This window comes from Lissotriton vulgaris, chromosome 4_1 (assembly GCF_964263255.1).
Source record: "Lissotriton vulgaris chromosome 4_1, aLisVul1.2, whole genome shotgun sequence".
Taxonomy (NCBI): domain Eukaryota; kingdom Metazoa; phylum Chordata; class Amphibia; order Caudata; family Salamandridae; genus Lissotriton; species Lissotriton vulgaris.
Genome location: NC_141691.1, coordinates 120738731 through 120882909, shown reverse-complemented (window position 1 = coordinate 120882909; position 144179 = coordinate 120738731). Strand labels below are relative to the sequence as shown.

Here is a 144179-nt window from a genome sequence, read left to right as displayed (position 1 = left end):
GGGAGGGTTACAGAAGGCAAAAAGGGGCGGGGACAAGCGGCGGTGGCGGGAAGGGAGGGCAGGGGGCGTCGAGGTAGGCGGACAACAAGGAAGGAGGGCAACACGGAACAAAAATTAAAATACAGTACAAACAGGCAAAAATGAACGCTAAAACAGGGAAAACACAAGTTTAGCCCAAACAAGCACAAAGAACCGTCAAAACAAGGAAAACCACTCGCAGCGGCGGCAGCCGGCAAACGAGGCAGCAGCGAGGCAGAGGGCGGCAAGGGGCACACGCAGCAGCTGGTGGCCGTGCGGCGCGGGGGTGTCCCACAAGTGGGTCATGTTGTGCAGCATACAGCATGCCACAAGGATCTTGCAGACCTTCCCAGGCGAATATTACAGTGCAACTTCAGTCCTGTCAAAGCAGCGGAATCTCCTCGACTTATCGGCAGCCTTTGTCACAGTAGACCACCAACGTCTCATCAAAGCCATTAAAGAAAGGGCATGTGGCGATGATAAGGTCCTCCGATGGTTCACCTCTTTCCTCCAGAACTGCTCGCAAAATATAAAAATCAAGAACTTTACCTCCGACCTCCACCCTGTCAGCAGAGGTGTACCCCAAGGCTCAGTGCTCTCACCTCAACTGTTCAACATATACATAGAACCCCTCCCCACCATACTTAAAAAGGCGAAGATCCCCTTCCACCTATACGCCGACGACACCCAGATCTATCTAGAAACCTCCTCCCCAGACGACATCCTCAGACTCAATAACACTCTAAAAGAAATTCAAGGCTGGCTAGCCCAAAACCACCTTAAACTCAACCAAGTAAAAACGGAGATCCTCCTCACCTCCAACAAAGAAGAGAACCCACAAATTGCGGAGTGGCTTAAAGCTTTGGATGCTCTAAACGGTAACCTCACCTTGGCCAAGTCCGTAAAATCATTAGGAATCACCCTAGACCCCAAACTGGACATCACCAACCACATCAAAAACTCTGCAAAGTCTGCCTTCCTCAACTTAAGGCTTCTATACAAAATCAAACCATTCATTCCTGCCAAAGACCTCAAACAAGCCACACAATCGCTGGTGCTATCCAGACGATTGTATGACTTAACAACTACTGCCTAAACCACGACTTCTGGAACAACGAAGGCTAAACCACAATCAATACTGAACCACTACTTTTGAAACCACTACTCCCTAAACCACCCAAAAATAAGATTTAATGACACTTTTTCAATTTAAGGCATTTTTTTCTAAAATACTAGTTAATATCTGTTTACAAAAAAATGAGCACACTGATCACATTCTGTTCGTGATTCGATAGCATTTACAATTGTTAAAATCAAAGCAACACTGCCATCTCCTGACATAAACCGGTAAATTAAATGTAAACTAATTTTTTCAACAACCTTAGCTGTATTTGAAACTTAACTATTACGAATTTAATCATCACGTTATATTTCTAACTATATATTTTTTTAATCATATTTGTGGGGGGAGTCCCCCCACACCCTCCATATGAGGAGACTTCAGGTAGTCCAGAAAGCAGCAGCCAGACTGGTATTGGGACTACCACCTAGGGCCTTGTCTTCTGCTGCACTGAAGACCCTTCATTGGCTTCCGGTCTGCAAGAGGATTCTGTTTAAACTTTTGATAACATTCAGAGCTTACCATGATTTAGGTCCTGGATACCTTGCAGTAAGATTTAAGCCATACAACCCAACAAGAACACTAAGGTCCACCACGGCTAACATGCTCAGTATCCCAGCATCTAGGTTAGTCACCAGAGGCGGAAGGTCAGCGACCGTCCTAGGAGCCAAAGCTTGGAACAGCATGCCCAATGAGCTTAAAGCCACTAAACAAGAGGGGCAGTTCAGAAAACAGTTAAAAGAGTGGATCTTTGGCCTACCAATTGATTACTGCAAAAGCTTATCTAGGCTTATGTCACCTTCCTGACTTGTTGTTGTTAGCGCCAGGAGACTCTGTTAGGAGTGACAGTTTACGCTTTATAAATTCTCATTTCATTTTCATTTCATCTACCCATTTAAAAGTTTTCCTAGCATGCGTATTTGTGGGGGGAAACCCCCCACAACCCCGATCTACCCTCAATCACCTTGTAAAAGCATTCGTCTTATTTCTTGTCAAGTTGTATCCTGTGTGCGTTAGAACGTGGCACTAGCAATACATTTACTCTGTTTTATGTATCTCTGATCTGATAGGCAAGATGCAAATCTTAGGATCAAAGAAGCACAAAAAGGTCTGATGGTTAATGAATGATGGGAAGAGTCATCGCATGTCTTTTATATACAGGAAGGGATTTATAATGGACACAAATTTTTAAATTAGTGATGATTTAATGTGTGTGAAAGTGAATTTTACCTGTTAAATTTATATAACTATAGTAATGTTGATGGGTTTTATGCACTGTAATCTTAGTAATTATATTCATGTAGCTTGTGATTCTTTGTATTTTAAGTAGCATGTTATAATTCCATGAATCAAAAAAGATGAAAAAGGTACTCTGTGAGTGGTAACACAACTGGTTAGGTAGGCAGAGAGTCTAAGACGGCGAGAAGTGACGGCGAGAGGTGACGTGCAACTCCGGTGTTCTAAAAGTCGTGGTTCCATCCTTCGTTGTTCTGTCGTTCGTGGATGTTACCTTCGTGGTTCAGCCCTCTTCGTTGTTCATTCTTCGTTGTTCCGGTAAGTCGTTGTTCATACATCGTGGTTAAGGATGTTTCCCCTCCAGACTTGACTACGGCAACGCAACCCTCACTGGTTCCTCAAAATCCAACTTGGCTCCTCTCAGAACAACCCTCAACGCAGCAGCCAGAATGGTCACTGGAATCAGGAAATTTGACCACATTTCACCAGCACTAAGAGAACTAAAATGGCTCCTAGTTGAACAGCGAGCCAATTTCAGAACGGCATGCTTCACGCACAAAGCCCTCCACACTGGAAAACCAGACTATTTAGCTGCCAAACTTAAGAGGGCCGGGCAGACGAGAAACTTCAGGAGCTCAAACTCCCTCCTTCTCATACCCCTGAAAGCATGCAAACACAAAACAGCTGCGAAATCATTTGCCGGAACCGCACCCAAAATCCGGAACTCCATCCCAGCAGATATCAGAACTATCCCTTCTTTCACAAAATTCCAAAAACTCCTTAAAATCCTCCTGCTGAACCAAGCACTCCCAAATGGATAGCCACGCTACCCCTGAGGACAGTGGTCTCTGACCTGACTCTGCTCACATCCTCCTCAGCCCGCCTCAAGACTATCCCTGCACATGATTAAGCGGCCTCACGATGCTGGGATCACCTCCACTCAGCATTCAACAAGGCTACCTCAGGACTCTTCCACTCCGCCTTGAAGGCTCGGGACCCCTGGTCTGCCGATCCTTTTGAGTCTACCGAAATCAGCATTCAACAAGGCTACCTCCGAACTCGTCCACCTCTTCCATAAGCCTTAGCACGCTTGGACTGCCGAATCGTTCTTTCTTTTTGCTGATGATTACTCTAAAATAACTACCTTGAAACAATGCTGTAAAGCGCTTGGATACCCTCGGGTCTGGTCAGCGCTATATAAAACTCCTAAAATAAAAAATTAAAAATTAAAAACTTGAGCAGGCCAAAAGTCTGCTCAATGACACATCGGGTCCTGCTATGGGCCTCATTGTACCTGACGTCAGCCGGGGTCCTGGGATTCCATAGTGGGCTCAGCAGCCATGGACGGCTGTGATGTGCAGAGTCACCTGTGAATGACAAACACGCATTGCAATGTTGCACAGGCAGAGGGCAGCAGGTCACACACACAGCACACCATAGCACTAGGCATACTCACCCACAATCCAAGCACGCTTGGGAAGAAGATTTGCCATCATCCGGGGCACCATGCTGTTCCTCAGGATGTATGAATCATGGGCTGAGCCGGGTAATCTTGCACACACATGTGATATGGTCATGTCCGCAAGGCACAACACATGCACCTTGATTGAATGATAATGTTTACGATTTCTAAAAATGTGCTCACTTGCCTGTGGTGGCACCAGACCTACATGGGTGCAATCGATGGAACCAACAACATGGGGGATGTGCCCAAGGGGATAGAAGTCACCCTTCACAACGGCCAATTCTGCTTCCCTGGGGAAATGTATGTATCGATCCTTATATAACATCATGGCTGCAGGAACATCCCTCAGCACCAGGCTGAACATGGGTTGCGACATCCCTGCAGCGCTAGCTATGGTCTCCTGGAAGGAACCAGTTGCAAAGAAGTTGAGGGCTGCCATCACTTTGTATGTGAGTGTGAATGCTGTTGGGTAGTGGCAATGAGGCTGCAGGTGGGGCTCAAACAGATCACAAAGGGTCTTCAGTGTCGGTCTGTCGAGGCGGAATTTGCGAATGAATGCTATATCCTCCATGTCCTCCAGCACTGTCAGGTGACGTATGAGATTAGGCCTTCTCCTAGTTGAGATGTAAATAGACAAATGTCACAGACAACCATCATGAGATGGCCACAGCACATACCGTTAAGGATGTCACGGAATAGCAAAGACTGCCATGATGGATGCGTGGCACACCAGGTTACATGGGTGGACATGTGAGACACACAGAGGGCACGCCTCTCCATTTACAATACACAAGTGCTGCAAACAACACATAGGTCGATGTGAATGCACACATACTGAACCCCCACATTTCACATGTGCAGGCCTTGTACCATACCATCCACCAGTGTGTGTACAATGACCATGACTGTCACATACCCATCTGCTGTACCTGTCACACCTCAATGCTCATGTGAACTTGGCACACATCCACAACCCAATGATCACAGTAGCTGGAAAACTGTCACTTGTGTGCATGAGCTGATATGAAAGCACAAGTAAGTAACAACACTATACAGTGAGACAAGCCTTGCCAAGGTCTGCACTGACCCCCAACACATTGGTTTCTTATACATTATTGACACCAGCTTAACACTGTGAAGCATCATCAACCATCCAATGCATAAGTGACATGGCAGGGACCACAGACCAATGTGCGTCACACATAACGTGCGTCCACCTTTGGATTATATGGAATAATGGCATTGTGTGCACAATGATGTGCCCTTAACCATATTGCTGCTGTGTACTGATGCAGTGTTCACGATGGACATTGCCATTGTATATGCCCCAAATCTTGGAAGCTACTGCCTGGTGACGGCGGTGTGACACCAGCACCACCCCCTCCACAAGTGCGGTAGCCATTGGCATGGAGACATGGCTAGATGGCGGTGGGCATGCTCCGCCACCCAAATCGCGGAAGCTACTGCCTGGCCACGGCAGTGTGACACCAGCACCACGCCCTCCACAAGTGCGGTAGCCATTGGCATGGAGATATGGCTAGATGGCGGTGGGCATGCTCCGCCACCCAAATCACGGAAGCTACTGCCTGGCCACGGCAGTGTGACACCAGAACCACCCCCTCAACAAGTGCGGTAGCCATTGGCATGGAGACATGGCTAGATGGCGGTGGGCATGCTCTGCCACCAAAATCGCGTAAGCGACCACCTGGCGACGGCAGTGCGACACCGCCAAGGAGCATTGCCTACAGCCAATGGGAGCGATGATTGCGGTATCATGATGCAGTTTTGAAAATCACGGAAGGCGTGCTCCACCACCGTGGAGGCGGTCATCGGGTGCTTTTGAACGATGCACCATCGCGGTAGCGAACCCCGACCCCATGCGGGGCATCACCGCCATGGAGCATTGCCTACAGCCAATGGGAGCGATGATTGTGATGGCATGATGCAGTTTTGAAAATTGCGGAAGGCGTGCTCCGCCAACGCGGAGGCGGTCATTGGATGCTTTTGAATGAGGAATACCTGGAAAACCAATTGTTGCAGCTTTGCACCTTACAAACGACCCCAGGGGGCTATAAATCTGTGGGCGTGAGCCTCACATTTCCACTGCTCACAGAGCCTGCTGCCTGGAACCCTCTCCTGCTGCTGCCTCCAGTGCCTGCTGCCTGGGACCCTCTCCTGCTGCTGCCTCCAGTGCCTGCTGCCTGGGACCCTCTCCTGATGCTGCCTCCAGTGCTTGCTGCCTGGGACTCCTCACCACTCACTTTCACCACAGGTGTTCCATGTCTACAGTGATGGCAAGGACAGATAAGATCCGTGCTAGTTGTTAGAACCGGCTGTCTCTAGTTGGCAGAGGTATGCACTTCTGACAAATAGGGACACTCCTTTTCTAGTCAGGGCAAGGGGATCACACCCTTTGATAACCCCTGCTCACCCCCTTGGTAGCTTGGCAGAGCAGAACAGGCTTATCTCAGAGGCGGTGCGTTAAGCAATTATGACCACATACAGTAACACAGTGAATGCACTACAAATGGACACGACACCGTAGTATTATAAAAATAAGTATTTTTATATAAGGCTTAGCACAAGACCAAATAACGGCAAAACTGTACACAATCGGAATAAATACGTTCGGGAAGGAAAAAGGATAGTTCAAAGGTAGTTTCTTCTTTAGCACAAAAGTCTTTTAGTATCAAGCAAATCTTCTTCTTGGAAAACCAGTTCTTAGCAACAGGGTAACCCACACGGGAGCTACACGACGTCGAGGCAAAGATAATCCACAGGTTCGGCGTCGACCGCGAGGAGCGCTACGTCGGGCCTGGAGTCACACGGACCCCCAACAACACAGTACCTTAGGAAAATGAAGCACACGATGATCAGCGGCGTCGAGCAATCCGGCGTCGCGTCTTTGGTGTCGATCAGGCCTCAGCAGGCGTCGTCGATGATGCAGTTGCACAGAGTGAGCAGCGCTCACGGCGTCGAAGGGGCACACAGGTGATGCGATCAGCAGCGGTGCAGACACGAGGTCTTCTGGAGCTAGAGCCGTACTCCTACTCACTGGCGTTACTGCTGGCGTCGGTCGGGCCCACCGTCCGGTCGTCGTGATTGCTGGTTCTTTCAGAGGTGCTGGATTCACACTTCCAGCCAATAGCACTTTTAGCAGATGAAGTCTTTTAGCCCTGTGACTTCAGCAGGAGACTGGCACTCTTCCAGTCCTTGGAGATTTTCTTAGCAAGCGTGAGAGTACACACACAGTTCCTCTCTCCTGGTTCCTTGGCAAAAATAAAGAAGCACTGCAGGATTCCCCCAACAACAGCACACTGGCAGAAGGGGTAGGCAGTCCTTTAGATCAGCAGGCCTCTTGTCCTTGGTTACAGGGTTCCTTGTCAGAAGTGATCTGATTTCCTAGTTCAGGGGTCCTTCTCTTATACCCCTTTTCGTCTTTGATCCCTTTGTCTATGCCGGGGATTTCCCAACATCCTGGGTCTGTGGTGGGTGGAGCTAGGCAGTAGCACCTGGCCGATTCATTGAGCCGGGCTGAGTCCTCAGACGCCCCGCAGGAGGTGGAGCCAGCATTGTTACTGGCAGGAGCAGAGCTATCGCCCTCCTGGCAGGAGGTGGGGCTAGGATCGTCCATGGCAGGCACAGAGCCATCAGTCGCTTAGCAGGAGGTGGAGCCAGCATTGTATCAGGCAAGGCAGGCTATCAACAACTACTCTCCCCCTACTCTCAACTCAAATGTCCCACTCATCACACACTGACTCATCCAGACCTGTGGAGCCACCCAGCTCCTGTCACACACACGCAAGACCAGCAGAAACCAGATATGGTTAGGCAAGAAAATAGACACTTTCTAAAAGTGCTATTTTCGAACCCAGAGTCCAAAAACCATCCACACCAACGGATGCGTAATTAAACCCTGAGTTCAGGGATACCAAACTCGACATTGCACCGTGCTCTCCGAGCCAGCTAGGATCATAGCATTAATAATCCCGGCGGCCCATTCTAGGCAATGGAGAGCAGGCTACCTCGCAATAGTGAAGCACGAAGATGGCGGTACTTCACTATCAGGACATGCCAACTTGGTCAGGCGTGTCCTACCTTAGACGTACAATGCACCCTGCCCGTGGGCCTACCATAGGGGTGACTAACATGAAGTTAAGGGAAGGTTGGAGGGGCTGGCAAGTAGGTATACCTGCGCAGCCGGCGTGACAGTTCAGGACTGCACGTGGGTCTCGCAATGACCGACCCGTAGACATTCTTTTACGAAGCCGCTCCTGTGGGTGGCACAACACGTGCTGCAAGCCCACGAGCGGCATTTGTATTTACAAGCCCCGGCACTCCTGGTGCACTAGACTAGGGACTGACAGTAAACCAAATAAGCCAAACATGGATACAATAGACACATCAATTTAACATCGGGAGCACTTGCGCTATGGCACTGATCAGCAGTGACACGGCGCCCAAAGCATATACCAGCAAAACATCGTAAAACAGTAGAGGCAAAACAGAAAAAATGGAGGAGAGACTCAAGCCAATGATGTCAGGTCTAACACGTGTCCCCTCCAGCTGAAATGTGGGGAGAACTACCCTTAACCTAGGGAGTCCTCATCACTAAGGCGGAAAAATCTGGACAGACCATCAGCATTGGCGTGATCTGTACCAGGGCGGTGTTCCACCGTAAAGTCCATCCCCTGTAGAGAAATGGACCACCTCAACAGTTTCGGATTCTCACCCCTCATGTGCATCAACCATCTGAGGGGCCTGTGGTCTGTCTGAACCCGGAAGTGAGTCCCAAACAGGTAAGGTCTTAGCTTCTTCAGCGCCCAGACCACAGCAAATGCTTCTCTCTCTATTGCACTCCACCTCGTTTCCCTGGGAAGTAACCTCCTACTGATGAAGGCTACAGGCAAGTCTCGGCCCTCTTCATTCACCTGAGCTAGAACAGCCCCCACGCCATGCTCTGAAGCGTCCGTCTGAACAATGAATTCTTTCAAAAAGTCGGGTGCCTGGAGTATAGGTGCTGTGCACATTGCAGCTTTCAGGGTGTCAAAGGCCGTTTGACAGGCATTAGTCCAGATCACGTTTCGTGGCTGCTTCCTGGAAGTCAGCGACGTCAAGGGGTGCACAATGTTGCCGTAATCCTTGACAAACCTCCTGTAATAACCCGTGAGTCCTAAGAAGGCTCTCACCTGCGTTTGGGTTTTGGGCGGTGCCCAAGCCAGGATGGTATCAATCTTGGGTTGCAGGGGGGCAACCTTGCCGCTCCCTACTTGGTGCCCCAAGTACACCACAGAACCCTGCCCAATCTGGCACTTACTGGCTTTGATTGTGAGGCCTGCTCCGCGCAGGGCCAACAACACTTCCTGGAGGTGGCGCAAGTGTTCCTCCCAGCTGGCGCTGAACACTGCGATGTCGTCCAGGTAGGCGGCACTGAAGTCCTCCAGCCCAGCCAAGACCTGGTTGACCAACCTCTGGAAGGTGGCAGGGGCATTCTTCATCCCAAAGGGCATCACCCGGAACTGGTATAGCCCATCTGGTGTGGAGAATGCTGACCTCTCCTTTGCCCCATCAGTCAAGGCGATCTGCCAGTACCCAGACGTTAAATCAAACGTACTAAGGTACCGGGCAGCCCCCAACCGATCGATGAGCTCATCAGCTCTGGGGATGGGGTGCGCGTCAGTCTTCGTGACCGAATTGAGTCCTCGGTAATCCACGCAGAACCGGAGTTCTGGTGAAGCACCAGGCGCTGCAGCCTTCGGGACCAAAACCACTGGGCTGGCCCAAGGACTGCTAGAGGACTCAATCACCCCTAACGCGAACATTTTGGAGACCTCCTCCTTAATGTACGCTCTGACCTTGTCAGTCACCCTGTAAGCCTTGTGCTTCACAGGAGGGCTGTCTCCGGTGTCAACGTCATGGACACACCAATGCGTGACACCCGGAACCAAGGAAAACAGATCCGGGAATTGTCCCAACAGTTGGCGACAATCCTGTTTCTGTTCAAGGGTCAGTGTGTCAGAGAGGACCACACCATCCACTGACCCGTCTTGCTCTTTAGCACACAGGAGGTCAGGGAGAGGTTCACTCTCCTCCTCCATTCCATCATCTGTAGCTAGGAGCATGCCCACTTCGGACCTTTCTAAGTGGGGCTTCAAACGGTTGACATGCAGGACCCGCAAGGGGTTCCTGGGAGATTTCAAGTCCACCAAGTAGGTGACATCGCTCTTCTTCTCCACAACCTTAAACGGTCCAGTCCACCTGTCCTTGAGCGCACAAGGTTCCACAGGGGACATGACCCACACTTCCTGACCAGGCTGAAGCTCTACCAGAGTGGCATTCCGGTCGTACCAACGCTTCATCTCCTCCTGGCTGGCCTCCAGATTTGCCTGAGCAAGTTCTCTGAAGCGCAGAGTCTGGTTCCGAAAGGCCAGCATGTAGCTGTATACATCCTGGGGAGGTTTCCTGGGAGATTGCTCCCAGCCTTCCTTGACCAGACTCAAAGGTCCTCTTACCGGGTGACCGTATAAGAGCTCAAAGGGGCTGAACCCTAGAGACTTCTGCGGCACCTCACGGTAAGCAAACAACAAGCATGGCAAGAGGACGTCCCATTTCCGCCTCATTGGTTCTTCAAGACCCATAATCATGCCTTTCAGGGTCCGGTTGAATCTCTCAACCAGCCCATTTCCTTGAGGGTGGTAAGGAGTGGTGAACTTGTAGGTTACCCCACACTCCTTCCACAGAGACTTCATATAGTTCGAAATGAAGTTGGTGCCTCGGTCGGACACCACCTCTCTGGGGAATCCCATCCGGGAGAAAACACCCATCAGTGCCCGTCCCACCACGTGGGCCGTCACTGTTCTGAGAGGGATGGCTTCCGGGTACCTCGTGGCATGGTCCACCAAGACCAGGATGAACCTGTTGCCCAGGGCTGTCTTGGGGTCCAGGGGCCCAACAATGTCAATACCCACCCGGTCAAAGGGGGTGTTGACCACTGGAAAAGGTTGGAGAGGAGCCTTCTGCTTCCTTCCGCTTTTCCCACTTGCCTGGCAAGTGCGACAAGTCTTGCAATGGATGTCTACATCCCTACGCATCTGAGGCCAATAAAAATGGGTGACAAGCCTGTCATAGGTCTTGTCCTGCCCCAGATGTCCAGCTAACGGTACGTCGTGAGCCAAACCCAGTAGGAAGGCTCTGAAGCGCTGGGGTACCACCAGCACACGGGCTGACCCAGGCTCAGCAGCCTTAGGCTCGCTATACAGGAGGTCGTTCTCCCAGTACACAAAATGTGACCCTGACTGATCACCTGAGGATTGGGCTGAGGCCTGGTGCCTCATGCCCACAAGAGAAGGGCACACCTTCTGTTCCGCACAGAATTCCTCCCTGGAGGGACCACCATCCTGCTGCCAGTGGGTCAGCTCGGGCAGATCTCCCAGTTCGGCAATTTGTTCTCCTGTGGGCTCCAGGGCATCCCCCTCAGGGTCTACCTCCTCCTGGACCACGGGAACTACGGGGGCCGGTTTCCCGCGCCTCCTGCCTCTTCTCTTTACAGCTGGGTCCTGGGCCATACTTTCAGGCTCCGGGACCCCATCAACACCCTTACTCGCTGTCAACGAACGAGTGGTTGCACACACCCACTCTGGCACACCCAACATTTTCAAGTGCGCCGCTCTCTCCACCTTAGCCCAAGGGGAGTCTTCTAAATCATTGCCCAGGAGATAATCGACAGGCATGGCGGGCCTCACAGCAACCTGAAGAGTACCTGAAACTCCCCCCCATTCAAAGAAAACCTGAGCTACCTCACACTCTTTCTGGGAGTTGTCGGCAGCTATCACGGGGTAGAATGCGTGGGGAACCACCTGCTCTCTGGACACTAGGTGACACCTGACAGCTGTCACACTCGCTCCGGTGTCTCTGAGAGCTTCCACTCTATGGCCATTAATGGTCACCCACTGCCTATATTTACTAGTGTTACTAGGCAGAGGGGTGGAGGGACCATCTGCATGTCTCCTAGCGAGACCAGGGACATCTCTGCGGGACCCCTCCCACCATGGACAACCATCTCATCCCCTCCCAAGGCTACACTCGCCAGCTGACGAGGGGGTGCACGCGGCGGTGCATTCAAATCCTTTTTGGGACACTGGGGGTCATAAAACCGGTGTCCCACCTGCCCACAACCGTAGCAGGTTAGGGGGCCCCTATGAACAGGTTTACCCGTCGGGGCCCCTGGCTTCTTCTCAGGGGGAGGCTGGGAACCCTTCCCTTGGTTCCCTTGGGGATTACTTTGGGGCCCTTTCTGAGACTCCTTCTGTTTTCCCTTGTCCCCCCCACTCTTCTGCTGGGGACCCTGCCCACCTTTGGCTGAGTCTCCCACTGGACCCTTGTGGACCCTGGTACTGACCCAGCGGTCCGCCTCCTCAGCAAGTTTTCTAGGGTTAGATATCTTGCTATCAATCAGGTGCTGGCGCAGCTCTGGAAAACAGTTATTAGACAAGTGCTCCCAAGCAAACAAATCATAAAGAGCTTCATAACTTTCCACTTTGCTGCCCTTTACCCAACCATCCATGGCTCTGCAAAAATAAGACACATATTCAACCCACGTCGTACCAGGCAACTTCTTACATTCTCTAAAAGCTTGTCTGTACTTCTCGGGGGTTAAGCCATATCGCGACATTAAAGCATCTTTCATATGAGCATACGACATCCTATCCGCAACAGGCATGTCTAACAGGGTATCTCTTCCCTCATTCACAAAGCGACCCCACAACCCCGCTCCCCAATTCTTCTCAGGGACCTGGTGGGCCAACAATGCTAACTCATATGCTTTAAACCATTGACCAATATCTTCATTCTTATTGTAATCTTTGATCACATCTTTCGGGAAGTAAAATTTACTTTCTGCAGGCTCGGATGGAATGCTGCCACCAGAGGGATTCAACTCTAACTTTTTAGCTTGGATATCCAGTTCCCTCAACCTGGCTTCATGCTCCAAAGCTAACTTCTCTCGTTCAAACTCCAACTTTTTGATCTCTAAATCAGCTTCCCTTCTACCTCTTGCATTTTCTAACTCCAACTGCCAATTTATCTTTAGCCTTGCCATCTCCATGTTGTAAGCTCGCTCTTTCGCCCTTTCTTCTCTTTCTTCAGGGGAAAGACCTTTGGAGGAAACACTGCTTCCGGGAGAGGGCATAGGTCCATTCACTGGCACCTCCTCATCCCCTTCCTCTGTGGGTACCACCACCGCATCAGAGGGATTTCTGGACTCCCACCAGGCCTGTAATGCTTTACGAAAATCATCTTTTCTCGAGAGGCCGGTGGTAGGAACTTTAAACTGGTCGCAAAAGTGTTTCAGCTCATCTTTCTTGTATCTCTTTAGCTTACTCCTTTCGAACTCCTCCACAACAACGATAGCAGGGGCAGTGACTCCGTTGTCACTCATGGCTAAAACTGGCAGTGTTCAAAAAAATCAAGCTTCAGGAGAGCGGAGAACAAAACTAGAATCCTTCCAAATCAGATTGTGACTGCGCTATGGTCTGCTTCACTATGTAGCGCACACTAATCACTGTACATGGGTCATAAATGCAAAGTCCAAATCCTCACCGCTGACCCACCAATGTTAGAACCGGCTGTCTCTAGTTGGCAGAGGTATGCACTTCTGACAAATAGGGACACTCCTTTTCTAGTCAGGGCAAGGGGATCACACCCTTTGATAACCCCTGCTCACCCCCTTGGTAGCTTGGCAGAGCAGAACAGGCTTATCTCAGAGGCGGTGCGTTAAGCAATTATGACCACATACAGTAACACAGTCAATGCACTACAAATGGACACGACACCGTAGTATTATAAAAATAAGTATTTTTATATAAGGCTTAGCACAAGACCAAATAACGGCAAAACTGTACACAATCGGAATAAATACGTTCGGGAAGGAAAAAGGATAGTTCAAAGGTAGTTTCTTCTTTAGCACAAAAGTCTTTTAGTATCAAGCAAATCTTCTTCTTGGAAACACAGTTCTTAGCAACAGGGTAACCCACACGGGAGCTACACGACGTCGAGGCAAAGATAATCCACAGGTTCGGCGTCGACCGCGAGGAGCGCTACGTCGGGCCTGGAGTCACACGGACCCCCAACAACACAGTACCTTAGGAAAATGAAGCACACGATGATCAGCGGCGTCGAGCAATCCGGCGTCGCGTCTTCGGTGTCGATCAGGCCTCAGCAGGCGTCGTCGATGATGCAGTTGCACAGAGTGAGCAGCGCTCACGGCGTCGAAGGGGCACACAGGTGATGCGATCAGCAGCGGTGCAGACGCGAGGTATTCTGGAGCTAGAGCCGTACTCCTACTCACTGGCGTTGCTGCTGGCGTCGGTCGGGCCCACCGTCCGGTCGTCGTGATTGCTGGTTCTTTCAGAGGTGCTGGATTCACACTTCCAGCCAATAGCACTTTTAGCAGATGAAGTCTTTTAGCCCTGTGACTTCAGCAGGAGACTGGCACTCTTCCAGTCCTTGGAGATTTTCTTAGCAAGCGTGAGAGTACACACACAGTTCCTCTCTCCTGGTTCCTTGGCAAAAATAAAGAAGCACTGCAGGATTCCCCCAACAACAGCACACTGGCAGAAGGGGTAGGCAGTCCTTTAGATCAGCAGGCCTCTTGTCCTTGGTTATAGGGTTCCTTGTCAGAAGTGATCTGATTTCCTAGTTCAGGGGTCCTTCTCTTATACCCCTTTTCGTCTTTGATCCCTTTGTCTATGCCGGGGATTTCCCAACATCCTGGGTCTGTGGTGGGTGGAGCTAGGCAGTAGTACCTGGCCGATTCATTGAGCCGGGCTGAGTCCTCAGACGCCCCACAGGAGGTGGAGCCAGCATTGTTACTGGCAGGAGCAGAGCTATCGCCCTCCTGGCAGGAGGTGGGGCTAGGATCGTCCATGGCAGGCACAGAGCCATCAGTCGCTTAGCAGGAGGTGGAGCCAGCATTGTATCAGGCAAGGCAGGCTATCAACAACTACTCTCCCCCTACTCTCAACTCAAATGTCCCACTCATCCCACACTGACTCATCCAGACCTGTGGAGCCACCCAGCTCCTGTCACACACACGCAAGACCAGCAGAAACCAGATATGGTTAGGCAAGAAAATAGACACTTTCTAAAAGTGCTATTTTCGAACCCAGAGTCCAAAAACCATCCACACCAACGGATGCGTAATTAAACCCCGAGTTCAGGGATACCAAACTCGACATTGCACCGTGCTCTCCGAGCCAGCTAGGATCATAGCATTAATAATCCCGGCGGCCCATTCTAGGCAATGGAGAGCAGGCTACCTCGCAATAGTGAAGCACGAAGATGGCGGTACTTCACTATCAGGACATGCCAACTTGGTCAGGCGTGTCCTACCTTAGACGTACAATGCACCCTGCCCGTGGGCCTACCATAGGGGTGACTAACATGAAGTTAAGGGAAGGTTGGAGGGGCTGGCAAGTAGGTATACCTGCGCAGCCGGCGTGACAGTTCAGGACTGCACGTGGGTCTCGCAATGACCGACCCGTAGACATTCTTTTACGAAGCCGCTCCTGTGGGTGGCACAACACGTGCTGCAAGCCCACGAGCGGCATTTGTATTTACAAGCCCCGGCACTCCTGGTGCACTAGACTAGGGACTGACAGTAAACCAAATAAGCCAAACATGGATACAATAGACACATCAATTTAACATCGGGAGCACTTGCGCTATGGCACTGATCAGCAGTGACACGGCGCCCAAAGCATATACCAGCAAAACATCGTAAAACAGTAGAGGCAAAACAGAAAAAATGGAGGAGAGACTCAAGCCAATGATGTCAGGTCTAACACTAGTCCATTCACAAGCGAGGAGCTGGAGGTCCTAGTGAACGAGGTGCTGGCACAGTACCCAAGGCTGTATGGTGGCCCCAATGTAGTGGTAAGTCAGCATTAAGGGAGCTGTAGAGCAGGGGGTGTGTCAGACATGTAGTTCTAAATGCCTGAGGGTGTGGGCTGTGTCATACACTGACAAACAAGCTGTCTCCAGGGCCAGGGAGTGTGTGTGTTCGAAGGTCACTGTTTTCCCTGCCTACAGTTGTATGTGTAAGTGGAGTGTGTTACATTATCAGCCATCAAGAGCCACAGGATGTTGGACATGTAGGCACCAGGACAGTATTTGCTCGGGTGAATGTTTCTGTGTGCCACTGTTGTCCGACTCAGTGTGAACCCTGAGACTAGGCCTACTGCCTGCCCACCCAAACGAGAACACATTCCCAAACTTACATGGTCTCTGCTCCTGTTCATTCACATTGAATAGTAGATATGCACCATCTCAGCGCTGTATATTTGCACACAAACACACTTCTGTAGATGGCTATGTTATTGGTGAGTCCATGTGCCCCAAAGCCATACACATTACAAGACATATGTTCACAGGACATGCTCAATGAATGCTGCCCAGTCATGCACACAGTGCTTCTACACACAGACACAGGTAGATATGTGATGTATGTAGTGTGCAGACATGCATGGGACTGGTGATGTCTGCAAGCCACTGAGGGGTTTCAATGCAGTCATCCTGCATGTGTGTGACATTATCATGGACCCTCCACGCCCTCATGTAGACATGCTATCACATCTGTTTGACTCATGCAGAGTGCCCTTGTGAGGTGTCCCCCAGTTTTGGATGGAGGGAGATTACAATAGCTCCTGAGTCTGTGTCTTGCTACTGTACTGATAGATGATGGTACATGACAATGTGCAACTGGTCATTTACCCTTCTTTTCTCCCATACCTGCAGCTCAAGGTACACCAGCGTAAGGCCATGTGGTGGGCCATTGCAGCAAAGATGCGAGCCCTGGGGGTATCCAACCGACGACGCACCCACTGCCACAAGAGGAGGGACGACATCAGCCGGCTGGCAAAGAACGTGGCAGAGATGACATTGGGGATACTACCACGCACCGGGCATTTGGCACGGCGCAACATGACACCACTGATGGTCCGCATATTGGCAGCGACTCATCCGGAGCTGGATGCACGTCTGAAGGAGCATCGCCAGCAAGGCTGGGGTGAGTATTTGAGGAGGGTGACTTTGGCTGGGAGCGGATGCAGGTGTACAGGGCCTGTGGCGGCGGTTGCCCATGTGATGTTTGTGTGGTGGTGCTGTGCTGTGTCATGTGAGTAGCTGCAGGGATGGGTGCCAGTGTCAGGCATTGGGACAAACGGCCCTTACAACGCTGATCCTCCCTGCTGTGCTTTATCATAGCCAGATGTTTTGGGATCTACATGGTCATTGTGATAGTGTGGGAAATGTATTAGGGGGTGAACAGCAGGGTCCACTATCTGAGTGTGACATCATGTATGCCTACTTTGCATGCACCATGATCGGTGAGGCCCACACATCTGACAACAAGGTGCCCCAGAGTAGTACATGGTGCTTGTTATGGCCTACTTGGCATTGTGGACTGTCATGTCCTAATAGGTTTGTGTGTTGTCCCCTCCTGTTCCCTGAAGGTCTGTCAGTGGGAATGAGTGTTGTCCCCACATCATGTTCCTAGGTGTGTGCAGGGCAAGTTGTGTGTCCGTTACACTTCATCCACGGGCATGGTGTTGTGCTGTGTGGCCTCACCATGGCTCAGTCATGGTTAACAAAGAATGGTTCTGTCGGGTGACCGAATAAATTGCTTTTAAGAAAAGGCTAGGTTAGCTCAAAACACAATGTAATAATTCAAGTACAATTAAATTGAATAAAACCTCTCTGAAAACAAATGTAGTTCAAGGTATTTACATAGGAAACAAGGTCACATTTGTAAAACACCGGAATTACTTCATTCCATTCTAGTTTATACAAATTCTAAGAACATGTGAAAAGTGACTATAAGTGAACAAAGTGAATAGTGCAAATAAATTGAGTGACACTTATTTACAATTATATACAGTACTATACACGGGGAAAGGGGGGAAAACAGTTTTGAATTAGCGATCAGAGTTCTCAGTTAATGCTCCAAGGAGACAGATGGTTACTATGCCCGTTCCTGGAGGTATCTTGACCAGTATTGTGCGTCGACGTTTCGACCCTAGTGTGCCCCGATTGGTGGTCACGGCGGGTCTTTATCAAGACAGGGGAGGGGGGGGACAAGGGGGTACAGGATTCACCGGAGGCAAATTAGTCACACCCTGGTATGGATTGCCGGAAGGTCAATCACAGGTCAAACAAAAGAGAGGATCGCGCTGCTCACTCTCGAAAGGCCGAGCACCGTCTGGCATAAATCACAGAGGCTCGATACCTCCAGGAACGGGCATAGTAACCATCTGTCTCCTTGGAGCATTAACTGAGAACTCAGACCGCTAATTCAAAACTGTTTTCCCCCCCTTTCCCTGTGTATAGTACTGTATATAATTGTAAATAAGTGTCACTCAATGTATTTGCACTATTCACTTTGTTCACTTATAGTCACTTTTCACATGTTCTTAGAATTTGTATAAACTAGAATGGAATGAAGTAATTCCGGTGTTTTACAAATGTGACCTTGTTTCCTATATAAATACCTTGAACAACATTTGTTTTCAGAGAGGTTTTATTCAATTTAATTATACTTGAATTATTACATTGTGTTTTGAGCTAACCTAGCCTTTTCTTAAAAGCAATTTATTCGGTCACCCGACAGAACCATTCTTTGTTAACCACACCTACCCAGGTTCTGAGGGACACAGGGTTACCCCTTTTTGTTAAAACATGGCTCAGTCATGGCAGATATTCAGGGTTACAGGCACTGTTGTGGTCTATGTAGTGTGTTGCTGCAATGTGATTGCAAGGTGTGGTGGTCCCCATGTGGATTTGGGCATCTCCGGTACTGCATTGATATAGTTGCTTTGTCCTGATGATGACACTAACACCAACCCTGCATCTGTCTCTCATGCAGAATCGCCAGTGGACACGGAGGAACGGGAGCCGGAACCAGTGGTGGCGAGAGTAGCACCACAGCTGCACCGGAGGCCAGTGACACAGAGCTCACCAGCGCATCTGAGGGGGACCGTAGTATGCAGGAGGAATCTGTGGCTGAAACACAGAGTACTACATCATCTGATGCCAGTTGTGATGCTTCCATGTTGGCAGGCACAGGGGATGGGGAGTCTGCAACATCAACTACCACACAGCAGCCAGTGCCCAGCCTCCCATCCACTTCATCTGGTGCTGCCCGTGTCCGTGTCAGTAAGAGGGGACGAGTTACATTCACACCTGGCACCGCTGAACCTGCCCCTGTCCCCCCTGCTGCCCTCAGTGCAGAGTGGGTAGAGCTCCTGCGCCAGCTTTGTGTGGGCCAGACAGCTCTGCTCAATGCCTTCAGTGACCATGACAGGAAATTAGGCCAGGTGGTTGCCTACATGGAGGGCATACATCCTTTATTGGCTCCACCCACATCCACAACTGGATGTAATATACATTCTGAATTTCAGCAAGCAAGCCTTCCTCAAATAAGGTTTTGATAGGAAGTTTCCCAACCCTGCGAAAATTTTGAAAAATATGAAATCAAAAGTGCATGTCAATATTGGGGTATGTGCAAAAGTGCTTTGTTTTGTAATTTTTAGCAGAGTCTAATTGTGTGTCATGAGCTTAAAGATACAACTTTTACATACGTGCTAATATATCAGAATGGAATCTTCAGAAGCAATATGCTGCAGTTGGAAATTATTCCCGCTGTAGCAAGTAGCTTACATCTCCCACTCATATTGTCCCCTGTGATGTTAAACACACCATACCCACACCAGACCCAATCAATTATATCCTACCGTACCTGAACATCTGCAGCTATTATCGAGCTACAGGGAATTCCATTTGTCACTACCTTTGCTAGACTCAACAAGACAATTTCACACAGCCTCGTCATGGGGAGATTGTTTTTGTGCAGGAAGGGTTCCCTTCTTGCACAAAAACAATCACTACAGGCATTTTCCTCTTTGAATGCGTGCTGTAGAATGCAGCACGCATTGAAAGAGGAAAAAAACGAGGAGAAATGGAAAAATATCTGCTCGTTGTGCCTCCCTATGCTTCTGGGGAAGCGTAGCATACTGACGTATTTCCAGATTTACGATTCCTCGTACATCTGGAAATGTGTCTGGTTTCATGGGTGCTGCGTGGGAACACCCATAGCAGCACCCATGGAATGCCCCTTTCACGCAAAGACCTGCATGTAAAGGGGCCGTATTTACAAGGACAGGAAAAGCCAAGCAGGGTGGCTTTAAGCCACGCAGGTTGGCTTTTCCTGTCCTTGTAAATATAGAGCAGTGAAATACGCCACCAGTACGTCACAAAAAGTGACGTACTGGTGGCGCAGGGGGCTTGCAAATCTGCCACCATTTATTTAAAAAGGATGCAGTTTCTGGTGTTCAGCTCAGTCAGTCATAACTAACAAATAAAATGATCAATATAAATACAAACGTAAAAAAACAAAATCAAATAAGTGTCTTCCGAATATAAAACAATCCTATAAAACTTTTAAACTAGCACACTTCATTAGACTACAATATGCAAAATTTAAGCGTACCAAGTGGCATGAGTGATTTCAACATGACAAACAATCCGATAAACATAAAATTACTACAGTTAGTTAAAACAGTTTTCTAAAAACACAGTGCTTCTCATTACGAAAACGTACAAGTTAACAGAAGAGCCATGCCACTTTGTAATACTTAATGCAACTCTAATGAAGTTTAAAAATAGCGAAACATACTTCAGGGGTTGCCAAATGTTGTGACAAAATAAAAAGTAGGACAAAGTGATAGCGCCTAACAGTGGCAGGTAAACAAGGGGCTAAGAGGCGCTAGAGGGATTAATATAAAGGGTGTAAAGGAAGCAAAGTGACTGGTGCTGCGACTGGTCACAAGGGCAAGTATGAAGTGGATCAAACCAGGTAACCTGGCATGGAAGCAAGCAAGAAATGCAAGGTAATTAATCTAAAGCGAGCGAGAAAAAACCCTTTACGGTGTGTTTGAGATAATCATCAGAAAGGGTGCAATACCATTTGAGATACAGAGAGCAGAATGAGCGGCAACAGTCTGCAATAATTGCATCTCCTAGCTAAAATAGAGTTGTTTCCAAGCCACGTCGGACACCGATACCAACGAGAAGGGTGAGTGGTGGTAGTCAGGCACGCCCGTTAATGTGAAGGTGGGATTAATATACAAAAAACAGGGGATTTTGGAAACATGATCCAGCACTAACACATGAAAAAAAGTGGCCTTCAAAATCGAATGTCCGGGAAACTTAAGCCAGGTTTTGTGCCACAAACGAAACAGTCACGTGTGTGTACGGCATTGGCATTTGGCAACAGACTGTCGGGCCTGGCTAGATCGAGAGGCCCGAGCAGGCAGCTCTTGTTGCTTTTATGAAGCAAGAAAGTACATTCTATATACAAAAATCATACCTGTGTTGAATGAGGGTGCCGGCATTCAGCATTTCTATTTGGCACTTTGGCCGTCCTGCACACTTCCAGCCTTACGGGCCACAGCTCAGCCAAAAGCCCGCCCTCAGCCATTCTTCAAAGAAAACGAAACAAGATTCTGTGAAAGTGGCGTGATCTGCTCACGACTTGGCATCACTAACGTGATGATTGACGACGCTCTTCAAGTATGCCTGGACAAGGGTGGGACTTCCTCTGAGACATACCAGGCTGCAGCCACAGAAGAAGAGCAGCACTGGAAATTATTTTAATAATTACCGGAGGAGACAAATCAGGAAGAACCGGCCCGGTAAAATAAGTGCTGGTGCTGAGCACCGGAAAGCTCCGGCACAGATTAAGCACTGCCGTCAAAGAAGAGCAAGGGCGAAAAAGCAATGAGGCTGACATCAGGCTCACATTCCTCAGTGGCATCACCAGCAAAGGACTCTACTGTCCCAAAAACTTCACGCAGAGCTAGGCGTGCAGTGTCTGTACCCACAGAGGAGGTGTTGTATGGCAAGGGTACACCTACAAAGGGCACAGGGCCACATCCCCACCACATCAACTCCAATTCCAAGCCCAGTGAAGCAGGTGGAGGAGGGCACTGTAAGTGGGACACCTGGCAAAGTGGCAAAGGAGGGCACTGTAAGTGGGATACCTGGCAAAAAGGCAAAGGAGGGCACTGTAAGTGGGATACCTGGCAAAAAGGCAAAGGAGGGCACTGTAAGTGGGACACCTGTCAAACAGGGAAAGATGGTCCAGAGGCGTAGCCTGACAAAGCGTTCCGCAGGATCCAGCAAATCACCAGAGGGAGTGCCAGTGTCTGCACCTGATGCGGGACAGTTGGTGTGTGCCTGTTGTATCATTCCCAGTTCCCATTAACCCCAAGACAGGGAAGTCATTATGTATTCCCAAGAAGTGGATGGGCACCCCTCCAACCTCTCCCACCCACAGTGTGTCACAGGTCTGCATGACTCTACCTCCACGTTCCACTGTATAACCTGGTCCAAACAGCCCTTCAGTTTTCCAATCCACTGCTAGCCCTACATAATCTGGGCCTCGGTGTAGGAGAGTAGGGTCTGCAATCCTACGGTCACCCCAGATTTTTGCTTTTTGCTTCACTGGTTTACGACTTTCCCTGGCTGTGGGCCTGCTAATCAGACACACAGCCTATCTGTTTTCTAAATTGACATCCATGTACTTTAGGTGCATTTACCAATTGGTATTGGGTCACTCTTGTAAGTCCTTGTACAGTGTATCATAGGTATCCAGGGCATAAGTGCACCCAAGGCCTACCAGGGGCTGCAGCATGTATTGTGCCACCCCTGGCTGTCCATCTAAACAGACACAACTGGCTGGTAACACAGCTGGGGCAAGGTGGTGTAATCACCCTGTGCTTTAGATATAGTATACCTATATCTAACCGTAAAATAGACACATATACTCCTATAAGTCACTCCTATGGCAGGCCTTAACAATCCTGGAGGCAGAGTGCTTGGAATTATGTGAGATGGTGCTCTGGCATGAGCTGAGCTTGTCTGCAGCTTTCGGAACCAAGTCCTTTAGCTGTTTCCATGATAACGCTATACCATATACTCTTAAGTGCATTATAATCCTCGCGTTATTGCTAACTTTGGCATAGCATTATCCAAACATGCGAAGTAAGTTATCATACGAATTGGAATACTACCCCCTCACCAGTTCTGGTGACGGGGGTAGCATTCCACCCTTTTAGAGGGACACAACATGTATGTAACTGTGAACCCCGGTTAAAGTTAACTCGAGCCTCAGCATCACAAAATGGATGCTGCCACCACAGACACAAGTCTGACCTCCTGCTGCTGGGAGTCCTTCCAGGGAGGGAGGCCTGAACAAAGGGTTTCCTGCCTTGGGAGGTGCTAGCACCACCCCAGACAGGATTTTCTGTATTGAGGTAGGACAGGCTGAAAGGAATGAGACATGCCTGGGGCACACAAGGTGTCCCTGTGCATACCCCGGTTCAAACCAGTTGCTGGGGCACTCCAGCCCCAGCTCTGGCGTGAAACCGGACAAAGGATAGGGGGTGTAACCACCCGCCTTCCTGGTCCCATCCATAGGAGGGACCTAGTCATAGTACAGCCCCCTTTAGGAGAATAAAGGTAGGAGCTGGTCCCATTCCAAATTAGATTATCCTGATTTGAAACTCTGGACTTCGACGTTCTGCTCCACAGAAGACTGAAGAAAATCTCCCTTGTGGCCAAGGAATGACCACCCTGCACAAGCAGGCACCATCAAGCGCCCTAGCGGTTCACTTTGTCATCCTTCCTGCCGGAACCAGACTTCAGAGCCTGACGAGATCTGGACTTCCAGACCTCTCCGACCTCTACCTACATCTGCAGCACAGCTGAGATCGGTGGGTGCGACGAGACACGTGGGACCGGCCATCTTGGAGAAACTGCGCTTCGCTTCCAACACAACTTCGGAGGCATCCTGGAGAAAGTGCTTTGGGAAAAGCCCCAGCCCCAAGCAGCTCCTGCACAGAAGATCAGCCCTCCAGCATCCACGAAATCTGCGTGGGGCCCTTTTGCTTGATTGCTGCTCGACGCGTTGTCTGGTCACTTGCTGGCTGGCTAGTGGCCTCCTAGATGACGATCCACAAAATCTACATCACTGGTCTGGTTGCTGCAGACTGGCCCTTGCTTCCCTGCAAAGGAGAAGCGCCCCGGACCCTCCTGGTCCGCACCAGACGCCTTTTCCACTCACCACGTGGGTTGCCTTTGCCAAGGCCTGTTGACGCCGAATCCGGAACAGACACCGCCGACAGCGAGAGCCTGCGTGGGACAGCTCGTGCCTCCATCCTGGTCATTGAAGACACCTCCTGGTCCACGTGGCTGCAGAGTCAAGCGTCCACTCTTCACCTGATCGCGACAACAGCATCTGGTTCCTTCCTGATTCCACTCCGGTCACTGGCTAGTGACTGTGAACATTGTCCCCTCTGCTTTCAGGTCTCCATCTTCCTCCTGGTCGCCTGCAGCATCTTTCTTCAAGGCTCCATAGACTTCGACGCGGAAACCCGACACACTTTCACACCTATGCACCCGCAGCCCGTGGGTGAGGTAATGAGAGCATTTCGGTGCTCAAGGGTAGATTGACTCTCCTAGTGTCCAGTTATCCTGTCGTTTTAGTCCTAACTAGTTGGAACTGTCTTTTACTTACCTTTTCGTAACTTGTAGTGTCCATTGACTTTGTCCCGCATCTCGCGTGTGAGTTCACACACTGCACACACTTCCCGTGGGCCTCCTGCTCCTTACCTAAGGTTAGGGTAGTGTAGTCCCAGTGATCCTACAGCCTCTGGACATCTTCATTTCCTCTATCGATTTCCTTATATCATTTACTTAGTATATGGTTTGTCGTGCCCCTAGGGCACCATTGTAATGTGTGCAACTTAAAGTATTTCATGTGCTTAGCCCTCTGATCTCATAAAGAGTTCAGAGGTGTTTTGTTAGTAAGAAATATCTTGTTTATTTTCATAACAACCTGTGTGGTGTCCTTTCATTTGGTATTCAAGGGGTTATATGTGGTAAAACAGCTGGCTTCACATGCCAAAAGAGTTTAGCCTAAGACTGCTTTGTCCATGCTACCATTAGGATAGCTGGTCTATAAGGTTGACTTACAACCAATCACCATAAGGGTTGTTTGGACTGATTCAAGGTGATCACTAGAACTAGTGAGCATCATTTATCAGGCCAATTTCTCACACTCGGTCTCCCCAGGCAAGTGTTCCTGCTGTCCCCAACACACAGCCAGCTCCAAGTCCACCTGACAGCCAATTGTGAGTGGCAGTCCCCCTCATACACCTGTCTCTCATACAGGTGTGCTAGTCCTGCACATTGTTTGCCACCTGGGTGTGCGGTTGCTCTGCTGTGTTGTACTCTCCCCTGTGCCATGGACACTGGCCCTGTTGCTCTGCTGTGTTGTACTCTCCCCTGTGCTATGGACACTGGCCCTGTTGCTCTGCTGTGTTGTACTCTCCCCTGTGCCATGGACACTGGCCCTGTTGCTCTGCTGTGTTGTACTCTCACCTGTGCAGCCTCTCGTGTAGTTGCTATGCCACCTGCAATGGACACTGGCCTTCCTGTTTGTACTTTGCCTGTGCAGATAATCTTGCATATGATCAGCATGTTGTGCCTTGCTCTTCTGTGCTGTTGTTCTACTGTCACATCTGTGCAATATATAAATAAAGGCATTTACTCCTGTTGTCTGTATTATCAGTGTCCTTGCTGATTAAAGCTATTTTGGTGTGTGCATTTGTTTGCTTGTGCCCCATGCTCTATGTGTTACTTCAACATTGCCAAGCTCTTTGCCTGCATCACATTTGTAAACAGGGGTGACAGGGTCTTCAGTCTATTAAGACACTGATACTAGTGTTATCTGTGATGGCTATTTTACCTGTGATGCAGGTTTCTTTTTAGTGGTTTGCTATTGTTGGCTACATTGTTGCCATGTCAAGTTGGGCGACACTGCCAGCACAGGGTGTGATGCTGTGCACATGTGTGCATGCAGGCTGGGCAATGTCATGATGTATGTGTGTTATTCATGTATATGTGCTCTGCTGTGTATGTGTATGGTTATTTTGTGTTGGCCCTTAGTCCTGGTCCCCTGGCCTACATGAGATGTGTGCTCTTGGGTGTTGAAGAGGTGTGCAGTGTGAAGGGTGTGACTGTGTAGTGGTTTTGGATGTGTGTGTGCCCCAGGATTGTGATAGACACACGTGTCACCCAGGAGTCGTGTGCCTGTTGTTTGGATTGTCCTGCCCTGTGTAAATGATGGTATGCACTTGTGTGAGTTGTCTGTTGTGCACTGTGCAGTGTGTTGGGGTGTCCATGCAGTTCTGTGTGACTCCTTGTTGATTTGGTCACTTATGAGTGTGCAATGTGTGTGACTAACACATCAGTTTTGTGTTTGTTTGATCATCAATGTGTCTTGAGTGTGTTTGTGTAGACTGTGTGGCCCTGCTGCTCCTCACTGGCATTGTGTTTGTGTTTGTCATGCATTGCAGGCACATGGTGCCTTTTCTCCTCCTGTATGGCATGGTGTGTGTGGTGTGATGCCATCATGTATGTGTGCCACTTGTGCCTAAGCATTGTGGGTCTGCACTCCCTCTATTTGTGTATGGTACACCCCTTACATGTCTACTACTGACATGCTAGTCAGTTGACTTGGATGTCAGCTGTCCCCTTGGTTTACATATGTATGTGCCTCCCCATCACTTCATTTGTGAGACTTTGCCTTGTGGTGCAGTTCTTGGGCCAAGAGTGATGTTCCACTCTGGACATTGCCCCCAATGGTTTATGTGTGATGTTCTTGTTGTATTTATCAGTGAGTATTACTCATGTGCACTTCAGCCGTGTGTTCTGCCCAGTGATCTGATGAAGATGGTTCTGCTCTTGTATCCCAGTGTCGTCCATCCTGTTGTTGTTGTGTTGGATGTATGTCTGTTGGATGTGGTATTGCTTGACTTCCTGTGTGTGCTGTTGTATTTGTGCAGTGCTGATTTGTGGTGTGTTTGTTGAGGTTGTATCAGTCATGTCTGTGTGTAGCTGTTGTGCTTGGTGTGCACAGACTGCTTGTTGTGCATACAGTGCTGTGTGTATGTGGGCTTGGCATTGACTGATGTGGTGTTTGTAGATTTTGGCTTTCGTGTGCATGTGTGGTTGGTTTGATGCGGCAGGGTGGTTCTGTGCTGGCGCTGTTCTTGTGTGATTTGTGGTATGTTGTGTGTGTTTTGTTCTTAAGTGATGATGTAACTCTGCACTCATGTTGTGTTTGTGCTCCCATTGCCTTTCCACAGTTTGGCTTACAGGGTATGTCTGTTTCTGTTGGGGTTCTGTGTGTGTTCCTGTGGCGTTTGTGTGTTGTTTTTGGTCAGGCATCTGTTCAGGCTTCCCTGTGTGTGTGTTCTGTTTGTGGTTACACCCAGGGTGTATGTTTGTTTGTGTGTATATGTGCTGGGAAGTATTGGCAGCCCACAGTGTGTGAGGCACTGGTGTTGTGTGTTCCTTGTCAGCCACTCCTGCAGTGGCTGTCTCCCTAGTTGTTTGTTGTGTGGTGCAGGGTGTGTATTGTGCTTGCTTGTTGCTGTGCTTGTTGCTTGTTGCTGTGCATGGGGGTGCACAGGATGGCCAACTGGCCTGTGACTTGATGGGGTGTGTGGATGTGTTGTTGGGGGTGGTGTGTCCCTGTGGTCTTTGTGCCCTGCCCATGCCTTGGAGTGGCCCTGCCTTCTGCATTGTGCGCATGTGTTGACCGTGGCGGTGACGTGACCGAGAACGGGACGTTGCTGCTAGTTCGTGGTCGATGTGTGTCCCAGATGCAGAGGGGTGACTTGGTGGCAGGTGGGTGATGTGTGGGTGCCCTTGTGAATGTGTTGTAACCCCCAGCAGGATGTCTGTTATGGTTTTGGACCCTGTGCTGTGTGTTGTATTTGTGTATTTGCGTACCTGCGGCGTCGTCCACGGTGGCCCATTTGATGATAGTGCTGTAGCAGGTACATCACCGGATGCTTATGTAGGGCTGGGTCCATGGCCGTTATCAAAATAAGTTTCAAACACAGTTCCTTGATGTCGATACCTCCGTCTGGGGCTATCACGGTGTCGTGAACAACAAATCCCACAGTTCTGGCTGGTCGCGGGGTCGCGGGCCAGCTACGGTGTCGGGGAGACCCGCCAACAATACCTGTGAGAAATGAAGGGCGATGGGGCCCTTGAAGTCAATCGCGTTGCGGGTCGAGCTCCTCTCTGGTGGAATCAGGAGCGCTGGCGCTGACAGGCGTCGCGTGCTGCGGTGCGAAGTACAGCGGTGCGGTACCCCCAGGTCGCGTTGCGAGCAGCGGCTCGGTGGCAGCGTCAGATGGCGTTGTCGGTGAGACCAGGGTCCCGGTGCGAGGTGAAGGCGGGGCTCGTCATGGTGCTTGCAGGTCACGGTGCAAGCAGCGGCGTCATTGCTGCTGAAACACTGTCGTCTGCTGAGGAACGGGAGTCGATGGCACTGGCATCAGTAGGCCAAGGCTGCGGTGCGGGATGAGGGTGGTGCGTCGTGTGACTTACGAGCAGTGCCCTCGAACCATGGTGCAAGAAGCGGCATTGATTTTGGCGTGGAGGAGAATCGTCAGGGATACCAAGGTGTCATTGTGAAGTGAGGCGGTGCAGAGTGTGGTGCCCACAGGTCGTGGTGCGAGCAGCGGCTCGGTGGCGGCATCAGCAGGCATCGTCAGTGAGACCAGGGTCGCGGTGTGGCATTGCGGCGATGCTCTCTGCGGTGCCAAAGCTTTGGCATGAAGTGAGATGGTGCGTAGTGCGGTGCCCACAGGTCGCGGTGCAAGCAGCGGCTCGGTGGCGACATAAACTGGCGTCGTTGGTGAGACCAGGGTTGCGGTGCGGCATTGCCCTCTGCGGTGCCTTCAGGATAAGGAGTCCGCAGCGGCGTCGTAGACGTTGTCGAGTTGCTTTTCCTGTGTTGGCAGCACAAAACACAGAGTCCCCTGTGATGCGGGCAGAAGAGCTTGAAGTCGTTGTGGTTCCTGAGACTTCGTGAACAAGGGGCAAGCTCTACCTCCAGTCCTTGGAGAGACTCAAAAATTAGGTTGCAGAAAGTCCAGTTTAGGCCTTTCACTGCCCAAGACAGAAGCAGCCACTGCAGGTCAGCCCAGCAAAGCACCCAGCAAAGCTGTTGTTCCTTTCGCAGCTTCTTCTTCATGGCAGTCTTCTTGTTCCAGATGAGTTCTAAAGTTTAGGGGTCTGGGCCCCAGTATTTGTACACAAAAATCCTTTGATCTTTCAGGCGGAGGGTATCTGTGTATGGCCAGAACCAGTCCAGCCTACTCTGTTGTGATTTCCTGACAGGAGATGGAGACGGCATTGTCAGTGGCAGACCAGGCACTTGGAGGTGCAAGGAAATCTCCCTCCTCGTCCCCCATCGCAGCCCAGGTCTATTCAGCCCCTTCCTGACCTAACTAGATTATCTGGAGCCACACCCACTCCCCAGCCTCTGTCATCCAAAACCCAGACAGGCAATCCACATTCCAACAGAGGCCCACGGGACGGCCGAGCAAAATAACACCCACTTTCTAAAAGTGGCCTTTATGAACTCAGAATGAAAAGGGCTCCTTCTCTAAAAGCTGTGTCTTTAGATTCTGAGTTCAGGCATACTAAACTTAATTTCCTTACCCCCTTCCCCGTTGGGTTTATAAGATGTTATAAATGAATGGCCCGATCCATCCTAAGGGGAATGGGTGAATTTACAATAGTGAAGAGCAAATATGGCTGTATTCACTATCAGGACACACCACACACACACTCGGGCACGTCCTGCCTTTCACATACAATGCACCCTGCCCACAGGGGTACTGTGGGCCTACCTTAGGGGCGTCTGACATGTAAGAAAAGGGAAGGTTCCGTGATGGACCAGTGTGGGCATGGGCCACTTCAACATGGCAGTCGCAACTGCGCGCAGACTCTGCGATGCAGCTCTGAGATACCTTTTTCCACGCTACGTGCGTGGGTGGCACAATCTGTGCTGCAGGCCCACGAGTAGCATTTAATTCACAAGCCCCGGCACCTGTAGTGCACTTTACTAGGGACTGACATGCAAAACAAATAACCAATTGTGAAAACATCAATCCATAACATACTTTACTACAGGAGCACCTTCACTTTACCACTGATCAGCAGTGCAAAAAGTGCGCAGAAACGTTACGCCAGCAAAAACAGACTCAAAACCGGGAGGTCAGAAAGCAAAAACTCAGGGGAAACACGCCAAAAGATGCCAAATCTAACACACAGTGAGCCAAAATTTGCAAGCACACTAAAATCCAATTAATTGCGAGGGCATTTCACAAGGGCATTGGTGCCACCTTAGTCTGAAGAAGCACCAACGACCGTGCACACCTTCCATCCAGCTACCCTCAGATGCACTCCATGTCAAATTTACAACATGAAACAGGGCAAGCACCACACACTGCTAGCTATGCGTAGCACTGTCTCCAGGGATCTCTTCTTCTCACATCTGAAACCAGGGCCAGCTTTAGGGCACTGTGACCGGTGCTGTCGCACTGGGCGCTAACATGGGAGGGAGCGGGGGAGGGCGCTGTGATTAGCAATAACTTACAATTTAAAAGCACCTACTGAAGAGTTCCTTGTGGTCCAGCTTTTAGGCAACAATAAAAATGTTGTCAAGATAACTCTTGTAATTAATGTTCCTGCTAGAGAATGGGATCAGAGTTTTGTCTAGTGGTGGTTTTGACCCACCATAAAGTAGCTCTGAGGGTTAATATGCCCGCTGCCAAGAACAGATCTGTATTTTATGTGCATAGCTGAGTGGATTAGTAAAACCAGCTTTTCCCAGTGCTTTAAAACCAAGAAAATGTATAGGAGAGAGGCGCTATTGAGCCATGAGGGCACTTTTGTCAGGTGGTAGTGAGGGAATCCAAGGAGGTCTCGGGGAGGGAGCGCCAAAAAAGTTTGTTGCATCGAGAGCCACCAGTGCTAAAGCCGGCCCTGTCTGAAACTCTTGCTATTCTCATTCCTGGATTGAAAGCATTTGTCATGCTCTCTTTAGTGACATACCCACTTTTACAATTACTCATTCCCCTTTAAACTAACTACAGACGTTGGTGCACAGCCTCACAGCACTCACATCCTCATTACCACAGGACCTGGTCTTTCTTGTGTGCCCTCTGCTAGATGGTCCACTACCTAGCATTTTTGACAGTAACAGGGCACAGCTGCTACCCCCAGTGTTCTTTGTCGTTACCCCTCTTGCCATCCTTGGTACCCCAGGTCTTCTCAAGGAAGCAGCAGGACATAAAGCAAACAGTGCACCAAGAATCATGTTTACACTCACTGTGCTTTCCTAACTCATGAGCTGCAGATAGGAGGCAGCTGAGGGGCTAAGGCTGGCACAACAGGTAGAAATTGTGATGTCATTGGAGTTCAAAGAGTCTGCTGATGTCCTTTCTGCTACTCTGCCATTTTAGTGATCAGTTGTTCATTCTACCAAGATAATGGAGATAGTCCCTGCATATTAGGCACCAGTACCCTAATGACCTCATCTGTATGCATCCTTTTTCAGTCGAAGCCTACTAGACAGCGTAGATTTCTGGTAGCAAACTGTTTCTTGGGGACATTCTAAAAGAATGTCTGGGAATGCATTCCTCCCACTGCTCGCCATTAGCTTTGTGGTTTGTAATTTACATCTGCTTGCTTTCCATTTGCTGGCTTTGTTTTAGGCCGTCCAGGCTGTCTTTGTCCCTCTGTAGAGCATATCCTGTTTACCATCTCTCTGACTGGCTTCTTGTATTCTTACTCGAGTGCTTGCTTTTTAGGAACTCTTTTGTTCCTTTTTCTTAGGTCTATACAAGAGCAGATGTGTTTGCAGTTATCTACCTTGTATGCTAGTTAAGGAAGCAGTAAACATGCTGTATTTCGTTGAAAAGGTTTCCTGCTTCCTATATTTCTGATTGACTCATTCAACTTACCTTTGCCACTTCAATTCATCAATCTTGCATGCCTGTGAGGAACAATGTTCGGTCTATGAGCTTGTTTATTTTGGTCAGTGTTTCTTACTTATGGCATAAGTTAAACAATCACCTTCCTCAATTTCCCCCATACCATAAGCACTGGAAGTAGGGGAGTGGGGCAACCCCCCAAAATAACCATACTGGAGTTCAGACATGAATGAGCAATATACATGCCTTTAAATTTGTTTTTAGCTCGTCACATTTGCTGTGCATTCAAAGTCAGAGGTCAAATGTTAGGCTCTGTCTTCCAGGGAGTTTCGTGTTTACTTTTCTATCTCTGACTGCAAAGTGGATTTATGTGACAATCTTGATGGGCATGGGAATGTAAAAAGGCGGTAGGGTGTACTTTTATTTTTATAACACACAATAAAATGTAAATAAACTGTACACATTTTTCTGAATAGATCAGAATTAGGAAAGCACAAATGAAGCAAATTTTTTGTAATTCTGAAGTGTGATGGAAACAAATATTTTAATTGGATCGAATCTTGGTTCAATCTCCTGTTCTAGCGAGGCTACGTTGCCTATTTACAAGTCTTCATGGCCACCGCCTGCCAACATAGTTTGAGGAAATTAATTCCTATCGCCCCCTTCTCGTGCCCCGTCCGGGGCAGAATGCTCGAGATAGGAAGAGAATTCCCTCTGCTCCTCGTCGTTAGCTGCACGGCGAGGTCAACCGCATTAATCACGCTGCATGTGGGTCTGCTCCGCTTGGCCTGATACGTGTTGCCGCTACTCCAGGTGGAGTCATTTGTTTATGTTTTTCCTTTATTGTTGTCATGATGTTCTTTGTGAGCTCAAAATGTTTTTTACTAATTGAATAAGATCGAATTGTGTATTCCTGGTTCTGGCCTTCAAGAACTCCAGGAGCAAATTAGTTTCTATCAAAATATGAGTAAAAGGTATAAATAAATGTACCAGACCAGATTCAATGAATTATTTTATTTGGTCTTTTTTCTAAATCATATTGTACGTAGTGTGAGAAGGGGGCATTTTTCTGTGTATGTTCATTGATTAAATGGTCCAGCCCTCCCTCAGCCCCACATGACCTAACTCCTTTTGTGCGCGATTTCCACACATTAGCATTTGTGTTCTGTATAGTTTTATCAGCAAAACTGATTGTCTGTGCAAATGTAATGGTCATCGTGTTCACTGTAATGGCAGTGTGCTACCACACCGTGTATACTCCACTCTACAATGCTCAACTCCACTTTACTCTGCAACACTCATCTTCACTCTATGCAACTTGGGAAACATACTGAACAAAGGCTCCGTAACAACAAGTTCCCGAGTCGAGAAAGCCGAACAACGACTTGCCCGAACAATAACTTAGCCTTAACCACACACATATCGGTCTAGTGCTCGATATGGGCGGAGTTAAGAGGACCTTTGGACAGGAACAGGACAGGTAAAAGGGGTTTCGGGAGGGGGGTTTGTGTTAGTTTTTAGGGGTGGGAGTGGTTTGTGGTAGTTTCTAAGGATAGGATAGGGATATGTTAAATCACTATTTGACAGGATAGGCAGAATCGGTGGGGGTTAGGTATTTTATTCAAGGACTTTGATACCTGTTCTATTGAGCCATCAACAACATCCTCTGACTCCTACCAAGCGATATTCTTTTCATTAAAAATACTTTCGACAGAAAGCTTCACTGGAATCTTAACCTATCGTCCTTGGATCAATTCTACTCTGAGTCCACTCACACTTTCTGCGTGGTGCCACAGGGTTCCTCATTGAGTCCAACCTTATTCAACATCTATGTCGCCCTACAGGCCATGGTTATAAGATCTTTTGGGCTGGAAGTACTATCCTATGCGGATGATACACAAATAATCATGTCAATCACCAACAGCATTGATGTGTTCGCTGCAAACTTTAAAAGCTGCATATGGGCCATGGTCACTTGGATGGTAAACAACTACCTATGACTCAATGGAGACAAAACAGAAGTCTTTATTTTTGCCAGTCAACAATTCATATGGTCCCACTCTTGTGGGCCTGAAATGCTCGGTCCTTGCCCCTGTCCTGCCATATCAGCAAAGAATTGTGGTGTCACAGCTGATGGCTCACTCTCTTTAGACCCCCAGATCAACAGAACGGATTCCACCTGTTTTGGCATTATCAGGATTCTGAGGAAGATCTTTCCATGTCTTTCTCTCTCCTCTCGAAAGCAGGCAGTTGTTGCTTTGGTTCTGTCCGTGTTGGTTTATTGTAATGCTCTTTAGCTGGACATTAACAAGGGATCCATTTTAGGGGGTGGTAGGGGTTCAGGTTAGTTTTAGGGGTGGGGGTGGTTCGGGGTAGTTTTTAGGGGTGGGAGGGGTTTGTGGTAGTTTGTAAGCGGTGTGAGGGGTTTGGGTTTGTTTTTAGGGGGTGGAGGGTTTGGGGTAGTTTTTAGAGGGGTGGGGATTCAGGGTAGTTTCTAGGAGGTTGGGGGTGTATTAAGGGCTGAGGAGGAGAGGAAGGGGTGGTAAGCTTAGCCACGGACAGGCGTTCACCAAACATGCTTTTACCACGAAAAATCGTGGTAAAGCAATTTGTGGTTAAGAAGCGGTCGTTGTAGAGACCGCGTTGTTAAGGTAGACGTTTTTGAGGAACTTGTTGTTCTGTCATACAACCACGCCACTCCACTCCACTTTATGCTCATCCACTTTATGCCACTCCACACCCCTTTACTCTGTAACACTCTGCTCTACTCCACTCCACTCCACTCCACGACACTCTACCCTGAGACACTTTACTTTTTGCCACTCTGCAACACTCTATTCTATGCCACTTCACTCTATACCTCTGTACTCCACTCTATACCTCTGTACTCCACTTTATGCCTCTGTACTCCACTCTATGCCACTCCACTCTACAACACTATGCCACTCAACTCTACAACACTACTCCACTCTTCTCTACTCCACTATACTCTATGACACTCCACTCTGACACTCTACTACATTAAACGCGACTCTACTCTGCGACATTCTGTACCACTCTAATCTAGAACACTCTACTCCCCTCTATGCCACTTCAATCTATGCCACTCCACTCTACACACTACTCCACTCGACAACACTCCACGTCACTTTTCTCTACCACACTCCATGGCACTACTTGACTCTACACAACTCCACTCTATGACACCCTACTCTACTTTATGCCACTCTACTGCAATCTATGCCCTTCCACTTCAAGACACTCTACACCCCTCAAAGCCACTTTTCTCTCTACACCACTCCACTTCACCCACTCTACTTCACAACTCTAACCCCACTCTACGACACTATTCTACTCCGCTATACATCACTCTACTGCATTCCAATCTGTGCAACTCAATTCTACGCCACTCCACAACACAATACTCTGTGACACTTTATGCCACTCCACTTTATAACACTGCACTCGATGCTGCTCTATGACACTCCACTCTCCTCTATGCCTCTAACTTTTAACCATACTTAACAGAAGCACTGCTGGTGTACGACATGGTTAAAACACACTGTCACAGCCAATAGGTCTTTTGCATAGGTAAGACATATTGACTTTTCCAGTGCTCGTTCCAAAAAGCCCATGCAGCATCTTTAAAGAGCCACCCAAAAATATTCATGGCATTACATTCCCCAACACCCACATCCACTTTAGGTGAACAGTCATAAGGAAAATGTTGTGCTGTTAAATAACTCAGTAAGTCTTGTCATTGTTCTCAGCTGCTGGAAGAATTCCTGGCTGATTTCACTGCTCAAAAAGCCTTTGGTAGATAGAGCTGCCCTGGCAAAACTCCGGCTCGATTTCTTTGCCATCGGCCTTTTCTAAGATCCTTGAGAAATTAACACCCAGCTTTCTAGCTATCTCGACGCCAACTAGCTGCTGCATCCCTCTCAATTGGGCTATCTCCCCGGTTGCAGCACTGAGTCTGCTTTGGTTGAGATCTCGGATACTAATAAAATGGCAATTAACAATGGGACGAAGGTGGTTTTGCTGCTAGGCCTTTTGGCAGCATTTGATACGATTTCCCATCCTATCCTGATGAACCGGCTGCAGGACATCGCAATAGATGGGACTGCCTAGGCCTGGCTGCGTTATTTTCTATCAAACAGATCTCAATTGGTGTGGAATCGGATGCCAACATTTGCATCTGATTTTAAGTTCGTGGAGTTTGGAGTACCCCAGGGCTCTGCCTTGAGCCAGACCTTGTTCAATATCTATGTCACCTCTAGCAAGCCTGGTGGAATCGATTGGAGTGCAGGTCATCTCCTATGCTGACAAGACGCAGATTATTCCCACTTGGTCTCGAGTGCCCAACGCAGATTTGAAGTGTATCCGTCAGCCGTGTTTCAGTAGATATGCCAGAGCAACCTTCAGTGCAACACAAGCAAGACATAGATACTGGTCTTTGGATCTCCTCCCCCTTTGTGGAATTGTGCGATTCAGCCAAATTCTGCTCCATCGTCTCTGACCGGTACTACGATAGTGAAGAATGTCGGAGTGAAGTTTGAAGTAATCTGTCCTTCAAATCTCAAGTGGAGAGCACAGTTGGAACTTGTTTTGGCCTCCTGCGTTTCTTAAGGAAGTTTCTGTTCCTTCTCCCTGCCTCTTGTCAGAAGATGGCAGTCCATGCCCTTATATCATCTCTGCTGGATTATGCCAATGCACTCTACTGGGGCCTCCCTTTGTACCTACTCAACAAACTACAGTTGGTGCAGAATACTGCTTCTAGGCTCCTGGAGAAGTGTGGCTCAATGATTAGAGCGGCAGACCCTGATGCAGAGGTCTAGCCCGGGACCAGGGTTCAATTCCCGGCCTTGGTGGGTCTTGGGCTTAAAATTCCACGGACCTGATCATTCTCGCCTTGGTGCCTATTCCAATCATGGAGTCCCACTCTGCAACTCTGGGCAATATCTTGCTTAATCTCCACAACGGCCCCCACAACGCTAAGGATGCCTGGTCTCCACCTTGGGGGTGCCCAGGAGTGGACGCCTCACAGGGAAAGCCAGGATGGGTTCCACAGCGGTATTCGTATAAGCGCCTGGAGACCCTTGCGGGTGAGTAGTGCGCTATACAAGTATCAATTTACATTTTGCTAAATATCCCAAGGAAGGTTTCTTTTCAGGCTCATTTCAAGGAGCTACATTGGCTGCCCATTTGGGCAAGAGTAATGTTTAAGGAACTGGTGCTTGCCCACAGAGCTTTTTATGGATTAGGTCCTAAATATGTTTCTACGTGACTCTTTTAACTAGCTGCCCTCCAGAACCCTACGTTCGGCTGATGCCCTTCTGGCTGTGGCTCCTATGACAAGGAGGAAGAAATTAGGAGGATCCTCCTTTTCTGCATTTGCCGCCGCCAACTGGAATGCTCTCCCTCGGCACCTGCGGGCCATTAAGGATGTGGGATCTTTTAAATGAACTAGATGAACAGCTAGCAGCTCTAGGTTATTGATATGGAGAGAAGTCGAATTGAGTATCCAGTGAACCTTAACAGACCACTCATGTGCTCATGTGTGTGCACTTTCCAACCTGTGAGTGATGTGTCCATTGTTATGGTCGTCAGCGGAACTGGTTCTAGGAAAGGCTGTCCTTTTAGAAGATGTGGTAAATAAATATTACCCTTTCATAATTTCTATACTTAAAGGATAGTTCATGCATTAAATGAGAGGCAGAGTCCGTGGTGTCCTGATTCAAAGGGGCTTTATTTACAATAACCCGGGTTAGCGGAGAATCTGTTCCATCACCACTAAGGTTCAGGAAGGGTCTTCTGAACTTTATTCACAGAGTACAATATTTATACATTGAATCTCGTACATAGAGAAGGAGGAGCGCTCCAGGCAGAGCAAGAGAAAGAGAGAGATAAGAGACATGTGGGTGTGTATCTGGGCGTACACTTGAGGAGTCATAAGTGAGTCATAGGTGGGTGGATACATGGAGGGGGAGTTTGCATGGCCAACTGGAACTTTGCCCTACTTGTGTGCAACTTGGTCATGACGTGTAATTGACGTGTGACTGGGGGAAGCTGGGGGGGCTGACTTTCGGTCTAGTAGAGAAATCTTCAGTGTCAGGACGACTTGTACATCTAGTAATATCTGATATCTTGGGTCCGGGGATGTTTTATCTGAAATAAAGGTCACTCAAGCAAAGGTTGCTCATCACTAAGAGCCAGTGCGGGCATACATTTCTTGGTTCATTACCTTGGGGCCATGGGCTTTCTATGGATGCGAGCTCTGTAAATCACTTAAATGGAGACAGAAAGGCTAGGCCCTATCTTCTGCAGGTGGAATATGTTTATCCTTTTCATTAGGCAGGAATGTGTTTCTGTGGAGCAGAACAGATAACTGTAGGCATAACACTGTCTTGGCAGGCAATTGCTGGGCATCTCTCGGCTGTGGCAGGAAATGTGTGAGAGTTCAGGGATAAATAACTAAACTGCAGCTTTCAGAGTGTTTCAGGTGGCTTTAGGCCTGGATTCGTGTCCTGGCCCTGTGGAGCCTCAAAACGGGTGCATCTCGATGTTAAAAACGTGCACCATGTAAAGACATTGGCAACATAGGCTTAAAAGCAGAATTATCCTTTCTTTCATGGAGGGCCTGGTAACTGACATGTTAACGTTGGACGCAAATGTCAACACAGAGGCGTCATCATTTCGGCCATAGAGGGAAAATGCATGGATGTCATGGACATACATTAAACGTTGGGGTACACGATAGGGGACGATAGGGGACACATAGGCCATATGAAATTTCATTTACCTCAAAGATTATTGGAATTCCACCACTGCAGAAAGTGGTAAGCTTGACAACATATCAACACTACGCGAAACAAAAGGGGATGATGGACGGAGTGTTTGAGCAAATCAAACACTCACCCCCAGTCAACTGATCTGGGTTTAATCCATCACCATTCTTTAGCTCACTCAGCCACCCCAGTTCAGACATGGCCATATGCAAATCAGTCTGACCCTGTGCCTCATGGGAAAAGTCCAGCCCGAACTGCCAAGCCATGTCTTCCCTGGACCGGAAACAAGCATCCTGGGACCAGTTTCAGATTCATAATCCTCATCAGCCAGGTTATCTTGAATCCAGTGGGCAAGTGAGAAAGGGACTCACGTCTGAGCATACCCTGCCAACTTAGGGCGAACAAAGCGAAACAAAAGGGGATGATGGACGGAGTGTTTGAGCAAATCAAACACTCACCCCCAGTCAACTGATCTGGGTTTAATCCATCACCATTCTTTAGCTCATTCAGCCACCCCAGTTCAGACATGGCCATATGCAAATCAGTCTGACCCTGTGCCGGTCCTCGGAAGCTTGTTTCCGGTCCAGGGAAGACATGGCTTGGCAGTTCGGGCTGGACTGTTCCCATGAACAAACTACAGGGGTCACCCATATAACCCATAGGCTTTTGGGTATCTAACAAGGGAAAAACAAAGTAAAGCCAACGGAACAATATTATATCTATTTAGTTATAAGACTGGATACCATCAATTGTCCAATCTTGAGTGAATCCTTCTCAACACAAATTAATTTAAGTAATTTTTTGCCGAAGAGTATCTCCAGATAGATAACCAAACGCACAGAGCAATACAAATCAAATGTGCAGTTTAACTTTCTCTTTTAATTAAACTACATTAAACCTTAATTATTGTTCTCTCACATTGAACAAAACTGTACACAATTTATATATACATACAAAACACATATACTTTAGATTTACATATATACACTTCTTTTGGAACCAAACTCGCGGTTCTAATGCCCCACTTATTTAAACAAGGATGTAAATGTATAATTCCTTAACATAACATTCCTTCACTTTAGATCACCAAAACAAAAACGAAGGCAGTGTATGAGGTTTTAACCACTTTTAACCTCTCTCAAAGTAACACTCTCCTAAATAATTTTTTCAACAATGTTCGACAGATCTCTTGTTTTGGAGTCTTCCAATGTGTGTGTCGACGCGTTTCAGCCTCTGTTTAATCCAGGCCTCATCAGGACTACGAGGGCAAACATACTAGAACCCAGGTTCGAAATAACTGTAGCCAAAGGTACAGAATCCACCTTCTATTCACAAGTACTTTCAATCGTAAGGGCTTTTGCTTTGAAATCCTTAACGGTGGGCTAACAGCCCAGCGGAAAAGTAAGCCTCAATAAATATTCCTAGGGTTCTTCAAATAATCCACGCTGGTAATGAATCCCAGTTCTAATAACTGACGCCCTGAGCTCTGTCACTAAGCTCACGAAGCCGTCTGTGTTTCCTGCCTGTTTAAACAGAGGCTGAAACGCGTCGACACACACATTGGAAGACTCCAAAACAAGAGATTTGTCGAACATTGTTTTGGTGATCTAAAGTGAAGGAATGTTATGTTAAGGAATTATACATTTACATCCTTGTTTAAATAAGTGGGGCATTAGAACCGTGAGTTTGGTTCCAAAAGAAGTGTATATATGTAAATCTAAAGTATATGTGTTTTGTATGTATATATGAATTGTGTACAGTTTTGTTCAATGTGAGAGACCAATAATTAAGGTTTAATGTAGTTTAATTAAAAGAGAAAGTTAAACTGCACATTTGATTTGTATTGCTCTGTGCGTTTGGTTATCTATCTGGAGATACTCTTCGGCAAAAAATTACTTCAATTAATTTGTGTTGAGAAGGATTCACTCAAGATTGGACTGTTCCCATGAGGCACAGGGTCAGACTGATTTGCATATAGCCATGTCTGAACTGGGGTGGCAGAGTGGGCTAAAGAACGGTGATGGATTAAACCCAGATCTTTTGACTGGGTGTGAGGGTTTGATTGATTCAGATGCTCCGTCCATCACCACCCCCTTTTGTAACGTATCAACACTAGACCATCCACTTGAGACCATTGATGCGCTAAACGTTCTTGCAATGGACGCATATTGAGCCTGCAATAAGATACTATAGCTATACGTTATGCCATGGTGCCTAAGAGGTGCACCTCTGTTCTTACTGTTATTTGCTGATGAGGCAGAAACTGTGAGGTAAGTGTTTGTAAGGACTGTATTCTTGCTGTATTTGGGTAAACTATCCCAGTTTGAGAATTGAGGTAAGGTTCTATTTGAAGAGGTTGTAGGCAGGTTTGTAAAATTTTAAGTGCCAGGGCTCCGACCAGGAGGCCGCTGCAGGCTGAACACCCATCGCCCTTGTCATCACTGCCAAAACTACTACTGACCATCTCTCTCACGTGTGAATGCGACAGTTCATATTATTCCAGGTCCCCAAAACTAAAGGAATGGCTGGGGAGGCAGGTATTAGCACTATTTTAATGTATATCGTATTTCTAAATAACCGTTGCTCTGCTCATCTCAAATTTAGATGAGCAGCGCCACCATGTGGTAGACTGTTCTAAGTATAGTGTTGACAATTAGGTGCCGGTGTCCAGCACCAGAAACCAATTAAGTGCTGGTGCTGTGCACCAGAAAGTACGGGCTCAAATTAAGCACTGGTTGTTGGTGTGACTTGAGGAACAGTGAAATCTAGATGATGAAGTAAGTTTATAGTAGTTTGAGTGTGTTGAAAACAGCTGATAGATTGAACTTTTGATAAGCCAGATATGGGAAAACATGTATGTTTTGTCTGCATTGATGAGCGGCTACTACTGCTAGACATTCGGTGAACACCCTGGGGGCTGTAGTGACCCCGAACACAGATTACTTAAATTGAGAGTGTTTTCAGTTTAGTAGAAATCTAAAGTACATTCGATGTGCTGATTGATTTGGAATGTAAAAGTAGGCGTCCTTTAGATCCAATGCGGCCATTTAGTAGCGTTATTGTAGTGGTAGGATGATATCTTGTAAAGTGACCATATGGAAGTGATCCTAGACAATGTACCTGGGTCTGAGGTCTAGGATTGGCATAAGGGACCCATCCATTTTGGAAATGAGAAAGTAAAGGGAGTAAACTCCTGTGCCCTGGTGGTTTAGTGGTACCGTTTCATTGCTCACTTTTGAAGAGCTTTTACTTCTTTTTGAGCAGCTGCTGATCTGTTAACAGTCCTTGTGTGCGGGGTCGAATGTTTGGAGGCATTGAGGTGATCTTCAGGCAATAACCATGTTGGATAATATCCAACACTCACTGCTCAGAGGTGATATTCTGCCATGCAGGAAAGAGCTGCTAAAGTCTTCCCCCAACAGGTGTAGTATGATCATGGGAATGGCAGGTAAGTCAAGGCTTTGTGGCTGTAGCTGATGGTTTATTGAAACCACCTCTACCTCTGCCTCGGAAGTTATTCCCTCTGTAGGATCCTTTATAATATCCTCTCTGGGATGTATGATGTGACTAGGAACACTGATATTCAGTGGCAGTGTCTGCAGATGTACCTTTTGCTGCTCTACTATATGGGGAAAGACGAAAACTCCCTCTATACGTAGACGTTTGTAACACCCCCATAGTTTTGGCAGTTTCAATGTCCTTGATTTTCTGTAGTAAAGTATCTGTCTACTTGAGGACCAAAGAGATTTTCCCCATCAAAAGTAAAAGCGGTGATATTTTGTTGAACTCCTGGCTTGAACCCTGAAACGTTGAGCCAAGCATGTCTTCTTATGAGGACACTAGTGATAATGCCTCTTGCGGCTGTATCAGCTGCATCTAGTGTACAGCAGAAAAAGGTGTTCTTTCCCCTCTGAGGCAATCTCAAATGACTCTTTCTTGTATTATTCTGGGAAATGTTGGAGGAGCCCCTCCACTTAGTCCCAGTGAGCCCTGTTGTGGCAGGAAAGGAGACCCAAGGAGTTGGCTATCCTTCAATGATTAATTCCGCGCAGCGTCAATTTTCCTAGCCTCTTTGTCCGTGGGGGCGCCACTCCAGACATTTGTGAGTTTGCCCTCTTTCTTGCTGTGACAACCACTAGAGTCTAGTGGTAGTTAACCTGTTATGTATGTTGGGTCAGCAGGGGATGGCTTATATTTTACATCCACTCGTGGTGTAATGACCCCTGCTTTTACTGGGTCTAAGTGTACTAAGTGTTGAGTTTTGTGGTCTTACGTTTTGTTGTGTTTGATTTAATATGTTACCCCTCCCTTATGCTCCGCCCCGAGTGTGGCTACGCCAGGGCGTATTGTAAGCAGGCCCAATGATGAAGCATGTCACATACTTCGGTATGTGAGTAAGGGCAGTTTTTCTAAACAAATGAGTTTTTCTGTTTCGTTATATATGTTGTTTTGTGCTCTCCACCCCTCATTGTGTGTTTAAATGAGAATCAATGGGGGTTCGGGTGGTAGAGTGAAGTCTTAGACCCTCTCCCCTTCGACGAGTAAAGTGAAGGTTTCACTGAATACAGATCTGGATTTGTGTCTCCAGGCGTGAATGTGTAATACATGTGATTTTGATCGAGGATAGAGTATTGGTACCCATGCCCCCTAAATGAATGAATAGAACCCTCTGGGGAGTAGTGCGTATCAGCAGGAGTTGGAGGGTACCCTTGGTGTCACCCATGGCAGTCTAATTGGCATGGGACTGGTGGCCTTGTCCACCCTTTTCTTATCTTTGGTGGGAAGGGCTCTTCAAGGCTTCTTCAAGAGTTAACTGTCTCTTAACCTACTTTTCCTCGGTTTGGGGGCGGTGTAGCCATGATTCTACCGGTGTCAGGGTGAATCAACTGTTCTTTTTGCTTAGCATCGAGAGTTCTTGTGAACATTCAAGTACCGGTTGCACAGTTTCTGAGTCAAGTCAAGTCAAGTCATAAAATTTGTATAGCGCACTACATACCCAGAGGGTTTCAAGGCGCTTAGGAGGGGAGGAGGATTATTTGTCAAATATCCACGTTTTAAGCTGCTTTCTGAACGCTAGGTGGTTCTGGGTGAGGCGAAGGTAAGCGGGGAGTGAGTTCCATGTCTTAGCAGCCAGGTAGGAAAAGGATCTGCCTCCCATGGTGGTCTTGTTAATGCGAGGTACTGTGGCGAGGGCTTGGTCGGAAGAACGTAGTTGGCGGGAGGGGGTGTAGAAGGACAGTCGAGAGTTGAGGCAATCTGGTCCGATGTCGTAGAGTGATTTGTGTGCGTGGGTAAGCAGACGGAAAGTGATCCTCTTATTGACGGGTAGCCAGTGGAGGTCTTTAAGGTGACCCGAGATGTGTTCGTTGCGTGGGATGTCTAATATGAGCCTGGCTGAGGCGTTTTGGATTCGTTGGAGTTTCTTCTGGAGTTTAGCGGTGGTGCCTGCGTAAAGGGTGTTTCCGTAGTCCAGTCGGCTCGTGACCAGAGCGTGGGTGACTGTTTTCCTTGTTTCGGAGGGGATCCAGCGAAATGTTTTTCTGAGCATGCGAAGAATGTTGAAGCAGGAAGAGGATACGGCGCTGACTTGTCTGTTCATTGAGAGTGAGGAGTCCAGGATGACGCCAAGGTTCCGTGCGTGGTCTGTCGGGATGGGTGCTTTTCCAAGGGCTTCCGGCCACCAAGAGTCGTCCCATGCAGAGGGGGATGTACCTAAGATGAGGACTTCTGTTTTGTCTGAGTTCAGTTTCAGACGGCTTTGTTTCATCCATTCAGCAACTTCTTTCATTCCTTCGTGTAGGTTAGTTTTGGCGGTGCTGGGGTCCTTGGTGAGAGAAAGGATCAGTTGGGTGTCGTCCGCGTAAGAGATGATGTTGAGGTTGTGTTGGCGTGCGATGGCCGCGAGGGGGCTCATGTATACGTTGAAGAGGGTGGGACTGAGTGAGGATCCTTGGGGTACGCCGCAAATGACTTCAGAGGCCTCGGACTTGAATGGAGGAAGGCGGACTCTTTGGGTTCTTCCGGTGAGGAACGAGGTGATCCATTCAAGTGCTTTTCCTTGAATTCCGATGTTATTGAGGCGTTGTAGAAGGGTGCTGTGGCAGACTGTATCGAATGCTGCCGAGAGGTCGAGGAGGATGAGGGCGACTGTGTCTCCATTGTCCAGTAGAGTTCGAATGTCGTCTGTTGCTGCGATGAGGGCGGTCTCAGTGCTGTGTTTTGCTCGGAAGCCAGATTGTGAGGAGTCGAGGGATTTGTTGGTTTCGAGGAAGGCGGCGAGCTGGTTGTTGACGGCTTTCTCGATGACTTTGGCCGGGAATGGAAGAAGCGAGATGGGGCGGTAATTTTTGAGTTCGGTGGGGTCCGCTGTTGGTTTTTTCAGAAGGGCAGTGAGTTCAGCGTGTTTCCAGTCTTCAGGGAAGGTAGCGGAGTTGAAGGAGCAGTTGATGACGTCTCGGAGGTGCGGTGCTATGACGGAGTCTGCTTTGTTGAAGATGTGGTGAGGGCATGGGTCTGTGGGGGATCCTGAGTGGATGGAGTTCATCAGGCGGATGGTGTCCTCAGTGGAGATTGGGTTCCAAGCGTTAAGGGTGTTCGCGGGGGGAAGAGGGTCGGCAGATGGTAGGGTGGGTTGGTTTCCGGGTTGGTTGTCAAAGCTGTTGTGGATGTCTGCAATCTTGTTGTGGAAAAAAGAGGCTAGGGAGTCGCAGAGGGTTTGAGAGGGGGTGATGTCGTTGGAGTTGGCTGAGGGATTGGAAAATTCCTTGACGATGTTGAAAAGTTCCTTGCTGTTGTGGGCGTTGTTGTCAAGTCGATCCTTGAATGCTGTTTTCTTGGCTTTTCGGATTAGTTGGTGGTGAGTGCGGGTGGCGCTTTTGAAGGCGTCCTTGGTGCTGGTGGTTGGGTCTTTTTTCCAGGCCTTTTCGAGGGAGCGGCAGAGTTTCTTGGACTTCTTGAGATCGTCGTTGAACCATGAGGCCTTCTTGCTGCCAGGTTTGCTTTGACGTTTTTTCAGTGGAGCTAAGGTGTCGGCGGTGTTGGATAACCATAGGGTGAGGTTGGCGGCGGCTTCGTTGGCGTTAGAAGAGAGGGCTGGGGAGTTTCGAAGGAGCGAAGCGGAGATTTGGTCCGTGGTGATTTTCTTCCAGTTTCTTTGCAGGATAGGTTGAGAGTGGTTGATGGGTTTCGGCTTGTTGTAGGTGAAGTGAACGCAGCTGTGGTCGGTCCATAGGAGGTCCGTAGTGTGGCTGAAGGAGACATGATTGCTCGATGTGAAGATGGGGTCTAGTGTGTGACCTGCGATGTGGGTGGGGGAAGTGACTAGTTGTTTAAGTCCTAGGTTGGCGAGGTTGTCCAAGAGGGTGGTGGTGTTGCGGTCGTTGATCTTTTCAAGGTGAAAGTTGAGGTCTCCCAGAAGGATGTAATCTTTGGAGGGGAGCGCGTGTGGAGTGACGAAGTCCGCGATGTCTTCACTGAATTTAGCGCGGGGTCCTGGTGGTCTGTAGAGGAGGGTACCTCTGAGTGTGGTCTTGGGGTCGATGTGGATCTGGAAGTGAAGGTGTTCGGAGTTGGCGAGGTTGGCGTCAGAGCTGGTTGAGATGCGGATTGATTTCTTATGGACGATAGCGATTCCTCCTCCTGTGTGGCTGGTACGGTCTTTGCGGGTGATTTTGTAGTCTTCAGGGATGGCAATGGTAATGTCTGGTGCGGAGGAGGCATTCATCCATGTTTCCGTAAGGAAGGCGACGTCTGGAGAGAAGGTGTCTAGTAGGTTCCATAGGTCAATGGCGTGCCTGTGCACCGATCGAGTGTTGAGAAGGATGCATTGTAGGTGGTTGGGATCGGGATTCTGTGGTGTGATCGTGGCGGAGATGTTGTCGGTGCCGCTGAATCTGCAGGAGTAGCAGGAGAAAGGTCCATGGGTGTGTCCAGGAGCGGCTTGGACGCAGGTGGGGGCGCGACCGGGGTCAAGGGCTAGGAGGGAGGCGGCATCATAGGTAATGCGGGGGGGCTGGGGAGCGCGAGGGGCAGGGGGTCTGGCGCTGGGCGCGGTCCAGGCGCGGACGGGCGTAGACGGGCTTACCTTTGGCGCACCTTCGGCGCGACTGGGGTGCGACTGGGGTGCGTGGACGCTGCGCGTGTGGACATTCGACATAAATGGAGAGTGGAGGGGGCGGAGCGTGGGAGGGGCAGCAGCTGGGAGGCGGTAGCGGGGAGGAGGGGCGGGTCAGGGAGCTGCTACAGACAAAATGGAGGGTCAAAGGGAAGGTGAGGTAGGGGCAGCAAATGGACCAGCGCTCCTACTGTTCTGTTAAAGCGCCACAAAGTCCCTCGCACAGCGCTATTCTGTAACAATGATAGTGCCACTTGCAAACAAGCTAGTTATTTGCCAAGTCCCTCGCACAGCGCTATTAGGATACAGAGGCTCTTGGAAGGCAATCGAGTCAATTTCAGGGGTAGCGTTGCAGTGTCCAAACAAGCGAGTTAATTACCAAGCTCCTCGCGTAGCGCTATAAAATACAGAGGCTCTTGGAAGGCAATCGAGCCGATTTCTGAATAAAGGTAACAATACCAAATGGAGTCAGTCAGCAGCGTCCACAGTGCGTGAGACCACCGGGGGAGGAAGGGAGCGACCGTTTAGGAACAAGTCCGGGCGGTCACAGAGGGTCAGAGGAGGAGGTGAGCTCTCTATCCGTGGGTGGGAGGGGCAGCAGCTGGGAGGCGGTAGCGGGGAGGAGGGGCGGGTCAGAGAGCTGCTACAGACAAAATGGAGGGTCAAAGGGAAGGTGAGGTAGGGGCAGCAAATGGACCAGCGCTCCTACTGTTCTGTTAAAGCGCCACAAAGTCCCTCGCACAGCGCTATTCTGTAACAATGATAGTGCCACTTGCAAACAAGCTAGTTATTTGCCAAGTCCCTCGCACAGCGCTATTAGGATACAGAGGCTCTTGGAAGGCAATCGAGTCAATTTCAGGGGTAGCGTTGCAGTGTCCAAACAAGCGAGTTAATTACCAAGCTCCTCGCGTAGCGCTATAAAATACAGAGGCTCTTGGAAGGCAATCGAGCCGATTTCTGAATAAAGGTAACAATACCAAATGGAGTCAGTCAGCAGCGTCCACAGTGCGTGAGACCACCGGGGGAGGAAGGGAGCGACCGTTTAGGAACAAGTCCGGGCGGTCACAGAGGGTCAGAGGAGGAGGTGAGCTCTCTATCCGTGGGTGGGAGGGGCAGCAGCTGGGAGGCGGTAGCGGGGAGGAGGGGCGGGTCAGGGAGCTGCTACAGACAAAATGGAGGGTCAAAGGGAAGGTGAGGTAGGGGCAGCAAATGGACCAGCGCTCCTACTGTTCTGTTAAAGCGCCACAAAGTCCCTCGCACAGCGCTATTCTGTAACAATGATAGTGCCACTTGCAAACAAGCTAGTTATTTGCCAAGTCCCTCGCACAGCGCTATTAGGATACAGAGGCTCTTGGAAGGCAATCGAGTCAATTTCAGGGGTAGCGTTGCAGTGTCCAAACAAGCGAGTTAATTACCAAGCTCCTCGCGTAGCGCTATAAAATACAGAGGCTCTTGGAAGGCAATCGAGCCGATTTCTGAATAAAGGTAACAATACCAAATGGAGTCAGTCAGCAGCGTCCACAGTGCGTGAGACCACCGGGGGAGGAAGGGAGCGACCGTTTAGGAACAAGTCCGGGCGGTCACAGAGGGTCAGAGGAGGAGGTGAGCTCTCTATCCGTGGGTGGGAGGGGCAGCAGCTGGGAGGCGGTAGCGGGGAGGAGGGGCGGGTCAGGGAGCTGCTACAGACAAAATGGAGGGTCAAAGGGAAGGTGAGGTAGGGGCAGCAAATGGACCAGCGCTCCTACTGTTCTGGTAAAGCGCCACAAAGTCCCTCGCACAGCGCTATTCTGTAACAATGATAGTGCCACTTGCAAACAAGCTAGTTATTTGCCAAGTCCCTCGCACAGCGCTATTAGGATACAGAGGCTCTTGGAAGGCAATCGAGTCAATTTCAGGGGTAGCGTTGCAGTGTCCAAACAAGCGAGTTAATTACCAAGCTCCTCGCGTAGCGCTATAAAATACAGAGGCTCTTGGAAGGCAATCGAGCCGATTTCTGAATAAAGGTAACAATACCAAATGGAGTCAGTCAGCAGCGTCCACAGTGCGTGAGACCACCGGGGGAGGAAGGGAGCGACCGTTTAGGAACAAGTCCGGGCGGTCACAGAGGGTCAGAGGAGGAGGTGAGCTCTCTATCCGTGGGTGGGAGGGGCAGCAGCTGGGAGGCGGTAGCGGGGAGGAGGGGCGGGTCAGGGAGCTGCTACAGACAAAATGGAGGGTCAAAGGGAAGGTGAGGTAGGGGCAGCAAATGGACCAGCGCTCCTACTGTTCTGTTAAAGCGCCACAAAGTCCCTCGCACAGCGCTATTCTGTAACAATGATAGTGCCACTTGCAAACAAGCTAGTTATTTGCCAAGTCCCTCGCACAGCGCTATTAGGATACAGAGGCTCTTGGAAGGCAATCGAGTCAATTTCAGGGGTAGCGTTGCAGTGTCCAAACAAGCGAGTTAATTACCAAGCTCCTCGCGTAGCGCTATAAAATACAGAGGCTCTTGGAAGGCAATCGAGCCGATTTCTGAATAAAGGTAACAATACCAAATGGAGTCAGTCAGCAGCGTCCACAGTGCGTGAGACCACCGGGGGAGGAAGGGAGCGACCGTTTAGGAACAAGTCCGGCCTTCTGTTTGGCTGAAGGATAGGCAGGGCAACTGGAATTATGCTGCAGGGTTGTGTAAATTATCCTGCAAGAAAAAGGCAAATTATGCTGCACATTTTGGGATAATATTGCTTCAATATTTTGTAATTTTAAAACTTGTTAAAGCTGTCTGGACATTATTTGCAACTCATTATTACACGTTTAACACCCAAACACATCAATAGAAACAGAAAGGTGACCAGTCACCCTTTACAAAGGGCCTTCCATTGCACGGCAACACGTGTCGCTGCGTTTTAAAAAACTTGTGAACTGTTTGAGATACAAACAAATTTCCTTTTTGTTAAAATCACCAGATTATGTAGTAGATGATGGATTATGTGGCAAATACGGTAAATGTATATTTATGTGAAAATCCCAGCAGCCACACAATACATTCAGTGGCACTGAGTATAGGACTTAGGTTCCATAGCAGCTTTCGGCGCCAATGGTTTGATGCATGTTTCTGTTCGGATGTACTTTGCTTTGGTGCCGAGGCAGACCGAGGTTTCAGCGCCGGGGCTCTTGATTCAGAGTCTCGAATGGAGGCTGATGGCTGGTGGGCATGGGCCTTTTGCTGTTGTTTCAGCGCTGGGCCGGGGCTATGCATTACCGATAGAGCTGTTTGATGCCAGCTATGGCCTGAAGGCAATGGTGGCCTTTGCAAGGCTTCAGTTGGTCCAAACTAGTCTGCCGTCCCTTTGGGATGTTTTGTTGAGACTGTCATTGGGATAGATGGTGTACAGTACTCATGGTTTGTCCCAGTGGAATGTCCTGGATTTCGAGCTCGGACCCAGTACTGTTGCCCTGTGAGAAGGAGCCCTCATCCGCTGCTGAGGCCAGAGCGTATTCCTCGTGGTGGTACTCTTCGGATCAAAAAATGTCTGGAGTGTTCTAAGAGAGGAAGCCCTTACACGCCTTGCAGATGTATTCTTGATGATCTGGAGAAAGGCACAAGTTACGCACCAGGCGTTTGTCGGTGTGTGGAAACTTGGCATGGTAGCGTGGGCAAAAACCAGGCGGGCAACTAGAGCCAAATGTCGGGGGGGGGGCTGAAAAATATTTAGAGGGGGGCTAATTCTTCCAACCATAGACAGAGTGGCTGTAAGAAGGGGTGAACACACAACAAAAGCCTCATTTACAAGTAAATGGTCTTTTAAAGACCTGTTAAGTACTCGGGTGCGGCTACAATTAGATGTTCGCCAGTCCGCGAAGCTGTCTCCGACCGGGCTGACACCCACGACGGGGGAGCTGAAGCCCCGTGAGCCCAATGGGTGTTGCGCGCCTGGCAAAAACCAAAAGGTGTCCGTTCCATCATGAGATGGGCATGGCATGAACGTAACTAGGAGAAGAAAGATCTGCCCGGAAGGGCGAAGGCCCTCCAGGCTTCAGTCGGCTGGAATGAGCCTACAGGTGACCGATGTAAGCTATGAGTAACTGCGATTGACAACAATACCGATGGGAGAGGCCTAAATAGTAGTTTTGCGCCATGACTATGGAAGTGCCTTCCCAGTGTGTTCTTGTGGTTTGAAAGACTGCCATGTATTGCAGTACTACCCTTTACCTGTGTTTGGTACTCTTTTTTAACATGCACATGTCACTTTTCTCTTGTAACATACTGTTTGCTACCTCTTGCTTTTTGTTTGCTTTCAATACTTGCACAAGTGCCACCATTGCCTATGTAACGTTTGTTCTTGTGTTTGAGTGTCCTCCATTTATTGCAGTATTATACCTCCACACGTCACTTTTTTCCTCATGCAATGCACTGTTTACTACCTCTTGTACTTTGTTCACTCACGATTGTCCCTTTTGCCTCAAGTAATGTAACTTTTGCTTTGTAATTTGTTAACTTGTAATGTTCTCATGTATCAGTTCTGTTCCTATTGTGAAGCACTCTGACACCTTTGGGTAAAGTCCACGCTATATAAAAACGCATAAATAAATAAATAAATAAAAGAGCAGAGGAGTCCACGATGAAACCAGACGGCGTAAAAAAAACAAGTCAAATACCATACGTATTGCAAGCTAGAGTAAAAGTCACTACTACACCTGGTGACTCGAAAGGCTTCTTAGAAGAAAAAGAACTTGCACACTTCCAAACCCAACACTAGATGGCAGACTTATGCTAAGCATGGAAAATACTCGGTTCTGGTCTCTCCTCTTTCTCTACACCCTTTCTGCCTATTCAGTAGGATGGAGAACTGTCAGCTCCCTTTTCCAGTTCCACTCTGTATTGGAGGATATATAAAATGTCTTATGCCCTTCGAAAGTTTTCCGCTTTCGCAGTTTTGGCATTTTTCTAGACTGTCCTGCTACCATGAACGTTGAATTAGCAGGGTCTGACTGGTCTATCAGTCTTTCAGACACTTTAAGAACCCCTGTTGGTGCGGGCACGTACAATGCTGCCAAGGGTCAGTATGCTATCTCCCTTGTCATCCCACATGCACCGCTGCGCCCGCCACAGCCAGGGCCGGTTCTAGGATTTGCGAGGCCCTGGGCTAAAAGGGAATGTGCGAGGCCCTGTAGATAAGTGGCCCCTTTCAAGGAGACCATTCACAGACACTGTGGGGGGCCATTGTCCAGCATTTTGTCGCCCCCCCCAGTTTTAACTTTGAGCCCACAAGCATTTCTCACACCTTCAGTCCGATAGGTGTGAGAATTGCTTGTGGGCTAAAAGTTAAAACTGTGGGGGCGCCAAAATGATGGACAATGGGCCTCCCACAGTGTCTATGAATGGGTCTCCTTTCAATTGAAGGGAGCGTCTCCCTCTCTTATGTATCCAGATACCATCCCTGAGAGGCCAAGGGGGGGGGGCTCAATTTCAAAGAAAGGTGACACCTAGCGCCGGCCCTGGCCACAGCCATCCACATGGAAGGAAGCGCAGCGCATGACATAACCAACATTCCGGTAGTGGGCAACTTTCTTTGTGGCGGTGAGTTATTCGACCCAGGTAATACATAGCAGGCCAGATAAATTTGCTAAATTAATGGCTCCTAAATACCTCAAAACCCTACAGACTGGACCTGGCACCACCAAGCTTTGGTGCCAACAAGTCAGAATTGGTATGGGCAGATCCAGCCAGGTGGACCACAGTGAAAGAGAAAGGCGCCAGTGCGAAGATCCATTGCGGTTCTCTACGACCCATTTAAGAGCCGGGCATTCTTTTTTGGTGTCTCAAGATGGAGTACATAGAGTAGTAGCTTTCAGCCGATTAGAGGTCGACCATGCACAAGGAAGGGTGGAAGTATCACTCCCAGGTGTTACAGTTAGATGGCCCAGGATGCACTAAATACAATGTCACCTTGGTATGTTGATGAAAACAAACTACATGGTCAGACAATTTGGTATGCCACTCTCTGGAAGGTGAAGAGAACCACATGCGGTCCGAACGAGAGAAGACTTAAGAGTGATACAGACCACCAGAGCTTAGTGTCATGTTTTATTTTATTATTTTAGTTTAAGGGGTACATGCGAGGGACGTTTTCATTAAGCAATTATACTGAACAACATGGCTTGACTTGGTTTTTCGATTAGATCATTGACCCTCGCCATTGGATAGGCATCAAAATAAAATACCTTGTTGCCCTGTCCAAAGTTGGCTTGATGGATTTGGTTTGGGCACTTGTATGATGGGAGAGGACCAGTCACTGCTGGAGAGTTCAATGATATCCGTGGAAAGCATCATGACACTTACACATTCAGACAAGGAAGGTAAGAAAGGTGCTAGTACAAAGTAGATAAAGTTAACATGAAATAAACTTTATTAAAAGGACTGTACAGACGGAACATTTTAAAACACTGTTCTTCGCATGGAGCAGAGGGCGCACAATTTTCAAAACACAGAAACAGTAAAAATCAGATCAAGTACAGGAAACCAAGCACTTTGAAAACAACACCACAATCAGTGCAATACTATTTTGCATTGGTTTTCTTCTCCTTGAAGAGAAAAGTATAATCTTGCCACAATTTCTACTTACACATATGAATCAAAGAAAATTAGGCACAACACAACTAAAACATCCAAATTAACGTTTTTGGTAATGCCATACAGACACGTCTTCTTTGCATTCAGTGCGGCTTCACTGAGACGGCAAAGAACTTTATCATATGGCCTGCGATAACTGAGGCAAGGAAGAACAGTCGGGCAGATTCAGGAACTACTCGTACAGTTCATTTCAAGAATCGAGTAGATTTACGTCTTTATGGGATTCACAAAAACCCCAAAGTATACATACCTAAATCTATGAAAATCATACATTTATGTTCATGTCACTAAGCACACACTGGTGGGGTTTCCAATAGCAAAAAAATCCAGCCGTTTACTATTAATCATAGCATTAATGTCTTCTATTTCTTCCTGAGGAGAAATTCATTTGCATGCACCGTTTGCAAATAATACGCGGGTATCTAGACATTTGCCATATCATCTGTACACACTTGCTACAACCTTTTTTTGGAGTAGGTTTAGGTGGGTAAATAGTTTGTTAAAATCCACTAAAAAATATTGGAGAACACCCACACGTACAATTTTGTAGGGGGTTACAAGATTTCTAATCTTCTTTCGGGGACACTTTATTCCCACGTCACTCCCAAACTAACAACACTGGAAAAAACGGATACACTGGCAGATTTTCACCTCTTGCTAAGTGCAATTTTCATCCGCGTGGTTCACTTTTTTCAATTTTGGTAACCACAATGCAGTATTTAAAAAGAAAATGTAATGTTACTTATAAAAAATAAATCTGTGATTCAGGCCACAAATGACCCAAAACACTTGGTAAACGGAGGTACACGAGAAGAAGCAGGGATACTGGCCTTCAATGCCAATTGAGTGTATGACGGAATCCTGCATGCTTTTAGCATGCATGCCTTCACCATGCCTGCATTAGAACAAAAGCGTCATTACGATGCGTTCCTTTAGGATGCAAGTCGTTACAACAACTTGCCTTAGGGGGAGCTGGACTTTGGACTAGAATCATTTACTATTCCAGCTCCAGTATGCACAGCAGTAGAGAAGGTGTTGGACTTAAAATCCAACATCGGGCCACTAATGCGCCCCCCTCCCAAAAGCAAGTTGTAATGACTTGCGTTGTAAACAAATACATGGTAACAACGCGTTCGTTCTACTGCTGGCGCTGAAAAGGCACAGCGTGATTCCAGCTTCGATTTAATGGAAGTTTCACATGCCAGGTGCCTTAATGTAAGATTATCCTATTGAGTCCTAAACTGGGGAAACAGAAAAACACCACGCCTGAACTTCTATGTGCAATCTCTTAAGATAGAAAGTACAAGTTGCTCTGTGTAAATGTGAATACAGACAGCTTTTGCCTTTTCTGAAATGTCGGGGACCAGCGTCACGTATGTGGACTAAAAAGGCTGTGTAGCGTAGATACTCTCCAGCAAGGTCTATTTTCTGTGTGCATTGCAGTAGAAGTTTCCTTGTTGGTTCCCATATAATGAAACACAGACTTGCTTTGCTCTGAGTTCAGTCATACTGTGTCAACTGCATGATACACATAGGAGTGCCATAACACATTACACAGGTGAAGCCTATGTGCCGACACGAGTGCTCCTATCATTGAATGGAAGATAGTATAAACCTCATTTGGCTTGAAATTAGAAAATGTATGTAGAACCTACCAGCAAAGTCGTCTCACTATCTTTTACACATATCTTTTTATCACTTACATTTTCCAATGCAGTTAGTAAAGGTCATGAAATTACTTATCTCTCTACCCCTTTTTTGCATATTGTGGCCCACCAACAAAACTGGACTTTAACATTAAAAATACCCTACTTCTCTGGTCATTCCTATTCCACGTATTTTCTGGCAAAAGACCCAAAATGTGAAAAGCATAATTTCACTTTGTTTTCCCCTAAATGCAAATGAAATATATGCCTCTGTATGGGTGCCAAAACCTACCCAGTGCAACCTACTCCTAAAGATCAAACATGACAGACAGCGAGACACTGTCCTTCCACCAAGGCATCTCGACACACTACATTTTAGCCTGCGGTACCTCTCACGGTAGCATTGGGCTCGTAATGTGTCGTTCAAGCAAGTAACTACATTAAGACCCAACCAATGGGGTCACAAACAGTGGGTCTCATTTCATCTGTATCCTTCCTCTTAATTTATTGCTGCTGAGAGCAAGGTAACTGTGGAATGCAAAAGCTACTCCTTTTTGGTCCCAGAGTGTTGCAGATGTCTGCTGTGACTGGTTTAACTCTGAAAAACCTTAGCTCATAAAACCTGAAAAGCATTTGAAAGGGGTAAAAAAAATGATCAAATACTTGGGGTGTCTAAAAAAAAACACAAGGACCGTTGCAGTTCTCCATACGCCATTCCCACCCCAAACTTGAAGAAGAATATACATCCATGTTAAATTTTACTGCAACGCAAAAAACAAAACCAAACATTTTGCCAAAACTGGGAACAGTAGATGGACTGGGGGAGCCAAACAACAACACGTTTTTGACATTTGACCAGCAATAGTATTACTGCCAGTCTAACAGTGCTGGAGTCAGCCCGCCACAAACAGACTTTGTATTGTACATGCACTTGTATTTTGTAACTGTCAAATCGAACCTGCGCCTGTGGACTGGCAGCCTTTAGCACTGCTGGACAATGCCATGTGTGACCTACAGCCACGTAGACCCTCAATGCACGTTGCCGCTTAATTCTGATGAGAGCGGCAATAGCAGTCAATGGTCCAATCAGATTTAGGAGATCCATAGGAACACTGTAGATCTCTCTACTTTCACATGGAAGACTTTAGCTGTTAGGGTGGAATTAAGCCTGGAATTAGAGATTCCCCCAGTAATTACTCATTTCTTAGAGGACCCTCAGGTTCCAACTTGTAGACTGTATTTTTCCCAGCCCTGGAGTTATTGGTACACTGGTATCCATACCTCCTGGGGTTGGAAAATGCAATCCATTTAAAAGGCCACTTGTGATGAGGGCCCATGTGTGCACATTCTCCACTGCAGACACCTAAAGGTCACGTGTTCTTTTGGAGACAAACCATGTGACTTTGGCTAAACAAATCAGCATTTTACTTGGGAGGCTCTTTCAGAATGAAATTATCACAAAGAAAGCACACACTGAATTAAATTGACTTTTTCACAAAGCACCAATAGACATAAGTGAGAAGTGTATGGCATGTGCAGCACATTGTAATTCATAATTATAAATGGGCATGTTCATGTCATAGCCCTGGTCTGACTCCTTCTTGCACGGTTTGCAGCTTGTATAATGATTTACAAAATGTTAGCATCATTGGAAATTTGTGCACTTTGCACCAATCATGATGCATAAACTCAACGATGTTGCCACACTGCGTTTAGACCAATTCGATGTACTTTTTTTTTTAATTGGTAAAAGCCTCCATATTTCACCCACTTCACCAACAACACCCAGCACACGTACACTTTCCGACCAAAATGTTACCTGTGCATTTAATGTTAATGGTCACCTACCATGACACATTTAAATAGGTTTCCCTTTTGACTGTAATAATTTTTCTTTACATCGGATACTAAAGGGGAAAAAGTTACATCGTCCTAAACAAAAATACTGTAAAAGGTACTAAAACAAGGTTTCGCTCCACAGGGTGAGGGCGTACAAGGCTCCTTTAAATACTGGAACGTAGGCAGCTCGAGGGAGCTAAAGCATTTAGTGTTTATTAAAAGACTTCATAGTGGTTCCATCATGTTTCTCCCTACAGTCAGAAATACTTATCATGACAACATCAATAAAATAGTACCATAAACACTTCAGATATGAACAGACATTGTGCTTACGTCACGTTTAAATATAAAAACAGCGAGTACGCCGAGTTGCCACACCCGTTACTCGAGCCACATGTACAGTTCTACTAAAAAGGGGTTTTATGTTTCGCAGCGGCGGCATCTTCTTTGGCCTATTCGTCCTGCTTCCGCTTGGGCTTTTTTGGGTTCCGCGACCGACTCTTTGCTTTGCAGAGTGGGCAGATGGGCGCATTTCTGTGGATTTGCTGGTGACAAGACAAGCATGCCTAAAACATCAGAAAACAAAATGAATTAGTGACGCTGTAAGTCATTCGTGATTACAATGCAACATTAATAATAATTAAACCTAATATCATGGGGGTGTGTTGGCTCTCCTATGCAATCTGTTGCAAAATGGAGGATGCAGCAGCTCTGGTGTGCTCCACACGTGCTGCTCATTCGCTACTGCTCTTGGCAGAACTTGCTGCTTAAGCAGAATGCCTCACCAGTTCATGAAATAAGAGTTCTCTGAAATTCCAGTATAATATGCAACATTTACATTGTTACTTAGGATTTCCTGTAGGAATCATTGCAGGCTCACATGCCCTCTGTATGGTACATTTACTGACCACCATGTGCACACGATTTATAAACAAAAATCCTTTCAACTCTTGAGCCAAATTTTTGATTGAGCGCCGAGGCTTCAGCTAAAGCAAACATTTTTCAACCCAGTGAAAGGTATCCCATGGCAATCAATAGGGCGAATGAGCAACCCTCGCGACAGCAACACGAGTTGCAAAACGGATTGCCTCGTTAGTGAAGTCATCTGTATGAGGCACAGGCCCCATGAAAATGAAGTGATGCTACAATAATATGATCTACTGAAGCAATTCTTTCCAATGGAGCAACACGCTTGCAATGCAATAACAAAACATTCATTGTATGTGCCTGAACCTCCTGTGCAACTTTAAATAATTTTTATCCAAACCAAATCCAATTTCAGGAGCTACAGCAATAGAACACTTGAAATTAAAGGCAGAAATCAAACACTCAGAGACATCTCAGACCTCATCATTATTGCTAGCGGGTTCTTAGCGTGCACGGCTGACCATGATGGTTGCAGCATCTGAGCGAGGATGCAATGGATGAAGCCACGTTGACTCTGCAAGGGCTGTTCTAATCATGTGTCTTTGACATGTGGCTACACGCCTCTGACTTCCTGTTTCAAAGTATATCTGAACACTAGGGGGCTTCTTCGATAAGAGAAACCAATCCCTAATAAAACACTTCATGAGAAACATGTACTCAATTTACCATACCCCTGTGGGATGAACTGAAAATCAGACTTCATGTCAGAAGTGTGTGACCTCGAGGGAAAGAGAGGCAAAGGTTTGAATCCGCCTCAAGCCTTTGCACATGCATCCAGATAAAGAACTAAAGAAAAGACTCATATACAGTTATGTCCTTAAGCAAGGTAGCATCGTACCTTTAATGTCTTGCAAAACTCAAATGTTATGCGTGCTCTGGATGCGTCATACGCAGTCAATGGCTGATCTCAATCACAATATCTTCCAAAACACCCACCCACTCTCATCCAAACATTGCAAAACCTGCCAACCAACAGCCCCCGCTCAGCGAAAACAAGCATTCATCACTCCACCCACATGGCCACATCTTTGCCCACTTGAATTTCAGCTCACATCATCACAAGAGAGTCACCATCTGCACACATCAATTCTCAAACAATAGCAAACTCTGGCAGGGACACAACCTGGACCAGGGGGTGTGGGGGGAGGGTTTCGGTGGCCACTGATACAACATCACCCAAGGTTGAGAGGTTAGTATGAGAAGCAATGAGGAGAACTATGAGAGCAAGAATGAGTGCCGCAGAGACACCATCTGGTGGCAAATGAGGAAACACAAGGTCAGGGGACGGGAAACCCTACCCAGGGTTAATAAAGCAAACCTCTGGCTATAAGAACACTCGAACAGGGACGGTGCCCAGTAGAGCCGGCAGTGGTAGGCTGGTGAATCCAGTAACATAACATAACACAAGATAACATAACATGTGTATTTGTAAAGCGCACGTTCACCCAGAAGGCTATATTGGCACTGAATAACCGCTGGGATTTGAACCTGTGACCATGAGGTCGAACACAGGCCTCTACTGTAGAGCATTAGTCCACTGAGCCACCAGACCTGGCAAGGAGACCGATGCAAGCCACAAGAATGGAAAACCCATCAGACCCCGCTCCGCATAGCAAGAGCCCAAATACCACAATAGGACCTTCTTAACAGGCACACACAGAGTGGGCACAAACTCATACAGAGGTCCACTAAGACATATGATGGTCTTTTAGATGCTAGTGCAGGTAGAGAAACCCAGGTCACATATTCCGCTTTTACCTACGCTTGAGTGCACGTATCAAGATCAGTCTTGCACACCCCCTCTGCACACCATTGTAGGTAAAATTGCCTCCCTTCCTCCCTCCCTCCATCCTGCCACCTATCTCTGTTGGGATAAGAATCGGGTTGCAGACCCAATTCTACACAAAAAGTGGCAAGATGTCAGACAGTTGGCACCCGCTGCCATAAGCAAATACTGTATATTACAGGGTGCCGCTCGAGCTGAGAAGTCCGTTTTGCCGCTTTGCTCGCCACTGGAGTGGTTGGGAGCTAACACCTATTTGGGGAAACGTCCTGTGTGCAGTCCGGCAGCAGTGGAGGTGAGAGGCGCAGGCGAGCGGGACTGCGAGGACCAGCATTCTACTTGACATCGCCAGCTGGTTCCTCTTCCCGCCGCGCCGCGCCCCCTCCCAGTGCCACGCCCCCTTGCCAGGAAAAGTACTTTACTCCTCGCGGCCCCCGCTTCGCGGGTGCCGCTCGAGCTGAGAAGTCCGTTTTGCCGCTTTGCTCGCCACTGGAGTGGTTGGGAGCTAACACCTATTTGGGGAAACGTCCTGTGTGCAGTCCGGCAGCAGTGGAGGTGAGAGGCGCAGGCGAGCGGGACTGCGAGGACCAGCATTCCACTTGACATCGCCAGCTGGTTCCTCTTCCCGCCGCGCCCCCTCCCAGTGCCACGCCCCCTTGCCAGGAAAAGTACTTTACTCCTCGCGGCCCCCGCTTCGCGGGGGCCGCTCGAGCTGAGAAGTCCGTTTTGCCGCTTTGCTCGCCACTGGAGTGGTTGGGAGCTAACACCTATTTGGGGAAACGTCCTGTGTGCAGTCCGGCAGCAGTGGAGGTGAGAGGCGCAGGCGAGCGGGACTGCGAGGACCAGCATTCCACTTGACATCGCCAGCTGGTTCCTCTTCCCGCCGCGCCCCCTCCCAGTGCCACGCCCCCTTGCCAGGAAAAGTACTTTACTCCTCGCGGCCCCCGCTTCGCGGGTGCCGCTCGAGCTGAGAAGTCCGTTTTGCCGCTTTGCTCGCCACTGGAGTGGTTGGGAGCTAACACCTATTTGGGGAAACGTCCTGTGTGCAGTCCGGCAGCAGTGGAGGTGAGAGGCGCAGGCGAGCGGGACTGCGAGGACCAGCATTCCACTTGACATCGCCAGCTGGTTCCTCTTCCCGCCGCGCCGCGCCCCCTCCCAGTGCCACGCCCCCTTGCCAGGAAAAGTACTTTACTCCTCGCGGCCCCCGCTTCGCGGGTGCCGCTCGAGCTGAGAAGTCCGTTTTGCCGCTTTGCTCCCCACTGGAGTGGTTGGGAGCTAACACCTATTTGGGGAAACGTCCTGTGTGCAGTCCGGCAGCAGTGGAGGTGAGAGGCGCAGGCGAGCGGGACTGCGAGGACCAGCATTCCACTTGACATCGCCAGCTGGTTCCTCTTCCCGCCGCGCCGCGCCCCCTCCCAGTGCCACGCCCCCTTGCCATACTTAGGTGAACCTGCTCACGCGCATCGCGGGACGCGCGCGGGGCGGTCACCGGGGCGAAGACCGAGCAAAGAGCGGGCCGTTCTAGGCCGTTAGAGGCCGGCAGAGACCGGACCGGGCCATCCCTCTGACGTTCCCGGCCCCGTAACGCCTCATAGCACACTCCATAATGGCGACCAGAACTTCACGAAGTAAGTCCGCCCAACCAGGTCTGAGTACCCTGGAAAAATTCTTCCCAAAGGCGAGTAATCAAGCTAGCAAATGCTCGTCAATCACAGAGGCGCACCTCGAGATGGGTCCGGAAAGTGTGGTCCTGGAACAGGGGGATACTGTTTCTACTGATGCTAGCACACCGATCCTACTGGACGCCACTCATTTGTCATTAATGGATAGTATTGATCAGACGATTGAGTCGGTCCTCCAGCAGTTAAGAACTCCCTTGACGCAGAGGGATAGGAACTCCTCCCGGCTAGCTGGGATCTCTGACCATCCTACAACTCTGGAAATTAGGGGAATAGACTTGCAAGATGCAGGCCAAGTTGACCTGCTTCTAGACCCGGCAGGCAGTGGCGTGGAACAGCCCCCAAAAAGGAAAAGGTCCAGGAAAGCAAAGAAGGCGAAGAGGGCTAAAATCGATATAACTGAGCTAAATCAGGTTGACAGCACAGACATTTCCGCCTCCCCCGATCTTAATTTGTCTGGGTCCAGGTCGAATCACATGGGTTCTCCAACTATTGCTGCCCCACTTTTGCACTCGGGCCCTTTTATTTTTGGTGGGGCAACTTCTAATAGCACTGACACATTGATTAATTCACTCACAGATATCTTGAGGAATTTGCTAAATCCCATCTCAGCTAAATTGGACGCCATAGAGACTAGACTGAAGGCCATGGAAAATAGTCACTTAAGGAAAAGTCCTGGGTCAGCCATAAATGCGTTAAATGCCCCTTCTGCCCCCCGGGCACCATCAGGGAATATACCATTGCTCCCTGCACCGTCTCAGGGCGCCAATACGATACTGCTGAGTACGGGCGGTGCGCCTGTTCCCCAGACGCACCCTCTGCCACCCTCAGCACCTAGGCCCCCTGTCCCGGCCCCAAGGAGATCTAAGCAACTTCCTGCACCACAAGCAGGGGGAGTGGTGAACTCTACCAATGGTCCTACTGATGGTACCACGCCCCCTTTTGACAGGCGCAGGGTGGTTAACCTGCCCCCAGAAGCAGTCCCATACACGGCAATCATGGTGGGAGTACCTGAGTTAACTGGTGATATGAGGGAGCCTCAAGACTCCTTACGCAACAAGGTGATAAGCTGGCTTAGTATTAATAGGCCGCTGCCTCCTAGCCTGAAAGGCGAGGTCCTGATGGTCAGGAGGATCCCTTGGATTGGTCTTACCCCAAAGAATAGGGTAGGGGATTGTATTATTATAAGTTTTAAAAGCCCCCACGTTGCCAACTACATCTGCAACTGGCTTGTAAGGCCTGACAAGTCTAAGATTGAACTAGTCCCCCTCACACTTCTACCCAAATGTCAGCAATATACAGGCAGGGGGTGAGAAGGGGTGGACTAGAGTGGGCTTCGCGGTAGATGGCTCATGTTATAGACCAAGGCACTACTTACCACCGGCCCAGGTAAATTTCATACATCATAATAGATTTTCCTGCCTAGACCAGGTCGACTGACCACAAACCAAGGTGACATCCTGCAGCACTGGGAAGATGGCGGATGAGGCGCAAAGTCGGGCGGGAGAGAGTACAGTCCCCGTAATTGAGCATGGTCCGCAGGATAATGCTATAGATGAGGTGCAAAGCCGGGAGGGAGTGAGTGTAGCCCCTGTATTTGAAAATGGCCCGCAGGATAATGTTAAAGATCGATCACTTAGTACGGGTGACAGTCTGGGCCAACAGGGGCCTCTACCCAACAGCGGGACTGACCATATTCTGCAACCCGGGGTGGCGGAGTTGGCTGGTCCATCCGCCATCGCGGAGTGCATTACTGTCTTGCCAGGAATCCATCCACCTACAGGCTCCCATAGTAGGCCAAGGCCCTCCACCAATAGATCAGGGCATGAGAATTGTCTCATGGAATGTGGCAGGGATTGCAAATAAGGAAGGCACACCGGAGTGGGACCATCTGGTGGGTAGTAGCGACATTCTCCTTCTCCAGGAAACATGGGCGAGGGATACCCAAGCTAGGAGAGGGTTTGAAGTATTTGAAATCCCTGCCAAATGGGGTGGGAGGGGGAGGCCGTCAGGTGGCTTGGCAATTTGGATCGCGAGTCACACTGGGTGCCGGGCGGAACAGGTGCACACGTTCTCGCAGGACATCCAGTGCGTTCGGCTCACATGGCCTGGTAAACCATCATGGGCTATTGTGAATGTCTACTCGCGACCTGTTGCCGCGCCAAATGAATCACCAACCCTAAACGACTTGTCCTCCTTCCTGGGGCAACTCCCGGGAGATCTCAAGGTGGTGCTTGGAGGAGACTTCAACTGCCACTTTGAACCTCTCGAGGGCTTACTGGAGGGTGCCCTTACGGCTGAGGATGACTACTGGGGGGTTCCACCTTCGTCATCCCCTCATCCCAAAGTCTGGTCCCCCCTTGCAATACAACTTATGTCCCTTACCCTGAACTACGCACTGAGGGCTTGTAATGGGCGTACCTCGTCCGATACCCCCTCAGTGTGTACTTTTAATAGGAGGGGCCATGAGTCGAGGATAGATTATATCATGTTAGATATTACACTCTGGCCCAAAGTCCTCGACTTTAGGGTAATAAGTAGGTCAGATAGTGACCACAATGCCCTTTGTTTAAACATCCAGTGGCCCATGCATTTAGCGGGTACATTGGCAGAAAATCTGGGGGGAGACACAGGGGAACTGGTCCTTACAACTAACAGACGCCGGGTTAAGTGGGGTAAGCTTGTGAGCTCAGAAGAGGCAATCAGTAAGCTATACGAGTTGGCACTCCCAAGGCTTATGGAGGTGGACGCACTTCTAAATGCACCAAGAACCCCAGAATACAATGTGAAACTGGGTGCCATCCACCAGGATCTTGTCAGCGATCTGGCTGAGGTATTTCACCCGGTGGTGCCAAACCGAAAGAACAAGACCCATGTACCCACCTGGTATACCTCCTCCTGCAGGGCAGCAAAGTCTGAACTAATTGCTGCAATAAAAGAGGGGTCTAATAAGGCCAAGGTATGTGACCTTAGGAAACACTACAAAGCAGTGATGGCGACTGCTAGGACCGAGTGGGACTGGAATCACTGGCAAGACCTTCATGATGCCCTAAAAGTCAGGGACTCCCGTAAATTTTGGGCCCTTGTTAATAATGGGACAGGGGAACTTAAAAAAGCAGTGGAACCCAACATTGCCCCCGAGGTTTGGGAGGCCCACTTTGGGGCGCTTTACCAAGATACTAACTCCTGCCCTGATATAGCCCTCTTAGTGCCCTGCGGCGCACAGGACTATGACTTGGAACTATCCCTGGGGGAAGTGGAGGCAGCCCTGAAGCATTTATCATTGGGGAAAGCACCAGGTCTGGATAGGCTACCTGGGGATCTGTTTAGGCATCACTTGGACATCTGGGGCCCATACCTTCTCATTCTTTTTAATGCCATTCTAGGAGGTATGTCAATCCCCGGGTCGTGGCTGGGGGCAGAGATTGTTCCGATCCATAAGAAGGGGTCTACTCTGCTCCCCGCGAACTACAGGCCCATTAGCCTAATAGATGTACCCCAAAAGCTTTTTGCACGCCTTATCCTTAATCACCTCCTGGACTGGGTGGAGGACAACGACATCATGAGCCCCCTCCAGGCTGGCTTCAGAAAGAACACGTCGACCATGGACCAGATCTTCCGCCTTCTCCTTCTATATTGGAAGACCGTAACTCTAGAGGGAGGAAGACTGTACATGGTCTTCGTGGATCTGAGGTCAGCCTTTGACCTAGTCCCTAGAGGGAAACTATGGGAGGTTCTGCAGAAGCTAGGAGTACCCCCCCACCTCCTTAGTATTATCATCAGGTTGCATGAGAACAACTATGCACAAGTGAGGTGTGGGAGGGATGGTAAGCTTTCGGGCAAATTTCCGGTCCGCCGAGGAGTCAGACAGGGCTGTGTCTTGGCGCCGACCCTGTTCTGTCTTTTCATTAACAGTGTCATTCAACATCTTGACACTGTTAAGGACAATGATGCCCCGCTTTTGGCAGGCAGGAGGGTCCCGGCAATTATGTTTGCTGACGATACCCTCCTGCTTTCCAAATCCCCCATGGGAATCCAGAGGATTGTGAATGGTTTTGGCCTTTTTTGTCATCAACATGGGCTGGAGGTGAACACTGAAAAAACTAAGTTCATGATCTTTAATCCTCCTACCAAGACCAGACCCAATCCAAAACTCGGGGAAGTTAGTCTTGAGAGGGTCTCGACCTTTATATATCTGGGGGTAACATTACAAGAAAACTTGGCTTGGGACTGTCAGATAGCGAGGTCAAGGCTGAAACTATCCCAGCTATCGGGCGCACTTTTGAAGGTGGCAAACAAGTCCACCTTTAAGCCTGTAAGTCCGGCCCTGGAAACATATAGATCCCAAGCGAAGGCTGCAGCCATGTATGGCAGCGAGTTGTGGGGTCACAAAGCAGGGAAGGCACTGGCAGCGGTGGAAAATAATTTTTTGAGACGCTTACTTGCCCTCCCGCAAGGTACGCCACTCCTCCCCCTACGACTAGACTTGGGTTTACACTCCATTGCCGAAGACCTCCTGTCGAAACCCGTGAAGTTTTGGCACCGGATATGGACTACCGAGGAACTGCACCATTACAGACAGGACCTTGTTCATGTATTGAGGCTGAATGGTAGCAACAAAATTCCCTGGCTGGCTTTTATTAAGACGGAGTTGCACAGTTTGAACTTGCCAGACCTATGGGATGATCCAGCTCAGGGCTGCCAAAGGATTACGCGCAAAACTCTCACCCAGCTCTATAAAAACAAAATCTAGCTGATATGGATAATGCTCATAACAGCGGCACCTTGACGGGACGTTTTATGGTATCCAAAAATTCTTATCTTTTCGAACCTTTTATGGATTTTATTTTTCCTCTTTTGGCGAGGAAACTGTTTCTGCAATGGAGGTTTGGTACACTTCCCACCAAAGAATTTACCCATAAATGGTCCACAGGGGGTGACAAACTTTGCCCCTGTTGCAAAACCCAGGACGAAGATGACTTACACATAATGTTTGCTTGCCATGCCTACCACAGTCCCAGGAAGCGCTGGATAGCACCCCTGTGCCGAAACCTGGGTTTTAGGGAGTACTTACAGGCATACAGGGTTATGAAAACCAACACCCTGGGCCATATTGTCTTTGCGGTCTCAAAATTCTTAATGGCAGTATGGATAATAAGGAAGAAAATGTCCCCCTGAACTGGTACCATGTATTCCTCACCCCATGCAGATCTAGTAGATCTTTTTATATGTAAATATTGTGTTATATATGTACTGTATTTTATTGCATCTTTTATGGCCTATGTGGCCGAAATAAAGAATTTTTGGAATTGGAATTGGTATATTAAACCATTGCATGTTACCTCACCGGGTATGAGGCAACCTGTGTCACCCACAACATTTCAGAACAATGCCTGCCCTTTACTCGAAGTCAGAGGGAAACAGTGTGCACTCAATAAAAAGTCAGGCATTACTTCGACGAACACAAGCTTGGCCACAAAACCATTCAGGTGCTCGAGGTTTCTAGGAGTAGTGTTACTCTGCCGTCCAACCGGACCTCAACTCCTTCTGCTGACTTCCAGAACTAAATGACTTCTCAATCCGACCCCAATGCCACTTCCGGTGTCCACCTTGGGTAGTGGGTTCTCTATGACGCACAGGGCTCGAGTCGGGGTACCACGCAGGTGGATGGCGTCCCCCCCACTTATTTTAAAGGGAGCTCGATAACTACAAACTGCAACTGAGGGCAAGCCACCTTTCGAGACATCACTTCCTGTTGTGATGTCAGCGTCCCCCCACTTCTTTTTTTTAGGACTTGTACCCTGATGACGCACACGGACATCCTGCACGTCACTGTCACCACAGACGGCTCCGAGGACACAGGTTAAGGTGACGCCCCTAGGAACAGCCAGATTAGGTCGCAAGAAGGCGCGTGTCTCTGCTGTTAGGAGGGAAAACCATCCTTTTCTCTCACTGGAGAGCGATCTTATAGATTTCCAAACTTACTAAAAGCAAAGAAAATAGCACTGGCTCTCTCACAGGGTAGTGGTTATACTGCCATCTTGTGGAGAGTTTCCGAAATGCATGTAAAAAGTTACAATAGCAGGGCTGCACCTGGCCTGTAGTCTTAGGGCCCGATGTAGGTAAATGCCATTTACCGATTTTAAAATACCGAATCCTACCGATTCGGTATTTTAAAATCGGTAAATGGTATGTAGGTCCCAACATCTGGATTCGTTACCGAATCCTTAACAATTCTTTAATTACCGATTCGGTAAATACCGAATCGGTAATGCCCATTCATTCCTATGGGCTTTGAAGCCCATAGGAATGATTAGGCATTACCGATTCGGTATTTACCGAATCGGTAATTAAAGAATTCACAAGGGTGCAGGGGGTGTCACTTTGACACCCTCTGGCACCCCCAAAACAGGCACAGGTGCCATGTGGCAGGCATACCTGCCCTAAGGGCAGGTCTGCCTGTCACATGACATAGGTGTGCATGCACACCGGAATCGGTATTTTACCATGGATTTGTATTCCATGGTAAAATACCGATTCTGTAAGCCATGTGCAGAAGGTACATTGCCTACCTACATTGCATTTTCGGTAATTTTACCGAATCGGTAAATATTACCGAATCGGTAATTATTTTACCGATTCGGTACATATTACCGAATCTGTAAATTTACCGATTCGGTAATGATACCGATTCGGTAAAATTACCGAAAATGTGCCCCTACATCTCGGTAGCCCTTTACCGATCGGAAACGGCCGAAAATCGGTATTTTAGGCCGATTCGGATCGGTAAAGGGCTACCTACATCGGGCCCTAAGTGTCTGCAACACTCATCTCTCAGTTCAACCACAATCAGAGCACTAATTACACCGGGTCATTGCGAACCAAGGCCTAGATGTAGGTAATAGCAATTTACCGAATGGTAAATACCGAATTTTACAGATTCGGTATTCACTATTCGGTAATTGCTATGTAGGTAAAATAATCGGTAAAAATACCGAATCTGTATGATTCGGTAATTACCGATTCTGTAATTACAGAATCGGTATTTGCCATTGATTCCTATGGGCCTTGAAGCCCATAGGAATCAATGGCAAATACCGATTCTGTAATTACAGAATCGGTAAAATTACCGATTTTGCAAGGGTGACAGGGTGTCACTTTGACACCCTGTTGCACCCCTGTTTCTGGCTTGTGTGCCATTTGACACACAGACATGCCCTTAGGGCATGTCTGTGTGCCACATGGCACAGGTGTACATGCACAGATGTGCATGTACACTGGAATTCGTTATTTACCATGGAATAGTATTCCATGGTAAATAACGATTCGGTAAGGGCCTGTGGCACAGATTACAGTGCCACCTACATCTTGATTTACAGAATCGGTAAATTTACCGATTCAGTATTTTACCGATTCTGTATATTTACCGAATCGGTAAATATACCGATTCTGTAAATAAAATGCCCCCTACATCTCAAAAGCCAAATACCGGTCGGAAAAGGCCGAAATCGGCCGTTTCCGACCGGTATTAAGGCTCCTACATCTGGCCCGAAGAGAGGTAAATCAGATGCTACTAGAAATCGGAATCACTTACTTCTAGTTCCAGGGTCGCCACTCTCAGCTTGTGATGCTAGCAAATGAAGGAGCCTATTCACAAAGGCATTCTGGAGTATGTGAACTATAGTACTCTTTTACATACTCTTACAAACCTCTGTGAATAAGCTCCAGAACAACTAAAATAGGAATAAACTGGGGCTATCAGGGGAACCTTCTCATAGAATTAGTATGAATAGAAAGGGCTGTGCCCTGTTTGTACTTCACTAATCAGAGGGTTGGACGTTTTTGAGGCCAATTCCCAAAGCAGTGTAATGGTATGTAATAGAGTACTGCTGTAGGAATACTCCCTGTATTCATGTATGTTTCGTGAATCGGCCTCTAAAAATGAAATTTGAGGATCACAAAACCGAATGGCAACACGGCCCCGAAAAAGAGGTTTTTGTTGACAACCTAAGGAAAGTAAAAACTTGCTCTGGCTATTGCATCAAAGTCAGGGCTTGAAGAAAGCAAGTGGCGAAGATCAAATGGCTGCTTTCAGCATTATACTGAATTGGTACAGGAGTATGCGAGCAAAATGAATCTGTTTTAGCAGTCATACTGCACAGACCAGGTGCATTGGATGCTGGGACTTGTAGAATCCACAGTACAAAGACAATATAATTGGATTAATGCTGAGTCAAGTCAAGTCAAGTCAAAAATTTGTATAGCGCACTACTCACCCGGAGGGTCTCAAGGCGCTTGGGGGGGAGGGGGGTAGGGGGGGTTTAGTTACTTATCAAATAGCCAAGTTTTGAGTTGTTTTTTCTGAAGGAGAGGTGGTTCTGTGTAAGGCGGAGGTGGGTGGGGAGAGAGTTCCAGGTCTTGGCCGCTAAGTAGGAGAAAGATCTTCCTCCCATGGTGGTTCTTCGGATGCGTGGAATCGCGGCGAGGGCATGATTGGACGATCGTAGTTGGCGGGTGGGGGTGTAGAAGGTCAGGCGCGTGTTGAGGTATTTGGGTCCTAGGTCGTAGAGGGCTTTGTGTGCGTGGGAGAGGAGGCGGAATGTTATTCTCTTGTTGACGGGGAGCCAGTGAAGGTCTCTCAGGTGTCCGGATATGTGATTGTGGCGGGGTATGTCTAGGATGAGTCTGGCGGAGGCGTTCTGAATGCGTTGGAGTTTTTTCTGCAATTTGGCTGTGGTTCCGGCGTAGAGGGTGTTTCCGTAGTCCAGACAGCTTGTGACAAGTGCTTGGGTGACCGTCTTTCTTGTTTCGGTGGGGATCCATCGGAAGATCTTTTTGAGCATGCATAAGATGTTAAAGCATGATGATGAGATGGCGTTGACTTGTCTGGTCATCGAGAGAGAGGAGTCTAGAATGGATCCTAGGTTGCGAGCATGGTCCGTTGGTTTGGGCGCGCTGCCTAGCGCTGGTGGCCACCATGAGTCGTCCCATGCGGAGGGGGATGACCCAAGGATGAGGACTTCCGTCTTGTCTGAATTCAGTTTTAAGCGGCTGTTCTTCATCCACTCGGCTACGTCTTTCATCCCTTCGTGTAGGTTGGTTTTGGCGGTGTTTGGGTCTTTGGTGAGGGAGAGGATCAGCTGTGTGTCGTCAGCGTAGGAGATGATGTTGAGGTTGTGTTGAGGTTGTGTTGGCGTGCGATGGATGCAAGGGGGCTCATGTAGACGTCGAAGAGGGTGGGGCTGAGCGATGATCCTTGTGGTACGCCGCAGATGACTTCGGTGGCCTCTGATCTGAAAGGGGGGAGGCGGACTCTGTGTTCTTCCGGCGAGGAACGATATGATCCAATCCAATGCTTTTCCTTTTATCCCGACGTTGCTGAGGCGTTGTACAAGGGTGCTATGGCAGACCGTGTCAAACGCTGCGGAGAGGTCCAGGAGGATGAGGGCGGCTGTTTACCCGTTGTCGAGTAGTGTCCGGATGTCGTCTGTGGCTGCGATGAGGGCGGTCTTGGTGCTGTGTTTGGCTCGGAATCCGGACTGTGAGGGGTCGAGGGAGCCGTTAGATTCGAGGAAGGCGGCGAGCTGATTGTTGACAGTCTTCTCTATGACTTTGGCAGGGAAAGGGAGGAGCGAGATGGGGCGGTAGTTCTTAAGTTCGGTGGGGTCTGCTGTAGGTTTCTTTAGGAGGGCACTGAGTTCAGCATGTTTCCAGCTTTCCAGGAAGGTAGCGGTGTTGAGGGAACAGTTGATGATATCTCGGAGATGGGGTGCGATGATGGAGTCGGCCTTGTTGAAGATGTGGTGGGGGCATGGGTCGGTTGGTGATCCGGAGTGAATGGAGTTCATCAGGCGGATGGTGTCTTCGGTGCTGATCGGGTTCCAGGCGCAAAGGGTGGTGGTGGGGGGCTTCAGTTCGGTGTTAAGGGGGGTGGACTGGTCGCCGAAGCTGTTATGTATGTGTTAGAAATGGGATCCCTGGCTGGCCAGGGCTTGCGCCAAAGTCAGACAGAGACCACCACTCCTAAGTCAGGGCAAGGGAGTTACAAGCCAAGATAACCCCTTCTCACCCTCTAGGTAACGTGGCGCGAGCAGCAAGACTAAACTTGGAGGCGATATGAGTTAAGTATTTGCGCACGCACCCCAGCAACAACACCCAAGGCCCACCACAAAGGAAACTCCACACAAGGTTATATATAAAAATAGCCTTTGTATTACACCAAAACACATTAGATAAACACACACTTTACAATGTGCCAACAGGCACGGGCAGAATTTACAGGGGATATGTACAAGACAGGGCCACATGGACCACTGTCAGGAATCAGCACTTTTAGAACTTAGCACTAGGTAGAATTAGCACTTAGAACATAGAATATGGAATGTAAAATCACTTTAGCACTCAACCAGTAACTACTGGTACCCAGGGCCTCACTAGCACCACCTGTACTAGGAGAAAACAACCAACTAAATATCACCATACCTTTAGGGGTATAGACCTGGGAACAAAACACATGACGCCTAAACACATTCAGAGGTGCAGATAACACATGATGCACAAAATACATTCAGCGGTGTAAGAGCAAGGCACATGATGCATAAAAACATTCAGAGGTGTAGCAATAACGATTGACCAGTAATCACACTGGCACATAAATCATAAATGCGCCAGAACTCACATTAGTCACCACCTGTGACTGTCCCTAGGCCAACTGGCCTCTCTAGGGCTAGGACGCCCCGTGTCCAAAGTCAAGGGTGCCTAAACGTGGCAGCTGCCCACAAAGTGCTGGGCAACTGATGCAGGGAAAGTTAGCGCAATGTTGGAGCCTCGTGGGCTCAAGAACCACCACTGTGGCACTGATGAGCCTCCCTGGGCTCTAGAACAACGAACTGGCACCCTGAGCCTCTCGGGGCTCGCAAAGCAACTGTGGGCGCAAGAGCCTCTCTGGGCTCGAAAGAACAGGAAATGCCCTGAGCCTCTCAGGGCCTGTCACGATAGTGGGCAGGGGGGCCCCTCTCGGGGGACCCCAGAACAACTGGAGAGCCACTCGGGGCTCAAAGAACAATGAGGTGTCGTTGGAGTCCCTCTCGGGGGACTCGGGACAAAGACAGATGTCCCCAAGAGCCTCGCAGGCTCACGCACAATGAACTGACCTCGAGCCTCTCTGGGCTCACAGAATGAATTGCCCCCAGGAGCCTCGGGCTCCTCAACACTGATGGGGGCTTTGTTGGAGTCCCTCACGGGGGACTCAGAGCATGGGCAACAGCCCCAAGAGCCTCAACCGGCTCTACACAAAGAAATGCTGCCCACGTTGAAGCGGCCCTCTCCCAACGGGGCCGCTCGAAGAATCAACAAGGACCCGCCCCCGCACTCACTGGGACTTCACTGGTGCTGCGGGAGGCGGGATACACGGCCGGCTTCTCCTCTCCGGCAGCGCGGGGCTCCTCTCTCCACTCGGGGAGCCTCGGGGACACGGCCGGCTGCGTCACTTCTTGCTGCTCGGCTGCGGGGGCGGGACTTCCGGGTCACCCTCCCTCGGGCCGCGCAGCGATTGGCTGGCCACACGAGCACTTCCGGGTCGCCGCGGGCAGCGCGGCGGCTCACTTTAGATAGGCAGGCGGGGTCCCATTATCCGAGGAGTGGGCTCCCTCGTGATAAATTAATATCTCCAAAACGGGCACAATAAAAGCGGCAAATGAGCGGGGTGGCACCCGCGCCGCTAGATCACCTCACGGGGCGATCAGATGCCGGGTGGGCACCGGCGAAGGGCACCCACAGCGCTAGCAGCGCTAGCCACGGAGGAAAGGCGCTCCCAAGCGCCAGGGGACGAAATAAAGCGCTCTCAGCGCTAGAAGCCACATGAAGAGCTCTCAAGCGCTAAGCAAGGATTCCCAGTGCTCCCAGCACTGGGGGACAGAGAGCAGCGCTCTCAGGACTATAAGCAAGGAATCCTCAGTGCTCCCCAGCACTGGAGGACAGGACAAGGCTCCAGCAAGGGCTGGAGGCAGGCAGGGGGGGGCAAGGCTGGGCCAGAGCCAGCACACTGGGTCTCCAGGCAGGGAGACACTCCAAGTGGCGGTCCTCCTGGCCCCAGCAGCAGCAACAGCCCCCTCTGGCAGGATCCAAAAGCAGAACACATTTCTGGGGACACAGCCCCATTTTTATACAGAAAATTCCTTTGTCTGTAGGAGCAGGGTGGGGGGAAACCAGTTGCAGCTGGTTTTGAAGTACCCTTGATAGCCCAACCACCCATTTCATTCACTGGCAGGGCTAGGGACATCAGTCGCACCACAGGGGGCGGAGCCAGCATTGTGTGGGGAAAAGCCCAGCCCATTCAGGACCCAGGTACACTCCTCCCCAGCCATCAGCATGCTAATCTCCCACTCACCACCGGGCAGACCCGTCCAGCCTTCCTGGAGCCAGGCTCACCAGCCAGCTCCAGCCAATCACACGCCAGGCACATTTTACTCTAATATGCCAACTCCTAGAAGTGGCACTTCTACATATGACACACTCATGCAACACACACCATTGCGAAGCATTCACTCTCACGAGTTCGCACATATCAAATTCGAGCAAGCACGCCTCACGCATCAGGAACTACAAGGGACACAGACATTCCCCATGCATTCCTATGGGAGGGCAGGCCAACCTTATTACTCCATGCACTCAGAGTGCGCACGCACTTTCCACTGGGACACAGTGAAAGTGCGCAGAACCCAAAAATCACCATCACCAGGTCACCATTACAAGCAAAAAGTCTAGGGGTGAACCTGCCAGAAGGGCCAAGTCCAACAGTATGTCAGTGACTTTTCTGTGGAAGAACGAGGCTAGAGAGTCGCAGAGGTCTTAAGAGGGAGTGATGTCGTTGGTGCCTGCGCTGGGATTGGTAAGCTCTTTGACGATGTTGAAGAGTTCCTTGCTGTTGCGGGCGTTGTTGTCGAGTCGATCTTTGAATGCTGATTTCTTGGTGGATCGGATCAGCTGATGGTGTTTGCGGGTGGCGTCCTTGAGGGCAGTCATGTTGTCTATGGTTGGGTTTCTTCGCCAGGCTTTTTCGAGGGTGCGGCAGTTCTTTTTGGAGTTCTTGAGGTCGTCATTGAACCAGGAGGCTTTTTTGTTATCTGGCTTGTTGTGTTGCTTTTTCAAGGGTGCTAATTTGTCAGCGCAGTGGGTGATCCATTGTGCGAGATTGATGGCTGCTTGATTTGGGTCAGAGGGTTTGGCGGGGGGTTTTGGTTAAGCGATGTGGTGATCTGGTCGGCGGTAAGTTTGTTCCAGTTTCTGCGGGGGACTGTTGTGGGAGGTGGTGGTTCGTGGTCTTTCTGAAGTTGAAGTGGACGCAGCTGTGGTCCGTCCAGTGGAGTCCTGTGGCGTGATTGAAGGAGACGTGCTTGCTGGAGGAGAAGATTGGGTCGAGTGTGTGTCCGGCATAGTGGGTGGGGGTGTTTACCAGTTGTTTGAGTCCGAGATTGGCGAGGTTGTCCAGAAGGGTGATGGTGTTGCTGTTGTTGTTCTTATCTAGGTGGAAGTTGAGGTCCCCTAGAAGAATGTAGTCCTCGGAGGGGAGGGCGTGTGGGCTGATGAAGTCAGTGATTTCTTCGCTGAATTGTGAGCGGGGTCCTGGGGGTCTGTAGATGAGGGTGCCTCTAAGTGTGGTCTTGGGGTCGGTGTCTATCTGGAAGTGGAGGTGTTTGGCGGTAGTGAGGGTGTCGTCGGAGCTGGTCGTGATGCGGTTGGTGTTTTTGTGGACGATGGCGATCCCTCCTCCTGTCTGGTTTATGCGGTCCTTTCGGATGATCTTGTAGCCGTCTGGGATGGCTATGGCGATGTCGGGCGCTGATGAGGCGTTCATCCAGGTTTCCGTAAGAAAGGCGACGTCCGGCGTGGTGTTGTCTATTAGGTTCCATAGTTCAATGGCGTGTCTGTGGACCGAACGGGTGTTGAGCAGGATGCACTTCAGGTGGTTGTCGTCGCAGCTCTGTTTGGCGTTTGTGGATGTAGTGTGGGTTTTGATGCAGCCGAACTTGCAGGATTGGCAGGTGAAGGTTCCATGAGTGCGTCCTGGGGCGGCTTGGTGGCAGTCGGGGCGACGGCCGGTGTTGAGTGCAGAGAGGGTTGCGGCGTTGTACATTAGGCGGCTGGAGTGGGTTTTGCGTGGGCCAGGGGTTTGGTGCTGGAAGCGGTCCAGGCGCAGACGGGCATAGACGGGCTTACCTTTGGCGCGCCTGGGGCGCGCCCGCTGCGCGTTTGCGGCTCTGTCATAAGTGGAGAGTGGAGGGGGGCGGAGCGAGGGAGGAGCAGCTGGGAGGCGGGAGCGGGGTGGCGCGTGGGGAAGGGATCGCTAGTAGATGTTGTAGGGAGCGGAGGTGGGGCCGCGGGGGAGCAGCGGCGGGGAGGAGAGATGGGCTGGGACACCAAATGGCAACGAACAACAACAGAAAGCAATGCAGAGCTAGATCGGGGCACAGGCTGGCACAGATACTTAATGCAGGCAGCGAATATGATCTCAGCAAGGCAGCAAGTACGATACCAACAAAGCGAGGTCGGGGCACAGGCTGGCAGGGCACAGAGTGTGGATGCGGTGCGAGGACGGCCAGGAGCGGGTGGAGCGACCGGATCTGACTGGGTCAGGACGGTCACAGCTCTTCACCGCTCTGGTCAGTCCTTAAGTTCCAGTGGAAGGGAGGAGCAGCTGGGAGTCGGGAGCGGGGTGGCGCGTGGGGAAGGGATCGCTTGTAGATGTTGTAGGGAGCGGGGGTGGGGCCGCGGGGGAGCAGCGGCGGGGAGGAGAGATGGACTGGGACACCAAATGGCAACGAACAACAACAGAAAGCAATGCAGAGCTAGATCGGGGCACAGGCTGGCACAGATACTTAATGAAGGCAGTGAATATGATCTCAGCAAGGCAGCAAGTACGATACCAACAAAGCGAGGTCGGGGCACAGGCTGGCAGGGCACAGAGTGTGGATGCTTCTGGAGGCCAGCGGTCTACTGAGGCAAAAGAGGCACTCTTCAGAGGGAAGACCCTGATGTGGAGTCCAACTGGGTCCCATGGGAGGTTTCTAAGCCACTTACATTCTGTAGTTCTCTGTGCAGGCTGCCATCAGTATTAAAAGGGGGAGCAAATGGTCATTGCCTTCTTCATGGTGCAGAGCATCCAGCCTGTAACAGCACCGGTGATGAGGAAGAGGCTGGGGTCATCCAAAGCTGGAGGCGGTGCCTGGTAATCTCATAACAAGACACAATTCATGCATGGACTGATGATGGCTCCAGATGGGTTTCAGTCAGATCCGTTGTCGCTGGAGTTGGGCCCAGCAACAGGGTGGTGGAACCAGCAAGGCCCTCGGTGAAGGAGTGGTTGAATGGCCTGGTGCTGGTAGAGATAAGGCCAGATGCACAAGAGGGTCAGTAGGCACTGGGGTCGGATGCGCCAGACAGTCCCACTGGAGGCCGCTGCAGCCACAGATGCACCTGGCATCACCCTGAAAAGCTGGGACTTGGCAGCCTCAAAAGAGACTATTTGCAGCGACAGCCCAGAGAGTTTGGAGCACACCGGCCACGGAACAGGCTCAGAGGCAGGCAGGCAATTAATGTGCCGACTGCACGACGTCTCCCTGGAGCGGGAGTGGTAACCCCGGGACAAGTTCTGCCTTGATATCTGGCACCTGTGGTGCAACCTGTCCCTCAAATTCTTATTTCTGGAAGATGGGGCCTAGAGTGGGATCTAGATCAGGAGAAGGCCCACTACTTGGAGTGAGTCCGCTGTCTGTACCAGACCTCCCTAGCTTTTGCGTCCTGTGATGTCCTGCTCCTTGGTGTCCTTCAGGTCCATCAGGGAGCATTTGTTGCATGACTGAGTCATGTCCAGGCGCTAGACATGCATGGATGCATGGATGCATGACCAACATGAGCTGCCTGTAGTTGTTGGAGGGGACATTTCCCTACCACGCTGTCTACTCTGTGAATTTGGCGTTGGTGTAAACCGGCGATGTTGTGACCAGAGTTCTGGGTCTACTTTGAATGGTGCGGAAAAGAAAGAAACCTTAAAGGTTCTTTCTAAAATATGAAACCTGTGGACACAACCAACGCAACAGAATCCTACGGGTTAGAAATTATATTTGCTTTCTGCAGGACTCACGCTCTTAAAATTCAGGTCAAACGCGTACTGGATGCAGCAGTGAGGTCCAGAGTTGTGCTGACGAAATTAAAAACCCTGGGAGCCCAAGTCTCTTAATGCAACAGCACTGAAGGTTAGAGTGCTGTGGACATATCATACTGTGGGAAGATCCACCGAGCAGGGAGCACAGCCAATGAAACAAGAGGGCACCTCACACATGATAAGAGAGTCAAATATGCGTCTTTTTGCCACAGTTCTAAGGTCTCATTTGCAGTGCAGCACTGTTCCCACACTGCACTGAATAAGCGGAGCGTGGGAGCACTTGGTGCAATGTCGAAGACATCAGCAATCTTACAAAGTTAATTTGAGCACTGACTAAAGAGGCTCATGGGTAAAAGAGCAGAAGCCACATGTTTGATTACTTTTGAACCAGACAATTTAAAATAATTTTTGTTCCTTCAGAAACAGCCATCTCGAAAGTTAGATGCTGGAAACATGTAGAGACAACGGAGAGTGGCAAAGAAAGCCACAGTTAAATTCGAAGAGTGGCAAACATAAGTGGAAAGCTTCTAACACTGTGCTCAACTGAAGCCTTTTTCTCAGCAGCATTAATCTAGGGCAATGCTTTGTAAACATTTTAGAACCACGGCCCACTTCTAAGTACGACAAACTCCTGCGACCCACCTAGCCGTAATGGACATGACGCGGGCACTTTTTTTAATGTAGTAAAGCATCGTGTGGTCGCACATTGCTATTTGCAAACAGCACGTTTCTATGGAAATGGTCACTGAATTTGCAGACATGCAGTTTTATAGCTAAAAGTATATTGCACACAAATGACAATGTGCAGGCACAAGAATTCAGTGAATATTTATTATTTGTGCATCACCAAGTAAAGTGTCTTGATTTGTTCTGATCCTACTGAATCTTTGTTTCCATCACACTTCAGAATCACAAAAAGAAATTGCTTCATGTTGCTTTCCTTACTGCTGATACTGCTGAATCTGTACAGTTTATTTACAGGTATATACATTTTGTTGAGTGTTATGAAAAAATGACATCTTACATGCAGCTTTCCTTTTACACTTCATGTACCCAGCAGAATTGCCAAATAATTCACTTTATTTTTCTTTCACTGACTGCAAAGTGAGAGGAGCTTGTAAACAGAAAACATAGCCTGACATTGGACCTGTCTTTGAAGCATAGCAAATGTGACACAATGCATTTTTTTAAAGGTATCTTTATGTATAGCCTGGACTTTGGCGACCCACCAAAAATCAGGTTACGACCCACAGGAGTAAACTTTGCACTAACACCCTTGAACTCACTCTCTCTCACTTCAGAAATATGTAAACTTGCCAGAGGCCAGGCCTGGTTACCTTCATTGGAGGCGGCTGTTGCCTGAACGTCGCCGTTTGCCGTGTGTCCTGTTTTCTTGCCACCTGCAGCTGTTGGGCGGCAGCTGCTGCTGCAGCAAGGGATTCTGGGATGGGAGGCTCTTGTGGTTCTGTCTGCCATTCCGCTTTTTGCTTTTCAAAGTAACTGGACCAAAGCAAAAATAAATAAATCAGAAAGCATTGCACGCATAATTATTTATAAAATGAAACCTAACGAATATATGACTTTACCACTAATACAAATACTCCGCATGGCATTACCACGCGAATTTTACTTCGCAAGTGGCTGTACCACGCAGCTTTTTAGAACGCAAGTTCTAATCTCGCATTTCAAAAACGTTACGTTCACCAGCTCTTACTTCCATCCTCCATCGAAATATGCGTTAAAACACGTCTACCAAAACTAAAAAAGGACTTCAATTATGACGTATTCGCCACGTCTTCGGTGCGGCTCTTTTCTTTTTTTTTTTAATGACACTTTAGTGCGTTTTTTTATTGTATGTAGCCTGCTCGTTTTTTTTTTTTATCGGGGGGGAGACCCCCCAACCCCCCATGGCCACGCACAACTTACATGCTGGACGACCAAAAGGAATACCACTTGCGTGGTAAAGACGGTCGTTGAAGGCTCCCTCGTTGAAGAGACGTTTGCGGGGTAAGTGGATCGTTGAAAACGTCATGCGTGGAAAAGACTTCGTTGTAACTGATGTTTCCCAAACCTAACACGGATTATAAGACTCTCTGCGTACCATACTAAGAACACACGGTATTCAAACACCGAGACAGGTGTTTAAATACTTCTTTTTCATTTTGTAAGGACAACACAGCGGGTGAACATGCTTGAACAACACAGACACCAGTGACACACGATATTCAAACCTCTAAAAATACCAATAACCAGGGGCGGCATATTATAAAATTCTATGTCGAAAAATGGTCATTGACGTTTCGATATTCGGGAAGATACAAAGTCGAATCAAGAATTTAATCTGGTAATTATAAATATCAAAGATTGTGTACAATGCTGACAAAGATGATATGTAAGAGAGAACACATGAAACAGGATTTTAGAAATTATTAGTGGCCTGATCATTAGCATACAACACTGCACTAGCTTGGGCGAGAAAGATACAAAGGTATTAAATTGTCAAAAATCCAAGCATTCATCTGTCTGGGTGTCTGTTCGAGGCTGTGCATGCACTGGAGAAGATCTGGCTACTGAAGAAGGTAACTAGTAATCTACACCTTTTCATCGGAATAGCCACAGAAGTGTCCTCCTTGCTAACCTTCCCAACAAGGTGAAGAGTGTAAATGTCACAGGGGTCATAGAACAGCCTGCCATTAGGATAATCCAGGTCAACCTTCCACACTAGGAGAAGAATGCACTCTTGACCCTCCCCCCCCCCCCCCCCCCCCCCCCCACACACACACACTGTAGCAGCAGTTCCAGCATACAGAGTTGCATGGTGGACCTGTAACCATCATTTTTCTGCCAAATCTTCTCCCAGAATGAGAGAAGGAGTCTCCCCAAGGGAAAATAAACTCCTGTAGCACCTGTGGGAATCTCTAAATTTGAAAGCAGAGAACAGGGTAGCGGGGTTGGTGCTTTAGCTGCACAAAGGTTCTGTCTAACGGGCCATCAAACCCTACGCAACTCCTGCCGTGCAAGGCTCTCACCAACCTCTTTGTCTGCTGGTACCTCGCGACCACGTCAGCAGAAAGTTGGCACCAAATGCAAGCCACGGTAGCCATCTTTAACCACACGATACAACAGCCTCCGAAAAAGGGAAAGGATGAGAGTATATGCGATAGGTTTGACGTCAACTTGTTACATTCTCCCTTCTATTGTGTCATTAGTGTTGGACTTCTATTTTAGATAGTTAGCTGGTGACTTATTACATCAGAGATGCTGCTTTTACCCATTACATTTGTATTGAATATAGGCAAAGATTCCTTTGTGTTTTTGCAGAAACACCCATCTTCCTGGAGAACTGTGATGCTACAAAAAAGCCAGCCAATCTCTCAGCTTTGTTCGTTTTACATCATTAGCAGTGATCAATGGTCTTTTTTGATTGTTTTTTTCTTCATCTAAAATATTTTTCCAGTCACCAAATATCGCATCGCCTGCACTGAATATATTTTAGTATTTCAGTGTGGATCTAGTTATTCAACAAGCAACATGAATTGTTAGATTCAGAGGTTCTGTAATCCTTCAATCCTCTTTTGCAGATTATCAGCAACATTCTTTTACCGGATATTGCACAAATGTATCAGACTGTGCAGCCTGTAGAAGGTTTTGAAACCAGTCATCCCAATTGTGAATCAAAATGATAGAACCATGCCTGTGGCATCTGTGACCAGAATCTAAAAGTTGGCAGCGATGAATTCTTACCTGAGTAACGGAAAATACTGGATTTTTTTTAACCAAAGAACATGAAATAAACTATCACTATTTCCCCCCCCAAAAAATGAATCCATGGGTATTTAATGCCCAATTCTACTCCACTGTGGTGTTAAAATATTCAATTTCAGCTAAAGATCTGGCATTAAAACTGTCCATCTTCGCGCCACCTCCGGGGCGCGACTGTGCCACCAGTTTGAGCTTTAGGCAAGGTTGGTGAATCCAAAAATCTATGGTTTGCATGTCCCAGGGTGTTTGGCTGACTGTACCTTTCCATGTCTTAATCCATAAAGTAAATTGAGACCAATGCCACAGCTGGTAACTATTACCTCTCCATCACTAGTTCGCCAATATAATAGTATTCGGAAACATTTATTAATGGAGAAGTTAATGAACTTTTCTAAATTCAGTTTCATGATGTTGGGATATAATCTCATCTTTCTTAGATTTGGGCTTCTAATGCTCATTAGATGTGGCTCGCCGTCCATTTGCCAAACCTTCTGCGGAATCATAAGGCACAACTCTGTTGTTGACGCTCAAAAAAAACATCTCTCTGGATCCTATGTTAGTCAAGACTCCTAGCTCTTAATCTTAACAAAAAAAATATTCCACAGCATCGTATTGTTGTGCAACCAGCGGGTAAACAAGAGAACACTGGAAGAGATGACTTACTCAAGGGATAGCTTCTCCTCCTCCTCGCAAAGATCAGGCAATCGCTGCAAGCCCAGGGTCATCCGCAGCGCGTCCACGTGTTCCTTCAGCGGCTTATACTCCTCATGGAGCCGCCGCGTGGACTCCAAGAGCTTGTTGAGGTCATTTTCAGACTGCTTGATGGTGTTTTCCATCTAAACCCAAAAAGACAGCAATAGGTTTGACAGGCAAAGAGGAAAGAGGAATGAAAGGTAGGATAACTTTTTGATGTATATAAATGGTGCTCAATTGTACTTATCTACATCATTATTCCTTCAAATTCAAAGGGCTAATACTTAGCGGCTGATCTCAGGGAGTGCAAGTTCCCGAGCTCTGAACACTTTCTCCAATCTTAAAGAAACAGCGGACAGCTGGGTGCAAAAGACAACGATAACACTCAAAATTGAAAGCCAAAGAAGCGAAAAAGAGTAATCATAAAAATACAGTCATCAATAAAACTCATTGTAAGATAATAACATTTGACATTCAAAGGAAAACAGAAGAAGGGGAAAGGAGGGGAAGGGAGGGGAAGGGAGAAGGGAAAGGGAAATATACATTTCATAGCATAAATACTTAAATCAGTAGAGTTACCAATATTACATGAGCAATACAACAACAATAATTATAACTGTACATATGAATCTATAGGAGACCAGAAAGATTGAAAAGTCGAAGAATTAGGATGAACACCTTGTATTGACAATTGTGCACCTCTTCTTGTAAAGATAATCCAGGACCACCAAGCAATGACTGAAAGAGAAGAAGCATCCTTCCAACAAAAAGTGATGGATTTTAACGCAGCTGATAAATTTCTTCACTTTTTTGTATGTCTTTATGTACTTCTCCTTTCTTAAAATTCAATAAAATCTTACTGAACTAAAATTGAAAGCCAAGTCAAAATGTTGAGTGACAACCAGATTGATTTTATCTACGATCGATGTGGACTTAGTCCACTTAACTATTTGCAGATAACTGATGTAATGCCCAACAACTAACCAGTCAGACTCACCTCAAATGTAGCATAATGCCATACATCTATGTATCCAAACACACTACTCAAATGGACATATGGCACTCCGAGCTAGCATGCAGCAAAGCACACACAACAACAACAAAACACAATGAAGTTCACTTATAAGGTGCTTGGTTCCACCTAAGCAGTTTTGAAGCGCTTGAAAAATGTACTTAAGTTAATATATGGCCAGACCTGGGACCAGGAGCAATTCATCTTGGGGGCCATGCAAATAATATGGTCATTTTGTTACCTGCAATTGACATATGCCACCCGTAGCCCAGTGAGATGTGAGGATGAGCAAATAGATGACCACACAAAAACGGAAGGAGGAAAAGGCAGATCTACTGACTGTAACTAAGACAGAAATAACAAGTTTACTATATGAGGGGTAAGCAAGAATACCTTATTATGGCATGCTTCATCATTTGTGTCTACCTCATACGGGTAGGTTAATACCACCTGGATAGGCTGAAGCAATAAGTGGGAGCTCATATCAGATATTATTCTGGACTAGATGGCTCCAACGAGTAGCTCGTGAACTATTGGTAGCTCTCCAGCCTACAAGTATCTCTCTTATGTGCAACCCAGCCTAGTCCCATACCTGCTGAACCCTGGTGGACAAAGGTGGTGTGCAGCCACTCGTCACTAAATGATCTCCCAATGCGCAGCTTTAGGACAGCAGTTAATCAACAAAATCACTCTCTGGTATGTTGGACTTGCGTGTAATGTTAACTCTCGCCATGCAGTACGTCTGCTGTTGAGGACAAACTGATTTCAAAGTGTACCAGTCCCCATTGGTTAGGGGAAAATCCACGAAAATGTTCAATGATCTGACGTGACATCATCTATCCTTTGACCCATAATGACATCAGCAAATGACCAGCAAAACTCCGAACAGCCTTCTTATTCTTCTGAAAAACTATGAAAAAGGGAAAAACTAAAACAAAAAAAACAAAAATCACTCACTGAAAACCCGCATAGGTTCGGCCTTTTTGGTCTAGCCAATGCAAAAAAATTGTACAGGTAGCGAAAGAATGGAATACGTGGGAGTGCGGGAAGGAGGGAGCAACACATATATGATAAGTAGGTGGAGTGGATATCTGAGAGAGAACACAGCACACAAGGGAGAGACCAAACAAACTCATTCACTGGACTGCTTAAGGAAAAAGATAAAAAAATGTTCAGTAAATGTGAGCTGTGGAGGGAAAGAAATCATCAATCAAAAGGATAGTAAAGAATGTATGCTCAGGGCAGGGACAAACGCAAGACGTTGAGGTAAAGCCATCAAATACGAAGAAAGTGAATGAGACTTACAAGAAAGCCAATCAATGGTAAGCAACGAGCTGGCTCTACGCACACTACGGGACTCATTTCAAAGTTGGGTGGAAAGTCTCCGCCAGACAGTCGGAATCTCCTGGACAGCGTCGGAGCCCTTCCGGCCGACTAGGTCGGTTTACATTCTGACCGCCCTATTACGATGTTCACAGTCAGAATATAAATCATGTGGCTATTCCGAATCCTTTCAGAGCGTCTCGCAGAGTATTCGTGTCAGTTGGAACTGCATCGTACACACCTATGGACACCACTTCCGCCCTCAGGATTACGATGTTGATATCCAACAGCCTTTCCGGGTCGGCCTGTCTGGCACGGAAAGGCTGTTGGAAGGTGACCTTGGGGGCCCATGACAGGGCCCCTTATGCCCAGAGGCCTACCGATTTATGGCCGAGGGGGTACCTAAGGGACACCCCAGTAAAACCCAGCACTGTGTGGCAGGCACTGTGGGGTGCCTGCAACAGGGAGCATGGTTTTCTGGAAACATCCCATTTCCCCAGCCTGAGTTACGGCCGGTTGTCGGGCAGAACATGAGCTCCCATAGGGAACAATGGGACTCCGACCAAACAGTGTTTGGTTCGCATCATAATCTGGAGGTCAGAACCTCAGATTGCAAATCTGTCGGTCCCGATTCCGGGTCGGCATCGGGCGAAGGCTTTCCACCCGACATCGCAATCAACTGCTAAGTTTTAGGTATGGTCCACAGGAACAAGCACTGGCAAAGTCAATAGGTCTTGGCCCCAAAAGGCCAAGCAATTGGCTTTGTTAATGTTATTTCTTCCTGTGCAATGATCTAAATGCATGCGCATGCATGGCTGGAATGGGTTTTCTATTAAAAAAACAAATTTAACAGGGCAGCCGCTGCGTATGTGTGTGTTGTGACACAATGAGACACATGTTCATGATGTGTACATTTACAATTTTCCGTTCTAAAATGGCAAAGTAGCCATGTTAGAACGGCAATTTAAAATGGAGCAAAGTCAAAATCAGTTTATGAAGTGTGCAAAAAAAGAAGCATGGGTCCCGGCAGCACTTTACAGTTGGTGGGTCTTTGTAAAGAAAAGAAAATCAAAGAAAAATTGTCTTGATATGGGAGCATGATAGACAGCACTGGGTGAGCAGAGGTAATGTAGAGAGGATAGGATGAGGATGTAGCCCTACGGCTAGATCGGTCGACCTCAAAGCTGAGGAAGCGGGTTAGAGTCTTAGCAACGACGCTCAACATCCTGTGATTCTGGGCAAATCACTTAGGGCTAGATGTACGACCTGTTTTTGCTTGCGCAAACGGGTTTGCGAACCCGTTTGTGCATGCAAAAATATCATGGGCCATGTACAAAGTCTATTTAGAGAGTCACAATTTATTTGCAACTCGCTAAATAGGTTTTGCGACTCGCTATTTGGAAGGGGCATTCCCTTCCAAAAAGCGAGTCTCAAAACCATGTACTAATGTTTTGCGACTGCAACTGAGGTCGCAAAACACTCACAATTACCACCTACTTCAAGTAGGTAGTAATGCATTCGCAAATGGGAAAGGTCTCCAGGGGACCCCTTACCCTTTGCAAATGCATGCGAAAATATTTTTTAAGGGCAGGCAGTGGGTCCCAAGGACCACTGCCTGCCCTTAAAAAATTAAACGAAAACGTTTCATTTTTTATTTTTTAAATGCATCCAGTTTTCCTTTAAGTTTTCCGGGGCGAAGTCTAGTGCCTGTGAATCATAGTCAGATGCTTTACTCATCAGTAGGGTAAAGCATACAAATGTTTTTTGAGTTGTGACACCAGAGGACATTTTGAGGCCAGTCATATTGATTGTGTACAATCATGCATTGCCTTTCCAGCACTTCTAAGCTTAGCCCTAAATGTAGTACAGGCAAATGCTTTATACAAAAGTAGGGGATCGGCGCAGCGTTTCCCGTTTTTTCTCGAATTTGTTCATCCCTCTTTGGAACCAGTAGAATACTAGGATAAAGGGAACAGAAATTGGTCAGGATGAGTTTAAGATTTCCATGTATGCAAACTATTTGCTGTTGTTCCTGAAGAACACACAGCCCTCCCTACCTCATCTAATGAAAACACTGGACAAAATGGCAGGTGACTGGATGAAAAAATAATCTGCACAAATTGGAGGTACTTAATAAGTTCACCCATTGAGATATTAAAAAATACTAGGCATGGGAAGAATGTTTCGTTCCAACGGCGGATTTTGAGAAATTTAGGAACAAATTCAGGCCAAATTCTACCAATCGTCATGTGCTGGAATTTTTTTCCAGCAAGGCTCCAGAAATTGGAGAAGGAGAGTGAGTGTTGGTGTTCTCTAGCACAATTTTCTAACCCGGGAGGTCGCGGTTGGAGGGCTGCTTCTCAAGTAGATTTGCTACCCCTCGAGTAGATTTTTCCCTTGAGTGGCAACAAAATCAGCTCGAATGGCCATGCGTTCTTGCACATCGCATGGTGCTGTTTGCGTCAAATTTTCAGTTCTGCTCACGCTACTGGCCCGATATTGCAGCGTGACAAGCACATTTTCTGCCCGTGGCAAAGCTCTGCGAAATCTTGTGGAGTTTTTGTGTAGCATAATGTTATGTTACTGGGAGGAAGTATTGTTCGCGACTAATGAGAGATGCAGAGCACTGCTCTGCCTCGAGCCTGAACGAATTCTAAATGAATGCCCTATAGAATAGGTATGGCCACTTCAATCAAAGGAAGTATGCAAACTAGCTCACCTCCTTTTTAGGAGAAAAACTGTTCCTACTGAGAGGGAGTGCCTGACTACACTTTGGAATCTCTTAGCTATGGAAACGTTGGTGACTGCACGAGACTGCCCAAAGCAGATCTTTGCCTCCAAATAGGAGTTTCTACTCAAACTGAATGTAGAAGTTTACGCGCCTTCAATAAATGTCAAACCACAGAGAAGCCAAATATTGCAGGCCCATGAAAGAGAGGAATGGACCAGGTCATGGATTTCATGCTTTACTTCATTAACCTTTCAGATCGCGACCAAGGATGGGGATGGAAAGAGACTTTAGAAGGTGGAACGTCCTTTGCGCGGGGAGTAGTGACAAGGGGTTCAAACCAATAGGGCTGCTAGTAGATAGAAGCAGTAAACCCCTATTTGGAGAGATTTTTTGTATTGCATTTTCAAATCAAAAACAGAAAATATACAGAAAATATTTCCAAAAAGGTCCAGGACAAATTAGGGACAGGGGTGGTAGCCAAGAGAGAGAGATGGACACTAAGAACATCAAATGGTGCCTCCATGAGCAGGATGAGGAACAGATAACCTTGGCCTGTTCCTCCCCATTTGCATCAGTATCAATGCATCTATAAATAAACTAACCGAGTTGGAATGCACTTTACATGCCAGGCACATCTCCTAGAAGATAGCTGATGGCAAGCAACGGCGATCTATTTTAAATTGAAGATGCGGGTGAAAGCTTATTGACTTTTAAGAAAATATAAACAGCATTTCAGGAATGCTGCATATTGAAGAGCCAGAACTTCGAGCTTCATTCAGCTGGAGTTGCCTCAGGGAGGTTGAATGCCAACCACTCACCTCCCACTGCTGCCCGCAGGAGAAAATACAGAAACGCATGGGCTCGACATGGTCACAAAACCAATATCAAAATCAGAGTCTATTTATTAAACATCCTCACCGCATTAGGCCAACTAGGCATTTGCTGGATGCAGTTGTTCCCATAGGAAGTCAACTTTATATAAAAAGAATGTATTTGCCTACCGTTCTTCACATAGTGGCATTACTTAGATGCAACGCAGGCAGCTCAATGAATAATAAATGTTTTTCCACCAAGACAGGTATTAAAAGCAGGCACTAAACCCCCATCATGCACAAAACCTCTGAAGGCAGCCATGGATGGATGGGAGAATAAATTACTGGTCCTGATGATCAAAGAGTGCATACAAACATTGGTGGGGGGGTGGGGGGCTTACTTGAGATAACAGAACAAGTCAAAATGATGATCCACTAACGCAAGCAAAACATCTTACAAAAAGACTATTTGTGTGGAAGGAAGGTTAGAACGGCTCTATCATCGAGACGGGATATATGCAATACTGTACCCTGCAAAGCTGAAGGTCATGCTTGACAATGAGACTCTTTTCTTTAGGTCACCAAAAAAGGTGTGACAATGGTTGGGGAAGAGGAGCGAATAACAATATGCTGCCATATCCGAGCGAACGACTGAGTGGTACACTAGGAGGAGTATATGACCACAGAGAGGAACCACCGGGGCAAGGAAGGCTCAGGCTGCCCTGGGCAGAGTGAAGGTGTTAGCTGCAGTGAAGCAAACTGGACAGCTGAATCAAAGGGTCAGATGTGGATACTGTGAGATCTCATGACCCCCGCCAATTGCACAGATGTCAGAGGAGCTCCCCCAGGTCACCCTGATGACTGTAGACCTGTCAATGTGCCCTCCATGATTGCAGTGATATCCTTTACTTGGGAATTTTCATTGCGGTTGAGGCGTCTTACGCTACGATGGGGGCGGAAGCCTCTTTGGAAACAGGGGCCATCTGGGAAAGGGGGAGTCGGGTATTATCGATGATGGCAGAGCTGGACACCCCCCTGAATCAGGTTTACAACTGACTGTCCCCAATGCCAGAGTGACCATCAAAAGTTTGCGGAATCACTGGAGGCACTAGTTGGCTGTGTTCAGTTGAGGGCATGGCCAAGGATCTGGGTTGCTTATTATGTTACTTTGATCAATTGTGCACTGCTGTGCCTTCTCTCACTACCCCATATGCCCCAAGTGACACCCACTGAATTGATGGTACCCGAGTACAAACGACTAACATGCTGACTAGAGATTATTGCCTTCTGACTTGAAATGTAAGGGAGATGGGCTCCTACGGTAAGCACTACCAGATCCATTCATACCTCAAACGCCACAGGATGCAGTTTGCAGGCCTCCAAGAAACGCACTTGACGGCCGGGGCACTGGCAATACTGCACAAACGGTGGCAGGGTATGCTCTATGGTACTGTGTACTCCGCTTATGCCAAGGGGGTGTTGATATGTGTGGCTCCTAGGGTTCCCTTTGTAGTGGACCATTCTCCGATTGACTCCGAAGAGGGTTGCTATGTCATTTTGGAGGGTGTTCTGGACGGGGAGCCCCTAAATTTAGCCACTTTGTATTCTCCGAATGTGAGACAATCTCTTTTCCTTCCTTTCCTAACACCTGCACTCGCCGTTCTCTACGGATTCTGGAGTCAGGACTTTAATTGTGGCCAGGTCTGCTGAGCGACAGATCTACTTCTCCACTAGTGGGAACCCAACCACACAAACACCAGGCAACTACAACAGTGGACCTTTAATATGCAAGCAATTAATATTTCGCGTACGCACACCCGTGCTTACGTGATTATTCACATTACATGCTTTACACACTCAGATAGATATGATTGAGGTCAGTAGGGCCTTGACGAGTAAGTGCAAGAATGCAGAATATCCAGGCAAGACACAATCAGGTCATTGCCCATTACTGGTGACCTTCCCAAAGGACCGTACACGCCCACTTGCAACAGTTGCAACCACAGGCACTCAATTCTTTAATGAAAATGAGGGCTCTGCTACAGATGCAGATGTGGAATTGAGCGCGTTTAATATGTTAGTCAGAGAGGTATGCATGACGACACAGTATGGTATGAAATGTGGGTTGAGGTGAGAGATCAAAGGAATAGAGGAACACCTGAAGATCACGTAGCGGGAGGGGGTGTCCAATCCAGAGTATCTTCAAGTTCAAGAACATAGGGAGGCGCTTCACGGCCTGTCTACACTAGATTTTAAGGAGCACACTAAATAAAATGAGCTAGGCGGGCAGCCTGCTAGCTTGGGTGCTGCAATCAGTAGTACAGCACACGCCCCTGTGAGTGATCCAGTCTACTGCAGGTCAATTAGTGAATTCACAGCTAGCTATTAATGGGGAGTTTGAGAAATACTATGCATCATTGTACAGGACTGACAAGATCCTAAACCAAGACTCAATAAAGACTTACTTACGGAACATCAAGACAACCACTCTTGACCCCCTGCAAACGCAATTTTTGGATGACCCACTGACACTAGAAGTCAAGATGGCGATAAAACAGATACTTAGAGATCGGACTCTGGGAACGGATGGCTTCCCCATCAAATTTTATACCACTTATAATGCCCAACTGGCACCATGCTTCTTGTGTGTGTAAATGAAACAGCATGTGAGCGGGGTTGGCTGTCTGAGTCAACGAGAGAAGCTCTCATAACTACTCCCGATGCCAGGACACGATCCATCTGAGTTTAAATGTTATCGCCCCCTTTCCCTACTCAACCTGCATTACAAGATACTGGGGAAGATGCTAGTAAACAGACTGACACCACTGGTACAGATATTGATACGCCCTGATCAAAATGGGTTTATTCCTGGTAGAAACACATTCTTGAACTTAAGCCGTTTGTTCTGTACCATGGAGTGGGCTTGTAGGACTGACACCAGCTGCTGAATGGCTTCCCTGGACACAGAAAAGGCTATTGACACTCTGGGGTGGCCATATCTGAAGACAGTTTTATCCAAATTTGGGATGGGGCTGGAGCTCAGGAGGTCGACTGGGATTCTTTACGAGACACCATTGGCCAGGGTCTGCACTGGAGGGGTTATATCAGACAGGTTCGGCACAGTAGGAGGCACCAGACAGGGCTGTCCCCTATCCCAGTTACCCTTTGCTTTGGCCGTGGAACCACTGGTGTGTCTCCTACGCACAAGAGGACATCAGTAGGGAGTCTGTGTATTGATGTATGCTGATGAGACATTGATCTATTTAAAGGTGGACAGACGAGTATTAGTGGAGGCCATGGAGGCTACTGAAAAATTTGAGAGAATATCTGGGCTACACATTATTTATTTATTTATAAAGTTTTATATAGCACGAACTTGATCCCGAAGGATATCAGAGCACTTTACAATTTGAGGCAATTAAATAACTTCCTACCCTATTCCCCTATAAACCCACATACCGTTATGGAACTAAAAATGCAAAAACTGGGGGAAGTCATATTTGTTTCCCTTGTTGAGGAGTCTGGAAGCCCTACAGCACCTGAGAGAGGGAGACCCCCTGCAGTGGGGTTATGACTCCATTAAATATTTGGGGGTACACATTTACCATACAGAACAAGACTTAATGGATGGTAACCTAGGGAAAGCGTTGACATCGATCCAGCAATCACTCCCCTTCTGGACACAGCATCACCTCTCGCCTATGGGTAGGATTTCAATAGCAAAAATGCCCCTCTTCCCTCAGCTTCTATATTTTTTTCAGCTTTACCAATAATATAGAAGGCACCCTTCTTTACGGAATTACAATGTCTGTTGGTCTGCCTAATATAACGTTTTGGACTGCACAGGGTGACCATAAATGCACTGTATGCCGCAATGGAAGAGGGGGGGGGGGGAGCATAGTTACACACTGTACTACGCAGTGGTACAACTTCAGTAGTCGATCCGTTGGCTCAGGGATGCAGATAAGCTAGGAACTTGGTGATAGGCCCTTGTTGGAGCGGCTCCTGAAGTCCCCCTCTTATCTATGCGTTTGTAATTTGCTACTGTGGGTGGCTGCCTGGTGCTGGAACAAATACAGTCATAATGGCAGGAGTGGCTGCCATAAGCTCCAGAATTCCCATTGTGAGCCTCCCCTCAAAGCAGGCGATTAGAAAAGACACACCAGACGGGGGGGAGGGGTTGGATTGTTGGGCCATGGTAGGGCTGCAGACTTGGGGAGACATGGTTACTGAAGGGGGACTACGCCCTTTTGAGGACGTATTGCTGGACACTGTCTAAATCCAGGACAGTTCCACTTATATTCAGCTCTGTCTGAGGTGGCGGGAGAAATGTGGGGGTCAGAACTTGAATTACCACCACCGGCGGGCCAACTGACTGGACTGCAGATGTGGGGGTGAGGTGCAGAAAGCGGAGATTTGATTCCTTTTAAATGTGTAATTTGGGGTTTTTATCTACTAAAACTGTTTGGTTTTTCATACACCGACTGCAAATGTGTTCATGGGAAGTCATGATGTATACTCTATGTTAATGCTGCATGCATGTCCCCAATGTCTCTCATTGAATTTGAGTTGCTTTTTTATGTGATAATACAATAAAGATTTTTTTTTTTTTTAAAGATTGAAAGAGTCTACGTAGGACAACAAATTAAGTAGGAAGTCAGCAGATGATGACACGGATGTAACAGAGTGTCGGGTTCCAGTGACCTATCCAAAGGGCCTAATCATTGAACAGCCCCCAAATTAAAAAATTACAATTTGTCAATTTTACAGTTTTATGCTTTGTTGTATTCATTTTAAAAAATGTCTGTTTTATCTTCACATATTTCTGAGTCGGTTTAATGCTTTGAGCAACAGATGTTTTGTCTAAAGTTACTAAATGTTATAGAGTCTAGCCTGCTCGGTGTGACCCCTGGCAGGTGCTGAACAGGGCATCCAAATACCCAGTTTCTTTGAAGAGACTCTTCCATTTGCCTGCACCTGGAATGCTGCTTGTTTGGAAAACCAGAGTTTTCTTTCACGCTGAATCACCCAGCTGCAGCTTTCCATGATGGGGCCATGATGCCAAGATTCACAAGACCTCCAAAGGAGGCAGAAGCCAAAGTGTGGACTAAAGCTGGGGGCCCATGACCTCTTCTGCATTCTTCCCACATCACAGTGGGGGCAGCGGCTGGGTCCTATGTAGGAAAACATAGAAAGTGTCCCGAAATCAATACTGGCTTTCTTAAGGCAATTCAGGTTGCGCAGTTAATGTAGCTACAAAAAGAATAGCTAGTCTGCTAAGGATAACAAGCATTTACAATGCAACGGTCTCGCCTTTGCAAAAGTTAGAGCTATTGGCATTGTAAATGACAATTTTTTTATGTATGTGTTTGTTTTGAAAACAGATAAATAAATGGCATTGTCATTTATAATGCTAATAGCTTAATCTCTCGCAAATGTGAGACCTATTGCATGTGCAACCACACACACACACACACAGAGCCACACAAAGAGCACACACACACACACATAGATGTGGTGGAAGTGGATCTGGTGGATGTGGGGGTGTTGGATGTGCTGGTGGTGGATGACGTGGTGGTGGTGGATGTGGTGGTGGTGGATGTGGTGGTGGATGTGGTGGTGGTGGGTGTGGTGGTGGGTGTGGTGGTGGTGATGGATGTGGTGGTGGTGGTGGATGTGGTGGACGTGGTGGTGGTAGATGTGGTGGTGGTGGATGTGGTAGTGGATGTGGTGGATGTGGTAGTGGATGTGGTGGATGTAGTGGATGTGGTGGATGTGGTAGATGTGGTGGATATGGTGGTGGTGGATATGGTGTTGGATGTGGTGGTGGATGTGGTGGTGGTGGATGTAGTGGATGTGTATGTGGTGGTGGATGTGGTGGTGGTGGATGTGGTGGTGGTGGACGTGGTGGTGGTGGACGTGGTGGTGGTGGACGTGGTGGTGGTGGATGTGGTGGTGGCTGTGGTGGATGTGGTGGATGTGGTGGTGTTGGATGTAGTGGATGTGGTGGTGGATGTGGTAGTGGATGTGGTGGTGGATGTGGTGGTGGTGGTGGATGTGGTGGTGCTTTTAATTACTTAAAGTCCCGCCATACATTGACAACAATGTGCGTGTCGAGTGGGATGTCCGCTGAAAGTTTACTTCCCAGACTATTAACAATAACAGAGCCTGTCGCCCTCATTGAAATAGGCATGTGCTGGTGGCAGTAACAAAGCCACCTGTCCGTAAACACTGAAAGCCACTGGTTTTAAACCCAACACATATTTAACCTCCCAGACACCTACAGCCATTAACCGTGCAATATTTACAGCAGCCTATTTTTCTATGATCTCAAGGGAGGGTTTGCCACAGAAAAGATTGTTTGTTTTCCCTATTGGTTTTTACCGGGTTGAGCAGTGAGCTAAGATGGGCCAAACGAGAAATACAAACGTTTAACCCAAGGGGCCATTAGGAACAGCTGGTTGTTGAAAAATAACTTCGCTCTGCAAAAAAAACACAAGACTTTTAATTTTCACAGCTGTGAGAGCAGGGTGGAGCTCGCCGCTGATCTTGGGGTAAAACCAATGGAGCTGACGAGACCAGGCAGTGAGTGCTCAGCACTTCGAGCCGAGCTAGCCGCACACTGCTCTTGGGGTGAAAGCACAGAGGATGACAAGAGCGGGTGCCTATAAAATGAAGACATCCATCAAGCAGAGACTGTGCTAACGAAAATGTATACTTACTCGTGCCAGCCTGGCAGACTGAAGGCTCTGAAGCAGGGAAGGGGCAGGGATCCTCCAGGGGCCAGGACTCTCGCAGATCACCCCGACCGTGCCACGTGCAGAGTCTGGACACCTAACTCCCCGGTTAAGTTGGTCCGTGTAAGCAACCGAGAGGAGGGGAGAGTCGTGGCTGCCTGCAGCCAGCATTGCTCTGCTGTTACTGCCCGAGCTCAGGTTTCCCGCAGCCTGCCTGCCTGCTGCAGGAGCTTTCACAGGACACAACCTGCAAAAACTTGTTTAGAGTGGCGTTGAAGAGGGGGCGCATAGTAATGCGGGCTGCACAACTCTTACTGCGTTCACTCGTGGTGCCTTGGCGGGGTTTGCTGGGCTTGCTTGTGTGCTTCCCAGAGAGACAGGAGATTGGGAAACGTGCGCGCGCGGCCGGCGCCGATCGCTTTCCAGAGCGTGCGCGTGACATCTCCTGTCTCCTGGGAAGCAGCCCCGGCAACAATAGTATCGCGCCTGCGCGATGGCATATGGCTTCGCCATATGCATCGCAGGTGCGAGACCTAAAAAGCTCAGTCCCTTGCCCTGCTACCAGTGACCTCACTGCTGACCTCTTCCTTTTAACGTTCTGCAGTTCAGAGGTCATACAGCTGGTCCTGCTGGGAGAGCAGCTAAGCAGGCTTCTGCCTGTGCCACATACCTGTGCACCATCTGACAAGCCTGCTCCCAGGATACCTACGATTGCATTCCACAGCCACATAAACGATTACAAATGGCATCTCGTGGGTTTTACAAGGCTCTACAAACTGCTTTGTTTCTTTCCCCATCTGCTAAAACTCCTAAACAAGGGCACAAGTCGTGGGAAATATAGTGGGGGGAGGGTGATTCATTTGTGTTTTTAATTCACAATGACACCACAGCCCGTGGGGTCACAATAAGTAATGTTAAACCCTTATAAGTGTCCCCGTTTAAAACTCAATCGGACTATTTTCCAAAAGCAACCATTGTGCAAACTGACAAAGAAATGAGGAAAGAACACGTTTGGTTTGCTTTACGTTGTAGGTTGACGGTATCCGTCTGTTATGCAGCTCGGAAAGAGCGTAAAGAGGCCCTGTTGTGGAGAGACCCGAGGAACTTGGAGTTAGATCCTCAAACTGCGCGAGGAGAGTAAACAAGGCGCTCTAAGGGGTCCGCAGCGCGCCCCACCCCCAGCCCCTGGGCCGCTCTCGCACATAAAGGGAATGCTAGGTGGGAGGGGGGTTTTAAACGTCCCGAGGCCACGCTTTACAATGTTTGTAAACGCAACGCAGGCATCTGCCGTGCAGGGCCGGGGTCACCCCTCAGCCTCATTCCGGCGCAGGCGAAGAGCGCGAGGCCCCTCTGTAAAGGGAGCGGGTGGAACGGGCTCCCTCCACCCGCCTTGACCTGCCATAGGCACAGGTGACAAATAGAACTCTGTGCTTTTCTCCGGGGGCTGCTGCAGCGCTGCAAAGGTGCAAATCTGGTTGAGTCTGTCGGAATGCCGGAGATAAAAAAAAAAGAGATATCTTTCATAATCAAAGGATGTCTGGAAGCTGGAACCGGCCCATGGCGTTTTGATTAGACAGGGGATGTGCGGATGTGGACGGCCAGATTAAAGGGGTCTGAATCTGCAGATATTCAGGACAAGGGAAACCTCTGAACTGGGTAAAAAAAAAAAATTGAAGGCAAAGGTGACTGGTTGAACGCCCCAGTGTGGTTGGAGGAGAGTCAGATGAGTGAGGAAAAAATATCCTGCAGACACCCACTCCACGTGTGCTTCCCAGAGAGACAGGAGATTGGAAAAACGCGCACGCGCGGCCGGCGCCGTTCGCTTTCCAGAGCGTGCGCGTGACATCTCCTGTCTCCTGGGAAGCAGACCCGGCAACAATAGTATCGCGCCTGCGCGATGGCATATGGCTTCGCCATATGCATCGCAGGCGCGAGACCTAAAAATGGATCGTCCAAGAAATTGAATACGGGAGCTGATCTTTGCAGAAAAGACTGCCTTCACCCCTCTGTGTGTAGTTATTGAGGTGAAAGAACATGCTTCAGAGAAATTCCAAAACACTCCAGAACGCTCCAGCAGAGGAAATTATCACAATACTTTTAATTGTGATTTTGTTTCTGAAACGAAGTGAAAGAACAGAGTCAAAGCTACTATCGGCAGCCAGCGAGATGAAATCAGGAGCAGTAGCCATCAGTCAACGTCAAAGCTCCATCCCCCATAAAGAAGGAATCTGCCTTTCAGTAGTGTGCTGTTCAACATCAGCTTCGGCCTGCACTCGTTCTTCTGTTTGGTGCACGGTTTAGTTCTGCACCCAAGTATCTAGTTAATAGTGACCCATAGAGCAAAAAAAGGTCAGAGCGGCCAATCTGTAATTAACGCTGTGGAGTCCAGCGCATAAGTTAGGAGTGACAGCATGTATGGTCTTGGCCAACCACTGCCTGCAGATGAAAAATGTAAACATCTCTAACGAGGACTGACAATTCATACAGTCCCCCTCCCCCAAATGATAAAAAATACATTTGCCCTCACTGTCTCATTCCTAACTTGGCATTCAGTTCAACTGAGCTCCATAAACTCAAAAAAATCTCAAAGAAATTCATTTTTTACATTAAATCACCTTAGACATTTATGATGGGTAATGCATTTTATTGACTTGTTGCTCCATATTTTGTTGATGTTTTTATGAATATACAAGGCATTATGGATCTTTTCGCCAGGCAACCTTTTGCTTATTATACAAGTGGGAGTGACTAGTATGTCTTCCCACTTTACAAGCTGTGGGACGTTTTGCAACTATGGCCACATACTAATAAAATCAATATGGTCACAGCCAATCCCTTTTTAAATGTCCTACTCATAGCCGGACTAATTGTGGTAAAAGCATGAAATTATCAGACATGCTGACTGCAAATGAACTGATTGCCTTCATTAGAAAACAATATGTGCCCAGATTACAATGTTGGGCGGAAAGCCTTCGACTAGCAGTCTGAGGCTTTTCACGTCACATTGTAGAATTCAGTCTCAACCGCCATATTAGGATGACGGTGGGCGGAGTGAAACCAGCGGGGGATTCCGCGGCAGGGGCTCAAAGAGCCAGGCTCAGCTCCGCCGTAAGGATTATGATGGCACTTTCCAACAACCTTTTCTATCTGCCTTTTTATTGATTGTGTGTGTTGAGGTCTGCACAGTGCTAGAGAAGGTACTTCTCCTGGGTCAAGCAAAAGGGCTCAGGGGATGCTTCCTCCAGTTCCAGATCTCCTTCCTCATCTTTTAGTGTGGAATTGCAGCATTTCATACAAGCATTGAACAGCTCTTGCTCATCTGCCAAATGGCACGTTCAGCCATTATGCAGTAGATTTCCCACAATGCTAAATTAGGGTGAGGATGGGGAATAGGAAGGAGGCAGGAGAGAGAGAGAGGGTGAGTAGCCGAACAAATTATATTGTTGCGAGTTGGCACCTTTTGGGTAAAGCATTCTGAGGTTCCGTGACAATTGTAAGTGGTGTTTTCGACTCGCACGAATATGGTCGAGTCTGGTATCTATGAACCGCAAATGACGAGTTTAGTAAGTGTGCGCAGTTTCGCTGTGCTAACTTAAACCGTTCGTTTGTTATGTGGGTTTTTCATCTGTACCCACGGGTTCCATCTTAAGATACGGCATCCATTTTGTCTCTTGCCCTCAAGTAGCCAGCGAACGGACGCTGTCCGCTTCGCGACCCTGGGACTCCCAAGATATTTGCGGAAGACACATGTTCTTTGTAAGTGTCTTTATGACGAGGGGGATGCCACTGTAAGGCAGATGGCGCCGCTTGAGGCTCATCTTGCCGCACGGGCTTATTGTCTCAGCCGTGCATCTCATTAGGCACGTCCCTTTGATGCCTGTATCTCGTGTTTCCCGATACCTCCCCTTTTACACCCTTTCCGATCTCCCCACTGTCTCCGTCTTCCTCTGCACCTGTCTTCGTTCCTATTTTCGATCTGTTTTACTGCTGATTGGAATTTGCTAATGGTGGGAAGATGGGTTTTTACAGTTGGGAACCGCCAAATGTTTCCGCACTTATGTTCCGGACCTTGTGTGTTTCAAAGTGACCAAAGCGACCCCTCTGGGGGATAATTGTGGGAACCGGGTTGTAAACCTTTGTGTATCATGTTATCCTATGGGTAAAAACTGTATAAAAGGAGCGATCCACAGAACCAATTTGAAGCAGTCTCCCCGAACTACACTCGATGTACTTCCTGTGATTTCTGTGTTCCCTGCAGCAAATAAACCTTGAATCTTTGACGTCGAAGGAAGTGTCCCGTGTCTCTGTGACTTGTACGCCGGAGCAGGTTACCCACGAAGGTTTCAGGTGTTGTGCCCTGGCACCGCTGGGTCTTAAAGAACCCAGTCCTTCAGTTGGCGCCCAACGTGGGGCTGCATCAGTGGTACAGGTCCAAGCCCGACGATCGTGAGGAACTTCGTGTGAAATCTCCGAGGGAAGGTGCACTCCGCTTCATCGATCCTGTTGTCGAAATAAGTGGCCCGAAGACTTTTCCCGCGAAGATTCCCGCCTCCTGACGGCTGCGACGGACTGCTGCCCTGACTGTAGACCTGTTTTGGCGCCTGGCGTAGACCTTGGTATAGCGAGACGATTGACGGGCCTTCCTGGTGACGCCATCGATCTTTGAGTTAAGTATTTGTGGGTCGCTCCCAGAGTTCTTGGTTGTGATTACTTAGTGGTTGCATGGTTCCATTGCATTTGTGGTTCTTGGTACTTTGTTGTATTGTTTGACGACAGCAGCCGCCAAAAACCGAGGGTTTTGTTCTTTGCTGGGACTTGGTAAATCCCGTAACCCTTGAAGTTTGTGAAACTCGGCTAGTGTGCAAGATGCCTGGTCGCAGTACTTTGTTCAGTTGTTTCAGACCTTGTGGTGCGGATTCCCGACTGGAGGACTCGTGTCCGATACCTCCGGTTGGAACTCCTACTTATGACTTGTATAGTAAACATGGGCTAGGCCCGATTACCTTTAACGATTATTGGATTAAATATACAAAGAAAGACGGCGACCTTCGTTGGCCACCTCACGGTAGCTTCGAGGCGTCGATCTTAGATAATCTAGAAATGAAGTTGTTCTAACGTAAATCAAGGCCGGCCATGTTTGATGCCTTTCGGTTGTGGCGCAAAGAAGCCCGACAGAAAGAGATCAGACAGAATAAACGTAGTCAGCGAGATAATGTTGCCACCATAGTGAAGAAAGCTGAGCAGTTCCAGCGTGATAAGGAGGATAAGGATAAGGAAGTGTTTGAGAGGCTACAGCGTATGACCATAGATAAATGTTATCCTGCTTTGCCTACGGAGTCGGATAAGAAGGAAGAGTTAGTTGAGGATCCTTTAATGTCCTATCTTATGAAGTCGCCACCTCCGTACGTACAGGGTACCGCAGCTCCTGTGGTCCCTGCCGTACCTGTTCTTCCACCTATTGTTCCTCCGCCTGTTCCTCAACCTGCACCCGCTCTTCCGTCTGTTCCTGCTCCCTTGTCTGTTGCTATCCCTACGGCTCCTCCGCCTCCACATACTCCTGCTCCCGCTACTGCTCCTGTTTTGTTAACCCCTGTTGCTGCTACTGTTTCTACTCCTTCTCTTGTTAGTCCTGTGTCATATCTCTCTCCCTCTACTCGTAGTCGTAATTCTCCTCTTGCAGCCAGTTTCTTTCAGTCGCTCGGACCTGTTCATGGGTCTGCTGGTTCCGATGGTCCTCAGAGACGTAGTCAGCTTCCTGGTAACAGGGAACGCGTTGCGCTATATAATATGGCGATGGGTTGGATGGTAAATCCGCAGAGAAATCCACCCCGTGTTGTTCTCGAAACGTTTAGTCAATTCAACATACCAACTCAGAGATATGTGTTTGACGAAATGTGTAAGTTCCTACATGATCAGATAGCGGCCGATGCGTCTGACGAGGTGCTGACCGCCCTGTCTGAACTTCGGCTTCAGTTCGCAACTGGACTGATAGTAGATACTAACGTTCGACGTGCTATTGAGCGGTTATTATCTTTCCGTCCCGCTCCAATACCTCATGCATTGTTTGTTGAGGATATTGAACACCAACCAGACGAGTCTGGCTAATATCCTATGCGTGAAGTTCCGCCAGTTTGGATACCAGCTGATACTAATGCTAATCCTCAGGTAGTGGCGCACTTTGAGAGAGTGTGGATACACCTCCCATGGAAACGATCGGAAGTGCTTCAGGTGAAGCAATCTTTGCCTGATCCTCGCAAAAATCCAACTGGGTATTATAAGGAATTATCGCAGCTCGTAGATGCTACGGTAATGAATCTTGCCGATATCGACATGTTGTTTGGCAACGTCGTACCGCAACCGGTATGGGCTAAGATTCGTCACCAAGATCACGCAAATGAATTAGGCGGTGATTGGGCTGCCATTACAGCGGCAGATGCTGGACAAGTGGCTGCTGCTAAACCCGACCAATTGATTACTGCTCTTCCTCAGCGAATAATAACGTTAATGAAGACTCTTATGCCATCTATGAGGGTAAATTGGGATAAACTGTCAGCTTGCAAACAAAAGAAAGATGAGAGTGTTTCGGATTTCTTTACGAGGTTTGAAGAAGCATTCATTGACCACAGTGGACAGGATATGGGTACTGAGGGTGGACAGAGGTTGTTTGTGGATAAATTTGTGTCGAACTTGTTGCCCGATTTGAGCAATAAATTAAAGAATTCAGAGAGTGCATGGGCCGTTTCTACCTCAGCTCAGATATTGGCTACTGCACAATATTATGAGAATAGGGAGAAAGAGGAGAATGACCGTGCTGACAAAAAGACGAAAGAACTAAAAACTAAAGTGTTGTTGCAACAAGCGTATCCGCCGCGTTCTAATCAGAATGCGCCCCAACAGAATAGATCGCAGTCGCAATCGAATAGATCGCAGCCGCGTAATGATTCCTCCTTTCAAAGATCCTCGTTAGGGTACAATCAATGTGCTTATTGTAGACAAGAGGGACACATTAAATTCAATTGTCCTACTTTAAATGAACGTAATAGCGGTAATTCGTCTAAAGGAGGCCGTGGTGGTTCACAGCAGGCATCACGTGGTAGAGGTCGTGGTGCTCAGAACGATCGCTTTGACAACTCGTCAAATTCTAATAACTGTTTCGATCAACGTGGATCATCGCAAGGACGATCTGCGCAGTACAATGTAGACGATTATTACGTCGATCAGGGAACTGACGACAGTAATTACTAGGACAGCCAAAGACAAGGAGAGGGAGTGGTATCAGTTCCGGTTGATCAGAGAGGGCCTTACGTCGCAGTTGCTACATCGGGCGTCGTTGAGCCTTTTCTGTTGGACACTGGTGCAGCGAAAAGTTCTATCATGCATTCGAAACTCCCTGGCGCACCTTTGTCTGGCTTAACAAATGTTTCCGTTGGATTCTCTGGCGCCCCCGTTAGCAATCCTGTTTCACGCCCTTTGCCCCTTCAAATTGGGCCACGTGAGCTAGAAGCTCCGTTGATTTTAACCACGGGTTGTGGCGAAAATCTTTTGGGCCTGGATTTGCTTAAACGTTTGTATGCAACTTTGTACTGTTCTCCTGCGGGTGTAAAGCTTACGTTAGGAGAGAGGGTGGTCTCTCCCATGTATTTGTCTCTCGATAAGCTTCCACCGGAATTGAGTTCTCTTCCTGCGTCTTTGTGGGCGACGGGTCCAAATGATGTGGGCCTACTTGATATCTCCCCCTATGTTGTTCAGTTGAAATCGAATGTGCGATTGCCACGTATTCCCCAGTATCGTATCTCCCTTGATGGTGAACGAGCTTTGTTAGCGATCATTTATGATCTGATCGAGAAAGATGTTATTGAAGAGACTCGGGGAAACGTGTGCAATAGCCCTGTACTGCCCATTCTTAAACGTACAGATCCTACAAAACCGCCTGTTTATCGCTTTGTTATCGATTTACGGGAGGTAAATAAAATTGTGGTTCCTCAATTTCCTGTTGTGCCTGACATCACGGCGCTACTGACTCTGATTCCAGCTTCTGCATCATGGTTTTCGGTGATTGATTTGAAAAATGCGTTTTTTAGCATCCCGATTGCCGAAGAGAGTAGGGACCTTTTCGGTTTCTCTCTCGGTGGACGTAGCTTCCGGTTCAAACGCGCTCCTCAGGGCTACTGTGAGAGTCCATCGATTTACAGTCAAGCCTTGAAGGGTCAACTGGATGCGTTTCGGTTGCCGGTTGGTGCGGCTTTAATCCAATACGTCGACGACTTATTGGTGGCTGCCGATACTCAGGACATTTGCAAAATTGCTACAGTGTCGTTGCTGCAACATCTCTGTGAGTTAAATCACAAGGTGTCACCTTCTAAACTCCAATATTGTTGTCAAGAAGTAACCTATCTAGGTCACTTATTGTCAAAGGAGGGAAGGAGATTGACCCCAGAGAGAATTGCAGCGATTGCGCGAATGGCTGTGCCAAAAACCCAAAGAGATGTGCGTGCCTTTCTAGGTATCACGTCGTACTGCAGGCAATGGATTCCTAATTTTTCATTGCTAGCGAAACCATTGGTGGCTCTTACGTGCAAGGATGTTTCAACTCCTTTACCATGGACGGATGAATGTCAGAAAAGTTTTTCTGAACTGCGTGATTCATTGTGTTCGGCTCCTGTGTTAGGTACCCCTGACTACGGTAAGCCGTTCACGTTATATGTTCACGAGAGGGACGGTTGTGCTTTGAGTGTTCTGACGCAACCTTTTGGTGGTAAGCAACGTCCATGTGCATATTTTTCCTCGACCTTAGACCCAGTAGCTAGAGCATTGCCGAGTTGTTTGAGAGCAACTGCGGCAGCTGCGGTCTCCATCCGACAATCAGCAGGATTGGTCATGGATAATATGCTTACGGTGATGGTTCCGCATGCAGTCGATACTCTTTTGAATCGAACGAAAACTCAGCACTTGACGAGTGCGAGGTTATCTGGGTACGAATTGACGCTCTTGGCAAGCCATATTCAGATAAAACGTTGTAATGTCCTAAATCCGGCAACTTTGTTACCGATTAGTGCAGAGTCAGATGAAGTAGCAGAACATGACTGCTACTTGAGGACTGAAGAAGAAACGAAAGGTCGAGTGGACCTTAAAAACACCCCATTGGAAGATCCGGATGGCACTCTGTATGTGGATGGGTCATGTTTTAAGTTGCCGAATGGCGATGTGACTACCGCTTATGCTGTTGTAACACTGAACACTGTTGTTGAAACTGCAAGATTGAATCAGAATTCTGCCCAAGCTGCAGAGCTGATCGCTCTCACTAGAGCATGTGTGTTAGCAAAAGGGAAACGTGTGAATGTGTTTACCGACAGTCAATACGCGTTTGGTGTAGCGCATAGTTTTGGACGATTGTGGCGAGAGCGTGGTTTTTTGACGTCGCACGGTACGAAGATACAGCATGGCCAGCTTGTGAATGATCTTTTGGATGCATTGACTTTGCCTACACAAGTTGCGATTGTTAAGTGTAGTGCGCATCGTAAAGTGACGGATGATGTTGGTCGTGGTAATGCGTTTGCAGATGAGATTGCTAAGGAGACTGCCCGGAACCTTAGCACTCGAATGTATGTGACGAGTTCGGTTAGGTGGCCTACAGAATCAAGTATGTGTGAAGATACTGTTGAGAGCGTGAAAGCAATTCAGAATGAGGCCACCGAGACTGAAAAGATGAAGTGGAAAGAAAGTACGGGAAAGTTGGATGCGAGTGGTTGTTGGATTGATTTGTCGGATCAGAAAAGATGGATGTTGCCTGATGCGTATGTGCTGGCTGTTGTGACAATGGCACATGGGTTAGCACATATTAGCGCGAAAGGTATTTGTAAGTTGTTGTCGCCTGTGTGGAAGAATGATGGAATTACAAAATGTGCTGAACGTCTGGTGAAGAATTGTATGGTGTGTATAATGTACAATCCTGGCAAAGGAACCCCAACTCCCCCTGGCAGTTTTGCTCCTCCTTCGTATCCCTTTGAGGTGATTCAATTGGACTTCATCCATATGGAGCGATGCAATAACCTGAAATACGTTTTAGTCGTGGTTTGCGCATTCTCTCGATGGATCGAGGCCTATCCCCTCAAAGACAATACTGCTTTGTCTACTGCGAAAATCCTACTGAAGGAATATTTTCCTCGGTATGGAATGCCTAGAGTCGTGTGGTCAGATAACGGAAGTGAGTTTGTTGGAAGTGTGATGAAGAGTGTGTGTAAGGGCCTTGGAATAAACCAAAAATTCCACAGCGCCAATCATCCCCAGTCAGCTGGATTAGTTGAGGGGTACAATGGTACCCTTAAACTAAAGTTAGCAAAGATTCAGGCTACGACTGGTCTTTCGTGGCCTGACGCTTTACCCTTAGCATTACTGTCAACTAGGGCGACTGTACACTCCCGAGTAGGGCTTAGTCCCTATGAGATAGTGTTCGGCCGTCCTGCGAATGTGTGGGGGGTTCCTAGGCCAGGAATATTCTCTGATCTTGAGTATCCAATGTTGATTGACTATTTACATGACTTGACTGCTAAACTGAGGTTAATTCACCAACAGGTTTACGACGCATTGCCGACGCAGACGGAGGGTCCAGGCCACCAGCTCCAGCCCGGAGACTGGGTGGTAACACGCAACTTTTCACGCAAGAATAATCTGGACCCAAGGTTTACCGGACCTTACCAGGTGCTCCTGGCCACGAGGACTGCCGTTCGTCTTGAGGGGCGCAAGAATTGGGTGCACGCTACGCACACCAAGCGAGTCCCTATCCCTTTGCCGGCAGACCCGTGGGTAAGGAAAGGCATTGCGTCAACAGAAACAGAAACATTGCCGGCGTTTGTGCCTTTCAGTGACGCACAGCCTGTTGGAGAATCCTCAGCGCAGCAGAAAGCCACTGTTGAAACATTGTCAGCGAAAGACTCAAGACCAGAACAATCAACTGATCAGCAGGACGCTGTCTCTTCAACGGATCCTTTGTTCGACGAGCAGACACGTCCCGGGAAACACAGATATTCTCTGCGATCTCGCACTAAGGACAAATAAATTTTTTTCTTGCTTTGCTGAAATTGACAACTGCAATATCCTCGTTTCCCGTGATCAGTTTTGAACATTCGTATTACTGTGATTTGTGTACATATATATATATATATTGAGTTTCCTTCCTTGTATCTTTTTACTTCCACAGCCTGAGAGACATTGTGCTTGTACATACATATTGTGTATTGGAGGCCGTAGGGCCGCGCGCGTACTTCCTTCTGGACAGTAGGTCTTGACGCTAGGTTAAAGGCCGTCGGTTCCTAGGAACTCCTGGGGATTGACTATTGCTGCACAGAACGAAGTGCGTCAAGAAACGTTGCGGACGGTCATAGGGAATGGCATTCTCGAAGCTGAATGATTTGGAAGGGGCTCAAGTCTATAGATTCAAGCTGCAGCAACTCAGTCGTACCAAATGTTTTATATTCCAACTGTTTGTATTGTTTTTGACTGCTTCTGCATTATTGGCGGGTGGGGTGTATTATACGATGTCTTACTTCTTACCTGCTACACCTACTCCTACTTCTTACCCTAATCTTACCTCTACTGCTTCTCCCCATTCCTTTCACATGTTACCGGAACACGAGCAGGCTAGACGTGTAGAATTCCGCAACAATTCCTTTATTCAGCTCCTCCATCAGCATCAGTTAGTGGTTAACACTACTAATTGTTGGGTGTGTGGGTTGATGCCACATACTACGGATAAGGGAATTCCATATCTGGTGTTACCGTATAGTTCCCAAGGGTCAGCTCGAGCATTTCAAACAATGTTTCGAAGCGCACTGGGTTTCCACCCCATTCGAGAACCACGTTCCCCCTACTCTGGCCCTACCTCGTATCAGAAGCCTTTATCGATAGCCATAGAGGACTTAGATAGTGAGATCTATGATCCTTCGCTTATCCCTGAAGAAGAGGTACAAGCCTATAAGGTCCTAAGTAGAGGTGAATATAGTGTGTTCACTAGTGAAAAGCAGCTTAAAAGCTCGCCTCCAATATGGGTCGTACCCCACACTGGTAATTTTTGTCTCATGGGTCGTGGCCGAAGATCGCAAGCCCGACTTGGAGCAAGTGCTTGCACTGAAAATTACATTCTGCCGATGTTCTCGTCCCCTGTGTTTCTGGCTGCCAAGGGTACATACTTTATCTGTTATGATCGTGCATACACATGGCTGCCCGCTGACTTCATGGGCTCATGTTTTATTGCAAATCTGTTGCCTCCGACGTTCACTGTAGATGCCGATTATCATAAGACTAGAGTTGTGCGAGGCGTAATTAGCGAAGAGGATACTGCCGGTCAAGAGGCAGGAGACTTTTTCAAGGGTTTCCTCCCGTTTTGGGGACCTATGGTTAATAGTAGGAACCTGAGACAGTTGACTCGAGTGGTAGAATCGACAGCTAATATTACTGCCAGTGCCCTTGGTAATATCACCACAGAACTTCAAGCGGAGAGACTTATGACGTTACAAAACCGTATGGTTTTAGATGTCATCTTAGCAGATCGTGGTGGGGTATGTAAGGTGATCCATTCGAGCTGCTGCATTTTCATTCCAGATAATGCTCCTACCGTCTATCAAGCCATCTCGAGGTTGCACAAGATCTCCGAATCCATACACGTGGATGTAGGGGATTGGACGCTACTTGGATGGTTTTGGGGCCTGATGTCGACCTGGGGTTGGAAAATTCTGATGATCATCGGAGTTGTGGTAGTGTTCCTGTTCACGTGTTGCCTTTGTGTGCAGTGTGGTCCTGCCTTATGTGGCCTCTGTGCTACAACGTGTATGAGACAACCATCTGTTACCAAGGGGACTCGATTGGACAGAGCTATGCTACAGCAACATCTCGATGGTCTGATGAATATCGAATATGATTCCGACTAGTGCTTGCCTACATGAGGGCAAAAGGAGCGTCTGAGGTTCCGTGACAATTGTAAGTGGTGTTTTCGACTCGCACGAATATGGTCGAGTCTGGTATCTATGAACCGCAAATGACGAGTTTAGTAAGTGTGCGCAGTTTCGCTGTGCTAACTTAAACCGTTCGTTTGTTATGTGGGTTTTTCATCTGTACCCACGGGTTCCATCTTAAGATACGGCATCCATTTTGTCTCTTGCCCTCAAGTAGCCAGCGAACGGACGCTGTCCGCTTCGCGACCCTGGGACTCCCAAGATATTTGCGGAAGACACATGTTCTTTGTAAGTGTCTTTATGACGAGGGGGATGCCACTGTAAGGCAGATGGCGCCGCTTGAGGCTCATCTTGCCGCACGGGCTTATTGTCTCAGCCGTGCATCTCATTAGGCACGTCCCTTTGATGCCTGTATCTCGTGTTTCCCGATACCTCCCCTTTTACACCCTTTCCGATCTCCCCACTGTCTCCGTCTTCCTCTGCACCTGTCTTCGTTCCTATTTTCGATCTGTTTTACTGCTGATTGGAATTTGCTAATGGTGGGAAGATGGGTTTTTACAGTTGGGAACCGCCAAATGTTTCCGCACTTATGTTCCGGACCTTGTGTGTTTCAAAGTGACCAAAGCGACCCCTCTGGGGGATAATTGTGGGAACCGGGTTGTAAACCTTTGTGTATCATGTTATCCTATGGGTAAAAACTGTATAAAAGGAGCGATCCACAGAACCAATTTGAAGCAGTCTCCCCGAACTACACTCGATGTACTTCCTGTGATTTCTGTGTTCCCTGCAGCAAATAAACCTTGAATCTTTGACGTCGAAGGAAGTGTCCCGTGTCTCTGTGACTTGTACGCCGGAGCAGGTTACCCACGAAGGTTTCAGGTGTTGTGCCCTGGCACCGCTGGGTCTTAAAGAACCCAGTCCTTCAATTCCTGCAAAAAGAGGGAATACGTTTGTTTGTTTATATGTTAGAGAAATGGAGCACACCATTATTTACAGGCGAGCTGTAAAGAAAAAAGGGTCTGTGCAAATGAACCAATCTCTCAAACACTCTGTGGCCAAGTAACAACTTTAGAGGAGGATGTGCATCAATGGAAATATTCAATATGCGTAGATTTCTATGCATATTTTGGGGTATTTTTGGGGAATAACGAGAATCTAAGATGCCGAAATTTCTGAATTTTTACTAAGCCTTTGTGAATTGGGTCCCACGATTCTGTATGCAGTTTATGGCGGCGCACAACTGGTGCCAATGATGGCTACAGGAATGATGGCTTAGGTCTATGGGTTGCATCGAAATAATCGAATGACTGCTGAGGGTAAAATTAAGAAGTCCCTTCTACTTTGAAAGGTCATAATGGGGCTTGGCCAAAGTAGAAGACGACATAGCCAAGCAGGTCTACAGTACTGGGGAAGTGAAGAAAGATTTGTGCTTCCCTGCAACCGCCGGTGCTCTCAGAAATAACAGGTGCTACCTTTAATCTAATGACAAGCACACCACGTAGCGACCTTGGAAGGATGGAAGGCCAAGTTGGCCTCACCAGGATTCAAACGTATTACCTGCTGAGCACAGCAGAGACCAGGAGGAGTGCATTAACTCGCAATGCTGAATTTGTTGCAGAAGGCACTTAACCATATTTTGTTTTTTGTCCTGTGAGTTGAAATGGCCCTTATAAATTAGAGTTCACCTTAGATAGGTTAATAGAAAGGAGAACACTTTTCAAAGGAAGAAGGGGAACGAGGAGAGGAACGATGGGTGCAAGGGGTGAGGGTTAATTCGAAATTGTAATTTTGAAGGAGGGGAGATGAAGAAGAAAAGGGGAGTGGTAGGAATGAGAACTTGGCAAAACAAGGAGGAAAAGACAAAGAGGTGAGGGATAAGCATGTCCGGGATAAAGTTGATATATGTAGAAAGCAAGCTTGTTGCTGAAATTAATTCAGAAAACAATTCAACAGGGAGGTTTTTAGTCTTTTTGGGTAGGTTAGCCAGCCGTCTTGGCAACATTTCTCCAGGAAGAAAGTTCCAGAAGGTTGGAGCTGCTCTGAAGAGGGATTGTGAGTAGGCAGATTGGGTTTTCAGATATCTGGATTCAAGTCCAAGGAGGTCTCTGTTCCCTCCAGAGAGTTGTCGGTGAAGCTTAAATACGTTTGGTGAGGAGAGTGACCAACTTTGAATATATATATATATATAAATATATATATATATGTATATACATATATATATATATATATATATATATATATATATATATATACATATACATATATATATATATATACATATATATATACATATATATCTATATATATATATATATATATATATATATATATACATATACATATATATATATACATATACATATACATATACATCTATATATATATATATATATATATATATATATATATATATATATTCGAGACGATTCCCACCACTTCCAAGCAAACGCCAGGCGAAGAAGGAAACTCAGGCCTCAGCAGCAAATGTTTCAGGCAAGAAGTATTTTATTTGTCACCTCTCACGACGACGCGTTTCGGGCTATGCAGCCCTTGATCACATATATATATAGTTTTATGAGTAAAACTGCATGTCAGTAGGAAGGTTTATGTTACCCCATCATGCTTTAGTAATATATTTATTAAAAGCAAGAGTTTTTAAACATGAACTGGGAAACATTCATGCCCTCTCCCTGATGACAATGTTCTTAGAGAAATAAGAAGCAAGACAGGGGTCCTGTGTACCCTATATGTGAGCTACATTGTTATTATACGTGGAGCAAAAGTTTAGTCAATGAAATCAAACAAAAGAGTGTTTTGTACAGCAGATGTGCTAAATTCACCCATTTGAATGTGCTCTTGTTTTTGATAATGAAGAAAAAGGCGACTTGATGACATAAAATATTTGCCTAGGATCACACAATTTGAGACATGTTTATGGGTCAAGCGCATTACAGTTAGGTCAAGTAGATTATGCCACTAAACCTGCAGGTCTGGCAACATTTTCTAATTTTTCGAGGCCTGCTTATTAAACCACTCATCTATTCTCTCTTTATCCGCTAGAACTTTACCCCTCCAAGCTTCGTTTCCTTTCACTCTATCGTCCGATTACCTTCTGTGCCACAAAACTGTCACAGAGAGCTATCCCTCCTCCTTCTGCACAAATCATGATCATTTTCTTTGATCCCTCCTTCCTTGACTTGTCACAGGGAAGTATTCCACACTGGCTTCCTTCCCCATCCCATCAAAAACTGTTCCAAAATAGGGTATGTTCAGCAGATCAGCAAATACAAAATGATCTGACTAGGTACAATTCAGTCAAATAACCATCCTTTTACACTGAACATTCTACTTTATTGGTGATCACAAACTATGAGATCATTCAATGGGGACCATATGTAAAGACTGTGCTATGCCATCTGTTGTCCACACAAGGAATTACAATCAGAATATATTTGCACACAGTTACAAAATACTATGGGCCTTTTTATGAATTTGGCAGGCAAGATACTGTGTCACAAATGTGGTGAATATCCTGCCCGGTCGGATTACAAGTGTGTTATAACCTATAGCACTTGTAATATGGTGGACAGGATATCTACTACATTTGAGATGGTGTACCCCGAGTGCCAAAATATACATAAGGCCCTAAAGCTGTTGCAAATCCAAGATTGTGTACAAATTAATCTGGGCCCACCAAAGCACAATGGGCAAACTGAAAATACCACGTACCACATTGATGTCAGCGTGTATCAGCCGGAGTTCCTCCACGTGTGCCATCTTCTCCTGCAGCAGTAGGTCCATCTCCTGCTTGTACTCTTTCAGGTGCCGCTCCTCAGACTCCAGCGACTCAAACTCACACTTGAGCCGTGTCTTGATCTTCTCCATCTGTAGAGTCTTATTCCTATGACGATAAGCCAAGAGTGACGGATGAGACATGAGCCGAAACACCAATGAAAGACAGACACATGCTTTCCAGAAATCCAGGACACCAACAATTCAGAATCTTTAGAATTTAAAAGAAAGAATTTAAACATGCAAATTAAACTTTTTTAAGTCTTAGATTAGGGCAACAGTCAATCAACCGTGTTGTCCACCTCCACTCCTGAGAATGTGCATCAATGTAATTTATCACAAGACCGGAAGACGGAAAGGATGTGTCCTTATGCCTTGGTTGAGATGCTGTTATGAAAAATGACTAAATCATGTGCAGCACTGTGCAGACAACGCATTATAAAACTTCTACATTCAAATTATTATCAGCATCTGGGGAGTGACTGTCCTCTCTGCTAATACTGTTGCAGCCAAAAAATACATCATAACCTAGATACCTTTTCCTGATCCCCCAAAAACTGCGGAAAACCCTTTAAATTCCATATCGTTCATCTAAAATAATATGAGTTTCCAAAGTGTTTTACAGGCCAGATCCAGTGTAAAAATCTGCATAGTCAGCAAAAACAATACCAGTGCCATACTTGCAATCCACACTTGGTATTGGATGGAATTTGTGCTGCAATAACAGCAACTATGTTGTCAGCTGAAAAGTAGTATTCCAATTTTTTTTAAAGAATATTTTTTTTAATGGATTGACTTCCCCATATATTTATCCTGAATGCCCATTTACGGATTTCAATTGGCTGTCGATAGATGCATTTTACCCGCCTATTTCTTTTGTTGAGCCAATCGTATCTGAAGAAGAAAAGACAGACACTCAAAGGTAGCATATTAGATGTGCGAACTATACACTGTACAATCCATGTGTAAGCATGTATGCCCGTGTCCTCCTTTGGGATATCACGTTTTTTTGCTACATATGCGTAAAGTAACTATACTGTATCCCACCTGCTTGGTACACACGTAAGTGACTTAAACCTATTCGCATAACGCTGTGCGCGTCGAGTGTACAATGCCTGCATAGCCTACTTGTGGCCTTCTGAAAAGAGTACATTTCCCCAAAAACAGATGTTTTACTATACAAACAATATGTTGACAATGAATGGCTTTGCTTCTTTCTTCAGCTCCCATAAAAACAGACTAATTAGTCTACTTTACCGCACTTTCTACACTTGCTCAATTTAAATGTAAATTGGAGAACCGGATAAGTGAGGGACGTGAATATTTTGGGGTTCGTGAACACTCAAGAAGTTGCTTCACTTCCAAGATAAGGGGCCCATATCAAATCCCGATGGATCGAACATAAATAACCCCAATGCTTGTGAGAATTGTTCCCATACAATCACACATTCCGTCTTCTTTAATCACACGTAATTTATTCTATTTATTTAATTATTGAGCGATCAAGCACAGCTCGCTTTACAATGGTTTGGCTGCAAAATGGAACAAAGATGCGCAGAACAAGTACATATGTCATAAAAGGCAAGAATACTATGATGCGGAAGATGCACAGCAATATGTTTGTTCTATGATAGATAGAAGGATAATCTGTGTTGTAAATCTGTTTTTGGTGGTGCACAACCCGGAGACGTCGAGGGTCCAACGGCGTCGGTTTGAATAATTGAAGTAGTGAGACTAGAGAAACTCTAGTTGCATCCCGTGGTTGGCACACTGGTGTTTGTGTTTCCTTCAAGCAAGAAAACAACTTCCATTCAGTATTGTATTGTTGATCATTTTATTGTTTACTAAGTTCCAATTTTAGTGTTCGATAACTCAGTTCAAAAATTTGGTTCAACTTTCATTCCAAATCATGATTATTATTCTACAGTTCAGGCACTGTCATTTAAATGTGTCCAATGCATTTCGGGCATTGATGGCATGCAATTGACAATTGACACGTCAGGGAATTGACACTAAAAATAAATAATAATGGCGAAAGTTAAAAAAAGTTGTGCATGTATCAAAAAAGTGCAGACAAATGGCGTTACTTCAATTATAAAAGGCAAGAAAACAGATACTGTTATGGACATTGACACACAACATAATTTCAATTTCTAGCACATCAGGTAAGAACTGAGGCTTCGGTATCACACAAAAGATAACAAAATGTACTAGAGGTTGGTGATAATGAGAGTGAGTAGGTATTACCTGATCTTATGTGCAGTGCTTAATTTGTGCTAGTGGTGGGCACCAGCACTCATATTTAGGGACCGGGACTTATTTTTCATCATCAGGCTTTGATGCAGAGCAAGAGAGAAAGAAAGGGGAGACAGACTAAGGGAAATACAATAGAAAAGAAGGGTAAGGAAGGAAGCTGGGATAGAGAGGCACGTGCGAGAATGACATAAACAGATAGGAAGTATAGCGTGGTGTGGTGGGAGAAAGAGGCGTGAGGTGCATCAGGAATTGGCAGCCTTGGTATCCAGTAGTAGACTTCTTTTATTTGTTTTCAAACTACACCTATGCGCAGCCTGTAAGAGAAGTCAGCACGTGAGGCAACAATCAGATAAATGCAGGGAGACCAAGTCTGTGCTTAGAGGCTCAAATGAGTGTCTCAGGTGTGGCGGGTGAGCACCAAGAAAGTGCTGACCCTGTTGAATAGACAGGTCGAAGGGGTCTTTTTGATATGTAAAGGAAGAGATTTTCAGATCTTGGGTGTCTAACAAGAAAAAAGTTTCAAATCTGAAAATCTCTTTGAACCCGAGTGTTCGGCTGCTTTAAGTTTCGTTTTTGTTGGATGCTTGTCGTTCTGGAGTAAGATAAGTAGGTTTGTTGAGATAAATTGCTTTGTATGCAATGCACACAGTTTTATAGGTCAACTGGGGTGTAAGGAGAAGCCATCCTATATAAGCAAAGTCTAGCGTGACGTACTCAATTCATTTTGAGTTAGAGACCCTCCATACAACCATATGAAGAACCTCTTTGCTTGGTACAAGTCGTGATTTGGGTCGCTCTGTCCATGTTCATTTCCATAGTCCATGCATGATAAGATTAGGTTTAGGGAGGAAGGGCTTATGGTTTCGGAGTAATTGTGGTTGGCATCGGACACCTATTACCAGCTCCGATATGACGGTCAATGTGGAATAACTTGTTAAGCTTGAAACCCCTGGAGTTTGCAGAAATTCTTTTTTGAGGTTGAAAAACATATGTCTTGAGTTTGGTTGGTTCAGTTTGTTGGCAACTTCTGTCTTCGAGTTGAAGCAGGAGTAATTCCGTCTTCTGTTGGTTTAGTCTTGGCTTCATATTTGTTATCCATGCTTGTTTTTCATTGGCAGGGCTGGGAGTGGTGGTGGTGGTGGAAAGAGAATCAAAGCAGTTTGTGCATTCAAATCTCAGATGGAAGTTCCATGTTTCATGCGAACAACACCCGCCGGCTTGGCTTACAAAGGAAAACGGTGAGGATTGGGCAACGTCAGTCTGTACAGGGGAAAGAAGGAGTTGGCAATTTCTATGCATTATGATTTACTACATTAATATCATCTTAACCATTCAAGCACCATACCCCTAATACCAATTATTTAGTGCATAGTTTTGAGAAGTACAATACGATTTATGATGTCAAATGCTGTCAACAGGTCCTAAACAACCAGGAAGCAAGCATTACCATTGACGAAGATATGTAGGGTATCATCAACAAATTTGAGGAGGGAGGTTTAGGTGCTGTCCAGAATGAAAACCAGTTTTGAAGTCACCTAAGAGATGGGTTTTGCACGTGTGCTCAACTTTCAGTTGTACATCTTTTGAGGACTTTTGTGAAGAAAGGGAGACCAGTGATTGGCCTGTTCTTAACCAGAACCTCCTGGACTGTGCATATGTGATGGATCTTAAGAGAATAATGGAAAGATCCTAGATTTGGGCAGGAATTAATTGTTTTTAGCCATAAGAGAGAAAAAGCATCTGCATCACGGGTACTCATAGTACGGCCCGCGGGCCGCCTGCGGCCCGGCAAGCCTTCCTTGGTGGCCCGCGGACCTTGCAGACATCGTACCTGTGTTATAAAAAAAAAATTAAAGAGTGTTCCCAAACACTGCCGGGAAGGGAGACAGATGGTGACAGACAGAGGGAGACAGAGGGAGGGAGACAGAGGGAAACAGAGGGAGGGATAGAGTGAGGGAGACAGAGCGAGTGAGGGAGACAGAGGGAGTGAGGCAGGCGGTGGGAGACAGAGGGAGAGGGAGACAGAGGGAGACAGAGAAAGGGAAACAGAAGGAGAGAAACAGAGGGAGGAAGAGGGACGGAGGGAGAGGGACGGAGGGAGGGAGACAGACAGGGAGGTAGGAGGATGACAGAGGGAGGAAGGGAGGCAGAAAGATGGAGACAGAGGGAGGGAGAGGAAGAGAGAAGGAGGGAGGGAGAGGGTGACAGAGGGAGGGAGGGAGAGTGTGACAGAGGGAGTGAGAGAGAGGGTGGCAGAGGGAGTGAAAGGGAGGGAGACCGAGAGAGAGAGGGAGACAGAGGGAGACAGAGAGAGGGAGACAGAGAGAGGGAGACAGAATAAGACAGAGAGAGGGAGTCAGGGGGAGACAGAGGAAGGGAGACGGAGTGGGTGGCAGAGGGAGGGAGACAGAGGGACGGAGACAGGGGGAGGGAGACAGGGGGAGGGAGACAGGGGGAGGGAGACAGGGAAAGAGGGAGACAGGGAAAGAGGGAGAGGGAGGGAGAGGGGGAGATAGAGGGACAAAGAGAGAGAGAGAGAGAGGGAGAGAGATAGGTGTGTATGCCGGGTCTGGTGGCTCAGTGGACGAAGGCGTACGCTGCAGGGACCTGTGTTCAACCTCATGGCCACAGTTTTTTTGTTGCTCCTCCCCCAATGACCCTGCCCCCACCATTACAGCCCTCGCCACAAACCACACTGTAAATGTATCCCAGAGAGAAAGTTTGTGAGTACCCATGTTCTACATGATCTTTGGTCTAAGATGGAGGCACAGGGCCTGATGCAAAATTAGATGGTTTGGTGTTCAAGAAGACTAATCTTAGTGTATTTGTGGTGATGAGAGTGAAAGCCGTCCATGAGATTGAGGGTTTTTTCTTGAGCGCTTTAATTTCTCTGTGTCGGACAGTATAATTAATTACCTATGTCAGATCTGCTATTGCTTAGTAGTAGGAAGGGTTAGTGTTGAAACCTTGTGATCGCTTCATGGCCTAATGTAGAGGCTTTCTGTCAAAGAGTTTATGGTCTCTGGATTATACCAGTTTGATTTCTGGCCTCAGATGAAGCAACTGTACTGCTGCTCTGCCGCAGCCAGGATATGAAAGGGAATAAAATGTGGACTCATCAATCCAGAGTGACCATGCTCGAGATCTGTATGTAGTTCCCCTGGTGCAGACCAGTTCCGGTGAGCTCTTGGAATGAGAAGGAATCAGTATCAACTCTGAATTAAAGTCAAGCACTAAAAGGTTCTGCCTCCTGCTGCAGAAAAAACGACTGAACCACGGCCATCAAACTGGGATGCTTCCACCATCTGAGCAACACTGGCACGTATATGAATGCCTAATTACAGTAATCAACAGCTGAAAGTGGCTAACTTCTGCAAAGTGTCCGGCTTGCTGCTGCACACCATGTCCTGCAATTTTCACAGCTTTTGATCCCTTTGAGCTGCACATAAACGCGTTCGTTAAAATCTGCAATTTATGCAGCAGGTGATGGATTATGTGTTTAGTGCAGGAAATTTGTATTTATGTCCAAAGCACCGCCGCTGCCAACAGTGTTTTTCCAGTGGCTCTGCCTGTGCTCCACGGTCAAACTAGCATCTTTCCATTCTCCCGCATTTTCCAATTATGAGCGGGTTGGAAGGAAGGTACAATTTATCGCTGCAAATAAAATCAGACTTACACGGGTTTGGAATTTAACAGGTGTGATAAAGTATACCTATTCTGGGCTGCCGATGAATAACGTGCTGATTTTAATGTTTGCTGCACCAAAATCTGCAAGCCATGTTAAATCCTGTATGCTTTCCTCTTTTGAATTCCAGACGGTGTGCCTTGCCGAAATCTAACAATACGTGTGGTTTTTATCGCACCCTGTAATTACCAGGTGGAGTAAACGCAATTCAGCTTGCAGGTCCGAACCCAGCACAAACATGGATTTGAGCAGGGGTTGGAAACCCCGACCCACTAAGAATCAGAGAATAGTCCCTTACAGCCCCTAAAGCAGGAGATCTTTAAGGCGCAGATACAGCGAATAAATGTGGAATATGTTATTTGGAAAAAAATATCAATAAGCAGATTCTAATTCGTTGTAAACAAATATTAAAGCAGTTTAATGCTAGTCAGTTTTAAAAGCAGATTTATGGTATTAAAATGTGTGTGGACCTGCAGCGGGAGCCCTCTTTGGCTAAACTCAAGGAGTCCAATACATATACTACTATGGATTTCTCCTACTAATCTCCAAGACTGTGGATCTCAGCGAAAGAAAGTTCATGAGGAAGGAATCGAAGATTTCAACCTTTAATTACTCAAGAAGCACTCATGAGCTCATACAACTGGCTGGATCTGACTAGAGGTGCATGAAACACATAAAAGGACGAAACAGGTCCCTAGGGTCCTTGTGTTCTGTTTCAGGGTTGGACCTGACCTAGCAGTCGGGCTGGACTGTTCCCATTGGGGCAGGTTCAAGACAGATTTGCATATGGCTGGGTCCAAACCGAGGTGGCATAGTAGACGAAAAATGATGGACTGGGATGCGGTCCAAATGATTGATTGACAGTGGCCTGGATTAATGCATGCATTCCACCCGTTATCTTGTTGTTGTTGCAGGTGACAACCTGTGTATGTCGGGTATGCTTAGACATGGGTCCGGCGCTCACTGTGCACCTGGAATCAAGCTATACCTGGGTGATGAGCCCTAATCAGGGCAACACTGGCCCTAGGTTGCTTGCTTTCTTGTTCAGTGAGGACCTGGCCTGGCAGTCTGGGCTGGCCTGTTTTCATGCCAGCAGGCTCAAGACGGATGTGCTGGGTCCAAACTGAGGTGGCATAGTGGAGAAAAACAATGGACTGGGGTCGAGGCCCTGAGCGGGTGCCAGTGGGCTGACATTAATTCAGGCATTCCACCCTTCACCTTGTTGTTGTTGCAATGGATCCCGACTGGAGGCCCAGTGTGTGTCACAACACACCTTAACTGCAGTAGTGGTGAGGAAACCAGGGGTCAGATCCACGAATACATTTATAATGGCAGCAATCCTGCGATTTGCTAAATCACCAGATTACCGACCATTAAATGCCTCTTTAGTATATATTAACGCCATTCTGCTATTCCAGAGCTCTCGACTGTTGAACTGGGTAACCAGCTTTGAGTCTTGGCATCGGCTGAACTCCTGTTATTCTGGGCAAGTCACTTAATCTCCCCGTGCCAAAAAAACAAAACAAAAAATGGATGTGCCTTTGTGTAATGTAACTGGTGCCCATGAAAAGTACTGGAATACCTTTAAGTCCAGTTTGCACTATATAAAACTGCAAATAACTAAGTAAAAAAGTGCATAGCGAATCGCAAAAAAGGTTTTAGAATAGAAGTACCAAATAATTCTGAAGGGGCGTTTTTAGAACATCCCTTCCAAACTGCAATGGGTTGTGAACACAAATTCAGTCGCAAAGCATTGCTAGGCTACAGACTTCTGAAAGGAGGTGGTAACTGATTCACAAAGGGCAAGGATTCCGCAGGGACACCTACTTTGTGAATGTAAAAAAATAAGTTTGTTAGAGAGTAGATAGTGGTCCAGGGGACCACACCCACCTCTTGAACAAACGTTTTATTTAAATGCATGCCAGTTTCCTCGAAAACAAAAGAGCTGCATTTAAAAAATATGTTTATTGAAAACCAGCTTACCTGTCGCGTGTTGCTGCGATCTCAGAAGAAAGGAAATTTAAGGATACTTGTTATAATAACATTCAATTTAAATTGTGTCATTTTTATTGAAACTTATTCATTTTAATATGGAAAACATTTTAAAGTGTTTTAATTCTGTTGATTTATTCGAGTGCTTGTGGATACACAGTATTTTTTGTTTTTCCGTCTGGTGCGTACACGAATAAATCAAAAAGGTTTTCCGACCCGTGAGCTGGCCACATGTCCATGTGAGAAGCACGGATTCTCCAAATCTAGTCCACACACTTGCAGCGATTGTCCTTGTGCTTTGTTGATGGTCATTACAAAAGCGAGTCGCACCGTAAACTGTAAACGTTCAGTATTGGAAAGATTATGAGGACCCTGGGGGGCCAAGGGGGCCGATATTTAACAGTTTATTATTTTTTTGGCCCTTTTTCCTTCACGGAGTGTACTCAACAACTTTTAACACATTTTTCTTTTTTTTTTTTTTTGCCAGAAACCTTTGCGGGAGTGTACTCAACAACTTCCCAAAGTTTCAGGGTGATCGGATGAATGGTGTAGTAATGCATAAAGGACAGACATACTTTCGTTTTTATATATTTAGAAGATAGATAAAAAATGACAGACATGGTGGCATGCTGATTCATGGAGGCCACTATCTGTGTGATTGTGGTAAACTGGACTGAGCTACAATTTGAATATTACTTAATTATAATTAATGAATATTAAGTAGGTCAAATTAGGAGGCAATTCAATGTTATCTTTTCATAGTCCGACCTAATGGTACATAGATCGGTTCATAAAAATATTTACTGGTCACAAATTACTGCCAGTATTTCGCAAGCAGTGCACACACATTTGGCCCTGGATGGTTTTGCACACATACTGTGCACGTACATTCACCACTTGTTGCCACCGCCTGCACTCTACTGAAAATCGTGTTTTATTTGTAAGTAGGTTTTATTATTTATTTATTTTTTTAGATGTGAATTGCATTATTTACCACGTGCTCTCACGGCCTGCATAGTACTTAAAATGGTCCTATTACCCAAGTTAAAAGAGTTATGTTTTATTTATCATGAAAGTATAGAAATTTGCGTTGGCGATCCCAGAAGTTAAACCATTAACCTATAGATTCTTGCAACAGGTATATTCCACTGACGGCGCATCTGGCCGCCTTCAATAAATGATAGAAAAGCAGCAGCGTGCTGAATAGGACCTCGAAGCGCTGGCTCCGTGTTGAGAAACGCCCACGTAGAGCGCTCCAGGCCGTACACTTACATGTCCCACCTGTGTCAACAATCCCACCGCACCCATGGGGAGAGGCAGGACACGCACATTCTAAAGCACCCCGCCCCCACACTTTACAAATCCAAGGTCACAGGGGCACTTCCGCCTGGAAACGCTGCTCTTGTATCCCTCTGAAAAAGTATGAACAGCCCCAGCACAGACGGTATGGAGCTCGGGAAGAGGGTGTTTTTATACCCCGAGGCGCTGCCAATGAAAAATAAAAGGGTCTAGTTCAAGAACGGACACGTGTTTACATTATGAGAATTCCCTCCACGACTCCGAAATGTTGGCATGTAGGAGAAACGGAGGCAGGGGGTGTATACAGTGGTTTCCCGGGATCACACCTGTAAGGCACCTCATGCAATGACATGTATGACGATTGGGATTCAGTCGAGCACGTGTGGCACAGAGGTACTGAAAGAGTACCACAAATGTAAGGCGCAAAAAGCATGGACACGTATAAACACGGAGTTATTGCTAAGAATGTAGGGCCTAACAAGCAAGGACACGTGCACACTGACATACGGCTACACCACGCATGTGAAGCAAAACATACAAGACTTTCAGAAACACTGACTATGTGTCAGAAAAATAAACCACAAAATGAAAGTACATTTCTAAAATTCAGACACAACTAATACTGTGAGGCACAACATGCAAACATATGGGTAAAACGCTGAGATACTGACATGTATGTGAGACAGAACATGAAAATGCATACAGAAACTGAGACTATGCCAGAAATGTTAGCCACTACGTGAAAAAGACATGTATAAACATTGACATACTGTCACAGAAGTTAAGTATGCCGTACAAGATGTGTGTACCATGCACGCAACGCAGAACATACAAGGACATTCCACAAATATAGGGTCATGGTATAAAACGTTATGTAGAAATCCTGGCATACTGCCATGTTAGCATTGTAGAACATGCAAGGACAATGAAAACATCGATATGTTAGCCCAAACCAAACATAAAGCACACCAAACAACAACACATATAGGCACTGAAGTACTACCAGGGGTGTAAGGCACAGCATGTCAGGAGAAGTATAAGAACTGATATGCGGCCAATCAAATAGGGCATAACAGCAAGAACGTGTGGTGAGCATTGAGGCACTGACCCGAAGGTGAGGCAGAACTTACAAGGGCGTGTATAAACATTCAACTACAACCAGTAATGTAAGACACAACATGCAAGGACGAGTATAAACACTGAAATACTGTCAGATACGTAAGACAACATGAAAGAAGGTGTATTCACATTCAGATACAACCACCAATGTAAGGCACAACATGCATGGACATGAATAACCACTGAGATACTGCCACAAATGTATTATGCACGAAAGAGCACGAATAAACAATGAGGTATATAAGCCATAACATGCAAGAACATATAAACATGAGGAGATCTGTCAAACGCAACATCAAAGGACATGTACAAACACCGAGATATGTAAACCAGAGTATGAAAAGACACGCATACACCCTGAAATACTGCCAACAATGTAAAACATCATGAAAGAACATGCATAAACACAGGGATGTGTAAGCCAGAGTATATAAAGACACGCATACACCACGAGATACTGCCAACAATGTAAAACATCATGAAAGAACATGCATAAACAGGGATGTGTAAGCCAGAGTATGAAAGGCCAAGTATAAATACTAATATACAATCAATGAAAGGCACAACATGCACGGACATATATAAACATTCAGAAGCACCCAACAGTGTGAGGCAGCACATGCAAGGGCATGCATGAACACTGAGCTACTGCCACAAATGTAAAGCACATCATATATGGACATGTATGATGAGATACTGCTATGCATTGAGGCAGAACATGTAAGGACACTGACACATATATAAACTACAGTACAGAAGAACAAATATAAATATTGACATATTGCCAGGGTGACAAGTTAAAAACCTTTATATACTAGCAAAAATGTAAAGCACATCATACGAGGAAATATATGAGCACTTAGTTACTGCCAGAGATGTAAAGTATGCTGGCAGGTCAGGATAGACTGTTCCCATGAGGAGCTGGGTCGGTACTGATTTGCATAAGGCAGGCCTCTGTCTAGAGTGGCAAGTACAAGAATATAAAGGACAAAACATGGAAAGGTAAGTGCATATAGGGAAGTATAGATTTATTATTGTAAATTTGAGATATATGAACCGGGTAGGTACATATACGTGGAATTAAGTATAGAAAATCTAGACTTACCTGTTGAAATATTTTTTCGATATTTTGTCCTATATATTCAGTAACCTCATTCTTCTGACTTTGATATTTACCATGCACACCGCATGTGAGAATTTGTCGAAAGAGTGAACGGTGAAGGAAACTGAATTTTAACGGTAAACCGTTCTAAGATCCGATTTGAAATAATAAATGTTGTGTAGCATTAACCAATATAGACGGCTGAAATTATTATGGGGTGTAAATTACTCAAATGTAAGAGCTATCCACGCAGTACTGGCTAATCCAGAAAACACTGATGATATGCCATAAATGAGACGCAGGTAGGTATATGAGAACTCCATAAACTCGTGCTGTAAAAGAACAGTGGACTCAGGTCACCGACTGGCACAACCCTGGATTTCAGCGCCGGGACACCCCTTCGGGGGTAGCTGCGCGCTCTACAAACTACATAAAATAAATAAAATAAAAATAAATAAACCTGAGAGGACCAGACTCAGGGCTTTAAGTGGGCCAGGTCCCGCCGGTGCCCATCACCGGCAGTTCTAAAAAACAGGTGCTGAGATGGGTCCCATTCAGGCCCTCCATTTTTGCCCTCACCCTCAGGATGAGAAAGAAATCTTGGCTCTGCAGCAGTACCACCCTCCGCTGCCTTTGAGGTAAAAACTTCAAAGAGACTCATTAAAAGTTATTTCAGTCTAATAATTTCAGAATTAGAATTTTTGTTCAATATTATGCACAACGAATCCATAGTTGGCTATTTATCTTATGCAACTAACAACCATTGACAAAGCCAGTAGTAGGGATTTTTGTTATAGGTATAATGTTTCTTGCTGTATCTATACTAATATAATAAAGAGAGAGCCCAAACCTTAAAGGCTGGTAATCTCAGGAACCACAGCACCAATCACAACACCCAATACAGCGTTGGAAAGGGCAGTTGCAGTAGAGGGACATAAGCTATGCAGACGCCCACCATATACATTTAAAAGGTAAAAGAACCGTGCCAGCAAAGTAGTCCCTTGTTATGCGTGTCTGCGTTGTGCTGGGCGTGTGCTGGGGGCGTGACAAACGCTGGGGGCGTGTGGTACGTTCCGCCCTTCATGCCATGTCTCATACCGTGTGCTGGGGGCGTGTGCGTGTGCGGGGTGCGGGATTACGGAAAAAAAAGCGAGCGTTGTGCCCTATATTTCATTGTTTTTTTCTTCCCAGGTTCTGTACATTCCAGCTCTGGGTGTCCACCCTGCTCCCTTTAAATACCCCTGCACCCTATAATCATAACCCACCCTTACTCCTTAAAATACCCCAACACCCTTAACCACTAACCCATCTTAACCCTATAAATATACCCTGTACCCCAAAACCCAAACCTATCCCTAAACCCTAAAAATACCCCTGTACCCCAAAACCCAAACCTACCCCTGAACCCTAAAAATACCCCTGTACCCCAAAACCCAAACCTACCCCTGAACCCTAAAAATACCCATGTACCCCACAACACAAACCTACCCCTGCACCCTAAAAATACCCCTGTACCCCTAAACCCATACCTATCCCTATCCCTAAACCCTAAAACTACCCCTGTACCCCATAACCCAAAACTATATCTGAACCCTTAAAATACCCAAACACCCCAAAACATATACCTCAGTACCCCAAAACATATACCCCTATACCCATAATTACCTTATCCAAACATTTAAAAAAACATGCTTTTACCATTCATGCATTTACAACGAATTTCGTTGTAAATGTATGCGTGGTAAAAGCATATAAAATGTAATGCCATGCGTTATAATGGCATTGCGGAGTGATGGTACTTTCGTAATGAAAGTATGCGGCGTGATGGTATGCGGAAAGAAAGTTGCGGTATAATGGGTGTTTACCCTCCCCCGGTAAGTACATTGGTGGCACGGCAGCCCACATCTCCAGCAACATACTCATATTTTTTCACCACCGATTTGAAAAATGCGGCGTGATGGTATGCGGAAAGAAAGTTGCGGAATAATGGGTGTTTACCCTCCCCCGGTAAGTACATTGGTGGCACGGCAGCCCACATCTCCAGCAACATACTCATATTTTTTCACCACCGATTTAAAAATGCACAGGTCTCTCTCATTGATGGCCAGCACCGACATACACTTTTAGACACACCTCCCGCCACAAGTTCTAGAATTGCAAACTTTAGAGCTGGGGAGCTATGTTCGAATCTCGGCATCAGCTCAACATCCTGTGATTCCAGGCAAATCGCTTTGTTCCCCGTGCCTACCACAAATGCATGTGTTCTTCTGTAATGTAAATTGTGCTCATGCCATGTGTTGCAAGGAAAAATAAAGTAGGGAAACTCGAGTTCACACACTACTGAACGCGCACTCTTAAGTGCATCAGCAGTGCACTGTGAATCGGAGCGTTTCACAGGCCTGTCACAGATAAGAAATGCTATCAAAACGAAATCCTACAAAACAATATACTACTGGCCGGCAGCAATTCATACCCGGGCAACGTCGGGACGGGCTGCTAGTTATATATATATATGGATGCAATGACAGAAACAGCAAGATACCAGTCGGGTGGTGGCACACTATGCGGAGCAGAGATTTTTAGTTTTAGGTGCATTTAAGACACGCCCTTAAATACATCGACTACGCCCCTTTCAGTGAACTCCACCCCGATCCTGTTTTTTTCATCCCACCTAAAGCCCTGACCAGCCTTCCATCTCCATGGGGGATAGCAGGTCTGTTAATAGAAGGTGGCTTGAACCGGCGGTTGCCAAGCGGCCCCCCTCCGGGCCCATCAAGCAGCCAGGCCACCCATCCATCCATCCATCCAATCCTGCTATAAGGGGGACAAAATGCAGAACAATGTCATACATTCACCCCAGTACAGAGATCTGGGCCTAAATCCATAGTTTTTTGCTCACCATGCCATTCCAGTTTGAACCCAGCCATATGCAAATCAGTCTTGACCCTGTGCCCCATGGGAACAGTCCAGCCCGAACTGCCAGGTCCTCCCTGGACTGGAAGGGTGACGGCACGACGCACAGTGGCGCAGAGCGTACATAACGTGCTAGCGCGCGAGGGTTGCGGGCAGGGCACCTGGTTCCACAGCTGGCTGGTCACACTCCATCCATCACGAGCCCAATTGCACCGACTCCCACAGTGAGCAAACAGATCCCCCACCCACGCAGGTGCCGTGGTCTGCAGGGCCTTTCTTCACCTCGAGGAGCCAAGAAGTAAATAACAAAAGGGCTACGGGCCCCTCACTGCTTCATCTGCTGCGTCAGAGTATTAGCAAGTGTCAATGGAGAGACGTAAGGGGCAAGGCCAGTAAATAAAGAGCATTCTCACTCTGACCCTGAAAACACAGTAATGCAAAGAGAGCAGGTCCCGGGGACTCCGGGAAGTAATGCATTCCCAGCAGGGATGTGTGTTCGACACAATGGTAACAGGTTTCAATCCTAGCAAGGCCACTCACACCACCCTCCTGTGCTCTCTAAATGGAGCACCGCAGAGGTGGGGCTAACAATAAATATCAGTTATCTGTCAACAGCGCCAAGAGATGTCTCTTCATACATGTGCACTACAATTTAACAGATTGCTGGCATCACTTTACAAGCGATAATGAAAGAACGCGATGCGGCGGATCCCTGTCCAGGGGAACGCAAAGTGCACCTCTACTGAGTGGGCGTATGGCACGCGACGACAGCTTCAATTAGCAGTGCGCATGCGTGGAACTGTAGGCCAGTACATATTCTGCAAACACTAGAATTGCACGTTTCAAAATGCAAAGTGTATTTAATATATAACACGGGCTGGCAGCTATTCCTGGACGTGACATACCGGCCAAGTCCAGAGATCTGGCTTTAGCCTCGTTCAAATCATGAAAAGTGAACCCCCCCCCCCCCCCCCCGCCCCCCTTTAAAATAAACCTCACACATATTTAGAGGATTATCACTGCACCTTTCTATCCTAAGACATCACTCAATCAAACACACTCCAGAGAGTCAACAGATTCACCCCTTCGCACATCTGTGCTGTAGAAAGCAGGTGCTGTGGTGGGACACACCAAGCAAGGTGCAGGGTTCATACCACAACAAAACGACCTTATCGCCAAGATTTTTTTTTTTAATCAGGAACGTGCCAATACATTTTTGGCAATGCCAAGCAAGCACAAACTCTGTTTGACTTCATAGTCAATGTTTTTAAGCGCAAGACTGTAAGAGACTTTACCCCGCGCTGACCTCCCCTCAGAGGGAACCAATGGATCTACTCCTCACAGCGGCAAACTGGTGCTAACAGACTGGAAGGATTCCACCGGGACTACACACAAAGGCTGGCTCAACTGGACACCCACCTCGGGGGAGAAAACAATCTGGCGCTGCAATACTCCGCGACATCCAGAGGCCTGTGGGAAGCTCTGGACAAAACCATGGTCCCGTATGCGCCGCCATAAAAAACCGTCCAGTACTAGCCCTGAGGAGCCATGACGCCCCCAAGGAGCAAGGGACAAGCCGAGGACTAGTCACTTACCAGACCAAATCAGAATGGTGTATCTAGATGCCTGTCCTATCCTTCTTCTACGCTTATTCCCATCTTTTCTTTTTCTTTTCCTATCTCAGATCTACCTCTCTACGAATATAACCAGCAAAGGGGGACCCACGCAAAACGTACTGTTTTTTAACTTTGCCTTTACCTGCTGCGGAAAACCCATATAACAATGTCTGTATTATGTATATAAAACTCATTAAAAAAATAAATGCATCGGAACAGGATCTAAAAGTGATTTTTCAACAAGGCTTCAAATGCCAACTAGCTAATATCCAAATTACTCGTTTTACCACCCAGGGGAAGACAAGTGACCTTCAAAGCACTTCACGATTATACCAAACTGAGACTCGCTGTCCCACCTTAGGGTCTTTCAAAACCTGCCTACATACAGTCTGCCCATGCTCCCCACAACCATGCAGAGCTGAAAGATAATGCCCTGCTATTGCTAACTATCTTTCCTCATATTAAACTACTTAATGAAAACAAAGGACTTACATTTAAACACCTAAAGCATGATCCCAACTATATCTCCGAAATGCAAAAAAAAAAACAGCAGTGGCAACGCCAATAGGCCTGGCCTTCGGTTGTGCAATTGGTATATTTATTAAAACGTTTTTATTGTAAGCATTTGGCACAAAATAAAAAAAGGAAACATGCAGCAACCTAAAAGTGGCTGCTTTAAAAATGTTAAATGAAGAAATATTCACTGAATTAGCTGTTCTATTGATTCGTTTTTAACAAGCATGCCATTTGCACCCTGCGCTTTATCAGTACTATTTCACATTCATGCAGGAGACAAGAATCACCACCTAACCAAGCATTAAAAACCCTAGAGAGAAAATAAATCACCATTTAAAGGTGCCCGAACTGCGGAGAAAATAAATTGCTATTCTTCAATGTTAATATAGAAAAATAAACCACATTTTTAAGCATATTTGTCACTGAAGAAAGGAACTATTTTAGGTGGATGTGTAAACATGCACATGTTTTCTTATCACTTTAAGTGAAGAAAGCCAAATGAGCAGGCTGACCCATGGCCCCATGTTGCGGTGGGTGGAAGCACAAATGTGAATGACAATTTAACAGACCGATGAATGGCGCTTACTGACCAAAAGCTCCTCTGAGCGTGAATATTATATTCATGTGCTATATACATGTATATTATGTAAAACATGTTTGGGAAAACAATTGCCTGTCAGGACAGCTACAGCTGTCTCAAAGACCAGACTATAAAAATAAATAATTCTAAAAATAAGAGGCTAAACCTAACGTGATTTGTAATGCAACATGCATGTTTACCCTCGCGCTACATAACAGATGGTTATTGATTACAATTTCAGTCACACTAATTTTTATCAACACTGGAGTATGACACGCTGAGTGGACCTCCTGGGATTTAAACTCATAACCTGGGGTGGGCAGAGGGGGTCTAGCTGTAATTGCACATATATAATGCGCACTACCTTGTGGAGGGGGGTGTCTCTTGTCGCCAGTCGTCATGCCATCTGGAAGAGATGTATATTTAGAGCTTTATGGGAGTAAGTGTAGCTTGTCACCAGCCTAAGTTGTTGTTATTGCGAGTTCCTCAATTTTGGGCATAAAATCGAGAATAGCTCTCCCTTAGAAATGAGACTGATCAGCAGAATCGGAAGGCAATTTTGTGTTTGACTGTGCAGTGTACCAGAAGGCATGTACGGAGAAATGCCACTGGAAAGTCTTTTTAGGGCTAGCTTGGGCCAACATTCAAACACCCAGCGTGCTACGTTAAAATGAATTATTTCCTTAACTGGCACAGGGCGATGGGAGAGTCTAACAGATGTAATATACTCTTTATTAGAAAGGCCCTTTATCAATCGAGTGCTGGCATTTTAGACCCTTCTGTTCAACTGATCTGATTTGCCAGAAGGATGTGGATGTTACACTGGCTTTGTGTTTTGCACTAAAAAGATGAGGTCGGTGTTACTGGAGCTCTGTTTAAGGAAATGTTCCCCCTACCAGCTTTATAGTCTGTCCATTTTGAATGCTGTATACATACGACTGAGCCACCTCACTTCAGAGTTGCTGAAGGCGGAGAACACTGGAACGACGTATAAGTTTAGTAAAAAAAACCAGGAGAAAACAGGATGCCCTATAAAACCCCACAACAGGGTAAAGCTTCTTGTAAGAGAAAGACCCCACTGCACCATTTGTGACTGGCATGAGAGGATAGCAGGAAATACTGTTAAGTATGAGTTTATCGCAATGAGCAATTGATGCAGGTCGGGAGTGATAAAATGAAATTAAGAATGTATATAGCGCTACATATACCTGGAGATGTCTAGGCGCTGAAAACAAACATACAGGCCCTGATCAACAGTATCTAAAGCTTATGAGAGATCAATTATCACTGGTTTGCATCCAGCGCCTTCGTCCACGAATGGGAGGACGTCATCCCAGAAGGCAATCAAAGCACTTTGATGCGGTGTCCAGGACGAAGACCCGATTCTAAGGAGTAAAGTCAGTTGCTGAAATACAAGTAGGACTGTAGTTGTTTGCTAACATGAAACACACAAAAGCTGGAGAGAGGAATGCTTTCAATTTGTCTAACCACTGGCAATCGCTCGGGAGCGTTCCAACCCATTGTTCTTCTGCTCACCATGCCACCGCAGTTTGGACTCAGCCATATGCAAATCAGCTTCGACCCTGCTCCTCATGGGAACAGTCCAGCCAGAACTGGAACACAAGCAACCCAGGACCAGTTTTGCCCTAGTTATGGGCTCATCAGCCAGGTACAGTTTGGTTCCAGTGACAGCTTGGTTCTGGTGGGACCCACATCTGGGCATACCCATGCTACCCGCATCTGGGCATACCCATGCCACTTAGTGCAGTATCTGAAACACAAAAGGTGATGGGAGGAATGCTTGCAATGTGTTTAACCACTGGTAATCGCTTGGGGTACCATCCCAACCCATCATTCTTCGTAACAACCTTTTCAAGGACCTTGGCGTAAACTGGCAAATTGGTGATGGTCCTAAAGTGGGACGACATAGCTGATTCCAGGTTATTTTTAAGCAAGGTGAGTGAAAATTCCATGTTTCCCCAGTTAGGGGGGGAACTACCACTTCTGAGACGGAGACGTTGATCCGGGTGTGAACAGTGTTGCATGGTCTACACTGCAGGCATGCTAGGGCTGGGTCAACAGCAGTGTCAGAAGGTTTCAGAGAGGGATAAGCACAAACAGAATCTAAACTATGCAAGTTTTGGAACACGCTCTGAACGAGATGAAAGCTCACCAACAAACACCTGAATACAGAATAGCAATAACGACTCGGCTGCTCGCAAAATCAGGACTCGGCGTACTCTTAAAGAGTAGGTCATAATGGTTTGTATAAGGTGCCTCCCTCACACTCCTATGCATTCTGCTCCATGCGTAAAGATCTGCTCCAAGCACCTCTGTAGGACAGGCTCTGGGCTTCACACACCAGAAAACAATAGTCACAGGTGAAACTTCCACCAATACCCTTCTGCAGCCATGCACAACAGTCGAAGCAGCTGCTTACTTGACACGCCAGAGAGGGCTCTGGGGTCTCAACAAGACTTGGGAGGGCACTACAGAAAGGCCTGAATATGTAAAACTGCTTGCTGGGCCATGGAGCTAGAGATGCTGTATATCAAAGTAACACACATGCCTTAAACAGAATGGAGAACCTTAGATCCCAGTTTGTATCTTACTCTAACGTGTGTAGCGCTTCCTACTAGTGCTGCAGCTCTGCCTATTGAGACGCTACAACAAAGCCAAAGCTCATGTAGACTCAGTGCCTAAAGACGAGGCCTGATCGTCCCAGCAGACCCGATCTACCCTTAAAATCTTTGTTCGATGGCACCGAATGGTGAACTTGCATCGAAATGTAGAAAGCGCGACGGGGCCTCAGACTGAGGCGCCTGAACCCCCGCCTGAGACTGAAGCCCCGCCCCCGCCGCTCGACTGCCATAGAACACCGGTCACGGCGCTAATTGCCGGTTTTATCCTCTGGCCCGCACGGGCGCCGCCGCGTGTGATCAATTGGCCAGGCTGCCTCGGGAACTTAATTCATGAGCCTGATGCGATCTGATTTAAATGCTAAATGCCGCACTCGGAACATGCCGAGCAGGCCCCGGGGGACGGAATACATCATCTTTTCAATTGCTCGGGAGAAAAAAAAATGGAAAAGGAAATCACATCTCTGGAGATACCTCCTCTTCCTCAAATCAGTGGAGGGGATGCACGTGTTAACAGATTACTCTTGCACCGTTTTAAGCACCGTAAAGAACAGATGTTACCATTAACAAATGTAATGGTGATCAAACTACTTATCTCCGAAGGATGGAAGGTCAGACTGGCCTCCATTCCTCAGATCAGTAGTAGTTTGCAGAGATTCGAACTAGGAACTTTCAGAGCACCACGCGTGTCAGTGGTGAGCGTTCAACCGAGCCATCTTTCCAGTCTGTTTGCTATTGCGCAACGTTTGGAGATGAATCGGCCATGGCAATGTGAACCCGAGGCAATCGAACAGGCCCAATATCCGGCGTTAGGTTGATCATTGCACTATGTGCCTCTCCCCTCTACCTGCCTCCCAACAGCTACCTACTTGTTTTAGGTACTTGTGTTTCTGCCTTGCTCATGTACTACCCCCAGTAGAGCAGCTTGAATGCCACGGGCCCTGGTGCAAGTAAGGAAAGTTCTGTTGCCCTTTGTCTGCTGCTGGGGTAGTAAAATACAGCAATCCTCTGGTTTCAATGGGCCCCGGTGCCCTGCACCAATGGTAACTGCGCCCCTGGCACCCCTCTTCCCAGCACACACTCTTGGTAGCGGTCGCCCACCCTTCTGTAACCCACGCGCCTCGGAACACAAACCTTGTTCAGTTGTTCTATGTAAAGTGTTCCACCGTCCATCGGGCTCAGTCGGTGCTAGATAATGACCCTGAGAAAAAGATTTCCAAAAGATAGTTTTCGAGGGAAACCCTGGAACCACCTGGTTGATGACCCTTCTACATACCCCGCATTGATCAACCTTCTTACATGCACGGTGCTACCGCAAATGGACCTTTTTGTCGTATTTGTACTTCTAAGTTGGAGCCAATGGCATTGGCTGGAGAGACACGAGAATGTAATGCACCCCGGAAAATAAAGTGGCCCAGAAAGTAGTGAACATTTCTAAATGATGGGTATCAATTGGAAGGAAAGCTCCAGTTGACCAGTTACAAACCGTTTTACACAATCCGGCATTTGGGATAGAGGGCATCTGACTAAGTGTCCAGTGGAAAAAAACACAATGGAACCTCAGCATGTTAAATAAAACACATGAACTGATACCAAAAAAAACAGTGCCAATTAGAAGATTTTAATTGCATTAATTGGAACCTCATTTACCAGAAACTGGTTCTAGTAGAAACGTTTTGTAACTAGTCACCTGGAATATTCGCCTGCAATTTTTAGTGTTATGATGATATAAGACTTTGCTGTAGCTGCAAGAAACTATGTTAAAAATGAACAAATAAATACAATTATTGAGCATAGCTACACCGCTTCGGAGAGCCTAAGTGAAATGCTGTCATAAAATTTGACATGTACAAACTGTTTTTGAAATCACCGAGTACTCCATACTATGTTCCCTCGTGTACCCACTCTACCACCCATTTTTACCTGTGTAAAGCGCTCTGTTATCTGCAAAGATCTTGTTCGCGCTATATAAAACTTTTAAAATAAAATAAAAAAATTGTAAAAGGCTTACACACTACTCCTGATAACGAGGCTGTGATTAAGGGTGTGTGTTTGACATGAGTGTAAGGGGCGAGGGTTTCTAAAGCAGTGCATTCCGGCGGTCACAGCTCAGTCGGTACCCATTCTGCTCAACTTCAGAGACAGCTGATCACATCAGGCAAACACCAGGAAAAATACTGAAAGCTTGAAGAAATATTTTCACCTTTATCCATATAAATACAGTTCACTAGCTGGGTCAATAATATGAATGTTTCGAGGACCTATGCCAAAAATAAACGAAAATGGTACATAAAAATTCACTCACTGTATGTATTTTAAGCATACTAGAATATTTACAAAGCAATCTAAATGAAATATACAGGGTTTCTGAACCTGTCACACACGAGTCCTGAAGTCAAGGTTCACAGTCGGTAAAACTCAGCAGCCTTTTTAAGCCTGGGTCTGTGACGTCACACTCCGTCTCTCAGGCCTGCCTGAGCATCCCTCCTGCCTTTCTGCAAGTAAATACCATTGGTGCCGCAGGTGCAGTAGCACCGGGGCACATTGAACCCTTGTAGTTACTGTATCTTCCTACCCAAGCAGTGGTCAAATGAGCTGTTGACAACTTTCTATTACACTCATATTTAGTACCGGGAGTGTTTCAGCCCCTTTCCCAACGGGACACATACTGAATTACACCTTCAACATGAGTAAATTAGCGTAAGTGTCTAGGACTTGTGAGTCTGTGTGCATTCTCTTACTGCTGAAGGTTCACCCTCTGCTACTCGGTCATGATGTCTACATTCCCCGCAGGGCTTGCCATACACCGAGTAAACCATTCCACAGAGCGAGCTGATCCAGTTTCCAACATAATTTGTCACACACATACATACACACCACGAGCTGCTGCCCCAACACTGCACGACTTGGCCTACACCCCCTCACTGTAAAACATACACACATCCGTTCCCCGTCCCTCTGCCGGACTTATGTGCCAAACTATTTGCTCTGCACATTGGCATGTAGGGTACCACCTTAGCGCAGCCAATCCCCGTGCACCCAGGACGTGCCCACACAACAGGAGAGATTACTCTCTCTCCAAGGGCTGATGAGTTCGCCCTACCTGCACGACAAGTCCCCACGCTCAGCTATTCCCTCCCTGCAAGTGCTGCCAGCACACACACAGTACACCACTACATCCCCAGTGAGCTACCCATACACTGCCCTCTCAGCAATGCACAACTATTCACCCTGATCCCCTGCACACTGACGGAACCATCCCGCCCCTCCCCCTAAGACATGCCATCTCTGGCACAGCATACCTCCCCAGGCAGCCTGTCCCCTCTTCTGCAGAGCGCCCCCTCCCATGCCCTGCAGCTCTCTGCAGGGCATGAAACCCCCTCCCCAGTGCATGCACCGAGGGCTCGGACGCACCTGATCTCTTTGATGCTCTCCAGCTTGCACATGATCTCCTGCTCATCAGCCATGCTCTCCAGCCCGCGCCCCCTGACTCCTCTCCAGCTGCAGCAGCGCAAACAATGCAAAGGGCACAATGTACCACCAGCCGGCTGCAGAGCGCATGCGCTGCCACAGCTAGCGAGCGGCCTCATGGGAAATGGAGTGTAACATTGAGCTCTTCCGCTGGTGGAAATGCGGCGTATGGACTACGAGTCCCGTCTTCTTATAGAGGCACAGCTCCACTTCCTGTACAAGTACCTGTGAGGGCGAAAAGAGGGTTACAGCCAGATTTATCACAATTTATTATGTGACAAAACTGGCAGAGCGCAGTGGCCGTTATAGAAAACAAAATATTATGTGCATCCCTATGCCTCGAGCTCGTGTGTTTAATACAACTAAGTGTAGACTTACTTTGTGTGTAATAAATGTATCAAGACCCAGACGCTTACATCTACATACTTAACATGCTAGGCCTCCTAATCTTAGGCTGGACGGTCGTGAGGTGTAAACTAAAATTGTGATTTACTTTTCTACCGCGTAAAGCGACCTCCAGTGCATAGTTGCCAAGATTTCAGAATGATTTAGTGTGACGTTTCCATGTTTCCAGTGCATAGCTGGCAAGTATTTAGATTCCTAATGTATGACATTTCCATTTATTCAGTGACTTATGATTAACATTCCACAACAAAATGTGTGACACCTCGAAAAACATTTTATGCTGTGTTAAAATAATGAGTTATATATGTATTGTGCTTTATGTTATAGGTTGGGAGCTCGTAGCATTATAAAAACAGAAGTCGTTAATCACCTCACCTTACCTCTTTGCCAACCAGGAATCTATTCCTTTACTGTCTGGTTACACTCATAGACATCTGCAGTGACTGAATTAATCAATACTGTTTCATAATGCAAACAAATGCATTTGCCGCCTATCAACAACAACAAATACATTTGTAAAGCGCTATACATACCCGTGAGGGTCTCAAGGCGCTGGGGGGGCTGCTACTGATCGAAGAGCCAGGTCTTGAGAAGTCTTCTGAAGGCCAGCAGGTCCTGGGTCTGTCGTAGGTTGGTGGGGAGAGTGTTCCAGGTCTTGACAGCGAGGTAGGAGAAGGATCTCAGGTGACGCTACAGAAGTGCAGGATATTGGCTGTTGTTTATGTTCTGCAGTGACGCCAGGTGACCAGATGTAGAGCCGGGCCTGATGCAAATGTAATTTAGCTGCAGGGCAAAAGTCATATATGTGTGTTTTCAGAGAAGTTTTGACTCTATAGGTCATAACGCTGCTCCCTAACAGCCACAGCGGTGTAAGTTATAAGCTACTAATTGTGGTGCTGGATAGCCAGTAGCACAACAGGCGTTGGCAGTGGTTGATTTTGTTATAATATGTAGCGCCTCATTGTGATTCTACCACGGGTCTATAGTATGCGTGACTAATGAATTTTAGTGCAGTGATGTGAACATCAGATCTAAATGCGTTAGTTCACCCCTGATGCGTGGTACTTGGCAGGACTGCCAGTGTGCATATGTATGACATTCACTGCTTTATGTGTGACTCTGCATGAAACTTTCTTAAGTGAATTACAAAGCAAGTATATCCAAGTAATGTTTTAGGGCGCAACATCGCAGGTACGTTATTAGGTATTTATTAGTGGACAGCAGGACAGGAGGAAAGCGAGACACTGCCACCTGCACTGGTTCTCCCAACCGCCCTTCTCCCTGCTGTTTACCATTTCAGAATCCATTCCCACCTTAACATTCTGTACGCGCACCGCAGCCACAAGTGTGCAAATAGCTGATTACAATGTTATATAATATCCAACACATTTTCCTACTTTACAACAGAATAAAAGAACAAAACATGTGAGTACAAAACTAACCCTTCTTCCTCCTATTCGACAAAAACAAAACAGTAACAATAACAGTAACTAAATTGAAGAAAAAAAAATATTTGCAGTTGTGAAAATAATCTACGTAAAGGCCTAAAATAGGCAGAATACAATGGAGAATAATTTGGTGGTACAGACGGTCATATATGGACTGATAGGAAGAATAGTTACATAACATAATCCCGGAACCTGTTGCGCAACCTAGTTACCCTGGATGAGGGTGAGCGCTCTACTCCTTCACTATTCACAAACTCACGTTCCACTCCATGGCACAATTTCACTTGCTCTGCACACGTTCGGTGACAAGAGACACTGCAATGTTATTCTTATTCCACCACCTACCATCCTCTAGTTTGACCCGCTCTTCCTCACTTCAACCATCTTCTTAGGCTCTGAACATCGTGATTCTCCTTTAAGAATGATACAGGCACATTTTACCCTCACATTGTTGCCCTCAGTACCTTTCACTTCCCATGCCCTATGCTTGGATAGAGTTTGAGCATATTTGTTCTGCCCCTGAACTCTCTTTTCCCTTTCTTCTCAATTTTCTCCTTTGGTACTGCGAATGTGCCCATCCATTCCCTCAGCATTTAAGAAGCTGGGACATGCCCCCTTAACAATATAAAAGGAGAAACATCAGTGTCAGCATTTGTGTGGTGTGCACAGCCCATAACAGTTTCTTCAGTTCCAATTTACAATTCATCTCACTGGCTTTGACCAGTTGTATATTATCCGTTATCACTCTATTAAATCTTTCAATGAGACCATTGCTTCTTGGATGATAAAAAGACATTTGGTGTGTATTATGCCCTTAGTGGTTAAGAACTCTTCAAATTGCACAGATGTGAGTTGACATCTGTTACCAAGAAGTTGTACAAAGTTCCCCTGGGAATAATACTAATTTTGCAACAGAGTCTCTCTCTCTGAATTGACTTGTGAAATCGACAGTCAGGGAACCAGGCAGGTCCCTTGTCGGAACTAGGAAACCTCACACAACTAATAAGCTGGATGACTTGTTTCATTCAGCCCTATGGTTGTCTTGTCTCATCATCGGCTTCCTGCTCCAACGTCAAGCTGGCGCTGCAATGCCAAACGGGTAACACAGGGTGTTACTTTTTTGTGGAGATCTTTTGTTCCTTGCCGTAGTTGAGAGCGTGTGAGGGACCTAGAGAAGTGAAGTGAAGTAGTGAGCAAGGTGTATTAAAAAAGGTTGGTTAGTCCACTAAGTATCCTTTATTCGCGTGGTTAACCGCCTTATTAAAAGGTGAAATGAGGGGTACTGAGAGCCAAAGAGAAATTAGTATGGCCTCATTCAACCCTCATATGTGGTCAACATGTTTCATGCCCTAAAGGCAATTCTTCAGGATCGGATTGTGCTCATAAACTGATCAGGGGCCCAGGATGGGCTACAGTGTATATACTATACAACCTGGTGGGTCAATAACCATAGCAGGCTGGTGGTCCTGCGTCAAAGTCAGACCTAGGGGTATAAAAGAAAGTATTATTTACAAAATAGTACACGCTAATTTCTTGCATGTCACAGCCTTCCAAAATCTAGACTTATCACCCGGGCATCAGTGATCATCCAAGTGCTCGGAGGTCTAGAGGTGAACCCGTGGGAAGGAGAGAGAGAGAGAGACTCGATTTGCTTATTAAGTATATGACGACCAAGTAGTTTGGTTACTAACTATGACTAGAGGTCTGTTTCCTTATGATACCATAGACTTCGTTGGTTAGTATAGCGTTGATGAGGGGCCATTCTCAGAGGAGGGGGTAGAGATAAAATAAAATAAATTGATAGAGTGGTGTCTTACCCTAACAACCCATTTGTAAGTCCACGCAGCTTGTTCTTGTGGGACCTGTGCTTCGAGGTAATTACCTACAAAGGTAAACAAATAAGGGGTCAGACACCCCGGTCGGGGCCAGGGAGGAGTGTAGGGCCGACCAGCAGCCCATATGGAGTCCAGTACTACCAGACTTCAAGAATCCGTGAGGCATACCGCTCGTCATGAGTCGCGACGCCGCATGCAGGTGCCGCACGAAACACCTGGACCGTAGTACACCTCAGCTAGGGACCATTGGTATAGGGGGCCAGCACCATCGATAACGAAAACCATATGCGTGGCGGGCTCAACCCCCCAGGGGACAGGATAAAGTCTCCACCTGATGGTATCCAGAGCCAGAGGGTGACATGTCACATGGTGGTAGCGTGGGCCCCACCAGACAGCGCCGGCAGGCCGGACGAGGGCAGTCTCCAGTGACCGCAGGGTGGCGTCGACCGAGACCCATACGGCCTCGCTAGGGGGTCCGTAAGAAGTAAAAAGTAAAAAGTAAGTAAAACCGGGAGTATAGTTGCAGACACACGGGCTTACCTGCGTAGCGCGAGGCCAGAGCCATTCGGAACCTACCCCCACACTCCGGTGTGTAACGACACGCAGAACAGCTGGTGGCATTCTGGCGAACCTGCCGCCATTAAAGAAGGAGCGTTCCAGTCCCAGTGGAGGGTTTGTGGGGGAGTGTCCCAGGTGACGTCTGTATGCGACGCGGCCAATCAGGTGCCTCTAGTGTGTGGGACGGGAATGGCGGGATTCTATATGATATTGCGCCCACAGTGTGCACCATGTTGGAAAGGGTCTAGTGATCTCTTGTTGGTGGAAACAGGGAGCCCCTTGAAGGGTGTCGGGCTTCTAGGGTCACAGTGTGCCAATCCCTACCAACACGAACAAGGGAGGATGCTTTGGACAATAATCAAAAGTTATCTAGCTAGTAGATTCCAAGGGACCAAGTGACGTCTGTGAGCGACGTGGCCACTCAGGTACCTCTAGTGTGTGGAAAACGGACTAGCGTGATTCGTTATGATAATGCGCCCATGGTGCGCGCCATGTTGGAAAGGAGTGGGAAGTCTATTGTTATGATGGAAACGGGGAGGCCCTTCAAGTGTGTTGGGTGTCAAAGATCGCAGTCTGCTACTCCCTACCAACCAGGACAAGGGGGAATATGGGGGAATACTTCTGAACAATATTCATAGTTATCTGGCTAGCAGATTCCAAGGGACCGAGTCATTAATCCCACAGATGTCTAATTGGAGGCGATGTACCCATCTCTGTTCAATTCTGTGTAGTGCTTGCTGACTAATGGAGGGGTGCCATTCCAAGACGACCCATTTCATGCTTTCGGCTGAATGCCCAGTCTGTTTGCAGTGTTCGTATAACCGTGTGTGTGTCTTGGCACAGCGGATATTGCTGTTATGTTCAATTATGCGCACTTTGACAGTGCGCATCGTCATTCCTATGTAGTTGAGACCGCAAGGGCATGTAAGCATGTAGATACATCTGCTGCTGTTGCAATTAGTGTGCTTATTTAAGTGCCAAGTGAATGAATCCGATAACATGATATCTTTGCCTTGTGTGGACTGAGGACAGACGACGCAATTGCCACAGCGGAAGTGACCTACAACTGGTGGTAAATCCCAAAGTGTGTTCTGAGGGAGAGTGCTCGTCTTCTTTGGTCGAGTATGGATCAATGTATCCTTCAGGTTGGCTGTTCTTTTAAAGGCAAAGCGTGGACGTGGGATATCTAGTCCAGCTGAATTAATGATCCCCCAATGGGTGTTTACCGTCTTTTTAATGAAAGTGGAGTTCTTCGTATACGACGTTAGACATGTAATGACATCCTCTGTATCCTTGGTATGCTTCTCCAGAAGGGCTTCTCTATTATTATTGAGTGCTCTTTTGACTGAGTGTTTTAGGAGTCTCGTCGGGTAGCCCCTCTCCTGGAGCTTATGTTGTAGGGTGGAAGCCTCTAGTTTGTAGTCCATTACTGAAGTGCAGTTTCTGCGAATCCGCAGGAATTGACCGAACGGCAGGTTCTCCCTCAGCGCCCTGGTGTGATGGCTGTTATAGAGGAGGAGACTGTTTCTGTCGGTCTCTTTCCTGTAGAGAGTGGTGGTGATCTCTGTAGGGTCCAACCTAATGGTCAGGTCAAGGAAGGGTAGTGATTGTTCAGACATGGTGCCCGTGAATTTAAGAAATTGGTTCTGGTGGTTAATCCATGTGCAGAAGGCCTCGCAACTGGCCCGGTCACCTTTCCAAAAAATCAAAATATCATCAATGTAGCGACGCCATAGGGTCAAGTATTCAAGAAACGGGTTGTTATCGGAGGAGTAGATAAAGTTTTTCTCGAAAGTGGCCATGTATATACATGCCAAACTTGGCGCAAAAGTTGAACCCATAGACGTGCCACAGCTCTGATGGTACAACTGTGACTCGTATCTTGAAAAAATTCTCCGTCAGAGCTATGTTAGCCAATGCCATGATGAACGAGATGGGGGTGGGGGATGTCCATTCTTCCGACCTCAAAGCAGACTCTACTGCCTCTAAAGTTGCTTGTTGGGGGATGTTTGTATATAGGGCTTCCACGTCCAATGTCAATAGGAGGTCAACATCTTCCCTACCATCTATGTCATCAATCAACATCAGACAACATTTCCTCAGGCTTTCCTTCCCTGGAAAAAATGGTTTCCAAAAATGTTATTACAGCTGCAGTGTTGGGGACTTTCACAAACCTTTCCTCAGGCCTAGAACTATAAAAATCTATGACTACAATGCCTTACTCCGGAACACCCCCAGCAATCACCATCAGACCAATTATGTCAACGGCTAATTTGACCCATGCCCTCCTAGGTACAGCAATCACTCTACAGGACTGGGTATGGTGGCCTGTGACTTGTCACTGATAGCACAGGTCATACAATCCCTTACAAAATGTTCTACATCTTTATCAAACCCAGGCCACCAGAAGTTTTCTCTGATTCATCTTTTCATGGCCCCAGGCCAATATGACCTTCATGAGCCAAAGTGAGAACTTTATTTCTCACTGCTTCTGGAACCACAATAAAAGTGGCACGTAACAATAGCCCATTAACTATGGATAATTCCTCAAATACATGCTTCTATGTCATGCTGGACCTGCTTTGTCACTCCTTCTAGACCAACCTTGACTAATGCCAGACATGACATCCTTAATTCGTTGATCCGACTCATGCACTTTTCTCCATTCCTGGTCCGATACAACCCCTTCCAAATTACTTACGAGATCAGGGCCCTCCTCTTTTAGTTTATCATTGCCTTCATCCTTAACACTCCCAGGTAACCTGGACATAACCTGTACATACAGTCAGCCAACAAACCTTTCTTTCCTGGCACGTACTCCACTTTAAAATTGTGCTCTTGGAGCCTATATTGCCACTTGGCTTTTCTGGGCATTGCTCGTTTGCCACCTTAGATGGTAAATAACTGTACCAAAGGTTTGTGATTCACCCACACTATAAACTTGGAACCCCAGAAATATGATTTGAAGTAGACTATGCCCTACCAACAAGCCAGAGCCTCCCGCTCTATAACAGACTACTTTGCTTCAGCTCCCCTCAAGCCTCTAGAAGAAAATACCACCACCTCATCCTTGCCACACCTTCGCTTCATAAGCACTGCACCTAAACCTTTTTGACTGGACACAGTTATGATTATAGGTTGGTCCTTGGTGTCAAATGGTTTAAGGGGTATGGCCTGGGCTATGTCCTTCTTGATTAGACTGAACTCACTGGCACATTCATCACTCCAAACAAACCTTGAACTTTTCTTAAGGAGACTTCTCATTCTGAATGTAATCCCAGTACAATTGGGTACAAATCTCGCAGGGAACTCTATTAAGCCCATAAAATACATCAACTGGTCCTTATTATAAAGAGAACAAAAATCTTCAATAGCTTTTACCCAGCTTGTTTTTGGTTCCACACTCCTAGAAGATAGATTGTAGCCCAAATACTTTATAGTGGATGTGTTCATCTTACACTTTTCAGGACGTAGAGTGACACCCTTGCTTCTAAGAGTGGCCAACACGTGATTCAACCTTTTATCTTGCTGTTCCTGACATTCACCATAGACCAAAACATCGTCTTGGACTGCACTTGCCCCGACCATGCCCCTGAGTATGCTTTCCACTATCCTCTGAAATACAAATGCGTTTAAACTGAAATAATCCTTCTGGAGTGACAAACGCAGCCTTGATTCAGGGTGTAAACCGATTAAGCACCGGGACGTTCCTTGGCTGGGGCAGCTGTGCGCTATAAAAGTGTTTTTAACATAACATAACAAATAGTGATATGTCGATATCATATCCAAAAGGCTAAATATTTTTCCACCCTTAAGTGTAGAGAGCATCTCTGTGATGTTTGGTAAGGGGTATTGATCCACCCAAATTTGCTCTTTCAAATCGCGCAATTCAACACACATGCGCAGAGATCCATTGGCCTTTCTAGCTAGAACAATGGGTGCAATCCAATCAGAGGTTTCCACCTGTTCAATCACATCATTTTTTCATAGTTTTTCAAGTTCCATCCTGCCTTCTGCACGCAAAGCCAACGGAACGCTGCAGATTTTATGAACTACTCCCTGGGCTCCTTTGATAACCGATATTTTGTGCATGAATCCATTAAACAAACCTAAATCTCTTCTGAAAATCTCTGGATATGACAACTCCCATGCTTTTTCCTGTATGACTAGTTTATGCGCATAGTTTTTCTTTAACATGACATGGACCGGATTATTGGGGTCTAACAGGATTCTTGGTTACCTTGATAGGACCATCTTAATGAGCACGCCTCATCCTTAACTTTATACACAGTACCCAGACAGTTGCTCTCCTTTAGCTTAAGCCTGCAACAAATTCTCCCAGAACCTCAATGGGTTTACCTCTGTACCCCACAGGACGGATGTTAAAGCATTTCAAGGTCACTCCTTGCTTTTGGAACAACTCTTTCCATTTTTTCTCACTCACCGGACATTAATCTTCACCCAGTTTATGTTTAATAGACAAAGGGGTCTTCTAGCACCTTGACCCATCACCCTCATACGTCCTTCTCATGAGTCTTTAAATTAGATCCTGTCATGTCAAAATTGTCATCTTTCTCGCTAGACGAAGTGCCCACATCATCAAGAATGTTAGGCTCAAATCTATGCACCCCGTTGACAGACATTCTCCCAGATGAGCTGCACACACTCGCAAAGTGTCCTCCTTTCATGCGCTTTGTTCATGTTTCGCCAAATGCTGGACATACTTTGGCATTACTTAGGTGAGAAGGACTGCCACATCTATAACACTCTAAACCTTTGACCAAAGACCTCTTGTCACCCTTATCGCTTTTGTTGACATTCTCAAATTTATTCTTGTTTTTTTTGTACTTACTTTTAACAGCCAACACACCTTGTGATTGAGATTGTACTTTAGTGTCAGATGCTGACATTTGCTCTATATATAAAGTGGTGCTTTAAATCCTGATAGAATCTACAGGGCTTTTTGCAATGTAAGATTTGGGGTGGATAATAAAGCTTCCTGCTCCTTTCTGTTGTTAGTCTTCTCTTCTAAATAATCCCTTATCATTTCCTCTTCAAAAGTTTTATAATCACATGATACACTGAGCATTCGCTACACACCTACATAACTAGACACAGACTCTCCTGACACTTGTACCCTCTTGTATAATTTGTGGCTATCTAAAGTGACGTTATTACAGGCTTTACAACGTACATCCAAAGCCTTAATCATTGAAGCATATTCATCTTCTACTCTATCACCTTCACCTTTCACCAGGAGTACCAACTCTTTGGAATGTATTTTACATTTTTGCGACCTTTCATGCTGAGGCAATGGTTCAGAATAGCAAATTTCTTCCTGTGCATGAATGAGTCTCGTTCAAGAGCATTTAAGTACGCCTCAAAACCTTTCTTCCATTGTTCTCAATCTGTCTCAGCTGCTGATGGATTTGGCACAAAGGCAGGCGGAGGTGCAATTGACTGCTGCATGATGAATAAGGAGATGTACACACTGCAAAGCACACATTAGATGTCCATGGAAGCGAAATTCTTCAAAGAATTGCATCCAGCGGAGTTGTCGTGGGGTGAGATGGCGAGCAGCACGCATAAACTGTAGGTTGCGATGGTCGGAATAGACTGTTACCTGTTGT

The 144179-nt window shown here is 47.2% G+C and overlaps 1 protein-coding gene across 1 annotated transcript; it reads right to left on the bottom strand.

Annotated features, from left to right (window-relative positions):
• Positions 1–53023: 53023 nt before the first annotated feature.
• Positions 53024–134423, bottom strand: ZC4H2 (zinc finger C4H2-type containing). Its single transcript, XM_086918373.1, has 5 exons — positions 134247–134423; positions 111053–111224; positions 81732–81904; positions 78644–78806; positions 53024–57321 (listed from the first exon to the last, which is right to left on the bottom strand). Exons 1-5 carry the CDS (start codon positions 134420–134422, stop codon positions 57208–57210), a joined length of 798 nt encoding a protein of 265 aa, XP_086774499.1. The 5' UTR covers position 134423; the 3' UTR covers positions 53024–57207.
• Positions 134424–144179: the final 9756 nt, after the last annotated feature.

Excerpts from the sequence above, each read along its gene's own strand:
- ZC4H2 (XM_086918373.1), bottom strand. The coding sequence starts at position 134,422 with ATGAGGCCGCTCGCTAGCTGTGGCAGCGCATGCGCTCTGCAGCCGGCT. Across the intron at positions 111,225-134,246 it reads GAGAGCATCAAAGAGATCAG|GAATAAGACTCTACAGATGG; the intron begins GTGCGTCCGAGC and ends TTATCGTCATAG. Across the intron at positions 81,905-111,052 it reads TACACGCTGACATCAATGTG|ATGGAAAACACCATCAAGCA; the intron begins GTACGTGGTATT and ends TTTTGGGTTTAG.